General features: G+C 50.5%; 9 protein-coding genes and 5 long non-coding RNA genes across 22 annotated transcripts in view; 3 read left to right on the top strand and 11 right to left on the bottom strand.

Annotated features, from left to right (window-relative positions):
* Positions 1–32,844: 32,844 nt before the first annotated feature.
* On the bottom strand, positions 32,845–40,254 carry LOC147224621 (G protein-coupled receptor 22-like). Of its 6 annotated transcripts, none has more exons than XM_086163039.1 (5): positions 39,926–40,254; positions 36,493–37,991; positions 36,065–36,323; positions 33,772–35,985; positions 32,845–33,681 (listed from the first exon to the last, which is right to left on the bottom strand). In XM_086163039.1, exon 2 carries the CDS (start codon positions 37,985–37,987, stop codon positions 36,674–36,676), a length of 1,314 nt encoding a protein of 437 aa, XP_086019165.1. In that variant the 5' UTR covers positions 37,988–37,991; positions 39,926–40,254; the 3' UTR covers positions 32,845–33,681; positions 33,772–35,985; positions 36,065–36,323; positions 36,493–36,673. The 6 variants fall into 6 exon arrangements, with proteins under 6 accessions (XP_086019165.1, XP_086019163.1, XP_086019167.1 ...); XM_086163037.1 differs by adding an exon at positions 39,711–39,805 and having other exon boundaries at positions 32,845–35,985; positions 39,926–40,244; XM_086163041.1 differs by having other exon boundaries at positions 32,845–35,985; positions 36,734–37,991.
* LOC147224622 (uncharacterized) lies at positions 40,255–42,150 on the bottom strand. Its single transcript, XR_015107356.1, has 3 exons — positions 41,036–42,150; positions 40,803–40,940; positions 40,255–40,699 (listed from the first exon to the last, which is right to left on the bottom strand). It is a non-coding gene; the product is annotated as an uncharacterized LOC147224622 (long non-coding RNA).
* Positions 42,151–48,417: 6,267 nt separating this feature from the next.
* On the bottom strand, positions 48,418–50,161 carry LOC147224623 (uncharacterized). The gene is made up of 3 exons (XR_015107415.1): positions 50,136–50,161; positions 49,496–50,049; positions 48,418–49,188 (listed from the first exon to the last, which is right to left on the bottom strand). It is a non-coding gene; the product is annotated as an uncharacterized LOC147224623 (long non-coding RNA).
* A 2,769-nt stretch (positions 50,162–52,930) lies between these two features.
* On the bottom strand, positions 52,931–53,380 carry LOC147224624 (uncharacterized). The gene is made up of 3 exons (XR_015107353.1): positions 53,297–53,380; positions 53,148–53,215; positions 52,931–53,019 (listed from the first exon to the last, which is right to left on the bottom strand). It is a non-coding gene; the product is annotated as an uncharacterized LOC147224624 (long non-coding RNA).
* A 984-nt stretch (positions 53,381–54,364) lies between these two features.
* Positions 54,365–55,972, bottom strand: LOC147224625 (uncharacterized). Its single transcript, XR_015107400.1, has 3 exons — positions 55,296–55,972; positions 54,745–55,184; positions 54,365–54,598 (listed from the first exon to the last, which is right to left on the bottom strand). It is a non-coding gene; the product is annotated as an uncharacterized LOC147224625 (long non-coding RNA).
* A 4,379-nt stretch (positions 55,973–60,351) lies between these two features.
* hbp1 (HMG-box transcription factor 1) lies at positions 60,352–67,075 on the bottom strand. The gene is made up of 11 exons (XM_086163722.1): positions 66,964–67,075; positions 65,640–65,776; positions 65,374–65,554; positions 65,078–65,198; positions 64,884–64,998; positions 64,361–64,479; positions 64,007–64,163; positions 63,627–63,771; positions 63,063–63,353; positions 61,400–61,541; positions 60,352–61,316 (listed from the first exon to the last, which is right to left on the bottom strand). The coding sequence occupies exons 2-11, from the start codon at positions 65,710–65,712 to the stop codon at positions 61,299–61,301; spliced, it is 1,362 nt and encodes a 453-aa protein (XP_086019848.1). The 5' UTR covers positions 65,713–65,776; positions 66,964–67,075; the 3' UTR covers positions 60,352–61,298.
* A 464-nt stretch (positions 67,076–67,539) lies between these two features.
* prkar2b (protein kinase, cAMP-dependent, regulatory, type II, beta) lies at positions 67,540–73,499 on the bottom strand. Of its 2 annotated transcripts, XM_086163721.1 has the most exons (11): positions 72,996–73,498; positions 72,507–72,542; positions 71,518–71,570; positions 71,369–71,452; positions 71,000–71,106; positions 70,763–70,916; positions 69,694–69,795; positions 69,542–69,616; positions 69,371–69,439; positions 69,162–69,300; positions 67,540–68,679 (listed from the first exon to the last, which is right to left on the bottom strand). In XM_086163721.1, exons 1-11 carry the CDS (start codon positions 73,396–73,398, stop codon positions 68,549–68,551), a joined length of 1,353 nt encoding a protein of 450 aa, XP_086019847.1. In that variant the 5' UTR covers positions 73,399–73,498; the 3' UTR covers positions 67,540–68,548. The 2 variants fall into 2 exon arrangements, with proteins under 2 accessions (XP_086019847.1, XP_086019846.1); XM_086163720.1 differs by lacking the exon at positions 67,540–68,679 and having other exon boundaries at positions 68,863–69,300; positions 72,996–73,499.
* A 2,263-nt stretch (positions 73,500–75,762) lies between these two features.
* hsp90b1 (heat shock protein 90, beta (grp94), member 1) lies at positions 75,763–81,034 on the bottom strand. The gene is made up of 18 exons (XM_086163719.1): positions 80,899–81,034; positions 80,309–80,411; positions 80,003–80,144; positions 79,795–79,911; positions 79,378–79,709; positions 79,117–79,228; positions 78,905–79,033; positions 78,701–78,817; positions 78,498–78,635; positions 78,343–78,420; positions 78,183–78,248; positions 77,810–78,079; positions 77,465–77,710; positions 77,246–77,382; positions 77,087–77,165; positions 76,813–76,968; positions 76,641–76,736; positions 75,763–76,568 (listed from the first exon to the last, which is right to left on the bottom strand). Exons 1-18 carry the CDS (start codon positions 80,945–80,947, stop codon positions 76,542–76,544), a joined length of 2,394 nt encoding a protein of 797 aa, XP_086019845.1. The 5' UTR covers positions 80,948–81,034; the 3' UTR covers positions 75,763–76,541.
* A 7,402-nt stretch (positions 81,035–88,436) lies between these two features.
* On the bottom strand, positions 88,437–93,567 carry LOC147224629 (uncharacterized). The gene is made up of 2 exons (XR_015107387.1): positions 92,521–93,567; positions 88,437–92,358 (listed from the first exon to the last, which is right to left on the bottom strand). It is a non-coding gene; the product is annotated as an uncharacterized LOC147224629 (long non-coding RNA).
* On the top strand, positions 89,530–94,679 carry nt5dc3 (5'-nucleotidase domain containing 3). Its single transcript, XM_086163455.1, has 14 exons — positions 89,530–89,724; positions 90,120–90,304; positions 90,438–90,512; positions 90,587–90,642; positions 90,899–90,989; positions 91,063–91,200; positions 91,797–91,857; positions 91,936–92,038; positions 92,538–92,639; positions 92,768–92,849; positions 92,930–93,016; positions 93,563–93,703; positions 93,778–93,842; positions 93,910–94,679. Exons 1-14 carry the CDS (start codon positions 89,556–89,558, stop codon positions 94,130–94,132), a joined length of 1,578 nt encoding a protein of 525 aa, XP_086019581.1. The 5' UTR covers positions 89,530–89,555; the 3' UTR covers positions 94,133–94,679.
* A 258-nt stretch (positions 94,680–94,937) lies between these two features.
* parietopsin lies at positions 94,938–96,523 on the top strand. Its single transcript, XM_086163630.1, has 4 exons — positions 94,938–95,262; positions 95,346–95,674; positions 95,751–95,996; positions 96,079–96,523. Exons 1-4 carry the CDS (start codon positions 94,938–94,940, stop codon positions 96,232–96,234), a joined length of 1,056 nt encoding a protein of 351 aa, XP_086019756.1. The 3' UTR covers positions 96,235–96,523.
* A 1,387-nt stretch (positions 96,524–97,910) lies between these two features.
* LOC147224632 (5-hydroxytryptamine receptor 1A-like) lies at positions 97,911–99,610 on the top strand. The gene is made up of 2 exons (XM_086163654.1): positions 97,911–99,068; positions 99,440–99,610. The coding sequence occupies exons 1-2, from the start codon at positions 97,911–97,913 to the stop codon at positions 99,608–99,610; spliced, it is 1,329 nt and encodes a 442-aa protein (XP_086019780.1).
* A 321-nt stretch (positions 99,611–99,931) lies between these two features.
* Positions 99,932–119,627, bottom strand: LOC147224633 (A-type voltage-gated potassium channel KCND2-like). 2 transcript variants are annotated; one of them, XM_086163724.1, is made up of 6 exons: positions 117,981–119,627; positions 103,719–103,881; positions 103,203–103,301; positions 102,390–102,488; positions 101,466–101,686; positions 100,686–100,997 (listed from the first exon to the last, which is right to left on the bottom strand). In XM_086163724.1, exons 1-6 carry the CDS (start codon positions 119,090–119,092, stop codon positions 100,820–100,822), a joined length of 1,872 nt encoding a protein of 623 aa, XP_086019850.1. In that variant the 5' UTR covers positions 119,093–119,627; the 3' UTR covers positions 100,686–100,819. The 2 variants fall into 2 exon arrangements, with proteins under 2 accessions (XP_086019851.1, XP_086019850.1); XM_086163725.1 differs by lacking the exon at positions 103,203–103,301 and having other exon boundaries at positions 99,932–100,997; positions 117,981–119,463.
* A 15,376-nt stretch (positions 119,628–135,003) lies between these two features.
* Positions 135,004–138,143, bottom strand: part of LOC147224634 (filamin-C-like) — a 21,572-nt gene continuing 18,432 nt past the window's right edge. For both annotated transcript variants that reach the window (XM_086163206.1, XM_086163204.1), the window contains 5 exons: positions 138,091–138,143; positions 137,845–138,021; positions 137,281–137,499; positions 136,693–136,920; positions 135,004–135,702 (listed from right to left, as the gene is read on the bottom strand). The exon at positions 138,091–138,143 is cut by the window's right edge and continues 80 nt beyond it. In XM_086163206.1, the coding sequence (XP_086019332.1) occupies positions 135,515–135,702; positions 136,693–136,920; positions 137,281–137,499; positions 137,845–138,021; positions 138,091–138,143 (865 nt within the window). In that variant the 3' untranslated portion in view covers positions 135,004–135,514. The remainder of the gene's footprint in view (positions 135,703–136,692; positions 136,921–137,280; positions 137,500–137,844; positions 138,022–138,090) is intronic.

Genomic DNA, 138,143 nt, shown 5'->3' on the forward strand with positions numbered 1-138,143 from the left:
TATATATCGGAATCATGTCCTTACAAACACCAGTTTGTAAGAATTCATAAGTTATTTACACTTTGTATCAACAATGCTTCAATTTGGTGAGATAAGCACTTTTTTACCACATGGCCATATCTTTTGAACCTGTGGCTTAATAACTGTGATTTTGACACATATTGTGCAAGGTCATGTCCCTATTCAAAATATTTCAGCACCAGAAACCAGCTTGATGGAATTAATTTGTTATTTTCACTTTGTACCAAAAATACTTCAACTCGGTGAGATAAGCACTTTTTGACCACAGGGCTAAAAATTTTGAATCTGTGGCTGGATTGTAATTATTTTGACATTTATTGCGAAGAATCATGTCCTATTCAACATATTCCAGCACCAGACACCAGCTTGAAAGAATTTATTTGTTATTTACAATCTGTACCAAAAACGCTTAATTTCGGAGAGATAAGAACTTTTTGACCACATGGCTATATCTTTTAAACCTGTGGCTGAATTTGAATGATTTTGACATAAATTGTGCACATTCAAGTTCTATTTAATATATTTCAGTACCACAAACCAGCCTGAAAGACTTCATTAGTTTTTTTTCCATTTTGTACCAAAAAAGCTTCAACTGGGTGAATTAAGCACTTTTTGACCACATGGCTATATCTTTTGAAACTTTGGCTGGATTACAGTGATTTTGACATAAAATGTGCAGAATCATGTCGTATTCAACATATTTCAGCACCATGCGCCAGCTTTATGGACTTAATTTGTTATTTTCACTTAGTACTAAAAACGCTTCAACTTGGTGAGAAAAACACTTTTTGACCACATGGCTATATCCTTTGAACCTGTTGCTGTATTACAGTGACATATATTGTGCAGAATCAAGTCCTCTTCAACATATGTCAGCACCTGACATCAGCTTGATTGAATTAATTTGTTATTTTTACTTCATACCAAAAAAACGCTTAAACCCGGTGAGATTAACACTTTTTCACCAAATGGCTATTTCCTTTGAACCTGTCGCTGTATTACCATGATTTTGACATATATTGAACAAAATCATATCCTATTCAACATAGTACAGCACCGGACACCAGTTTGTAAGGATTCGTAAGTTATTCAAACTCTGGACCAGAAATGCTTCAACTAGGTGAGATAAACACTTTTGACCACATTGCTATATCTTTTGAGCCTGTGGCTGCATTTCAGTGACTTTGGCACATGTTGTGCAGAATCACATAGTTTTTAATATATTACAGCACCAGACACCAGTTTGTAAGAATTCATTTGTTATTTATACTCTGTACCAGTAATGCTTCAACTCGGTGTGATAAACACTTTTGACCACATCGCTATATCCTTTGAACTTTTAGCTATATTACAGGGATTTTGACATATATTGTGCAAAATCATGTCCTACTCAACATATCTCAGCACCAGACACCAGCTTGGATGAGTTCATTAATTTTTTTCTACTTTGTACCATAATGCTTCAACTCAGCGAGATAGGCACTCTTTGACCACATGGCTAAATCTTTTAACCTGTGGCTGGATTACTGTAATTTTGACATATATTGTGCAGAATCATGTCTATTTTTGACCACATGGCTATATCTTTTGGCCAAGTGGCCTGGATTTGAGTAATTTTGACATATATTGTGCAGAATCATATTCTATTAAACATTTTTCAGCACCTGACAAAAGCTTGGAAGAATTCATACGTTATTTACAATTTGTACAGTAAACGCTTAAACTCGGTGAGATAAGCATTTTTTGACCAAATGGCAATATCTTTTAAACCATTAGCTGGATTTAAGGGATTTTGTCAAATATTTGGCAGAATCCTGTCCTATTCAACATGTATCTTCTTCCTCCTCTCTCACACCAACTACCTTCATATCCCATCTAGCTACATCCATAAATCTTTTCTTTGCCTTCCTCGAGACCTCTTGCCTGGCAGCTCCAATTCCAGCATCCGTCTACCAATATATTCACGATCCCTCCCCTGTACATGACCGAACCATCTCAGTCTGGCTTCTCTGACCTTCTCTCCAAAACATGTAACATGTGTTCCTCTGATAGACTCGTTCCTGATACATCCTTTCCATCTTTATCTCCCTGTTTCGCCAACCTGTATAGATCATTCTCACCCTCCTTACTATCCAACCGAGCATACAAGCCATCGTACGCCCTTTGTTTTGCCTTTGCTACCTCTATCTTTGCCTTTCGCCGCATCTCCTTGAACTCCTGTCTGTTCTCTTCAGTCTTCTCAGTATCCGACTTCTTCTTTGCTAACCGCTTTCTCTGTATATACTCCTGCACTTCCTCATTCCACCACCAAGTCTCCTTATCCACTTTCCTTCCAGATGACACGTCAAGTACTCTTCTACCTGTCTCCCTGATAACACTAGCTGTTGTTGTCTAATCATCTGGAAGCTCACCCTGACCACCCAGACCCTTTCTCAACTCCTCCCTGAAAACCATGCAACACTCCTCCCTTTTCAGCTTCCACCATTTTGTCCTCTGCTCTGTCTTTGTCCTCTTCATCTTCCTTGTCACCAGAGTCATCCTACAAACCACCATCCTATGCTGTCTAGCTACACTCTCACCTACAACTACTTTGCAGTCACTGATCTCTTTCGGGTTACCTTGAGTGCGGAAAAGAGGTGAAGAGACGGGTCCAAGCAGGTTGGAATGGGTGGAGAAAAGTGTCAGGGGTACTATGTGATAGAAGACTTTCAGCCAGAATAAAAGGAAAGGTGTACAAGACAGTGGCGAGACCAGCGATGATGTATGGACTAGAAACTGTTACAATGACCAAAAGACAGCAGGCAGAACTAGAGGTTGCAGAGATGAAGATGTTGAGGTTCTCTTTGGGAGTGACCAGGATGGATAGGATCAGGAATGAGTCTATCAGAGGGACGGCACATGTTCGATGTTTTGGAGAGAAGGTCAGAGAAGCCAGACTGAGATGGTTCGGTCATGTGCAGAGAAGAGACAGTGAATATATTGGCAGACGGATGCTGGAACTGGAGCTGCCAGGCAAGAGGTCTCGAGGAAGACCAAAGAGAAGATTTATGGACGTAGTGAGAGAGGATATGAAGGTAGTTGGTGTGAGAGAGGAAGATACAGAGAATAGGGTTAGATGGAGAAAGTTGACTCGCTGTGGCGACCCCTGACGGGAAAAGCCGAAAGAAGAAGAAGAAGAAGAAGACAAAAGCTTGGAGGAATTCAGATGTTATTTACAATTTGTACAGTAAACGCTTCAACTCGGTCAGATAAGCACTTTTTGACCACATGGCTATATCTTTTGAAACCGGTCTCGATTTGAGTGATTTTGACATATATTGTGCAGAATTATACTGTACAAATTGTAAATAACGTATGAATTCATTAAGCTTGAGTCTGGTGCCGAAATATGTTGAATAGGACAAAATTCTGCACAATATATGTCAATATCACTCAAGTCAAGCCGCAGTTTCAAAAGATATAGCCATGTGGTCAAAAAGTGCTTATCTCACCCAGTTGAAGCATTTACTGTACAAATTGTAAATAACGTATGAATTCTTTCAAGCTTTTGTCTTATTCTGAAAAATGTTGAATAGAACATGATTCTGCACAATTCATGTCAATATCACTCAAATCCAGCCACTGGGTCAAAAGATAAAGCCATGTGGTAAAAAAATGCTAATCTCACAGAGTGTAAACGTTGACTGCATGATATATATCAAAATAACTCAAATTCAGCTGCAAGTTCAAAAGATGTAGCCATGTGGTCAAAAAGTTCTTATCTCACCGAGTTGAAACGTTTACTGTACAAATTTTAAATAAAGTATGAATTCTTGCAAGCTTTTGTCTGGTACTGAAACACATTGAATAGGACACAGTTCTGCATATAAAATTGTTAAAATCACTCAAATTCAGCCACTGGTTCAAAGCATATACCCATGTGGTCAAAAATGCATACCTCTGAGTTAAAGCGTTTACGGTAAATATCTTAAATAACTTATGAATTCTTTCAGGCTTGTGTCCGGAGTTGAAATATGTTGAAAAGGACATTATTCTTCACAATATATATCATAATCAATCAAATCCAGCCACTGGTTAAAAACATAAAGCCATACGGTAAAAAAATGCTAATCTCATAGAGTTGAAGCGTTTACTATACATATTGTAAATAACTTGTGAATTTTGGCAAACTTGTGTCTGGTCCTGATAAATGTTTAATAGGACACAAATCTGCATGATATATATCAAAATTACTCAAATCCAGTGGCATGTTCAAAAGATATAGCCATATGGTGAAAAAGTGCTTATCTCATTTAACTATTGTCTATTACTGTTATGTTTTTGCTTGAAACTCTGGCACAACAATTTTCTTCGGGATTAATAAAATTGTTCTCATCTCATCTCATCTCTCATCTCAGTGGCTGAATCGTTTACTGTACATATTATAAATAACTTATGAAGTCTTGCTGTCAGGATCTCCTCTCAGCAGCCGAGAGGAGACACGGCTTGGTTCAATTAAGAATCAGCGCCAGCTGCAGCAGCAGCCAGCTGCCGCTAATCAACATCTCCATAAAGAGCAGCGGCACGCACTGCTCTGGTGCCAGAGAATTACAACTCTATGGTGATCCTTCCTTGAGACCCTGCCTAGGGCTGGAGGATTGTGGGACCCTTCCTGTAACCTTTCCTGAGATCTTGCCTGTGAGACCCTTCCAGTAACCCTGCCTGGGACCCTTCCTGAGATCCTGCCCTGGTGAGACCCTGTCTTGAGACCATTCCGGTAACCCTGCCTGGGATCCTTCCAGAGACCCTGCCCTGCTCGGCCCACCAGGACCCCTTGTCTTGCCCTACCTAAATAAAGAGTTACAACCCTGATTTCAGCCTTGGTGGTGTCGTTCCCTGGCCCGTGACGGAATTCTCTGGCCAACATGGACTCGGGGAGCCCACCACCGGGACCCGGTCTCAGCCCCGAGGTGGATCTCCAAGCCGCCCTGACCATGCAAGGCCAAGTGCTTGGACAACACGAGAGGATTCTGGGAGAGTTAGCAGATGCTGGACGTCAGGCCCATGGCAGGTTGGAGTCCATTTCCAACCGGCTCACGCAGCAAGCCACCACCCCTGCCACCTTAGATAGGCACAGCCAGACACTACATGACCTGGCTGCCTCCCTACACCAGACTCGGGGGGGCAAGTTGAAAACATCATTGCCCGGTTGAGCCAGGTCTCTTCTGTCCTAGCCCAGAGATCGCTCCAGCAGAATCCATCCACTCCGCCGCCCCCTGGTCCGGACCCGCAAAGGAACCGCATGTACCTGACCCTCCGCGATACTCCGAAGGTGAATGTGGAGGATTTTTGCTACAGGTCTCACTAGTGTTTGGCTTGCAGCCGATGACCTACCAGAAGGATGAACAGAAAATAGCTTACACCATCAGTTTATTCACCGCAGCTGCTCTATGCTGGGGGTCGGCGGTGTGGCAGAGAGGCGGACTGCCGTGCCGGTCCTATGCCACTTTCACCGCCGAGATGAGAGAAGTGTTCAATGACTGGGGGGGTTCTGGTGAGTCATACGGTGATCTCCCCTCTGCTGGCCCACCTACGGGTGCCAACCTCGGTGGAGTGGGGCATGCACCTGCGCTCAGTCTCGGCGCTGGTAGACTCGGGGGCAGAGGGCAACTTCATAGACGAGGCCCTGGTTAAAGAGCTCCTCATCCCCACCACAGCTATCCAACCACCCTGCTGCGCCCTGTCATTGAACAACCGCTGGCTGGCCCAGGTGCGGCGCCAGACTGCTCCCGTTCGCATCCGGATTTCCGGTAACCACTCCAAATCAATCTCCTTCGCCATCCTGTCTGGACTTCACTCCCCCCTGGTGCTCGGATTCCCCTCGCTGCAACTACACAATCCCCACATCGACTGAGCCGCCGGCAAAAGACGGACCTGAAGCACTTCATGCCATGCAACCTGCCTGACCTCCGCCCCAACCCCCAGTAGTTCCACAGCCCCAGATCGACCGTCAACCCCAGACCTATCCTGCGTCCCTTCTGAGTATCATGACCTCACCCCAGTCTTCGACAAGGATCATGCCCAGACCCTCCCCCCCTCACCAGCCTTATGACTGCGCCATAGACCTCCAGCAGGACGCAGTTCTACCCAGAGGTCGATTATATAATCTGTCAAGACCCGAGAGAACCGCCATGGAAGAGTATATTACAGATTCCCTGGCGACGAGCTTGATTAGATCATCCACCTCCCCGGCCGGGGCGGGGTTCTTCTTCGTGGGGAAGAAGGATGGGGGCCTCAGACCCTGCGCGGACTACCGGGGTCTGAACAGGATCACCATCCGGAACAAGTACCCACTTTCCCTTATCGATTCGGCTTTTATCCCCCTCCACGGAGCCCAGATTTTCACAAAATTGGATTTAAGGAACGCGAACCATTTGGTTAGGATCCGGGAGGGAGATGAATGGAAGACGGCCTTTAATACGCCCCTGGGGCATTTTGAGTATCTAGTAATGCCCTTTGGCTTAACCAACGCCCCCACCATCTTCCAGCATCTCGTCAATGACATCCTGCGGGACTTCTTGGACTGGTTTGTTTTTGTTTACCGAGACGAAATCCTGATCCTCTCGGTGCGAGGAGGAGCACCGGCGGCACGTGAGACAGGTGTTGGAGCGCCTTCTAGAGAACCGCCTCTTCGTAAAGGCGGAGAAGTGTGTGTTCCACGTGCCGCCGTCGGTGTCCTTCTTGGGTTATATCATCGCTGCGGGAAGGATCGGGATGGACCCCTCCAAGATAGCGGCGGTAAGATTTAGCGGCGGTGGCCGGAGCCCGGGGACCGCAAGCAGTTGCAGCGGTTCCTGGGCTTCGCCAATTTCTACCGCCGCTTCATCCAAAACTACAGCCAAATTGCCGCACCCCTCACCGCACTCCCTTCCAGCAAGATTCGGTTCTCATGGATCCCACCCGCAACGCATGGACCCCACCCCCACCTGCAACGCATTCATGACCCTCAAAACTCGGTTCACCACCACCCCAATCCTCACTCAACCCAACGCCTCACGTCAGTTTATCGTGGAGGTTGACGCCTCGGATACCGGAATGGGGGCAGTGGGGGCGGTGGGGGCGGTGCTGTCTCAGCGCTCCGGCGGGGACAGCAAGCTCCATCCCTGTGCCTTTTTTTCGAAAAAGCTGTGGCCGGCCGAGCGGAACTATGACATGGGAAACAGGGAGCTGCTGGCCGTCAAGCTGGCGCTGGAGGAGTGGAGACACTGGCTGGAGGGGGCGGAGATGCCGTTCCTGGTGTGGACCGACCACTGGAACCTGGAGTACCTGCGGTCCGCCAAAAGATTGAACCCCAGACAGGCCAGGTGGGCACTCTTCTTCAATCGTTTTAGTTTCTCTTTGTCATACCGACCTGGTAATCGAAACATTAAGCCTGATGCCCTGTCCCGTGTCCACTCAAAAGAGGAGGGTTCCGAGCCCATCCTGTCTCCATGCCACCTTGCCTGCTTGGTCTGGGATGTAGAAACTGCGGTCTGACAGGCTCAACAGAACCAGGTATTTCCGGAGGCCGGTCCCCCGGGGACAACATTCGTCCCGGAGACAGCCCGGGCCGACGTCCTCCAGTGGGCCCACTCCAGCCAGCTATCATGACACCCAGGGAGGTACAGAACTCTGTGGGTGGCGTGGCAGAGATTCTGGTGGCCCTCCATGTCCCGCGACTGCCGCCGGTACGTTTCAGCCTTCTCAGTCTGTGCTCAGAATAAGTCCTCTACTCAACCTACCTCGGGGTGGCTACTGCCCCTCTCGATTCCCCGGCGACCTTGGTCCCACATTGCCTTAGATTTCGTTACCGGTTTACCCCCCTCTAAGGGGCACACAGTTATCCTGTCCATCATTGATCGTTTTTCTAAATTCACGCACTTTATTCCACTTCCCAAACTCCCCTCCGCACTAGACACGGCTAAAATATTAGTTTCTCATGTTTTCCGCGCTCATGGCATCCCCATAGACATTGTTTCGGATAGAGGTCCCCAGTTCACATCCAGCGTTTGGAAGGCCTTTTGTTTAGCAATTGGGGCCAAGGTCAGCCTGTCGTCCGGGTTCCACTCCCAAAGTAACGGCCAGACGGAGCGGCTGAACCAGGAGATGGAGGCGGCCCTCCGCTGCATCACCTCTAGAAATCCCAGCTCCTGGAGTGATCACCTTCCCTGGGTGGAATATGCGCACAACACCCTCCCCAGCGCCGCTACCCAGCTCTCACCTTTCCATTGTGCGTACGGCTACCAGCCTCCCTTGTTTCCCGAACACGAACGAGAGATTGCGGTTCCCTCGGTCGGCGTCCATCTCCGCCGGTGGGTTCGGATCTGGCGCCAGGCACGCGCCGCTCTCCCCCATGCTTCTCGGCGAACTCAGACACAGGCTAACCGCCACCGATCCGAGGGGCCGATCTACACCCCCAGGAACAAAGTCTGGCTCTCCACCCGGGACCTTCCTCTGAAGGCATCCCCCAAGAAACTCTCTCTGCGATTCATTGGCCTGTTTGAGATCACTGCTATTATCAATCCGTCCGCTATCCGTCTCCGACACCTTCACTAAAGATCCACCCCACGTTTCACGTTTCCCAGGAGAAACCGGTCCGCGAAGATCCGCTGGCCCCTCCCGTTCCCACTCCCCCTCCTCCCCGCGTTCTCGATGGTGATCCCATTTACACTGTCTCCAGCCTCCTGGATGTTCCCCGCCGGGGTAGGGGGCTGCAATATTTGGTGGACATGGGAGGGCTATGGTCCGGTAGGGGGGGTCCTGGGTTCCGGCTCGGCAGATTCTGGACCCCTCGTTGATCCGGCAATTCCACCGCGACCACCCAGGCCAGCCACCCGGGGGGGGGTACTGTCAAAGTGCTTATCTCATTTAACTATTGTCTATTACTGTTATGTTTTTGCTTGAAACTCTGGCACAACAATTTTCTTCGGGATTAATAAAGTTGTTCTCATCTCATCTCATCTCTCATCTCAGTGGCTGAATCGTTTACTGTACATATTATAAATAACTTATGAAGTCTTGCTGTCAGGATCTCCTCTCGGCAGCCGAGAGGAGATCCGGCTGGATTCAATTAACAATCAGCGCCAGCTGCAGCAGCGGCCAGCTGCCGCTAATCAACATCTCCGTAAAGAGCAGCGGCACGGACTGCCTGGCACAAGAGAATTACAACTCTATCGTGATTGTGGGACCCTTCCTGTAACATTTCTTGAGATCTTGCCTGTGACCCTGTCTTGAGACCCTTCCGGTAACCCTGCCTGGGACCCTACCTGAGATCCTTCCTGAGATCCTGCCCTGGTGAGACCCTGTCTTGAGACCCTTCCAGTAACCCTTCCTGAGATCCTTCCTGAGACCCTGCCCTGCTCGGCCCACCAGGTCCCCCTCGTCTTGCCCTACCTAAATAAAGAGTTCCAACCCTAATTTCGGCCTTGGTGGTGTGGTTCCTTGCCCGAAACCGCCCCCGGTCCGTGACACTTACAGGCTTTGGTCTGGTGCTGATATATGTTGAACAGGACATGAGTCTGCACAACATAAGTTGAAATGACGTAAATCCAACAGCATGTACAAAATATATAGGCATGTGGTCAAAAAGTGGTTATCTCACAGAGTTGAAGCGTTTACTGTACAAATCTTAAATAAGGTATGAATTATTTCAAGCTTTTTTCTGGTACTGAAATATGTTGAATAGGATATGATACTGCACAATATGTCAATATCACCTCAACCAAACAGCAGGTTCAAAAGATATAGCCATGTGGTCAAAAAGTGCTTATCTCACTGAGTCTAAGTGTGTACTGTAAAAAATTGTAAATAACATATGAATCCTTTCAAGCTTTTGTCTGGTGCTGAAATATGTTGATTAAAGCATGATTCTAAAAATAAATGTCAAAAGTATTCAAATCCAGCCACTCTGTCAAAAGATATAGCCATGTGGTCAAAAAGTGCTTCTCTCACAGAGTTGAAGTGTGTACTGTACAAATTGTAAATACTATATGAATTCTTTCAAGTTGTATTTGTGCTGAAATATGTTGAAAAGGAAATGATTCTGCACAATATATGTCAAAATCACTCAAATCGAGCCGCAGGTTCAAAAGATATTGCCATGTGGTCAAAAAGTGCTTGTATCACCGAGTTGAAGCATTTACTGTACAAATTTCGAATGACGTATGAATTCTTTCAAGCTCTTGTCTGGTACTAAAATATGTTGAATAGGGCATGATACTGCACAACATATGTCAATGTCACTTAAATCAAACCGCAGGTCAAATGATATAGCCATGTGGTCAAAGAGCGCTTACCGAGTCTAAGTGTTTACTGTAAAAATTGTAAATAACCTATGAATCCTTTCAAGCTTTTGTCTGGTGCTGAAATATGTTTAATAGAATATGATTCTGCACAATATGTGTCAAAAATACTCAAGTCGAGCCGCATGATCAAAAGATATAGCCATGTGGTCAAAAAATGCTCATCTCACGAAGTTGAAGCGTTTACTGTGCAGATTTTAAATGACGTATGAATTATTTCAAGCTTTTTTCTGGTACTGAAATATGCTGAATAGGACATGATACTGCTCAATATATGTAAATATCTGTCAGGATCTCCTCTTGGCAGCCGAGAGGAGACACGGATGGGTCCAATTTAGAATCACCGCCAGCTGAAGCAGCGGCCAGCTGCCGCTAATCACCCAGCTCCATAAAGAGCAGCGGCACGCTCTGTCTGGGGACGGGGAATTTGAGAGGAGCAAGGAGCGACAGGAGGTCCCAGGGCCGGAGAATTGTGGGAGCCTTCCTCTGCCTGAAAGACCCTGCCTAAATAAAGATCCAACCTGATTCCAGCCCTGGTGGTGTGGTTCCCTACCCGAGTCTGCCCCTGTCCCGTGACAAATACTTAACCAGGTTTTCACCTGAAGTGAATTATTCTCTTCTTTTTCTAGCTATCCTCTTGAATATCAACCTGTATTAAAATCAATTAAAGCACCAGACTGAGGGTCAAAACCTGGGGAAAAAAAAAAAAAACCTGTGACAGAATTCCCCGGCCAACATGGACTGGGGGAGCCCACCACCGGGGCCCGGTCTCAACCCCAAGGCGAATCTGCGAGGCCACAGAGACAACCACCCTGTTTCCAATTTCATCCAAGGAGAAAGTGTCAGCGTCCTGTCCCACACCCAGCCAGGCCGGCTCCGTGGGGCGCTGGGAGGTGCCCGTTGAGGGGGGGGGTACTGTCAGGATCTCCTCTTGGCAGCCGAGAGGAGACACGGCTGGGTCCAATTGTGAATCAGCGCCAGCTGAAGCAGCGGCCAGCTGCCGCTAATCACCCAGCTCCATAAAGAGCAGTGGCACGCTCTGCCTTGGGCCGGGCATTCAAGAGGAGGAAGGAGTGACAGGAGGTCCCAGGGCTGGAGAATTGTGGGACTCTGCCTGGGACCCTTCCTGTCACTCTGTGGGACCCTGCCTTGAGACCCTGCCCAAATAAAGAGATCCGACCTGATTCAAGCCCTGGTGGTGTGGTTCCCTGCCCCAGTCCGCCCCCGTCTCGTGACAATATCACTTAAATCAAACCGCAGGTTCAAAAGTTTAGCAATGTGGTCAAAAAGTGCTTATCTCACTGAGTTGAAGCGTTTACTGTAAGAATTGTAAATGACAAATTATTTCTTTCAAGCTTGTGGCCAGTGCTGAAATATGTTGAATAGGACACAAATCTGCGTAATATATGTCAAAATCACTCAAATCCAGCCACTGGTTCAAAACATATAGCCATTTGGTCAAAAAGTGCTTATCTCACCGAGTTGAAGCGTTTACGGTAAATCTTTTAAATAACTTATGAATTTTTTTCAGGCTTGTGTCTGGAGTTGAAATATGTTGAATCGGACATTATTCTGCACAATGTATATCATCATCAATCAAATCCAGCTACTGGTTCAAAAGATGCTTATCTCAGACAGCTGAAGCGTTTACTATACATATTGTAAATAACTTGTGAATTTTGGCAAACTTGTGTCTGGTGATGATAAATGTTAAATAGGCCCCAATCTGGTCTCCATCAGGTCTCCAAATATTGGTCAAAATCTCTCGAATACAGCCACTTTGTCAAAAAATATAGCCATGTGGTCCAAAAGTGCTCATCTCGCTGAGTTGAATCATTTACTGTACATATTATAAACAACTTATGAAGTCCTGCAGGCTTTTGTCCGGTGCTGACATATGTGGAACAGGACATGAGTCTGCACAAATATAAATGTTTAATAGGACACAAATCTGCATGATATATATCAAAATAACTATATCAAAATAACTCAAATCCAGCCGCCAGTTCAAAAGATATAGCCATATGGGCAAAAAGTTCTTATCTCACCGACTTGAAACGTTTACTGTACAAATTTTCAAATAACATATGAATTCTTTCAAGCTTTTGTCTGGTGCTGAAATATGTTTAATAGGACAAAATTCTGCACAATATATGTCAATATCACTCAAGTCAAGCCGCAGTTTCAAAAGATATAGACATGTGGTCAAAAAGTGCTTATCTCACCCAGTTGAAGCGTTTACTGTACAAATTGTAAATAACATCTGAATTCTTTCAAGCTTTTGTCTGGTGCTTAAATATGTTGAAAAGAACATGATTCTGCACAATAAATGTCAATATCACTCAAATCCAGCCACTGGTTCCAAAGATATAGCCATGTGGTCAAAAAGTAATTATCTAACTGAGTTGAAACGTTTATGGTGCAAATTGTAAAAAACGTATGAATTCGCTCGGGCTTGTGTCTGTTGCTGACATCTGATGAATAGGACATGATATTGCACAATATATGTCAAAATCACTCAAAACCAGTCACTGGTTCAAAAGATATTGCCATGTGGTACAAAAGTGCTTATCCCTCCGAGTTGAAGCGTCTACTGTAAAAATTGTAAATAACGGATGAATTCTTTCAAGCTTTTGTCTTGTGCTAAAAAATCTTGAATAGAACATGATTCTGCTCAATATATGTCGAAATCACTCAAATCCAGCCACTGGTTCAAAAGATAAAGCCATATGTTAAAAATGCTAATCTCACAGAGTGTAAGCGTTTACTGTACATATTGTAAATAACTTGTGAACTTTGGCAAACTTGTGTGTGGTGCTTATAAATGTTTAATAGGACACAATTCTGCATGATATATATCAAAATAACTCAAATCCAGCCTCAGGTTCAAAAGATATAGCCATATGGGCGAAAAGCACCTATCTCACCGAGCTGAAGCGTTTACGGTAAATATTGTAAATAACTTACATGGATGACCTCACAACACTCACCAAAACCAAGGTTTTTACAGTACGGCTAATAGGCAAGTTCCAAAATAACATCAAGCTGGCTCTCATGAAGATCAAGTCGAGCAAATCCAGAAGCATTTCCATTTCACTTCCGGCGCTGTCTCTGCCAAAGTTTCTCCTCACCTTAGTGTCTCTTTTTACTCAATATTCTACTTTTTTTCTATTTACTTCTTCTTGCTTTAGTAACAATTTAGTTAAGAATTTACCAAAACAAGAGATGTTGCTCCATTTGCTATTTCTTGTTTTCGCGGTGCTTGGAATACTTTTTTTTGAGCAGGATCCCGGTCCTGGCGGAGCAGCGCAACGGCTTCATTGTTTACACCTGGGATCGGCTGATGGAGCTGAGATGCAGCAGCGGGATGGGGGAGAGGCACGAAATCCCTAAGGAGCTACGGAGGAAATACCGGGGCTGCCGAGCGGGGAGGAGACGGGAGCTGAGGAAGAGGAGATACAGACCGTATCTCCCCCTCCATTGTGATGGGAAATCGCTGTGAGATCGCTGGGCAACAAGTTGGAGAACAGCATTCACACAGAGCGACGGTGTGTTTCCTGAGGCCTCTGTGTTGTGCTTCACAGAGACTTGGCTAAACAACAACATACCTCTGTGGCGAGGTTACCCGGCTTTCAGTTGGTGCGAGGGGACCGGGGTTGTGCCGGCAGCGGCAAGAAGAAAGGAGGAGGTGTCGCTGTGTTTGTAAACAACAAGTGGTGCAACCCCACACACATCACGGTGAAGGAGCGTGTGTGCAGCCCGGACATCGAACCGTTGGCAGTGAGTCTCCGGCCTTACTATCTGCCCAGAGAGTTTTCCCAAGCCATCATCATAACGGTTTATATCCCACCGTCTGCCGTTGCACCGCAGACTAATGACATCATCAGCTCAACGGTCGCAGGACTCCAGACCCAGCCCCCCAGTGCCTTCCTAGCCATCTCTGGGGATTTTAACCACGCCACACTGTCATCTTCTCCGCCCACTTTCAAACAGTTTGTGGACTGCAAGACTAGAGACAACAAAACCCTGGACATGCTGTATGCTAATGCCACAGACACATACACCTCTGCACAGCTCTCCCTGTTCTGGGCAGGGCAGACCCCAATCTGGTCTACTGAGAGCCTTGCTATGTTCCTGAAGTCCAGCGGCAACCTGTGATCACCAGAGCTGTCCGAAGGTGGTCACAGGAGGCAGAACTGACTTTTCAGGGATGCTTTGAGACGACGGACTGGGATGTGCTCTGCAAAGATCAGGGTGAGGACATTGAAAAATGTTCTGCCTGCATTACGGACGATGTGAACTTCTGCACTGACAACATCATCCCCACCATGACGGTGCATTGTTTCACAAATACAAACCCTGGGTGACTAAGGGCATTTAGGACACGCTGAACAGGAAGAAGGCGGCATTCAAGAGTGGAGATAAAGAGGAGTTGAAGAAGATGCAGACTGAGCTGAGGGAGAAGATCGCAGAGGGCAAGGACAGTTACAGGAGAAAGCTGGAGAGCAAACACCAGCAGAACAACATGAGGGAGGTGTGGAGTGGGTTGAAAACCATCACTGGCCATGAAAAACAAGCAAGCCAGATGATGGTAGGAGACCTGCACGAGGCCAACGAACTAAACCTGTTTTTCAACAGATTTGATGAAGAAGCCTCTGCCCACCCTCCCTCCAGCTCCGCTCAGGACTTTCCTTCCCCTGTGCCCTCACCCCTCACCTCTAAAACTTTTCCCCCTCCCCCACGCACCTCTTCTGCTTCCCTGCACGATGTCTCGTCCACACCTCAGCCCTCCTGCCCCCCACTGGGACTCTCTCCACCCCCTCCTGTCACCTTCACCGCTAAGGAGGTGAGAAGAGATTGCAGTTGCCTTCGTCCCAGGAAAGCTGCCTGCCCTGACAGCCTTAGCCCCAGAGTGCTGAAAGGATGTGCCTCTCAGCTGTGTGGGATCTTCACATATCTCTTTAACCTGAGCCTGATCCAGATGGTTGTCCCTGACCAGTGGAAAACCTCATGCCTGGTCCCAGTGCCCAAGAAGAAGCACCCCAGCACACACAGCGACTACAGACCAGTGGCCCTGACATCACATCTCATGAAGTCACTGGAGAGGCTCGTTCCTGAGGCACCTTTGTGCTGTTGTCGGACTTTCGCTGGACCCCCTGCAGTTCGCATACCAGCCCGGATAGGAGTGGAAGACGCCATCATCTTCCTGCTGCACAGAGTCTATACCCACCTTGAGGAGGCAGGAAGCATTGTGAGAGTCATGTTCTTTGACTTCTCCAGTGCTTTTAACACCATTTGACCTGCCCTGCTGAACAGGAAGCTTCTGGACATGCAGGTGGATGCTCCACTCGCGGCCTGGATCAACAACTACCTCACAGGTCGGCCGCAGTATGTGAGGCTGGGGAACATCACATTGGACACCATTGTGAGCAGCATGGGGGCACCACAGGGGATCCTGTCTCCCTTCCTGTTTAGGCTCTACACCTCAGACTTCAGTTCTCCTCGCAGTCCTGCCACCTGCAGAAATTCTCAGATGACTCTGCCATCGCGGGCTGCATCAACAGAGGCCAGGAGGAGGAATACAGGAGCATGGTGGACAGGCTTGTGGAGTGGTGTGGACTGAATCACCTGCAGCTCAATATGTCTAAGACAAAGGAGCAAGTGGTGGATTTCAGGAAACAAAGGACCCACCTGAATCCAGTCACCATCAGGGGTACAGAAGTGGACATTGTGGACACCTACAAGTACCTGGGTGTCCACTTGGACAATTAACTGGACTGGACTTTGAACACCAATGCCATCTTTAAGAAGGGTCAGAGTCGCCTGTTCTTCCTCAGGAGCCTCAGATCTTTCAACGTCTGCAGGACCATGCAGCAGATGTTTTACCACTCGGTTTTGTCCAGCGTCATCTTCTATCCTGTTGTGTGCTGGGGCAGCAGGCTCAAGACAGCTGACACCAACAGACTCAAATAGCTCATCAGGAGAGCTGGATCTGTCCTGGGAGTGGAGCTGGAGTCTGTTGTGCAGGTGTCAGAGAGGAGGATGCTGAGGAAGCTCCTCAGCATCATGGCCAACGTCCATCACCCCCTGCATGCCATCCTGTCAGAGCTCTTTTAGTTGTAGATTGATACCACCAAGGAGCTCCACTGAATGCCACAGGATGTCTTTCCTACCTGAGGCTATCAGACTTTTTAATTCCTCTTCCTGCAGCCGAAGGGAATATTCAAATCTTTGTACTTTTTAAGACCTTCAACGCTTTGTGGCCTTAACTTTGACACTTTATATTTTATTTGTATTTCTTATTCTCCCTCCTTCCTACTATTATTTATTATTGTTATGTTTTACTTGAAACTCTGGCACAACAATTTCCTTCGGGATAAATGAAGTTGTTCTTACTCTATTCTTATTCTTATTGTCGAGGGGAAACTGTTAGACCACCGCTTCTAGATTGCAAGGAACCCATTTCAACAGTTTCGGAGAAGCCTGTGAAGAGCCTAGGTCGTTGGTATGATGCCTCCCTCAAGGACAAAGAGCAAATAGAGCAGCTCAGGAAGGAGGCTGCCAGCGGCCTCGAGAACATTGACAGAACCTTGCTTCCAGGCAAGCTAAAGCTCTGGTGCTTGCAGTATGGCCTACTCCCACGCCTCCTGTGGCCACTAACCCTCTGTGAAGTTCCACTCTCAAAGGTAGAAAAGCTGGAGAGACTGGTCAACTCATATGCAAGGAAGTGGCTTGGCCTTCCAACGTGCTTCAGCAGTATTGGGCTCTACAGCAAAGGGATGCTACACCTGCCCATTTCCAGTCTGGCAGTGGAGTACAAGTCTGCCAAAGTCAGATTGGAGATGATGCTATTGGATTCAAGTGACCCATTCGTAGCCCAAGCGCCACCCATCCTGGCAACTGGGAGGAAGTGGACCCCGCTGCCTGCAACTGAACAGGCAAAGGCAGCCCTCAGACACAGGGACATTGTGGGCTGGGTTCAGGAGGGGAGGAGTGGACTTGCTCCAGTACACAAGCCTGGAGCAAGGCCAATCCAGCCCAGAGACGCAAGCTGGTGGTCCAGGAAGTTCGCCGAGAAGAGGAAGCAGGAAGGCATGCACAAGCTGTGTCACAGGCGAAGCAAGGGCAGTGGATGACATGGGAGAGAGTCGATAAGCGGAAGATCTCCTGGAAAGATCTGTGGGAGATGGAGGCCTTCAGGGCGAGCTTTACCACCGAGCTTTACCGAGCTTTATGGCTGGAAACTCGCCATACGAGCATGAACGCCCTTCCTCCTCCGTCATCCCGTTGGCACACAGCTCCATTCGTGCGGGTGGGGCAAGCCAGCCTCGCCCCCATGACAACTGGCCTTGGGCCACTTGCCAGTGCACAGGACTGAAGCTGTTAGCGGACCTGGACAAAAAACTTTGCTTCCCAGCTGAGATCGCATCCACCAACCTGCGACCAGACCTCATTCTGCGGTCATCAACACTCAGGCTTGCCTACATCATAGAGCTCACAGTGCCCTGGGAGGGTGCAGTGGAGGAGGCCTATGAATGGAAGAAGCTGATATATGCTGAACTTGTCGCAGATGCTCAGCGACAAGGCTGGAATTCAAAGGTTCGTCCGGTGGAAGTAGGCTGCAGAGGTTTCATAGCCACGTCAACATCAAGGCTTCTCAGGGAGATGGGACTAAAAGGACGCGCCCACAGACAGACAGTCAAGGACTTCTCCAGGGCTGCTGAAAATGGGAGCCAGTGGCTATGGTTGAAGAGAAGAGATCCAACGTGGGCCTTCAAGTGAGCTGATGGCATCCAGGGAGTAAACCTGGGACGCTGGGATTCACTGCTGAACCCTCTGGTGATGTTGTTGGCCAATCAGTGAAACATCCAGGAAGGAAGGCACTCACTTGACAACCCGAAGGAGGCAATCGGACACTTGGAACCCCAAAGAGTCTCATCGGTGCTTTAGGTATGCTCTCATCAAGGGATTTAAATACCTAGTCCTATGCAACAGATCTATGAACTCTTGCAGGCTTGTGTTTAGAAGTGTTTACTGTACAAATTACATTTCTTGCATGCTTATGTCTGGTGCTGAAATATGTTGAATAGGATATGATTCTGCACAATATATGTCAAAATCACTCAAATCGAGCCGCAGTTTCAAAAGATATAGCCCTGTGGTCAAAAAGTGCTAATCTCACCAAGGTGGAGCGTTTACGGTACAAATTTTAAATAACGTGTGGATTCTTTCATACTTTTGTCTGGTGCTGTAATATGTTGAGTAGAACATGATCTTGGAAAAATATATGCCAAAATTACTCAAATCCAGCCACTTTTTCAAGTGATATAGCCATGATTTCGAAACATGTTTATCTCACCAAGTTGAAGCGTTTGCTGTACAAATTGTAAATAACGTATTAATTCTTTCAGACTTGTGTCTTGTGCTGAATATGTTGTAGAGGAAAAAGATTTGCACGATCTGTCTTATAATCATTCAAATCCAGCCACTGGTTCAAAAGATATAGCCACGTGGTCAAAAAATGCAAATCTCACCGAGTTGAAGCGTTTACTGTACAAATTTTGAATAACATATGAATTCTCTTAGACTTGTGTCTGGTGCTGAAATAAGTCCAATTTGACAATATGCTGCATAATAGATGTATAAAATCACTCAAATCCAGCCGCAGGTTCAAAACATATAGCCATGTGGTCAAAAAGTGCTTACCTCACCGAGTGAAAGTGTTTACTGTGCAAATTGTAATTAACAGATGAATTCTTTCAACCTTTTGTCTGGTGCTGATAAGTGTTTAATAGAACATGATTCTACACAATATGTGTCAAAATTACTCAAATCCAGCCACTTGGTCCAAAGATATAGCCATGTGGTCAAAAAATGCTCATCTCACTGATTTGAAGGACTTGCTGTACATATTGTAAATAGCGTATGAATTCATTTAAGCTCGCGTCTGGTTCCAGAATATGTTGAATAAGACATAATTTTGTCTGATATATGTCAAAATCACTCAAATCGAGCTGCAGGTTTAAAAGATATAACCATGTGGCCAAAAGTGCTTATGTCACTGATTTCAAGCGTTTACAGTACAAATTGTAAATAACCTATGAATTTTTGCAAGCCTTTGTCCAGTGCCGAAATAGGACACAATTCTGCATGACATATGTCAAAATAACTCAAATCCAGCCACACGTTCAAAAGATAGAGCCATATGGTCAAAAAGTGCTTAAATCCCCGAGTTGAAGCATTTATGGTAGAATTTGTAAATAACCTATGTATTCTGTCAAAATTGTGTCTGGTTCTGACATATGTTGAATAGGACGTGATTCTGCACAATACTGTCAAAATCACTCAAATCCAGCCGTAGGTCTAAACGATATAGCCATGTAGTCAAAAAGTTCTGATCACACTGAGTTGAAGCATTTATGGTACAAGTTGTAAATAACTTATCAATTCCCTCTGGCTTGTGTCTGTTTCTGAAATATGTTGTATAGGACGTGATTCTGCACAATATATGTCAACATCAGTCAAATCCAGATGCAGGTTTAAAAGATATAGCCATCTGGTGAAAAAGTGCTTAAATCACTGAGTTGAAGCATTTATGTTAGAATTTGTAAATAGCTATGAATTCTGTCAAAATTGTGTCTGGTTCTGACATATGTTGAATAGGACGTGATTCTGCACAATAATGTCAAAATCACTCAAATCCAGCTATACGTTTAAAAGATATAGCCATCTGTTCAAAAAGTGCTTATCTCACCAAGCTGAAGCAGTTATGGTCCAAATTGTAAATAACTTATGAATTCTCTCTGCCTTGTGTCTGTTTCTGAAATTGTTGAATACGACATGATTCTGCACAATATATGTCAAAATTACTCAAATCCAGCCGCTTGGTCCAAAGATATAGCCATGTGGTCAAAAAATGCTCATCCCACTGATTTGAAGGACTTGCTGTACATATTGTAAATAGCGTATGAATTCTTTTAAGCTCCTGTCTGGTGCCAAAATATGTTGAATAAGACATGATTCTGCACAATATATGTCAAAATCACTCAAATCCAGACGCAGGTTTAAAAGATGTAGCCATCTGGTCAAAAAGCGCTTAAATCACCGAGTTGAAGCATTTATGGTAGAATTTGTAAATAACTATGAATTCTGTCAGAATTGTGTCTGGTTCTGACATATGTTGAATAGGACGTGATTCTGCAAAATAATGTCAAAATCACTCAAATCCAGCCGCAGGTCTAAACGATATAGCCATGTCGTCAAAAAGTTCTGATCGCACTGAGTTGAAGCATTTATGGTACAAAATATGAATAACTTATGAATTCTTTCACACTTGTGTCCGGTGCTGAAATATGTTGAATAGGACGTGATTCTGCACAATATACCGTATTTTTCGGACTATAAGTCACAATTTTTTTCATAGTTTGGCCGGGGTTGCAACTTATACTCTGGAGCGACTTATGTGTGAAATTATGGAGCTCTCTTGCTCATATGCGTGGTTGTCTGTCTCTGCATTTTTGTCTTTAATATAACATCGATTATCACATACATAAGCCAAACAATCAAAATTCAGCGGGGGCGGGTCATGGCAGAAGTGCACTGTGAAAAAGATGCAAGCAGCGACTTCTGTACCTATGAAAATTGATCATTTCAACATTCGCGGTAACTTAAAAAAACAACTAAGAAGGGCTGAACAAAAATGGCACCGGAAAGAAAATCCTATTCTGCAGGTTACAAACCAGAAATAGTGAAATATGCAGCCGAAAATCCCCTCAGGCAACGCAATCGCCTCTCTATCAGGGCTTTCTGAATCCTGTCGGGATTCAGCTGAATCCTGTCGGGATTCAGAAAGGCTGGAATAACTGGAGCTGCAAGTGACGATGACTCTGACGTAAGCGACGTACCGGTAGAAGATGAAGCAGCGCATTGTCTTCATTGTACCATGTCATTGTACCTTCAGAGTTGGCGGAGTTGTTCAGAAGTGACTCCAAAGAAGAAGATTTCGTTGGATTTAGTGCAGGGGTGTCAAACTCATTTCTCATCGCGGGCCACATACAGCCTAGGTAGATGTCAAGTGGGCCGGACCATTAAAATAATAGCATACTCAGCAACAAATAACCAAAATATCATGTCTTTCCTCTGTTTTGGTGTAAAGAAGTACAAGGACATAAGGAAAATTTTGGAATTTAATGAACAATCCTTTTACAAAACATTTCATGAAACACCTCATATCTCCCTAGACAAAAGTGCAATTTACTTTTATCATTCACATGTATGCATTGCAATCATGTGATCATGCGATCCCACTGATCTTACAAAGGCACAAAACTTTAACAAGTAATTGGTATTGAAAAATATAGTAATGCACTTTAAGATTAAATGAGACTTATAAAGAAAGGGATTTTTAAACTATTTGCACATGTGCATATAAAATCTAAATTGAATCCCTGCCTACACCCTCCAAACTAAAAAGAGTGCTATTAAATGTGTAAGGAAGAAAGTATTTACCTGTCCTGTAAATGTGTAAACTTCATTCATGAAACATAAATACACATACAATACATACTGAAAACGCATGGAGTTGCATGAACAGTAGAATTCCACCATACTCTTTAGTAGTGAAGCTGGTGACTAAAATTAAAAAGCACATTTTTGCTAGCAATTAGCTAGCTGGCTTTTACCGCTGCATCACTGATTTCTCGGCTATGGGTGAAAGTGGACCGCTGTTTCCTCAGACCCGACAATAATTCGTTTATCTTATCTCTTCTCACTTGTCTTAGCAAGCTGTCATATTTTTCGCTGTGAAGAGTCTTGTAGTGTGTTGTAGTGTGATGAGTCTTTTCTGTGAAAATTTGCCCGCGGGCCGTATGTTTGACACCCCTGATTTAGTGATTAAGAGTGACACCGATTGTTTGGTTGTAGCATGTGCTATATGCTGTAGTTATTTGACTGACTCTTACGTAATATGTTATGCTAACATAGACGAGCAGGCACGTTCACAGTTCGTTGTTTATGCGTCATATGGGCTATACTAGGCTATACTTATTCAGCCTGTTGTTCTCTATTCTATTTTTATTTTAAATTGCCTTTCAAAATGAACTGTCTATCTTTGGTGTTGGATTTTATCAAATCAATTGCCCCCAAAAAATGCAACTTATACTCCAGTGCGACTTATATGTTTTTTTCGGTCTTTAGTATACATTTTTGGCTGGTGCGACTTATTATCCGCAGCGACATATAGTCAGAAAAATACGGTGTGTCAAAATCACTCAAATCCAGCTGCATGTTTAAAAGATATAGTGATGTGGTCAAAGAATGCTTATCTCACCAAGTTGAAGCATTTATGGTACAAAGTGTAAATAACTTATGATATCTGTCAAAATTTTGTCTGGTGTTGAAATATGTTGAATAGGACGTGATTCTGCACAATATATGTCAAATACACTCAAATCCAGCCGCGTGTTTAAAAAGTTATAATGATGTAGTCAAAGAGTGCTTATCTCACCAATTTGAAACTTCATGGTACTAGCTCTCTCTAACTTTAGATTAATTCACAGCTGGTGTCTGGTGCTGAAGTATGTTGAATAGGATGTGAATATATACAATATATGTCAAATTCACTCAAATCCAGCCGCAGGTTTAAAAGTTATAGTCATGTGGTCAAAATTTGTGTATATCAGCAAGTTGAAGCTTTATGGTACACGTTGTAAATTACTTTAGGTTCTTTCAAAGCTGATGTCTTCTGCAAAGATATGTTGAATGGAACATGATTTTGCAAAATCCATGTGAAAATCACTCAAATCCAGCTGCAGATTTAAAAGTTATAGCCATGTCGTCAAAAAGTGTTTATCTCACCAAGTTGAAGCTTTATAGTACAAGTTGAAAATAACTTTATGTTGGGGAGGAAGGGAGTTCACGCTCCTACGGCGAGTTTCCAGCACCGCTGCAAGACATTTTAGTGCCTGGTTGTGTTGCCAAAGATATTAACAACTTGTTTCAACTTGTTGAAAGCTTCAACTTGGTGAGATTAACACTTTTCAACAAATGTCTATATTTATTAAACCTGCAGCTGGATTTGAGTGATTTTGACATATTGTTTAGAATCATGAAACACTGTTGAAGATAGCCCTGAGTTAATGAATACTTGAATCTTCTTCTTCTTTTTCGGGCTTTTCCCCCTCAGGGGGCTCCACAGGGGTCTCTCCTTTCCAGCGCATACCTCCACCTCTCTAGATTCTCCTTAACCTGTTTGCTGCTCTCACTACAGATCACAATGTCATCTCTAAGTATTATGGTCCATTAAGACTCCTGTCTCACTACTGCAAACAAGAAGGGACTCAGAGCTGATCTCTTTTAAACCTGCGGCTGGATTTGAGTGAATTTAACATTTATTGGGTATAATCACATCCTATTAAACATATCTCAGCAGCCATTTCCATCCTTTTTGCAAAATCTACCACCATCTGTCCCTCTGCATTCCTATCCTGGATACCAAATCTGCCCAGAGAGGACAGAGAGGGAAATGTATTGACAGATGCTAGAAGAGCGATGGGAAGATGGAAAGAGTACTTTGAAGAGCTGATGAATGTGGAAAATGAAAGAGAGGCAAGGGTAGAAGAGGGGACTATTGTAGACCACAAAGTAGCACAAATTAGTAAAAGTGAAGTGAGGAAGGCATTGAAGAGGAGAGGACGGCATTGAAGAGGATGAAGAGTGGAAAAGCATTTGGTCCCGATGATAGATCATTCAAGGGATATCAACACCTAGTCCTACACAACAGATCTTTGGAATTGTTTGAAGCTGGTGTCGAGTGCTGAAATATGTAAAATAGGAAGTGCTTGTAGCACTTACTACAACTATAATAGGGTTTGGTCAAGAACTAGAAATGGTTACAAGATAGAAACACCACCGACCAATTATTAGTTAAAATGTCGCTTGTTTATCAAAACAATGAAAGCAGTTAGTTAAAGTAGTAACTGCAAATCGGTACCATATAGACATTTACCAGTGGTGGTCCGTGCATTTTACACCTAGGCCTTCAGTCGTGCTTCGAATCAATCCACCCCCAAATAATTAGTTAAAGGCTATAAAAAAAAACATATTATTATGCAGAAATGCAGTATAAAGAGAGGTTCTTCGCAGATAGATAACCTGTGTAGTGTTAAAATTGGCCCGAGGGAGCGCATCACGTGTCAACAAAGGGTGCCCAACTGTGTACTCCTCCACTGACACCCCCACGTGTAATCGATCGCACACCCGGCGGTTTTGTCCGGGGCGTGGCCCGGCACCACAAGTGCCACAATTCCAAGAGTTTGTAAAACAAGTCCTTATTAGGAAATAAGCCCGACCGTTGAGGCGATGGTATAAAATGACTGCGCCTCCTCGGCTTGGGGCCAGAACCTCCTCACCAGCACATCCGCTGGACGTGTCTCAGCGGGTGTCCAGAGAGGGAGAACGATCCTCTTGAACGGATGACATTGATTCTAGCCCAGGATATCTCTGGTCCGGGATATCTCCTAAGTATATTTCCTGACTTTGAATAAACCATTCTTGTTTGATCAGTTCCTGAACACACCGGGAAAACAAAAGTCTGGTCCCGTGGCGGGAGCCACAAAAACAGACAGTAGCCACAATAAATGCTTATAAACTTGCATTATTATTTAAGGAAATAGCAGCATTATACTCACCAAAATTCTGGTCATTTGTAGACAAAATCCATCCTCCTTTCTTTCCTCAAATAGAGTTCAATTATTCTGTCATACAGATTATCTGTGTGCTTCGGCTCCAAGCACCCCCAGCAATACAATTTGCAGTGTAGCTCGAAGCCTGTGAGCCAGGGGTATCGGTCGTAGTTTGTGGCTTGAAAATGTCGGGCAAATCCTTCTTCTGGTTGTGACAGGTTCGCTAGCTTAGGAGTTGCCCGACCTTTCTTTACCATGTCCAGTTTTTTTTCAAAAAGAAGATCGCTTTAACAGTATATTAGTAACTAAACCCGTTTTTTTCCTCCTGCGGCCATTGTGGGTTGAAAAACACGATATTAAACAAACACAACTATATTTCTGTTCACAGCTCGCTAGTACGCTTCTCCTCGCTAATACACTTGTCCACTCTGTGACTATGCAATCAGAGGGTGTGAAGACGCTGACGTTGCTGAAGCCTGCTAGAAGGCTTTGATGTCGCCAACTCAAAATCTGATTGGTTGAAGCAACAGCGTCCTCAACACTAATTTTTTGCATAAAGGGCTTGCAGAACCGATTGTGCAAGTTAGCGAGTGAAAGCAAAGCTATCCCTTCTTACAACCATGTTGAGATCCACTCTCGGTAGACAGTTAAAAAACTACTATTGGCATTGCAGTTCAAAATCCACGTTCCCAAAAAGCAAAGAGAACAGAAGAGTCGGGAGGTTCTCCTACCGATGTCATATCCAGTCGTGGTGAGGCTCTTATTGTGGTAGCTCGCCATCAAGCATTCATATCCATGCACAGGAGGCATGGGCTCCACAGTTCACTGTTTCTAATACAATCCTTAAGTCAGCAGGAAAATGTTCAAAGTAACCACAGTCTATCAACATGGATGTGAAAATTAAATAAAACACTTTGAAAGATAAAATGAACATCAGAAATACTTAATATCTGTTCCTTGCTTTGTTCACTGACTCGATGAACTCAACAACATGACTTTCTATATTATGGTGTTTTTTTCCTTTTTTTTTCTCGTAACTTCTGGACCAAAATCGCGATTAGCATTATGATTGGTTGATAGAGCTACCACTTCTTAAAGCAACAGTGGGATTAAAACTAAATGAATAATTAATTCACCAACAATAGGAAATTATATTTTAATACTATTTTCCTCAGTTAGACATTTTTATATCACTAACATGACTTGTTAAAAAAATGGTGAAATTCTACTCAATATTTATTCTTATTTATTCAGGTATTTATTGAATACAGCCTCAAATGCAGCCTCAGGGTGGCACTGGGCCGTGTCTCTCCAAGCCTGCCTTGGGGGGGGCACGGAGCAGTGTCTCCCTGTGCCGGTCCCAAGCCCGGATAAATGCAGAGGGTTGCGTCAGCAAGGGCATCCGGCGTAAAAACTTCTGCCAAAACCAAACATGCGAGTCAACCATAATCGTGGACCGGGTTAGCAACGACCGCCATTGGTACTGATGACCTACAGGGTACTAATGGAAATTGGGCTACTGTGGGTCGAAGAACAAGAACAAGAAGAAGAGGGGGAATGCATATGCAGAAGCAGAGAGAGGGGGAAAGGAAAGAGCCTGGGACTGAGAGTAGGGACTTTGAATATTGGGACTATGACAGGAAAAGGTAGAGGTTGGTCGTCATGATGCAGAGATGGAAGGTGGATGTACTGTGTGTCCAGGAGACCAGTTGGAAAGGTAGTAAGGCTAGAAGCTTAGAAGCAGGCTTTAAGTTTAACTATCATGGTACTGACAAGAAGAGAAATGGAGTAGGAGGTATCTTGAAGGAGGAGTTCATAAGGAAAATTCTGGAGGTGAAAAGAATGTCAGATAGACTTATGAGTCTGAAACTGGAAATTGAAGGTGTGATGCTCAATGTTGTTAGTGGCTATGCCCCACAGGTGGGATATGAATCTGAAGAGAAGGAGAAATTCCTGAATGAGTTGGATGAAGTGATGCAGAATATTCCCAGAGATGAGAGTGGTAATTGGAGCAGACTTCAATAGACGTGTTGGTGCAGGCAATAGAGAGTATGAAGATGTGATGGGCAGATTTGGTATACAGCATACTAACGCAGAGGGACAGATGGTGGTAGATTTTGCAAAAAGGATGGAAATGCCTGTAGTGATCACTTTTTGTTGACCTGTGAACACTTTTTTCTAGAAAAGACGGGACATAGGGTAATCTACCAGAGCCCGTAAGAGCAGGCAGGTAGACTACATCTTTTATAGACAAGGTAACTTGAAAGAGATCAGTGACTGCAAAGTAGTTATAGGTGAGGGTGTGCAGAGGCAGAGCAAAGGACAAAGTGGTGGTTTTCAGGAAGGAGTTGAGAAAGGCTCTGGGTGGTCAGGGAGAGCTTCCAGATGACTGGATGACAACAGCTAGTGCTATCAGGGAGACAGGAAGTTGTGTACTTGGTGTGTCACCTGGAAGGAAAAGTATATAGGGAGACCTGATGGTGGAATGAGGGAGTGCAGGCGTATATACTGAGAGTTGTTAGCAAAGAAGAAATGGAATACTGAGAGGACTGAAGAGAACAGACAGGAGTACAGGGTGATACAACCTCAGGAAAAGATAGAGGTAGCAAAGGGCGTACGATGACTTGTATGCCCGGTCGGATAGTAATGGAGGGTGAGAATGATCTCTACAGCTTGGCAAAACAGAGAGATAAAGATGGAAAGGATGTACAACAGGTCCAGGTGATTAAGGATAGAGAGGGAATGTACTGACACATGCTAGAAGAGTGATGGGACGATGGAAAGAGTACTTTGAAGAGCTAATGAATGTGGAAAATGAAAGAGAGGCAAGGGTAGAAGAGGTGACTATTGTAGACCACAAAGTAGCACAGACCAAAAAGTAAAAATGAAGTGAGGAGACATTGAAGAGGATGAAAAGTGGAGAGGTAGTGGTTCCTGATGATATACATGATGTACACAAAATCATTTGCATGGACATATGAGTTTCAGTTTCAACCCTTGTTTCCCTGCAAATAAAGAAATAAATATAAATTTCTTAGTCTTTCATAGAGTTAAACTTTTATTTTTTATCCATTATAGGTCCATCATAGGTTCTTAACACGGTCATTAGAAGACATAGCTTTTCTTTCACTTGCTAACTTGCATCTTTTTGCTAAAGGACTGATTGAGTAGCAAAATTTTGGTAACTATAGAACTGGATATTCACTTTATGTTTTAGTTTGTGTGGCAAATCTTGAATATGTTGACCTGTAAATCTGATGCTTAATGTAACTCAATGGTTACTATAGTTGAAATAACCTGCAATTAGGTAGCTCATACTAATACTGGATTTCTTTACACTAAAATAGGCCTATGTTGATTTAAAAGAAAGATAACTAGTTAAAACAAAATAACTTACGGCTTAAACATTTAAAAGTAGGAACTAAATAAGAGCATATGATGGACAAAGACCAAAACAAAAAAATTTAAATCTGTGGAAGGATAAGATATCTATTTCTTTAAGGGAAGCAAGGGTTGAAACTGAAATTCATATTTGTATGTCTCTGCAAGTGATTTTGTGCACCTAATGTTTCTCTGTTTTATAAACAAGCCGGCATTTAAACCAATTATTGGTCGTTGGTGTCTATGTTGTAATTATCATAACTGCTCTTTCCTCGAATCCAGTTCTGGTTCAAAACCTATTATATTTGTAGTGAGTGCTACAATCACGTCCTAGTCTACATTGTTCAGCAGCCACCAGCTTTAAAGAATTCCAAAGTTATTAACAACTTGTGTCTAAAAGCTTCAGCTTGATGAGATAAACACTGTTTGACCACCGTGGCTATATCTTTCATTCCTGCAGCTGGATTTGAGTGATTTTGTATGCATATATTGTGTAGAATCAGGTAACCCAGGTGAGGATAGCTATAAGTGAATAAATATTTGAATAAATAAGAATAGATATTGAGTAGAATTTTACAATTTCTTAAAAAAGTGATTAGTGATACAAAAATGTCTAAATGAGATAAATAGTATTAAAATATAATTTATATTGTTGGTGAATTAATTTTTCATTAAGTTTAATAATACTGTTTCTGAAGGAAGTGGTATGTCTATCAACCAATCATAATGCTGATAGCGATTTTTTACCAGAAATTGCAAGAAAAAAAAAAGAAAAGAAAAAAACATGATATAGAAAGTCATGCTGTTGAATTCATCAAGTCAGTGAAAAAAAGGAACAGATATTAAGTATTTCTGACGTAATCATTTCAAGTCACCAAATCCAGTTCTGCACCAAACCCTATGATATTTGTAGTAAGCGCTATAATCATGTCCTATTCTACATATTTCAGAACCAGACACTAGCTTTAAAGAATTGCAAAGTTATTTACAACTTCTTCCAAAAAGCTTCAACATTGATTGTAAAATGTTGTCTTCAATGTGTAACACTAACCTGCGCCATTAGTTACCATCATGGGGGATTTGAGTCAATTTGAATTACTCTTACCCTAATATGTTACTTTAACATAGCCTACCAGGCACGTTCTCAGTTCGTTGTTTATGCGTCAAATAGGCTATACTGATTAAGGCTGTTGTTCTCTATTCTATTTTTATTTTGAATTTCCTTTCAAGATAAAATGTCTATTCTTAGTGTTGGATTTTATCAAATACATTTCCCCCAAATGTGACTTATACCCCAGCACGACTTATATATGTTTTTTTTTTTCATTCTTTATTATGAATTTTGTCTGTTGAGACTTATAATCTGGAGCGACGTGTAATCCGAAAAATACGGTATGTCAAAATCACTCAAATCCAGAATCTAGTGAAGTGAATACTCCAACTTCTTTTCCTCAACCTGTTCTCTGCTCTCACTAGTGATCACAATGTCATCTGCAAACATCATGGTCCATGGAGATTCCTCTCTAACGTCATCTGTCAGCCTGTCCATCACCATTGTGAACAAGAAGAGGCTCAGATTTGATCCATGATGGAGTCCCACCTCCACCTTGAACTTCTCTGTTACCCCTACAGCACACCACACCACTGTCTCACAGCTAGGATACATGTCCTGCACCAGTCTAATATACTTCTCTACCACTCCAGATTTCCTTATACAATACCAGAGCTCCTCTCTTGGCACCCTGTCATATGCTTTTTCTTGGTCTACAAAAACACAATGCAACTCCCACTGACCTTCTCTGTACTTTTCTATTAGCATTCTTAACACAAATACTGCATCTCTAGTACTCTTCCTAGGCATGAAGCCATACTGCTGTTCACAAATGCTGACTTCCGCTCTCAGTCTAGTTTCCACTACTCTTTCCCATGACTTCAAAGTTGGCTCACCAACTTTATCCCTCTATAGTTGCCGCAATTCTGCACATCCCCCTTATTCTTAAAAATGGGCACCATCACACTTCATCCCATTCTTCAGGCATCTTCTCACGCTCTAAGATCCAGTTGAATAATCTCTGCTAGACACTTCCACACATCCACATGTATATCCTCAGGACCTACTGCCTTTCCTCTCTTCATCCTCTTCAATGCCTTCCTCACTTTTATTAATCTGTGCTACTTTGTAGTCTACAATAGTCACCTCTTCTACCCTTGCCTTTCTTTCATTTTCCATATTCATCAGCTCTTCAAAGTACCGCATTTTCCACACTATAAAGCTCGCCTAAAAGCCTTAAATCTTCTCAAGAACCAACAATGCGCCTTAAAACCCGGTGCGCCTTATGGATCAATATTGAGCCACAGGAGGTCTCGCAAATACCGGCAAGAGCTACCGGCATGTATGGTACCGTATTGTGAATGCACTAACTTGTTTTGGGAGTGAACAGAGTTGTCGGAACGTTGGTTTGTATTTTATTAATTAAGTTTGACTGACTTATCCGACTGTTTTGTTGACATTCCCTTTAGCGCAGCTCCATTTAGTGGATGCATAACGCAACCCCCGCCACTACTGTAGCTTCTATTATATGCGCCTTAAAATGCGGTGCACCTTATAGATGACATTTTTTAAAATAGGCCATTCATTGAAGGTGCGCCTTATATTACGGTGCGCCTTATGGCGCAGAAAACACGGTACTCTTTCCATCGTCCCACCACTCCTCTAGCATCTGTATGTACATTTCCCTCTCTATCCTTCATGACCCAGAACAGTTGTAGAGCCTTTCCATCTTTATCTCTCGGTTTTGCCCGCCAGCCTGTATAGATCATTCTCTCCCTCCTTACTGTCCAACCAAGCATACAGGTCATCGTATGCCCTTTGTTTTGCCTTTGCTATCTCTATCTTTAACTTACGTTATATCTCCCTGTACTCCTGTCTGTTCGCTTCAGTCCTTTCAGTATCCTACTTCTTCTTTGCTAACCGCTTTCTCTGTATATACTCCTGCACTTCCTTATTCCACCACCAAGTCTCCTTATCTACTTTCCTCCCAGATGACACACCAAGTGCTCTTCTACCTGTCTCCCTGATAACACTAGCTGTTGTTGTCCAATCATCTGGAAGCTCACCCTGACCACCCAGACCCTTTCTCAACTCCTCCCTGAAAACCATGCAATACTCCTCCCTTTTCAGCTTCCACCATTTTATCCTCTGCTCTGTCTTTGTCCTCTTCATCTTCCTTGTCACCAGAGTCATCCTACAAACCACCATCCTATGCTGTCTGGCTACACTCTCACCTACAACTACTTTGCAGTCACTGATCTCTTTCGGGTTACCTCGTCTATACAAGATGTAGTCTACCTGCGTGCTTCTACCTCCGCTCTTATAAGTTACCCTAGGTTCCTGTTTTTTCTGGAAAAAGGTATTCACTACAGCCATTTCCATCCTTTTTGCAAAATCTACCACCATCTGTCCCTCTGCATTCCTATCCTGGATACCACATCTGCCCATCACTTCTTCATCCCCTCTATTGCCTTCACCAACATGACCATTGAAGTCTGCACCAATTATCACTGTCTCATTTCTGGGAATATTCTGCATCACTTCATCTAAATCATTCCAGAACTTCTCCTTCTCTTCAGATTCACATCCCACCTGTGGGGCATAGCCACTAACAACATTGAGCATCACACCTTCAATTTCTAGTTTCAGACTCATAAGTCTATCTGACATTCTTTTCACCTCTAGGACGTTCCTTACAAACTCCTCCTTCAAGATAATTCCTACTCCATTTCTCTTCTTGTCAGTACCATAATAGTCCAACTTAAAGCCTGCTCCTAAGCTTCTAGCCTTACTACCTTTCCACTTGGTCTCCTGGACACACAGTACATCCACCTTCCTTCTCTGCATCATGTCGATCAACTCTCTACCTTTTCCTGTCATAGTCCCAATATTCAAAGTCCCTACTCTCAGTCCCAGACTCTTTCCTTTCCCCCTCTCTCTCTGCTTCCGAACACGCACTCCTCCTCTTCTTCTTGTTCTTGTTCTTCGACCCACAGTAGCCCAATTTCCATTAGTACCCTGTAGGTCATCAGTACCAATGGCGGTCGTTGTTAACCCGGTCCGCGACCGATCCGGTATGGTATAGTTTTTGTTGACTCACATGTTTGGTTTTGGCAAAAGTTTTACGCCGGATGCCCTTCCTGACACAACCCTATGCATTTATCCAGGCTTGGGACTGGCACAGGGAGACACTGCTCCGTGCCCCCTCAAGGCAGGCTTGGAGAGACATAGGCCAGTGCCGCCCTGTGGCTGCATTTCAATTCAAAATTTATTATTATCATTTATTCAAGTATTTATTAACTTATGGCTATCGTCACCAGGGTTACATGATTCTAGACAATGTATTTCAAAATCACTCAATTCCAGCTGCAGGAAGAAAAGATATAGCCACGGTGGTCAAAAGGTGTTTATCTCCTTTTACATTTTGCCATCAACCAGGTGTTTTCCCTGATTATAACGTTACAATGTAATTTCTTTCTTTTCATATGATACAGTCGGGCCAAAGGTTGGTCTGGTATGTGTTTGTGTATTTTTGCATGTATGTATGTGAATACGCACATACATGCACACATACATACATTCATGATGCATATATACATTTGATTTGAATATATAAAGTTTACAAATCTTTTGTATTTTAATTACTTCAATCATTTTTGGAGAACATGTAGAGAATCCACATGGGAGAATCCAGGCATAACGGAATGAAACCAGTAATCTTACAGCTGTGGGTGGAGGGTCTCACTATGCTTTCATGGTGTCTGTGAAGGAGATTCAGGGTTCCTGGTCATAGACGCACCTGAACGACTCCCTCGACACCCAAGCAGCAAGCCCAAAGCCCACAAGGGGATGCTGTTGTCCCATGTAAGCAGCGCTGGTGCAGTCACACTGATCTCATTCTTTTAAAGAACCAGATGAGGGACCTGGAGAGAAGGGGTTCAGTCTGAGCATAAATATCTTGGTGGTGTCCTCAGTGGATGGGGGTCCAGACGAGGTCAGGTCAGAAACAGCTGATGGATAGAGCCCTATGGAGCTGGGGCTCCAGGCAACGGTTCTGTAACTGATGATGTTCTCAGACCTGATGGAGCTGATGGAGTTATGCAGAACGTAAAAGAATATTCTATACATGTATTCTCTGCAAAAACTTCTTGTGGCAACAGGACTTGAATTTCTTCACTTGAAGATGTTTCAGCCCTTCATCTGAGAGGCTTCCTCACGTCTCAATGACCTGTGGGGAGTGTTTTCAGAATGTTTTCAGTGATCCACCATACACACTTACCAGGCACCATACAACACACACATCACAGAAGACACACACCATAGTTACTCCTCCAGTGACACGAGGAGAAACAGATGGTGTCTGCTGGTCCTGTGTTTTCTAGGTTTCGTCTGGATACAAGGTTCCTCTGGTTGTCATTCAGCTTCCAGTCTCCAGGGCACGTCCACAGAGGATGACTGACTACTGTGACACTCCCCCCTGTAATGGCCAAGCTACAGAGGCAGCTTCACAAGGCCATGGTCTCTGGTCATTTTATCTATCATTTCAGATCCAGTCTGAGATCCATTTCATCCTGATTCGGCTTCCATCACAATCACCTCTAGAAGGTCATATATATCTCTGACCATCCAGGTCACCAAATGTCAGCTCCCTGTGAGGGACATTGACCCCCCTGCAGCTTTCTTACATCAAGGCTGCCCCCTTTGGCCCTGCCCCCCTATCTGTTAGCACGTTAGCTAAGAGAGGCAAGGCGGCGCTGCATCACCAGGATCAATGATGAGCGCTTCGATCATCTCCTGTCACACCAGGACGCCTGTGGGTCAAACCTCAGCCCAAGGGAGCCTCATCAGGTGATCGGCCTTCAGCAGTCCACAGAAACAAAGGAGAGTGAGATGTCACGACAGACAGACAGACAGACAGACAGACAGACAGACAGATAGACAGATAGACAGATAGACAGATAGACAGATAGATAGATAGATAGATAGGAATCTCAGAACCTCTTGATTCCTCCTGTTCCTCATGTTCTTCACTTTAAACAGGAGAGGAGTCACCTCAGATGGTGTCTACAGACCAGACATGAACCTCAAACAACTGTTCAAATCCAACACACACGCACACACACAAGCTCATCATGTATCTAAAGTATGTCCTCCAACCGCTCCGGCCCCCCATCCTTTCAGATATGTCTCAGGTGAGAAGCACCTGAGCTGTGATTGGTGGAGTGCTGCTGGTCTCGAGCTCACAGTGTGTGTGTGTGTGGGGGGGGGGGGGGGGTCGTCTGTTGTGAGTGCTGCAGAGAACACCACCCAAGAGAGGTCACTTCAAGATGAAGTGAAGGTCACGTTTGTGACGTGACTGGACCTCCACCTGTGAGGACAGTAACACCTGCTTCCAGATGTGGGGGAGGATGTGTGAGGAGACCTTCTAACTAGTCCATCCTGGTCGAGGAGCTGAGGAAATAATCTGATGTTTACATTCTGTCCTCAACGGCAGGTGGAAAGAATCTTCATAGAAAAGTAGCAAGTCCAAGGAAGGATGGAGACATTCATGAACAGCTGAGCTCATCTGAGTCTGGAGATCAGTGGACGTCAGGGGTTGGAACCCACAAGCCACAGGCTCCATGCTACAGTGCTACAACGTCAATCTTCAGTCTGATGATTTGTCTTTTCCGGTCAACTATCTTCCCAACCTGCAGATGATTTATGCAAATCTACATTAATCTGAGTGGCTCAGGAGGGTTCTTGGGTTGGAGCTGCAGGTTCCAGAGCAGTGTTTCTGTTCTGAGCTCCAGGACGGAGGCTGGGCTGAGGGTGGAAAACCCTGGAGAGGACCTCCAGAGGGTTGTAGGACAGAGGCTGCTAGTCCGAAGACCTTCAGATGCAACAGGCATAATCACACACACAACAACAACAGCAGTGTTTGTGTGTGTGTGTGTGGGGGGGGGGGGGGGGGGGTCTAGGAACTGCACATACGGCACATATCTTGGAGAGCATGTAGTCCTTGACAGCACTGTTAGCTCACTTCATCACAGTCCCCTAACAAGTGCTAGTTGTGCTACTCAAGCAGAGCAGTTTCTCCCGGAAATCATCTGCAGCTTCATGAATAAATCATTCCTCCTTATTTGGGCCAACTGTGGTTCAAAGATGCTCTCAGACAAAAATACAAGGCCGGCTGCTCCAGCATCCGCCACCATCCCTCCTCTCACACTCGCACACACACACACGCGCACACACGCACACGCACACACACACACACGCACACACACACACACACACACGCACACACACACACACACACACACACACACACACACACACACACACACACACACACACACACACACACACACACACACACACACGGAGGGACCAGAGTTCCTCTGCACAGGAGATGCAGTACAGCCGGAAGTACTCCAGGACCTGCACAGAGGAAGGACCCTTTGCAGGAAAACATCACCGTGGTGATGAAGGAATGACACCTGCTCCTATCACAACAGAGACAGTAGATGTTCCTCTGGGCTGGATACAGGGACTGTTGAAGACAAGCAGACTTTGGCTCAGAGAACAGGCAGGGGCTGTTGATCTTTTGAGCAACAAATTAACCACTTCACCTCCAGGTTATGCATCCTCGTAGCTGCGGATCCATCTTGGTCTGCCCCCCCCCCCATCCCCACCCCCACCCTGAAAGCAGGCAACAAGGTCGGCGCCCCCCGGTGGGGGTTTGGGGTGGAGGTGGAGGTGGAGGTGGAGGTGGAGGTGGAGGTGGAAGTGGGGTGGAGGTGAAGGTTGAGTGGAGGTGGAGGCTGCTGATGGTTGGCAATAACCTCACAGCTGGTGTCCAATCACTGGCAGCCGGACAGGAAGCGCTGGCTGGTAAGTGAACACAAAATTTATTATAAATATGCATATACATTATCAATCTCATGTCTCTCCCTTTAAAGATAGATATATATATATATGTATATTCCTAAACTGTCCGAGTAGATGAAGGTCCACAGTGAGCTTTAAGTCACTTTACAAAGAGCCATGCAATACTGACAGAGCTTCAGCACAGGAGGAACTACCAACGTCTGTCCTCAATAAATGCAGTTAAATATCCCTCCTGGTTCTTGTCCCGTCCATTGCGTCCTGTCCATTCCTTCCTGCTTCGGAGTGTCCCTCTCCCTGCCATCGTGGAGACCAGGCATCACATTCAGCTGCCCCTTCGGACTGAAGGCCCTTTACTCCACATCCTCGGAGGACAGACATTTTCGCTGAGCGTTCTTGTCCTCAAACGTCACCTTCTTGCTCCTCTTGGGGTCGATCCAGGAATTGTGGATGATGGCGTTGTTGGGAGTGGGATCGGCCTCAATGATCGACACTACCCGCTTCTTCATCTTGCTTTTCAGGACTTTCTGGAACTTCTGACGGGTGAAGGCGTAGAGCAGAGGGTGGAAGACAGTGGTCCCGTAGGCCATGACCAGGAAGCCCAGTCTTAACTTAACCATCAAGTCACTGGGACCCAGACTGAGGATGATAGTGTTCAGAATTGTGATAGGGGTCCAGCACAGGAGGAAGGTGGACACGATTAGAAGGGACATCCTGAAAACCCTCTTCTGGCGCTCCCTCCTCTCACGGTGGCGTTTGACAGCTCGCCGCAGGGCGATGATCACTGACACGGATGTGCGCATCCCCAGCGTGGGGTTGTGGCCTCCGCTGCTCTGTGAGGCGTTGGTGGTCTCCTGAGTCATCATGGCCGTCATGGGTGGGCGCTTTTTTCTGCGGGCCTTCTTCTTCTGGGAGGCATGGAAGCGTGTGCCAATGCGGATGTTGAGCGCCTGCAGGATCTTGGAATAGGTAATCAGCATGACGACGGCGGTGAAGAAGAAGATGGGGATCTGGGCAAGCAGGTGGTAGTAGAGGCCCAGCTCTGTGTAGTACTGGTTGGTGTGGATCACGTTCTCCACTGTAGTTTGGTTGAGGTCGGCATGGCCTCGGGCGAAAAAGCCCACCTCGATGAAGGGCACCAGGAAGCTCACCAGGGACAGGACCCACACGGTGGCCAGGAGGGCCAGGGCACGGCCCATGGTCAGGACACGGTTGGCCGGTTTCACCGAGATGTCGTAGCGGTCCAGGGTGATGGCGAGCACGTTAGCGGCCGTGGCTACGCTAGCGAAGGACACGCACGCCTCATGGAAGCAGCAGACCAGGGCAGTGTCTCCCTCCAAGGACAGCAGCACCACCACGATGGTCAGGGGGATGCAGCACACGCACACCAGCACGTCCAGCACGTGCAGATTCATCGTGACGATGTTACTGACGGAGCTGATGAGGTTGGACTTCATGCAGTAGAGGGCCAGGACAGTGAGGTTGGAGCTCAGGCCCAGCAGGATCTCCAGCATGAGGAAGCCGGTGAGGGACACCTGGAAGCTGACGGGGTAGGAATACGGCGTGGCTGCCGCCGGGCTCATGGTGCGGGCGATGGGCTCTGTGTTGTCTGTGACCGTGACGTTGCTCATGGTGGCTTCTTCTTTCAGGCCAGGCAGAACGTGCATTATCCTGCAGGACAGCGGACAGAGAGAGAACATTTTAGGAGAACATTGGACAATCATGTTCCACAGTCAAACCCAATGAACTGATCAAGTGAAACCAGCGGAGCCGGAGACGCCTCGCTGGGTGCTGCACACACCTCCTCCAGCTTCAGGTGAAGCTCAACAGATGATTTACAACACCTCAGAGAGGAGCTGCACTTTCTATCAGTGACTGGGCCCAGATTATTGAGCTGATTCCTGACAGAGTTTTCACCTGGTCTTGCACTGAAGGCCAGAGATTAACGAAGGAGGAGGAGAGGAGCGATGATGGAGGGCCACGTTGATGCTATTAGGATGGAATCAGGTTTCCAGAAGAGGCAGAGGTAATAGCTGTGGTCCATCTCAAAGGACTCGTCACTACTGGCAGGAGTTCAGTCTCCAATAAGTTACAAGACGATTAAGTGGAAGATCTGAGACCTTCTGACGAAGGTCAGATTGGAGGCAGGACTGAGATGGACTTGCAGCATTATCACCTCCAAGGAGAAAAACATCTTAGTGGAACGAAGTCCACGGCAGGAGCAGCCAGGCAGGAGAAGAAAGGATTATCTCTTTGAAAGACTCTCCTCGGTTTGGTGGAGGGATCGACGGACGGGTGGAGCACAGACAGAAGCTTCTAATCTCCTAATGTTCCCAAGCAGGAGAGACACAGCCGACAACATTTTGCTCCTGGAGGAGCTCTGAAATGTCAGCACTCAGATCCTCCTTGGAGGGAGATCTGTGCACCTGTATCTCACAAGGAGGCCACGATTGTCAAGTCCAGGATGGGTCCAGGAGGGTCCACCTTCCCGGCGGGTCTAAGAGCCACTCCTCCCGGAAATGGATCTTGTCTCTTGGGACCCTCTGTCCCAGGAGAGACACCATGAGTGGAGAAGATTAGCAGCATTCGTGAACACCGATCTGTCCTTGGACGGCAGGGACTGCACACAACATCTGACCGTGCTCCTCGAGACCACACATTTCCCACACAAGGGACAGAGAGACGAAGGCTCGTGGAATGGACTACAGAGACAGGAGGAGGAGGGGAAGAAGAAAAAGAAGAAGGAGGAGGAGGAGGTGGAGTGTGGGGGTGTGTTGGAGAAAACAAACAGTACAGGAGCAATTAAGCAAGGTGTCCTGAGCAAGGCGGTGAGGCTCCACTGTCTTCTGGAGCATCTGTGCCTCAGACAGTGGACTCCACAGAAATGTCACTGAATGGAATCTAACATCTAAGGAGAGCAGAAGATCTTCCAGCAGAATGAGAGAAGAACGTGACTGTCATGGCATGTGTAAATTCATCTGCAGCACTTCTCCAAGCCAGGAGGGAGGAAAGGATAATGCAGTTTTCATGAGGTGAGAGTGGAGAGCTTCAGAATTTAGATCCTTCAAACTTGTCCTGAAGACCACTGTTGTCCCTCAATGTTGCTGCTGAGCTGCTGCCGTCTTCTCCATGGGCTGCATCGTCAGTGCAGACGGAGGAGAAGCAGGATGTGGATCACGAAGGAGAAGATGGAGCTTCCAGGCACTCTACCTCTGATAAGGGGGTGAAGATCCATATCCGTCCAAAGCTCACACACACATCGCTTCCATATGTGTGTGTGTGTGTGTGTGTGCGGCTCAGACTGTACCTGAGCTGCGCGCGCACATACACACACACACACGCACAGGCATCCTGATGCATAAACAAGATAAGATGAATAAAAAAACAAACCCTCAGAAGCTCCTCAGAGTCTGGTGCTCTCAGGATCTGCTTAGAGAGGCTCGACAGGCAGGAAGCTGAACGTACACCTCCATCGGTTGGTCCTCCTACATCAGAACCATCTGCCTCAAATCAAGCGGAACTGTGAAGCCCACGCCGAGTTCAAGGATGGAACTTACAGACGCAACACCGAGCAAAGTCCCCCATCACAACTCAGAGAAGCTCACCATGCAGGCAGAAGACGCTTCGGAGCTGTTCAGCGTGCCGGCGTCCTGGTCGGCGAAGAAGATCTCTAGCTCCTTCCAGGTGGTAGTCCGAGGGTTAGGCTCTCACGGCGTGGAACGGTGAGCGGATGTTCCCTCCGTCCTGATGGCGGAAAGCGGGCTGGAGGAGATAGGTCCTCTCGGTCCGATCCATGCCCTCCATGTGGAGCCGCGTGCACGTTCTCCGCCGTTCTCCTGCGTCGCCTCCACGTCTGAACGGGAGTGAGAACCATCTCACGCCCAGGATCTCTATCTGCTGCTCTGCTCTGCTCTCCTCCCTCTCTCTCCCTCCATCCCCCCCTCTCACACTGCGGCTCTTTGCAGTGCTCCCCCTCTCCTGATTGGCCGGTAGTAATGGTGTTAACCCTTCCCTCCCCGGTAAAAGAGGCGGGGCTTCCTTTTGTTCTTCCCTGCCGCCGCCGGCCCGCATGTGTCGGACCGGGTCCTGGACAACACCGGCTCTGCCCGGAGACCTGCTGCAATGTGTGGGTTTGTGCTGGTGTGTGTGTGTTGAGGAATGGATGGATGGGTGAGCTCCAGCTGTGTGTGTGTGTGTGTGTGTGTGTGTGTGTGTGTGTGTTGTGTGTGTGTGTGTGTGTGTGTGTGTGTGTGTGTGTGTGTGTGTGTGTGTGCGTGATAGGAGGGATGATGGGGCCAGAGAGGCTGCAAAGTCAGGTGGTGTTTGTTTCTGTTGTCCCTGGTATGGAGGAGAGGAACAAGGAGATGGCAGGTCTGGCCCTGCAGGATATGAGGAGGAGAAGCAGGGATGAAGAAAAGTCAGCTAAGGAGATGGAGAAGAGGATCTCTGGCCGATGTGGTACAAGAAGTTGGGCTGTCAGACCAGCGAGAAGCGAGGGCCTCCTTCCGTTGTCCGGACTCCTCTGTCAGAAGCAATCATCATGGTATCTGAAGGCCTCCAGTGAAGAAGAGGAGGCTCTGATGAAGCGCCAGGTGCCGTCACCCCATCACTGCAATTTGTCTGGAAGGACATCCAACATTTCATCAAACCAACCAAGCCGCAGATGGGAGATGAAGATCACAACTGATGAAGATAAAGATGATAAGTCAGTTAACCTGCTGATGAGATGATGGTGATGTCCAAACACAAGAGGAATCAAAGCAACTGCGTTGAAGTTTGAGTTACAAGTGCAGATGGGGCTTAGACCCACAGGACCTCTCCTGAGGAACACCGATATGCCAGGAGGTATTATCCTGGGGGATTTATACTCCACCAATTACTGGGGGACGGAGACCAGCAGATGCGTGTGTAGGTGCTCCTGTGTGTTTGGGCTGGAGATATGAGGTCTGACAGACGGATGGAGATATGGAGATGATCGGACAAACCTTATCAGTGTGTGTGTGATGTAACACACACACACACACACACACACACACACACTCCAGCTCCTCAGGTGAGGTGTGAATGCTCGTCTGGTGTCCATGGAGATGAATACCATCCGAGGGGAGGCTGGTATCCATGTCCCCCCTGCAGACTTGTCTTCATTTGACATCACTGCACTGTCACTGTCTCCATTTCTGGTGTTTGCTAGATGTTGATGACCTCCTCCCAGGTGGTCTGAGGAATCATCCTCTCTGGCCTCCTCAAATAGAGAAGGTGCCGTGGGAGGCCGTCTCAGTCCTAACATTGGCAGGGGGGGGGGACAAACCTCCCTCTCCTCCACTCGGTGCTGCTGTGATTTGCTCCAGATCCCGCGGCTCCTCCACCTGCCCGCGGCTGATAAACAGAGAGGAGCCTGGAGGCTGCCCTGGTCTCGGTGACCTTCAGAGAGCTTGATGAGGACTGACCTCCAGCCTGCAGCAGGGTGTCTGGAGTAGAAGACATTTCACTGCCGGTGGCTGAGGAGCAGCTGCTGAAGATTCAGAGTGACTCCCGAAGGAGGAGATGCCGTCTCCAACCCTGGTTTTGGTTTAATGAGGTCTTCATGTGGTCAGAGATCTTCATTCGTCGAGGTTTTGATTCCAGAGCAGGTTATCGGTTTGACGACCTTCAGATTCATTCATTCATTCATCCATCCATGTGGGAATCCAAGCCGGGACCTCCTGCCGGTAAGGGTTGGAGCAACACCTCTGCATGGTGCTAATTTCATTGTCTCATCTTTGCAATGAAGTCTTTGCTGGAACTTCAAGCTCCATCTAGATAAATCTCAGAGTTGAAGGGGAAACAGGATCTAGGGTTAGAGAAGGGAGAGGAGAAGGACGAGGACAAAGAGGAGGAGGAGAAGTTCTCTGAGGTCTGTAGAGCTTCCATTCTGGAATCTGGGTTACATCATATCTGCACACACACACACACACACACACACACACACACACACGCACAGAAACGCCCACCATACAGTCAGTGAGAAGCAGCAGATGTGTTTTGGTCCTGGAGCTTCATTGTCCTAAAGGTCATGAAGCCCAGCAGATGAATGCATCTGCTTGGCCCTGAACATCACACACACATACACACACACACACACACACACACACACACACACACACACACACACACACACACACACACACACACACGCTTTCTCACTCTGTATCTGCTGCGCCCTGACCTTCCCACTGCTCTCTGCCTTGAGGAGGAGCCACATCTTCTTCACCAACCCCTCAGAAGAGGTCCACTTCCTGTCACAGCTCAACATCTGTTTATGGTGGCGGGTCACGGAGCTTTGTTCTTGGCGTGGGAACACTGGAGAACACACACTGACAGGAAGGGAGGTGTGAGGACAGCTGAGGGCTGGATGTAGGAGGAAGCACGTAGAAGACCACCACATACGCTCCTCAGATAAACACAGATGCAGAGGCTCCCAGCCCATGGAGGACATGGTATCAGTCAGGTCAGTGGATGAGACCTTCTGTTCCTCTGGGCCCTGGAAGGTTCCTGAAGAAGAAGACTTTGTCCCAGGATTTCCAGCTGGCCACCATCTCTTGCTGGAGGGACATGGGGTCTTCTCCATGTCTTCACTCTGAAAATAGCTTCTCTTCACCCAAGGCTCCTGATGCTGAGCAGCACCGTCACACCTTCAGCTTAATGGACTCACTGTCCACTGATATGACAGGCAGAAATATGGATGATTGAATGAGTGGGTGAATGATTTTGGTTTCATCATGTCCTTCTCTAACCAGGAATTATCATGATTATTATCATTTTCATATTGGGAACTCATTCACATGACCTACAGAGACATCCATCCATCCACCTTGTCATCCAAACATCAATGCAGGGTCTCCATGAAGCTCCTGCATGTGTGTGGACTGTGGGAGGAACCCAGAGAACCCTGAGGAACCCAATGCACACACGGGGAGAACCTATAGACTCCACACAGAAAGCAACCCGGTGGGAATCCAACCAGGGACCTTCTGGCTGAGAGGGGACGGAGCTAACCTCTGCTCCACCATGCTTCACATTGTTATTATAACACACACACACACACACACACACACACACACACACACACACACACACACACACACACACACACACACCACACAACGCCACAGCAGCACTGAGAGCTCAGGCAGGTTCTCAGGGCCCTGCTCTGCCATGGAAACAGAAGCTTCACAGCAGGAACATCATACAGGCCGTGGAGCTGTGAAGATGTGAATAAGGCAGAGGCGTTTGCACTTCTGAGTCTTCATGGGATCCACTGGTCTGTGAATACCAGGAGCCTCCCAGGGATAGGGAGATACCGACCCAAACATCCATTCCCACACACACACACACACACTCACCCGAGGTTATGGACGAATCTCCTGTCTGATGAGATCCCTGCAGTTGGTTCCTCCTGCAGAAGCTCAGGTTCCTCTGCAGTCTCCATGGTCTATGGTCTCCACCTCAGTAACACCTTCACGCCTCCCAGATCACTTCACACTTCACACTTCACACTTCACATTCACATTCACCCATTTACACACACACAGACGCACACACACACACAGACACACACACACAGACGCACATACACACACAGACACACACACACACACCTGGCAGCAGAGCTGCCATATCAGGTGCTAACCAGACCAGCAGGAGCAGGTGGGGTCACCACCTTGCCCAAGGTCATGCAATCGGGAGGGCTGGGAATCGAATCGCCAACCTCCCTCCACCTGAGTGTTCCCATGGTTGCCTTAGTTCCTCCTAGAAATGGGGTTTGTCCTGTTCTAGAACAGGTTTTGTGGAGATACACCTGGAGATAATTATCTGGTGCAGAAGATGTCTTCTTCTGGTGGCTCCCTGTCAGAAAACCTCCTCTGAGGTCCTCCATTGATGACAGCTGGCGTCCTGCTCAGCTGATGCCTCTTCATTTATGTCTGCCTCCAGCGCCTGCAGGAGGTCAGCGCCTTCAGCTCTGTGTCTGTCACACCAGCTGGGGATCTTCATTCCTCCACCTCCAAGTCCACCTCCACCACCCAGCCAGTCACCTGGCATGTCTCCATCCGAACAACACAGGTCTCTGTGCACATGGAGGAAGTCGATGAATGTCCTCTGTCTTGCTGGACACGAGCACGTCTGCACCTCCACTTCATCTCGTACAACTTGAGATTTGTAATTAGATACAGACAGACGGAGAAGGTCTCTGAGACTCAGATCAACGTCCCTCTCCTTCTGGACCTGTTTAGAACATAACTCAGCTGCTGGCATCTGTTCTCCATGTTCCACTGAGTTCACCTGGAGAAGGCTGTCATGTGGTTCTAGATAGAGCCCCTGATCCGGTGCTGCATAGGAGCATTGGATCTTCTCCTAGGTTAGCGGTCTGGGCACAGGTTTGGTTCAGTTCTCCGTACCTTCGTCACTGATGAACAAGCCCCATGCAAAGCGGTGGGCGCGGCTGTGATGACCTCCTTTCCTGGCGGCCCTCGGAGGACAGAGGCGTGGAGACGCTCCAACATGTCTCGAAGACAGACGTCAAGAAACATTTGAGGCTCCGGTCACCTGGTACCTGACAGCTGGTTGCCATGGCAAAACATCATCTCCATAGTGATGGGTAATAGATCATAACCCAATGATTTCTTCACTTTGTTTGTTGATGCAGCAAGAGGAGACCCTGCAGCCCCTGGGGGGCCAAAGCCCATAATATCAACTGCCCGCCGTTGTCGTGTGCCGAGCTGTGAGGTGCCGGCTCTGCTGCAGGTAAAGGACCACCTGTCATTATACACGGATTAGATCCAGGGTCACCGGTTCTTCTATGCCTGGATGAGAGGAGAACACTGGATATCCTCCAGGCTCAAAGAAGATTCACCAGAGAAGATTCAGAACAAACGCCACTCTTCTGTTCAGGCCTCCTCATCTCCTCCAAGAGACCAAGGTCCCACTGGCCTCCACTCGGAGGAGATAGGACGAGGAACTTCAGGGTTAGGTCCATTTGGTCGTGGGTTTTAATAAGCAGCCCACAAGCAAGGGCGCGCACACACACAGACTTCGAGGCCAGGAAGAGAAATCCATGTGCTGGAATGATGAGATGGACCAGGCCCCTTTAAGACACCAAGGACAGCAGGTTGACCCCTGCGCATGTTGAGATGGGGTGGAGGTGGAGGTAGAACCATCTACAAAACATCAAAATAGATGTTAAAACCAAAAGACACTTGGCAGGTGGAGCAGGATGACAGGGACGGGGGTCTGTGACCTACCTGCGTTACTCCCCTGTCAGGAGTACTCTTCACCCCCCCTCTCTCCGCCGCCAGGACAGATCTGGGACAGGAAGTGCAGGTGGCGCTGCCAGAAAAGACGAGCAGATGGGAAGCAACAGGGCCTGTGGGTCCAGTGGAGGACGCAGGCTCAGTGAAGGCTGTAAAGGTACCAGGCCATCTGTCTATGCTACAGCAATGGCTCGTCTCCCACACCTTCTCCTCAGCTGGTGCATTGTGCAGGCTCTCCATGCAGCTCCATCCCACAGTTCCTCGCCGCGTTCCTCTACATCCACTTACATCCACTCCACACAGAGGGACAGGCTAGATGTTTGAAAGACTGTAGAGACTCACTCACACACACACACACACACATCAGTCAACATCATGGCAGCGACAAAGTGTTTGTGTTTCTCCTGGCTGCTCCAAAGCAGCAGGCGGCCTCCCTTCTCTGTCTCCTGCCCCCGTAACAGCGGCTGTGGGCAGCAGCGAGGAGGTCTTGCCATCCCCTCCTGCTCATAACACAACACTACTTCAAGGCTGGAGCAAAGGTGTGCAAGTGTGTGTGTGTGTGCGTTCATTATTTCCTCAAAGAAAAAATTAATGCAGATATCTGATGACAGCTGAACACTGAGGTAAAACTCACAGCTAACATCCTGTCCCTCTGGGGGTGGAGGAGGGTTTAGGAGATTGAAGGAGGCTGGTATTCCTCCTCTCTCTGCCACCTGCTCAACTCCTTTGACAGCCTTAGGTTGAAGCTCTGGGGTCTTAATCAGGAAGCTCCTGGTGGAGGTTCTTCTCAGCCTGACCTAGAACCGTCAGCCAGATGGGTTCCTGCAGGAACAATGGAAGGATGAGGAGCAGGAAGGAGGAGGCAGGAGGAAGAGGTAGGTGTGAGATGGTCCCCTGGAGACGCTGACAAAGAAGTCAGCCAGTGACTGGACAGAACAGAGCTCCAGCTCTTCGTGAGCCAGGAGCAACTGTATGATGGACATGTCTGGGTTACTGCGGATTCAGGCTATCCTTCAGTTTTGAGGTGTGTCAGACGTTTGGTTCAGGCAGGTCTCCTCCTCACACACTGCTCACACTGACAGATTCAGTTTTGCATTTCATTGCTTACCTTCACCTCTCCTCTTCCACTTCCTCCTCTTCCATCTCCTCCACCTCCCTGTCCTCTTCCATCTCCTCCACCTCCCTGTCCTCTTCTATCTCCTCCACCGCCTCTCTTCCCCCTCCTCTTCCATCTCCACCTCCACCCCTTGGGCGGAGGGAGCTGAGACAGCAGAGGAGATGGATGATGTTGTTTTGATGAAAGGCCATTCCAGAATTATTCTGGAATAATTGGCCGGGACCTTCTGACGGACTATTTTTAGAGCTGATGGCTCTTCCCCCAGGAGAACCATCTCACAGCTTTGTTTATCTCCACAGAGGATTCCATCTCATGGAGAGGCTGTCAGAGTGCCCGATCCTTGGTGGAGCTCCAACTGGCTGCCGAGGAAGACAGCGAAAGCTTCTGATCTGATCGTCATCAGGTTGCTGCTGGGGTGACTTTTCCTCCAGAATTTTTCAGAACCAACACCTAAATACATCTGCTCCCTGCTTCTCCAGGGACCAGGGACCTTTAACATGGAAAACATTAGGAGAACTGGAGCAAGGCAACCAGAAGCAGGAGCTTCAGGAGATGAAGTCACAGTTTGAGGAAGAAGACGATATTCCTAGACACTATCTAAGCACCTGTGGCTTATGGTCATGTCATTCGCCTGACAGTCACAACATCTGACCTATGGTCACGACCTCCACCCTATGATCAACACTTCCAACTGCTGGTCACGCTCTCTGGTCGTTGATGATATTTGTATCTTCAGGCCAAAGCAGTTGCAATGCCTCCACAGCAGAGCAGGTTGTCCTCAGCTGAAGAGGGTCTGGAGCTCAGCATCCTGGTCCTCAGCTGAGGACACCTGGAGCTCAGCATCCTGGTCTTCATCTGAGGGTGACCGCAGGGCTGAAAGTGAGTGGAGATAGGCGAGCTAAGGGAGTAATCAGATTGGGAACAAAAGAATGGATAATTTGTAGACTGAGGTTAATTAGGATTAGCCCTGAGCCTTCTGGTGGATATCACAAGAGGGTGCAGATAAGATGAAATGAAAGGAGGCCTGACTGAGGAGGAGCCTTCTGCAGAATCCAAAGCATGTTGTAAAACAGCCTTTGAAGGTGAAGTGCAGCAGAAAGAGATGAAGATTATTCACTCAGCAGGCTCTCTGGGATTAAATCTTTGGAGCTTCTGCGGAGGCGGCCACTTTCAACCCATGGACGGCGTGGAGGAGATCCTTTACTCTGCTTCGCCCCGGAGAACCAGCACCTGCACGGTGTGACGGCAAGAGCATGACGACGCAGCCAGAGGAAGCTTCGGGTTGCGTCAGTCCACAGCACATCCGGTCATGATGGACCTTCGGAGAAGCTCCCCCCCGCAGCTGCCCAAACGTCTGCAACGAGCAGAGATGTTTGCCCCTTTCAGTGCGAGGAGACTTTTCTTTAAAGTCTGATTGCAGGTCTGTGCTGAAGTTCCCTCAAAAATGAAGGAGGGGATATGAGGATCTGAGCTCCAGCAGGTCAGCTGTGAACTCCTGAGTGGCTTTTATCGCAGCGCGCCCTCAAGCAGGACGCCGTTAGCCATGAAATTGACTTTCCTGAAAACAGTGGACTAATTTTGTGTTTCAACCACTTCGTTTGAAATCCATAATTAAGTTTGAGCTCCGGAGCTTTTTGTTCGTGAGCACACAGCCTCCCCGCCGGCAGGTTCCTCAGGTGCCAACTCCTCGGCAACCGTGTAGAACAAAAGCCAGGACAATTTATTTGACAATATCTACTGTTATCCGGCCTTCGCCCAGAGCCAGCAGGTCAGTGAACACACCGCGGGGTTCAGGGTCAGGCGCACCTGCTCAGGTGGGCCTCAAACATGGTGACGCCATGTTGCTCCAAATATCACGTGACCGCCTCCCCGAGCCAGGAGACGTCAGCCGAGCTCTGACGTCTTTCAAGTGACAGCAGGAGAGGATTCACGATTCCTGCTGCTCTCCAGTCTTGTGACCTCTGACCTCTGACCTCATCAAGCTCTTGACTACTAAGGTCCTGCATCTTCTCAGGTCACATGATGGTGCTCGGCGGGATCTTGGGAGGTGCCACCCATGAGGTTCATCCACCGGAGCCAGAACAAGTCAGAAGGTCCGATCTGTGGCCGCTGATCCGAAGGGGCTCAGCCGACCAGGGGCCTTCAGGCAGACGAGGGTCGGAGGTCACAGCCCGGAGTTCAACATCCACTTAAACTCTGATAGAGAGAAGACTGAAGGGGCAGATGTTTGCCCTCGGCAGAAAAGGATTACTGTGGGATGGTCTGACCTGTGATGTCCATCTATGTCTCCTCTGGGTCTGGACATGAATATTCTCCCTGTCAGAAGCTTTGATTTCAACCCTCGGCACATCTAGATGGTGGGCCTCCTCAGACGGGAAGACATTGCTCCCCCACGGATGCTCCACTGAAAGTGCCCGTCGTTCCGAGGAGGCAGGTACATTCTGGAGCAGGTGGCCACAATTCCCTGACAAAAGAGCAGAATTCCAATGAAGTTCAAGCAAGCCAGACGCTCCTGCTGAGCGCAGAAGGTCCGTTTGATTTGCATGAACCTCCAATTAGCAGCTCCTTTTGAGGAGAATGTCAGCGCCGCTGATTGATTGGAGCCCTGCTCAGAGACTCCTCACCCACTCAGAGCGCCCCCCCATATATATACACACACCTACACACACACACACACACACACACACACACTGATCCCCCTACTCAGAGGCCCCCCCCACATACTCAGCACCCACCCCCACACGAATAATGGTTATGCATATTGGTCTTACCTACTCGTCTCACCAGCTCAGTGAAAGAGGGGCAGGAGGAGGGCAGGAAGGGTCATTTGCTCCATGCAAACCAGATGAGTGTCCGAGAAGCAAGGTTGGGCTGACAAGGCGGGAGATGAGAGTTTGGCAAACATCTCACCCATGCACAGCGCATGGAGTCCATGTGCTCCATGTGAGCTCCATGTGACCTGACCAAGGGCTCTCTTCTGGGGTCTGAGTGCAGAGAAGGTGCTGACTTTGATTCAGTTTCAGCAGAAACCAGGGTGTCAAGCACAGAAGCTTCCCAGCCTAAGCATGGAGATGTTTGTCCAAGTTCGGGGGCAGAGGGTGATATGAGGAAAGTTGTCAGGCTCTTCATATTCTTCTGGTCTTGCATTTGGAGTGTTTGTCGGATCAGACTTGGACATACTTCAGCTTGAAATCCTGCAGCTGAAACCCAGTGAGAAACGGAAGCATGGCCAGCTCTTGCAGGAGGAGTGTCATGATCACCTGCCAGCCTTCAAACCAAACCAAACTTGGAGAACATGTGGAACAAAGCAGGTCTTCATCTTTAGCTGCAGAGGAGAAGGACAATCAGCAGTTAACTGTGATTGCAAAAATACAAGGCTGAGATCTTCTCAAAGTCTAGACCAGTTCTGACCTCCAGCCCTCACTGCTTACTGCTTGGGTCCCAGGCCGCCGCACGTTCAGGAGTCTACAGGAAGTCTAAACCCAACCTTGGGTCGGACCAGAACTGGTTCCAGCTCACCCAGCCTCTTCAAGAGAGGAAGAAGAAAACCTAAATAACTCAAGACCATTCCTCCATCATGAAACGGGCCAAGAAGCAAGAGCATCGAGGAGCCTGGAGAAGCCCCGAGGAGCACCCAGGAGCCCTGAGAACAGAGGCAAACCAAGAGGTCCCAGGAGAACAAACAACAATGGAGAACAAGTGAGGAGAACCGAAGAGAACTGAGGAGAAGCGAGGAGCAGAATTCAGTGATGAAGACCTCTCCTGAATGAACCTGCATGCACCAGTCACCCCAGTCAAGGTGCTGCACAGACACCAGGCCGGAGAAGGTCAAACCTTCTGATTGGTTGCCGACCTTGGTTCCAGGTGGAGGAGGAGACTTTGTGGAGCACCTGAAACCTTGATGTCCTGCAAACTCTGCTTGTCTGTTCTTCTACCTCCTGCATATGGTCCTCCTCCAGAAAACAGCTCCACCCAAATGCTAGTTGGTCTCAGCTGATGTTCTCTGAAGCCTCTGATCTTCTGCAATCCTCGTACGCTGCCGAACTGCAGGTGGTTGTGATATGTGTTGTAATCCGTGGACATCAAGTTTCTGGACCCTGAGGCAGCAGTGCAGGGTTCTGGACGGGACAAAGGGTCTCCGAATCGAGTCTCCACAGGTGGAGCACCTGAGAGGGGTCAGAGCAGACCAGCGTAGGCAGGATACCGATCTCCGCCAATCTTCTGTCCAATAACAAGCAGCCAGAAACCCTGCACATCACCTCGGCCTCCATTTCATCTGCTCCGCTAGGAGCTGAGGAGCATGTCTGTGTCCTCTTCCGGCCTGAGGGGGCAGTCAAGAGCCGGTCTGGGTGATGGAATTCAACCTTCATCAAGAACACTCCAGCTGCTCTTTCACCGGTGACTTCTCCTGGTCTTGGTGCTGGAGAGGCTCCCCGCTTCTCCTCTGCTGCATCCACAACCTGAAGCCACGGCCTCAAAACCACAACCAGAACCACGGACAGAATCTTCAGGACGCTTCTGTTAGAGGGTCCTGGAATCTGTCTTCCTGCTTTGCTTTGCACCGTACAAACAAGGAGAAGCAGCCACTTTATGAAGTTCTGAGAGCTCTTTCTGGAAGGTCCCTATGAGGAGGGTCAGAGGCTGGACCGTCCATCCTGCTGGGCTTTGACTGCAAATATGCAGGAGCGTCCAGGAGACACCAACTTTTCAGCCTCCATGTTCCTTTCTTCTGAATATTTGAGCTTCTGCCAGGAACCTATGGTTGAGATTGAGACATTTTATGTAAAGTATTTTCTGGACCCTCGCCCCCTGATCCTTTCATGGTTCTCTCAGAGCTCTATCTGGAGTCCCCTTGTCATCTCCAGCTCCACTTGTTGGTTACCATTAACAGCCTCAGGCTGAAGGACAGCGTCCTGAACATCAGTGCCGCCACGGTCTTCTCTGCTCGTGTTCCAGAACCTAAACCAAAGTATCAGCTCTCCTGTCCCCGGCTCTGGTATTGACCGGGACTTAAGTGCATTAGTCTCCGCCGTGGACCTTCCCCTTCGGCCTGGCGGAGCTACCTGTAGAAAGACTATTGATCCGCTCACCTGACAGCTGCCTGCTTTGAATGTGAGCGTCTGCTGGGCCTGCAGGAGAAGATGAGATTTGCTGCCTCAATAATACGGAGCAAGCGGGTTTTCAGCTGACAAGGATTCAGGGACGGGGATGAGGCCACCTGGAAGTTGTTTGTCTGCAGGATGGACAGACACTATGTTCATTCTCAAAGTCACCTGGTTTATCTACACCCGAGAAGTTTGAGTGAACTTCATGGACGGCAGACGGCCCTCAGCAGCCCGCAGCCAGAGCTCAGGCATCGCTCAGCAGGTCAGGAGACGCCTGGGATGCAGTTCACTTTGTTTTACCCAATCCTGAGAACATCTCAGCCTCTCAGGACTGCTACCAAAGGTCCTAGATACTTGTGGATATGATGGACTGAAGGTGTCAGGACTGGGTTTTGTACTCCTTAGTACTCCTTGTCACTCCTTGGCAGTCCATCTCCAGGCCACATGACCTTCTGTCAAATCCTGAGCTCTTCCTTTGGAGTATCATCAGGCAGAAACCCACATCTTCTTGGGTTCTATGTCCTCAGGTTCTGCGCCACACTGAGGTTCATCTACTGGTTTCCCACCTTCTTGTTTGTGTGTCTCATTCTGTTCCAGTCACGATTCTGTTTCTGCATGTCTGCTACATGGGCGGAAATCTGACTTCGACTTTGAGTCTGCTCAGTAACCTAGAAATACTCTCCAAAGTGTGTGTTGTGAGTAACGCAGTTACACTGGTAGTACAGAGAGCATGCAGGAAGGTCTTTGAGTTCTCCAGACATCCATCTACAATGCAGATGTGACAGCGATTCCAGCAGGTGACGTCTTTGTGTGTCTTACAGTGAAGCTTTTCATACATCCAGATCCACAGATGACAACATATCCTGGTTTCTCTGGTTCCTCACAAGGCTGCTTGAACTTTGGGCTCCATCCAGACTGATGTCCTCAGACATGTCAGATGAGATGTGTTTTCAGGAGGGCTTCCTGAACATCTCCACCCCACAGTAGTTCTCCTGCTGGCTGGGTCTCCCCACAGCACGCAACCCGCGGCAGGCACGGGTGGTTGCAGGGGCAACCCCCTCCTGTTAGGCTGGTCCACCAGCCTGCCAGGAGAAGGAGTACGGTAATTTTCTTTGCTGGCAGCCGACCCTGGGTCTGATTTGGGGCTGGTCCTCAGAAGCTCTTAGCCCAGAAGCACTTCTGGGCTCATCCTAGAAGTGTTTAAGTTTTAGGTTAAATTTCAGACAGCCATGTATTACCTCTCTAATAACTGCCAGAGGAAAGTTCTGGCTTTTCTTTGCCCTCCGGTCCACAGAAACACTGCCAACAGCACAAGTACCTGTAAAAGTATTTCTTCTAGAGACTAGAGTCTGTGGCCCCGCTGGCCATGGGACTCTGCTGCTTTCACTGCCGTTTGAGGAGAAGAAGAGAAAAGGCCTCTATTTCATGGCCAATCAGCTTAGAGGTTCTTTTAAGGTGTTTCCTGACCTCGTCGTGGACCTCCTCCCCTCAGACATCCACCTGGAAGCAGAATCCTCTCCGGGTGCCTGCCGCTGTTTTCACCATAGCTGAAATTAAACTGTGGGTGATGGACCTCCACAGCAGCATCCATCCTTCAGAAAGAGACTTACATCCCCTGCAGATAAAACAACCATACACACCTTCTGAACAAAGAACCCAGAGTTTGTGAAGACCAGCTGAAAAGGAGTGGCTGTTACAGCAATTCCTGGCTCAGCCTTTACTCTGGAAGAGACACAGTTTTATGGGTTTCCCAACGTCCACACTCTATGGACCACCTGAGGCCGAAGCGGAGCTCCTCATCACATTTCTCCTTCAGTCAAACCCAGAAGGTCCTCAGGTGATGCAGCGTTTGTCCAACCAGTCTTTGTTATCAGAGATCAGTCTGATGTGTAAGCTCCTGGAGCAGATGTTTGGGAGGCTGCAGAGAAGCAGGATGAGCAGAGAAGGCGGTATTTCTGCTCCACAGAATGAGAGTGGGTAGGACAGTTTGTCATTAAAAATCTATCACAGTGAATTAACTAAAGTCAGAGCAGCAGAGATCTCCTTCCCTGTGCACAGCCATTCATCCAACCTACTGTGTTCCTGGTTCCAGCCCAGTTCCCACCAGGCCCAGCCTCAGCTCCACATCTCACACAGACCAAATGTGAGTGTGTGTGTGCGTGTGTGTGTGTGTGTGTGTGTGTGTGTGTTGCAGATGATTGATAGCGGTGTGTGCACGGACAGCACACATTAAACCATGGCGGCCTCCATCCATCTTCACTCAGGCAAATGTGTTCATAGGTCCTTTAACGACGCACCGGGATGGAAATAAATCCCGCAGGGCTTGTTTGAGCACTGGTGCCCCCTGTCTGCAGGCACGAGAACATCAGCTCCACGAAGGCCTGCAGCTTCTGTGTCTTTGTCTCCAGATTAAGACTAAGAATGTCTTTGGACAAATCACATATTCTACGATCAGCCTTTTGATTACAACAACAACTACGGTTACATTATAGATAGAGGCAGGGCAGTATGACATGAAACAAAACATTCTTCCATTCTTTCTTTCATTTTCAGATCGACCTGTGCAGGTACTGCACTACATGTAGACAGAGCTCTGGGTTGGTGGCAGTTATGTTGCTGTTGTTGTGTTGTAATGTTGTTGTTGTTGTGTTGTAATGTTGTTGTTGTTGTTGTTGTTGTTGTTGTTGTTGTTGTTGTTGTTGTTGTTGTTGTTGTCCAGCCCATTACAAGCACCTCCATCATTTCTCCACAGCCCTGGTTGATGACCCCCTGTGGAAGACGCAGGGGTCAATAGGGTCAGCAGAGTCCATGAAGCTCTCCAGTCTCCATCACGCCTTCTCTCGCTTCCAGCAGGTCCAGAGCCAACCAGCCCTGCTTGTTTGGGGAGAATCAGATAACAATCAGGGTTCGGTCACCTTCTGCTCATCCATCTCTGATCTCCTCAGCTTCCTGTCCGTCCGGTTCCTTGGGGATCTGTGCCATCTGGAGGGCAGGCTCAGACTCTGCTTCAAAAAGATCTTCTTTCCCGGAGCAGAAGTCTCCCTTCCACTCCTCCTACCAGACTCTCAGTCAGAGAGGAGACCCTCCATCCCCTCCCAGCTGCTTTTTGTTCCAATAGGAAGAAGGTGGAGCTCCACTCCGTGGTCCCTCCCCTGAAGGTCAGCTTTCAGGAAGGGTTGGAGCTCGTCACATCCGGCCGACAGAGCCTGCAGCCTGAGCTCGTGGCCAGCAGAGCACTGAGATCTAGTGGATTATGCAGGTCCCTGTCAGTCCACAGTTTCACTGACCTTCCAGGAAAAAGCTGCAGCTGAGACCTCATCCCTGGTTGGACGTGTGGCCTGACCCAGAGGAGCATCTTCACATGTGTCAGGAGGAGACGGATGGAACGTTTTTTCTCAATAAAATATCTTTCACACTGACAAAAATGTGTTGTTGATTCTTGGCATGCAGCTCCACTCATACTCACACCCTCTGTAAGGAAGAAGTGGAGTGAGAAGGTCCCGGCCAGATGTTCCTCAGTGGATTCATATGATTGTGTTGGATGAGACGTGTCTCCTGCCCCATACCGAGCTCCTGATCATGCCGGCCTTTCAGTCCGATGTTTCTTCCCCAGTTTCTGGAAGGACTGTGGGGTTTCTTGACACGTCTGACATTTTACTGTCAGTGGTGAAGATCTCCCAGGAGATGTCAGTCAGCAGAGCAGTCGGAATGTAAAAGGTCTGAGGCAGATCCTGGTCTGACAGGTTCTCCGAGTAGCTCCTCCTCCTCTTTGTCTTACTCTCAGAATCTAGGTCAGCCTCCAGGAATATCTCAGGTGAAAGCTAGGTGAAGCCTCGTAGCAGGTCTTCCCCCCTAGGTCAGCGGCCCGCCTGTGGTTAGAGGTGCTAATTAGCTGTTGCTTGCCATATTTGGACTGACATTACCGTGACAACGCTCCTTGTGACTTGTTGCATTTGTCACTAGTCTAACTTTTCCTTGGCTCTCATCTTCACTCCCTTTGTCCCATGTGTGTGTGTGTGTCCTGGGAGGCTGACAGTGGTGGCCATCATGGTCTGGTTCTGCCCGGTGGCAGCTTCAGCTCCACATGCATGGACCTTCAGAGGGTTGAGGCTCGTACACATCGGCCTTGGATAGTCCTGCATTCACTGAGATTTGCCACTTCTTAAAAATATTTGGATGAAGATGACATCCAGGGCAGCTATCAGGCTGTGTGTGTGCGTGTGTGTGTGTGTGTGTGTGTGTGTGTGTGTGTGTGTGTGTGTGTGTGTGGTGCTGTGAAGCCCAGTTAGCTTGTTTCACCTGAAGTTTCCAGAGCCCCTCTATGGGCCTGGTGTCACCTGAACTGTAGCTCCAAGGGCATAAGATGGATCTCCTCACCGTCCCGGAATGGCTGGTGAGACGGACGTTGACAGGGCGGAGGAACAGTGTCCGAGTCCACAGACTTTTGTCCTCCTGTTCTCTGACCCCACAAGAATCATGAAAAATAGGTGGTTTCCGTGGAATCCCCTGGAACCCTCCCTCTTCAGACTGAGGAGACCAGGACAACAAATAGAACAGACTCAGTCGTCATTAAAAAGGTATCAGTCAGACTGGAGATGGGCAAAGACGTCTTCAAGCAGGACCAGGAGATGGCCACACATGCCTGTTCTCCTGCCCATTGATCATCTTCAGCCACGTCTGATGCTAATCAACAAGGCTTCATGGCTGGTTAGCAGTGGCTGGCTAGCAACAGCTGGTTAGGAGTGGCTGGTTAGCAACGGCTGGTTAGCAGTGACTGGTTAGAAGTTGCTGGTTAGCAACGGCTGGTAGGCAACATCCAAAAAGTGGCACCCATTGTGTGGCTGGGCATCAGGAGGAGTGGGGATTGATCACCGACCTTCCCACTAGAGCAGGGGTTGGGAACCTTTTTGACTGGGCGAGCCATAAAAGCCAAATATTTCTAAATATATTTCATCGAGAGCCATATAATATTTCTAACATATAATAAGTTAAATATGTCTTACTTTTAATGCAACCTCTGGTGCTGCATGGATTTGTTCGAAATGCCACTTAATATTTGACAGTTTCATCAATGCAATTTTATCATAGCATATTAGACATACCGCAGATCCAAATGCAAATTCCTCTGTCCACGCAGCCTGGAATCACCTTTATTCTTTTCGCATCTTTTCCGTTACGAGGCTTGACGCGGATAAACTAGGATAAACTAAAATTATTTTCTTCACCTTTACTATGACCCAGACTTGCTCAGAGGCCCATGGTTCCTGACCTGAACGACGGGTGACTCGTGAAATTTATCTTCAAAACTGCTGATCAAAACTTCAAAACATGATGTCAGCTGTGACATCTTGGCTGAGGAGTCACCACATCTCTGAGCACGAGACACCTTTATCTGCCCACGCTGCCCCGGTCCCTCCAACCAGACAGCTCCTCCCCTCCAGGACCTTCTCGTCTGCCATTCCTTTCCTCAAATACAGCTTCTCCAAAGCAAAGTATTCAACAAGCACTTCCTCGTGGACCAGAACATCTGGTTTTGTTTGAGCAGCTGTCCAAATCCAAACCCAGTCACATCAAGCCACAGCCCAAGCATCGTCATCTGCGGCTCCGAGAGTCAGAGGCACCCAACTCAAGTGTGTTTGTTTCAGAAGCTGCCACAGAGAAAGAAACAATAAGGCTCCTCAACCCCAGGGCATGAGAGTCCAGGCATAAGGATCTCCTAAACTCGCCCATCCAGAAGCTCCTCCTCAGCTTGTTCCCCAACCATCTCCCCGGCTCAAACGGGAGGTTTAGATGGTTACTCATAGAAAAGATAAGGGGAAACTGGGGAGTGTCAGCAGCACTGGGTGAAGGACAGGTAATCAAGACCTTCAACAGATACAAAGACAGGCCTGAAAAAGAACACAGGACACAACAGAGGAAGGACAAAGATTAACAGCCACACAGCTGTCCAGTGTGAGGCCCCAAAGGGCACCTGAAGCCTCGGGTTCTGGGAGAGATGGTCGGCCGGCTTAAATAGCTGCATGTGGGACACAGCTCCTCCACAGGGGGTGGGAAGGATTGCCCAGGATAGCTCCAAGGTAGAAATCCCATTCTTAGATTATTGTACTTTACTAATCCCTTGCTGAACCCATCATGGATGAACCACGAGCAGTAGCAGTTAGGGGTTCAGTGTCTTGCTCAACACTTGGACAGGCTGGGAGGAACCGGGAATCCAACCAGGGATGCTCGGTTCCAAGAGCGATGGTTCTACCCTCTGAGCCACGCCGCAGGAGCCAATTACAGATTCATTTAGGATTGAAATATTTAACATTCAAATACTCTATTGGAACGATGGGACAGAGGTTGGCGCAACACCCTCATGGCAGGAGGTCCCTGGTTGGATTCCCACAGGGTTCTTCTGTGTTCTCCCCGTGTCTGTGTGGGATTCCTCAGGGATCTCCAGATTCCTCCAACAGTCCAAACACATGCATGAAGACCCTGCACTGTCAAGACGTGTGGATGAGAGGATGGATCGTTGGATGTCTCTGTTTGACGTATGAATGAGTTTATATAATAAATGAATCCTTTACTAGTATCTTCAGAAATCTGACGGTGTGGACCCTCTGAACATATCCAGACGTTAGGATGAATTTGAAGTTCTTCATGCAGGCCGGCACTCAGTCCAGAACATAATCCCACCCTGGACTATCTTCGATCTGATGGCCGGTTCTGTCCTTCAACGGTCAGCCATTGTTTTCTGTCCAGTTGGAATCAGATCGGAGTACAATCAAACCGGGGGGGGGGGGGGGGGCAGATCTACAGCCATCTAGATTACTGAAGACCAGGAGATAGAGGACGAGGACGAAGAGCATCCTCCATGCTAGCCCACACCAAGTACAGAAAACTACCAACACAGGAAAGCACCTGATAAATGAGCAACAGTACTGCATGTCTGAAGAACATTTGGATATGCAGAAAAGCAGGTCTTCATTTTTCTGTCTGCTTCATAAAGGCATCTGAACACCTGAGAGACTTATACACAGCATGGAAGCCTGTGGAGAAGTTCACCAAGTTTGGACGCAGCTGAGACTGAATACCAAGAGGACGAGTAGGCATTTCAGGCTGGCTTCTGAGATCGGAAGAATAGCTGCCGCCTGACGACCGGGGTCTGTATCTTGAAAACCAAGCAACTCCTGAACTCCAGACCTCCTTTCTCCTCCAGGAGGTTGTGAGTCTCTGAGTACTGGGCAGTTTTCGGAGTCTGGACCGAGCCGGTGCTCATCAGACCTTCAACCAAAATGAGTTTACTTTAGTTAATTCCTCCTGGAGCAGCTGTCAGAGGAGCTCATCCAGCCATTCAGAGTAGGGCTTTGCCTGGTCACTGTGGAGCAGCTCTTTCTTCTCAGCCTCATTCAAAGCTCAGAGCTGCTGTACTTCATTCATTCATCAATTCATTCATACATCCATTGAACTTGTTTTAATCTACAGTTTGAATGGGGGTTCAGACCTTCACACATCAGTCAGACTCCTTCATCCCGTTTGCCGGTGGAGAAGCTCAGATGAGGTAGAAACATGTGCAGCAGCTAATCCACTACCTCCCAGTGAACAGCTGAAGACCTCCGGGCTGGGAGCCGTCAAGGTCTGACAGATTCTGATACTCAAGAGAAGGTGACGATGAAGACGATGATGACGGTGCTTGTGCAGATCCTCCTCAGCCGTCTGTCTGCCGATACCGAGGGTTACAAATGTCCTGTCTGTGGTCTGAAGACGTGAAACGTTCAGACTCTCCTGCCTCCTTGGCAGGCTCCTACTTGAGGGGCGGTCATCGTGTCAATTATAATTATTTCATGAGCCGAGCAGGCCCATGAATCTCCCTGTCAAAATCTGCCTTCCTATTTGGAGGGAAGCATGGCCTGCAGATATTCATACCGCAGAGAAGTAATACTTCCCCGGTATATAAATCAGCAGACTATGATTCCACGTCAAACAACTTCTAGACATGCGTCGGTTCCTCGTTTATCAAATGCAAAGAGGAAAAGCAGCAACATGTTGTTTCCACAAAACACAGACCATCTCCTCGAGTACGAGGGGTTCCTGCTTGAACCTTCCAAAGACCCTTGGCCATAAGCGCCCCGTCTCTGAACCTGGAAACAGCACCTAGGACCCTGGCACTCTGGGCACTGGGGTGGAGACCTCAGTTCTGAGACATCCCCTCCTCTGCTCCTGAATGCATCATGCAGCACGACCCAGTCGTGAAGAGTTTGTGGAGAGTTTATCCACAAGCAACAAATCCGAATCCTCCTTGAGAACATGGTCTGCAGTTCAAAGGCAGAGATAAGGAGTTAATATCTTCTCCAGACCCTTTTCACCTCCAGCCGAGGAAGACCAGGCGCTGAGGGTGCAGAAGGTCCCGGGGCACTCCTTGCAGCGGCACTGGAGACACGACACACCCTAACTGCGTTGGACACTGAGACGTTCAAGAAGAGGAGGAGGACAGAGAGGACCAGAAGGTGGACTCAGAGGGGTCAGGAGACACAGTGGCAGTGGCTTCAAAGGTATTTATAATATGATACAAGGTGTTTGTGCAATCGGCTGTCCGGTGGCAAACTGTACATTATCAACATAGCACTTACAATTCAAGAGGGGAGCAGGCCTGAGCATGGCTGAGGGCCCCTGGCTATGAGGTTCCCTGGCGGGGGGGCCCCAGCAGTCAAGTGCTGGGAAGCCTGCCTGGGAACCCTGCAGCTGGGGGGCCACAGCACGGTCGGATGGCTAAATGTCAGGACGGACGCAAGAGCCGCAGCCCTGCTTCTCCATGGCTGTGAAGAATTCCACTACGTATTCATATAAAGTGCAAAAGGAGTGAACGCCTGCAGGCCTGAGGTGTTCAGTGACTGAGTGACCCTGGGGGCCCTGGGGGGCCCTCATCAGAGAGTGTTGGCCGGAGATCGGAGTATATACTATATTATAAAAGGTATGAAAGGTTACCAAATAGAGAACTCAGTCTTACAAATATAGTCAGCATGAACTGCTGGAACAGAGTTCTCAAAAAAAAGATCCCCTTTTTTACAAAGATAGATGGACACAGGTCACCCCGAGGTCACCCCGAGGTCACCCCTGCTCTCATGCCGAGGTCTCTCTGAGGTCAACCCGGGGTGACCTAAGAGCGAGACCGGGTGTCCTGCTGCACCGGAGCTTAGCACCACAGGCTGTCGGCGCACCGCCGCCACATATAAAAGAACCTGAAATAAATGGGAAGCCTGTGCCTCAGAGGATACAGGCCTTTACAGTCTACATAGAGGACAATAAATGCTGTTAGTGACTACATTTCATGCTTGTTTCATGGTTCTTCTCAATGGGGCCTCCATCTTCCCTGGACACAAACGCAGGAGAACTCTGCATCACAGTTGGTTCTCCGGAGTCTGAGAGCGCAGAGCCGTCCTCCATCTGCTCCGGCACCTCTGTGGGTGGGACCTCAGGCCCAGCCACTCTAGGTCTGCTGGGAACCCTGTGGAGATGCGGAAAGAAGGTACTGGGTGACCAAAGTGGTGCCGCACCAGGCTGACGGCGCTCTGCAATGCAGCTTCTTACAGAGTTTGTTCTTTTACGCTTCCAGCAGTCCGGGTTGAGCCTCTTCTGCTCCTCCGCCAGAGCCTTGGCCTCCAGGGTGTACATCCTCCGCTCCTCGCTCTTCATTTTCTTCCACTTGTCACCTAGGATGACGCTGATGGCTCTGCAGAAAAACCTCAACAGCTCAGGGTCAGAGGTCACTGATGTGTCTGTTACTCTGAACTGCATGAAACAACATGCTGTCCTTGTGTCTGTTGAGCGACCTACTCATCCACCTGTCCAACAATACTAACATCTGAAGTGCCTCATTGTGTCTCTGACGGTCACCTTCAGCTCCAATCCAGGGAAGCTCAGCCAATAGTTCCAAATGTGAGTTAAATAATAATTTTTCCTTTATTAATCCCTGTGGGGAAATTCGTTCTCTGCAATGAACCCATAATGAATGGGCATGAGCAGTGGGCTGCTGGTCCACCAGCACCAGGGGAGCAGTTAGGGGTTAAGTGTCTTGCTCAACAACACCTCGACACAATGGGAGGAGCCAGGAATCAAACCAGGAATGCTGGGTTTGCTCTACCTCCTGCACAACACCGCCCTCAAAGCCAGTCTGTCGACATCTACGTTCCTCATCCAAAACCTGAGGAGTGGACCAGCAGGGTCCAGCACTCTGATGATGACCTTTAGCTACACAGAGATGGACGGCGCCTGATGTTCCTCAGCCGGTTCCGGAGTTTACACAAACTCGAGATGGGTGCTCTCCTGGCCGGAGGGTCAACACAGAGGAGGAGGAGGAGGAGCTCCAGGCTGGTCCTCGGCCAGAGGGGGGGCTGCAAGGCTTGCATTCCATACCTCAGGTCTGTCCTGTTGCTAGGCAACGGTCACAGAGCTGAGGGACGTTCACCCTCCCTGTGTTGCGAACGGGTAAATCCGGAGATTGTTGCTTCACATCTTCTAACTCCTTCAACATTTGGAGAAGAAGCAGATTCCCATTGAGAGAGACAGACGACCTTAAGAACACATCCACTTATTCTCCTCCTCCATGGTCTCAGTAACACACACACGTGCACACACAAACACACAGACACACACACACCGCCCACTGGGACTCTTCTGCCTCCAATTGGATTGTCCTGTTGTGGCGGTCACATGACCTCCATAGAAGGAGGTAATTGGCTGAAATGTTCTGTCAAAGTTGAACAGGTCCTGCTTCCCAGCTGGTGACTTGTGTCAAACTCAAACACACTGGAAGCAAGAACCTGACAGGAGATTGCTGTGGGACTGAGGAAGGACGTCTGACTCCATCAGATTAGAGAGCAGACCCTCCTCTCGCCTCCCTGAAGATCCACCGCAGCACAAGAGCAACGGTGACCCTTTCAAGAGGTTATGGCTCTCTGCCTTCTTGAACCTCCTCAGAGAAACCACAGCTCCTTCAGAACACAGAACAGATTCCACAATTTGACATGCCAGAGGTCCTAACTGGTCTTGAATCTGCTCTACAGGAAAGACCCTGAAGACCTGCCCTGCCAAACACCACAGAAGCCAAGTTGGTCTTACTTAGCTGAGGAGCCTCCTACCAGAGGTGGCCCAGCAGCTCCAGACCTTCACTTTGCTTAAATTGGCAGCATCTTCATGTGTGTTTGTTCCTTACAGGCTGGATGTATGAAGGTGCAATACATTGTGTTCTGACCTGTTGTCCTTGCCCGGGTACATCTGCGTGTACTCCACTCTGTACTTCTTGGCGAACAGCATAAAAGCATTCATGGGCCGTTTGCACTTAGTGGGTGTGGCCCCGCTGGCGCCAGCCCCCAAGGCATGCCCGCGGCCCGACCTGCCAGCCACAGCCTGCGGTGAGCCTGAGCGCTCCAGCTTGTCGCAGTCCAAACTGACGGCGCCGCTGCTGGACAGGGAGGTCCTGCGCTGTCGGGCCATACTGCTGAGGACGTAGACCGCTGACGAGTCCAGGGGTGTGAAGTCATAGCTGTGGCACAGACATGGACAGAGGTCACTTCCTGTTCTCATGGCAGGCGCCGAGGTCCGGCGCCATGACATCAGCCAAATCATAGCAACTGGACACGCATTCATGCTCGACATGGTTGACCTTCATCCTCCTCAGTTCTGACTGGCCGAGGAGGTCAGGCATCAGACACGAGACGTGAGCAGAGCTCCTCAGATGTCAGGACCATGTTTCTATGTTTGCGCAGGTCTATGTCCTATGAAATCCTGCATGTGGAGACGGAAGAGTAGTCGGTACCTCCTGAACGTATCAAAGACCACTGAGTCGTCGCAGTTAATGGCATCAGGGTGGTTAGGCGGCAGGCAAATGTCACCAAGCTGCATCTCGTAGCAGGGAATGCCGTGGTGCACCACAGTAAGGCTAGGGTAGAAGGAGGACCAGCCTGCAGAAGAAGCATCAATGAAGATCTTCCCCTTAACAATGAAACTGATACAGGTATGGAGGTTGCCACTGGAGGGCGCTGAAATGCCTTTAAGGCTGAAATGATACATTTCTGGAGTTTTGGGAGGCAGGTCTTAATGACTCCCGAGTCTCTGTGCACCAGACCAGGGAGAGGGGACACAGGTTCTCCTGAGGAACCGTCTAACCAATCTGAAGTGCCTCTTCAGACTACGTACCTTTATTTCTGACCAGAAACGGGTGGTCCAGTCGGCACTCGGCTGTAAGGAGGCCATCGTCTGGCAAGCCGGGGTCAAAGGTCAGTTTGAGGACGGCCTGACCGAAGGACACTGTCTCCTCATGGTTCACCAGCTTCAGCCCGTCCGAACCGAACCTCTGCAAGCAGGTGGACATGTCAGGACATGCTTTGCTCTCCCAGTACACACCTCTGCTAATTCTCAACCACACACACACACACAATGGTGACCTGGACCTGCCTGCCTCTGTAACAGAGGACCTCAGGTGCACCTTCGCAGTAAAGACTTCCACCGCCTCCAGGCTGAAGGACCACCCTGGATTTCCTGTTTGCTGACCTTCAATGAAGATGAAGATGGCATCATCGTATCATCGTCCCAGTCGTCGTCCGAGTCCCCGAGTTCATCTGCTTCCTGCCACTCCACGTTGGGACCTCGATGGAAGCGAAGGCGAGTTCCTGGAGGTCAAAGGGCACAGATGAACTGGAGAAGGGTGCAGTGTTCCACTTTGGGCACTGGGGGTTAGGATTTCCTCCCAACAAGAGGAATGAATGAAGATGAACGGACATCTTTGAGAGTACATTCTGCTATAGCGCACTGTGACACATTCATTCATTACATGAAGAAAGGACCACAGACTGCAGCTGGACCTACTGATGGAGACATTTCACGTTTTCACTTTGTCTACTTCAACTTTTCGTAGTGTATTTGATTGCAGCAGAGAAGCCCTTTTCTCTAGCTTTAATTGTCTTCATGTTAGTGGAGCCTTCTTGACTCAAGTCTCAGCTCTTCAGCGTTGGGACTGCTGTTCTACCTGGCTTCCATGCACTGAGGCACTGTGAGTGTGGGAGGAGGGACAAACCTTTCAGGAAGCAATGCCAGGCGGTGGAGGGCCAAGTGTGAGACCAGGCCATGTCCTCGTCATCAGAGAAGGAGGAGGACATCGAGAATACTCCAGATTCGGATTCACTGCTTGCCTGGGGTGGAGAAGCAAACATCAGGACCTTGTTAACTCAAAATGAACGTCGGAGACAAGAGGCGGCAATCTCCACCTACCCTGACGCGCCTGCGCTCCCTGAGGTGGCTCCTCGAGGGGTTGGGGGCACTGCTGGCCAGCGGCGGGCGGGCGTAGGAATGTAAACTGTTGCTGGTGCCGAAGATGTGGACCGGAGATGATCTGCAGACACATAAGGCAATGAACATGGGATGTCCTGGTAAGACCTGTAGACCGACGGCACCGGTCATGTCTGGCTCAATGAGCACCATAACCAACCATAATGCTCTTCAAATATTCATGCCACGCAGCCGCTGCTCCTCTGCTTTCTTTTCACACATCCACTGTTCCTACAAACCTCCTGTGGACCGCGGCCTTCAGCAAGGGGCTCTGGGGACTGGTGGCGATGTTAGCCAGCTCAGCAAGCCAGTTGGTGCTGGAGGAGCAGCTCACTTCCTGGTGAGAGACTCCTGCGCCGACCTGGAACAGCCCCGGAGACCTCTGGTCCTCCTCCACCTCCTGCAGCTCTGGCATGTCATCTTCACCATAGCCAAGAAGACCAGCAATGAGCATGTGCAGGGAGGAGCGCTCCGACCTGCTCCGCACGAACGCCAGGTGTTTTACCGTAATCCATGTGGCAACCAGGAGAGGAGGGCAGGTCCTCGTTGCACTTCAGAGGGTCGTAGGCCTCGTCCATTCTGACAGCTCTCCTGTCTGCAGGACCTTCACTCGGCTTCCATCCTCATCTGCTGCCACATTAGCTGCTCCAGGCAAAACCAGAACACACAACTTGTTACTCCTGCAGCAGATAAGCATCTACACTTCTGAGGCGAGAGGAGGAAGTGGAGGCGCAGTAGAGGAGAACCTAAACATAACAACCTATCTCAGTTCAGACCAGCCCGGCCCTGGTCGATATCAACAGAAAACTCTAGCTGTCCATTGGAGCTGAAGAAGCCTCCCAAATGACAGAACGAGACTCTTAAAGGGGAGACAGGTAAGTTCAGTTTCCATGAAAAGATTTCGACAAGAATTCACCAAGTCCTGGACGGCTAAAGACCTCAATGGACATCTCCTTTGTCTGCGGCCCACGGTCACGTGACCGCTGCGTGGAGGCCTTGTTTACAAACTGGGACAGATCGCGCATGCGCTCCAGCGCTCATTCATTCGTAACTGCGTAGCCGCGGAGAATAGCTACCGAGGGTCTCTATCCGCGCGGCCCTGGGACCAGAAACCGGGGACGCCCCTGGGACCTGCAGGGGGGGGGGGGCGACCGGGGCCCGGGTGTCCGGAGTCCGGCCGGGCACCGAGTGGGGTCCGTCGGCTCCCCCCCGCGGACTGGACGCGGACATGGAGCGTCAGCCCCGTCCTTAAACTCAGAGACGCGCACGGATAGACCGCAGCAGAGAGTGAACGGGGCGAGCCTGCGCCTCACGCACGGACGAGTAGAGGCCGCGGCGGACTGGCGGACGGACGGTCCCGGGGGTTTTCCGGTTGCGGGGGTGCTCGCTCGGGGGGTGTCCGGTTCCGGGGGTGCTCGCTCGGGGGTGTCCGGCTCCGGGGGTCTCTGGCTCCGGGGCCTCCCTCCCGGGCCTCCCGCGGCGGAGCTCCGCGGCTCAGACTGTAAACAAAGACTGTCAACAAGTGGGGACTCGACGGTCCCCGCCCGGATGGTCTAGCGGGGCCCCGAACACCCCCAATGGCGGGTCGTTTTCCCCCGGAGGGCCCTCCAGACCCGAACGACGAACGGCTGGCGGATTTTGTTAGCATCAAAACAACGGCCGTCAGGGAGGAAAACGGTCGACCGTCAAACGTCGTTCGGCGGCCGAACGGGTGGCTGACAGCCTTGACCGGGTCTAGGTTCGGACCCTCTCAGCGCCGTGGACTCGCACGGCGAGTCCGAACCGCGGAAGCTGCTTTGATTCCCGTAGAAGGGAAAGAAGTCACTTACCAAACCTGTCGCCATGAAGAAATTCTGGCTTTCACACCAGGGCTGGGAGGGAAAAGTCCTAGGCGGCGGCTCCGATTGGTTCGTACGCACGTCACTAAGCACAACACCCTCATCCGATTGGCCCATGCCCTCAAAAAGAATGTGGAAGGCGGGGCTTCATGTGTTGATCAAAGTTTGATTGGACGAAAGTGCACGCCTGTTATTTGCAGCGCAGATGATTGGCAGCAAGGAGAACAATACAGGGGGATCCGCTGCTGCAACAAGTCCCGAGGATCCTGGTCCAGGTCTTGGTGCTGGTCCTGGTCTTGACTCTGTCTTTGAACCTGACTCTGATCCAGGTTCCAACTCTTAGTCTCATCCTGATCCTAATCCCGATCATGATCCTGGTCCTGGTCCTAAGCCTCATCCTGATCCTGACTCCTGTCTCAGACCCTGACCCAGTTACAGACCTCCCACCTCTGCCCCTCTCCCCCAGAATGAACTCCAATTAATAAAGTTAAAAAAATCATCCATCCATCGAGGTGAGTGAGTGTCAGAGATGGTGAGCTGTGGTTGTCAAGGCAATGCTGCTGCACAGAAATATAAAAATGCCCTTTATTGACATGAAAAGTGAAACAGACTTGAGGGGCCACCGCTGGAGCGACCTGCCCGACTACCCGCATGACTACCTGCACGACTACCTACACGAGGGTGGGAAGAGAACCAGCATCAATATCTATCAAACAAGCTGCAGTGGACCACAGAGGGAAACAGAAGACTGTGGTGGAGGTTCTGGCTTGGGGGTCAGCCATGGGCAGAGCTAGACTGCATGGGTGGGTGTTGATCCTGGTTCGGCAGGTGCTTGCTGGCACCAAACACTGGGACTTGTCTTGTACATTGAAACAAGAAAATGGATCAGACGTCCTAAGAGCTTCAGCCCAGGAGGAGACGGCGAAAGGTCCAGGCAAGTCTGAAGAGAGTACAGAGAACTCGGGCTCAAATCCTGCAGCTCTGTTTGTTCTTACAGAACTACCCTCCATCCGGAGAACAGCTGGCATGAGGCCGCCAGCCACAACATTTCCCGTTTCCCCTAAGCAGGTCCTCGTGGGACTGACGCCACCGTCCGCTAGAGAAAGGCTGAGTCTACAGTAGGAAGGGACCAGAGGTTGACCGGGTCCTCCTTGGGGCAGACGGGCTCTCCTCCACCACTGCCACCCCCCAAGCTGTAGCTTCGCAAAATCAGTTAAAGAAGTTCTTCTGCTATGACGGAGACTCTGGGAGAACAGTGAGGGAGAAGAAGAGTGGCCAAAATACAAACAGTCCCACATCGACAGCTCGAAGGTACACTCACATGGTGGAGGGTGGAGGGTGGAGAAGGTGGAGGGGTCGAAGTCAAACAGCTAAGAGCAGCTCAGCTTTGGCTGAATTCACATGATTCCTAACACTCTGTAGCAAAGGTCTCAAACATCTCCCACCCGACTTAACCGCCAGACACAAGGGGAAATTCACATTCCCTGGAGAAGAACTGTCCAGGTGACTCTGGGGCCTCTCTCCTCCACCAGCTCCTGGTCCTGCGGGGGGTTGGGTGTGGTGTTGGGGTCTCTTCTCATGCACTTTGTTCCTCAATCTCAGTGCTTCCAAAGAGGGTGACCAGCTGCTCCTCGTAGTTAGCTATATTTCTCTTCATGATGTCCATGCAGGGCCCGAGCAGTCTCTCAAAGGCTTGAACATCCATGACTGACAGACCAGAGGAGACAAGAGTCAGACCAGAGCCTGGAGACAAAAAGATCCGCCTGTCCTCAAAACACTGTAATGACAAGACTGGAGAAGGTTATTCAAAGTGTGAGGAGAAACACCCGCAGCAGACACGTCTAACAAGCATCTGAGTTGAGCACCTTCTGCCAGCCCGTCTTAGGGACATTCCTCTACCACTCCTTTGTGCGGTCATTGCACGCAACCGGGACCTCCATCGGACCCAGCGGGCGTCAACAGATTCTCAGATGGTCTGCGTCCTTTCCGAGCAGCCTCTGGAAGCTCACCCTACTCACGTGGACTTTAGATGTGACTCAAGATAAAAGTGAGAAGTAAAGAGATTCGCTGTGATCCCCGGCTGGGACAAAGCGTGACACCTTGCCCTGACCTGGAGATGCAGAGACCAGGAGGAGCCGTGGAGACACAGAGAAGACCACAGAGAAGACAGATGAAGAAAGAGGGGTTACCCAGACATTTGACTCCTCCCACCGCGAAGGCAGAGGCCGCCCTGGGTCTATTGGTTACTAGAGCAAGTTCTCCAAAGTACTGGCCTCTGGAGCAAGTGGCGATCACCACCTCCTCCTCGTCCTCCCAGTCCTTCCTGGTCTGCTGACAGGAAGCACGCATGAGGAAAAACGGTACGATGTCGTCTGTAATCGATTACCGCCAGGCTTACCCTGCTTCTCCTCATGGTGATTCTCACTTGGCCAGACTCCACGATGTAGAAGCAGTCGGCCAAGTCCCCCTGAGGAGCACAGGAGAAGGGTCATCACGGCTGAGGATGTCAACGGTGGCCAATGAAAAGGAGCTGAGGAAATGAAGGGCAGCGGATGAAAGGATTCATCACCTGGGCGATGATCTGCTGGGTGTCGCTGTAGACTTTGGTGGAGATCACATCTACCACTTTCATCCTCTCTGACAGCTGTGGATCACAGTACTGTGGGTGACCACGCAGCTCAGATGCTGCTGACCCCCCAGGAGAAATGGATTGCTGGTTACCTCCAGTGACGTCAGCAGGGGCAGCGTCTCCATGAAGGCCTCGTACAGCCTCCTCTTCTTGGCGTTGTTCTTTACGATGATCCTCCTAAAGGTCAGACGATCCTGAAAGAAACACGTACCCCCGGACGGGGTCTCAGGGCCGCCTAAGGGTCTCTGTCCTGACAAGGCCAAGGAGCAACCAGGAGGAGGTTCCTAAGGGCAGTGGCAGGAGGTGTGCTGCTACCACGGTATCCAGAGAGGAGGCTCTAGCCTGGAAACCTCCAGTTCACTTGGAAGCATCATCTCAGCTTTTGGTTGTCCTCAGATAGGCAATACTTAAATCCTCCCCCTGACATTCCAACAGAGTGACAAAGATCACACTCCACGTCCACAGACCAGGAGACCCTAAGAATAGAGCATACTATTCTTCTACTGTTAAAGATGAGTTATAATATCTCAGGTGTTCTGAAGGTTCCCTGTCAGCCGCTCCCTTTTGGGCCCTCAGCCAATCACCTGCCTCCATCTCACCTTCTACTCTCACACCAACCATCTTCCTGTTGTCTCTCCCACCACCCATGAAGCTCCTCTCTGGTCTTCCTCCAGACCTCCTGTTTGCAGCTCTGACCTCACCATCCTTCTCCCCAGACTTTCTCCATCTCCCTCTCCTGTCCATGTCCAAACCACATCAGTGTGACTTTATCTCCAGAACATGTACTGTGTGCTGTCCCTCTGATGGACTCAATCCTGACCCTCTCCATCCTCCTCACATGCTCCAAAGAGGAACATCCACATCATCATTTCAGCTGCCTCCTGTCTTCTCCTGTCCAAGCTGGACAACATGGCAGCTCTCACCTCTGTTTTCTCCACCTTTCCTATCCCTCTGGTCAATGTTATCCTTTTCTCCCGCACTCGTGCTCAGTGATATGTTGGTCTAAAAAGCCTCAGGAACATTTGGATAGTGGATCTTTAACTCTCCAGCTTCAGCAGCACCTTCAGCGGCCCCACATCCATGAACCAGCAGCTGAATATCCACCTCCACCTCTGGCACAGCGGGTTGAGTCTGAAGGCAGAGAGCTGCTGGTCTACTCACCAGGCACCAGAGGGCTCCGGGCAGGTCGGCCACGATGGTCGCTGCCCTGGGCGTGTTGTACATCAGGGCCAGCTCTCCGAAGCTGCCTCGGTTGTCATAGCAACCAACCAGCTTCTCCACACCGTCCACCTTCATGAAAATGCTGAAGGTTCCACTGGAGAAGAACGGGTGATATCAATGCTCTTGGATCTTCAGGCAGATGTTTGCGGGCCTGTCAGAACTGGGCAGATGGGTCACCTCTCAATGACATAGAAATTGTCCCCGTCATCGTCTTGATCAATGATGTGCTCCCCCTCCGTACAGATCTTCTCAAACATGGCGTCCAGCACCTGGGACATCTCCTCCTACAGTGAGAGGAAACAAGAACCTCCAGAAATCGGAAGATACTCATCATCTCATGCACGGTGCACAGGTCGGGTCTGGTCTGCACAGGTCTGGGCTGGTCCAATCTGCAAAGGTCTGGTCTAGTCGGCAAAGGTCTGGTCTGCACAGGTGAGGTCTCTGCAGCTCTGGTCTGCTGCCTCGGGTGAGATTCTCCCCGGGTTGTCGAAGGGATGTCGGAACAGGACTCTGAGATGACGAAGACCTTCTAGATAATCCACCCACCGGGTCCAGGTTCTTGAAGAGCAGGATGTCCCTGCAGGCCTCCTGCAGTCTGTGCCTCTGCTCGTCGGTCTTGGGCTGAGTGACCTGTGTGACAGACAGTTGTCAGACTGAGCATGATGGGAACAAATGTCGGCGGCAGAAGAACGTACCTGCGGCTCTTTGTCCTCCTCCTCTTCATCAGGGTTGAAGGCCTCGGCACACACTGTGACACACACACACACACACACACACACACAAGGTCAGACAGGGGCAGCTTGGGTCCTGAGGCTCTGCTCCCACAGTCTGACTGAGGAACCCTGTGAGACGTTCACTGACCATCAATACACCGACCTCAAATCAGCTGGATAATACATGAATCGATAGCAGACGGCATATTGATCGATATCAGATATGGGGTCGGTATCAGCGGCAGTTGATCAGTTGATCTGCCACTTTTATCTCCTGCCATCTCCAGGTGAAGACCACCAAAGTGCTCCAGATATGAGGCTCTCCTGAAGGGCAGTTGTTCCCGTCTTCCAGGAAATAGTCTCAGCCCAGAACCTGCTGCTGTCGTTTGTGTTCCTCCTTTGCAGAAACCCTCCTTCCAGGTGGGTTTCTGCTCATTGCTGGTCTTCTTCCTGGTTCCTTCCTGTGTCACCAGGCTGGTTCCCCTCAAACCCTTAGATCTCCTCTCAGCTCCTTTGTCTTCTTCCTCTGAAAAATGGAGTTTGGGGTAAATTCCTTTGCTTTGCCTGAACCACCTGCCCTGGCCTGATGAGGTGTCCTTAAGCACCAAAGGAAGTTCATGTCCTGCGTCTCCGTGGTGATCGAGAGTGTATTCAATCAGTTATCCTTTGTCCACTCAGAGTCAAACACTCGGCACCGCTGATCCTGGAGCTCCTCCGACATCTGATTAACTGCAGGGACGGTGTGTGTGTGTGTGTGTGTGTGTGTGTGTGTGTGTGTGTGTGTGTGTGTGTGTGTGTGTGTGTGTGTGTCCTGAACAGTGACAAACTATTGAGGCAGTGGAGAGCAGACAGATGGAGATGAGCGTTTGCTCAGGAGGTCAGGTGACGTCTGACTGTCAAACACTAGAGTGACGCTGAACAGAGGGTTCCAACTGCTGGAAGCAGCACTGGACGGAAGGAGGTCCACTCACCTGAAGCTCTTCTGATGAATCTGTTGATCACCGGGGCTGTGGAGACACAGAAGAAGCACGTTCTTATCCGACAGCTTTCACAGCAGACACCTCCTGGAGAAGTCTCTTGGCTCAGAGGCTCAGCAGAGCTTCAGAGAGGTCTCCTCTCACCTGCTGCATGGACTACAAGTACTATAGTATTTGTTTGTCGGGTTGCCGGTTCGAGGCCCGGGTTGCTGTGGTAGCGCCCATCTTTCAACCAGGCCGAGGAGGAGCGCCTCATCCTCCCCGCCCTCCTCATCCTCAGAAAACCGGACGTGGGAGGGGTCGGGTTGTGTCCCCTGTTCCACCCCGGTCACGTGCAGCGTCGGTACCGACGGAGGACCGGTGAGCCGGCTCCGGTGTGGCTATGGATGGCGACCGGCGGAGGCTGCGGGTGGCGGCGCTCCGGCGGCGGAGGGGGGGGCATACGTGAAGACTATGAAGGGTGTCACGCGCGCGCGCGCTCACCTGCGAACTCCTCTTCGTCGTCGTCTTCCTCGTCTCCGTCCTCCGAGTCGATCTGCATGGCCTCGTCCAGGAAGTTGACGGCCTTGGCGGCCCTGGCCCCGGCGAGGGCCCCCCGGGGGTCGCAGCGGCTCCGCTCCCGCAGCTGGGTGAAATGCTCGAGGGCGAAGTCGAGCAGGTCCACGGGCCGCTTCCTCAGCACCTCCACTGTAAAGCTCTGCAGCAGCTCCGTCAGTCCCTCAGGGATTTCTATACTCATCCCTGTGTGCGGCGGTGGGGGGGCGGAGGAGCCTGCTGCGGGGACCAGAAGATCCGAAGCCCGGGAGATCGGGACGGGGGGCGGGGGCTGCGGAGGACGGTCGCCTTTTCCCGGATGAAAATGGCTCTGGACGTGAGGTCCGAGCATCCTCTATCGCTTCGAGAAACCCACGCATGTGACCTGGGTAACCATGACAACCGCCTATCCGGAGATGGCGCACGAGCTGCGCGCAGCCGCAGAACGCCGAACATCCGGGAAACCCGGACTCGATGCGACACGAAGGGAGTGCTACATTCCGTCCCGGACCGGAGGCCCCGAATGCACCACCGCCGGCGGACAGGACGTCATGCAGTGGACCAAGGGAGGACCAGAAGAGGGGCAGTGGAGGACAGGAGGAGGACCAGAAGACGACCGGAGGGGGCCCAAAATGAGGCCAAAGAAGACCCAGAGGAGGACCAGAGGAGGTCCAGAGAGGACCGGAGGAGGACTAGAGGAGGTCGAGAGGAGGATCGAAGGACGGCCAGAGGAGGTCTGGGGGAGGTCCAGAGGAGAATACACCTTCTTTTCCAGAGGAGGAGCACCTCTCCTGAACAGTGAGTTGAATTCTGTCTGGCACTGAGAAGAAGAACCTCATTTGTGAGGGAGAACCACAACTTCTCCTGTATGGAGAACCAGAAGCCAGAGTTCACCCGAAGCCCCGGGATCTATCTGATGCCCCTGATAAGAGGTTCCTCCCCCTGGAGGGTTCCAACCTTCAAGACGATCACACTTATCTCCACTTGTTTTAGGACACTAATGTGTGTCAGATGTCCTCATTTCTGAAGTCCACATCCAAAGATCCAACCAGTGTGAAGGAAAGGCGTGAACACCTTCTGCTTCAGAAGTTCAACAGACACTTCCTGGACAATCTGAATGTCCCACATGGTCTGAGGAGCCCATGGAAAGAACAGCCTGGAGGAACATGAACCTGACACCCAGTCCCTCAGGACCTATCTGCTCCTATGTCTTATTTGTGAACCTGCTGAATGCTGTGACCATTTTTTTTTTTAATCAACAAATATATACACAACAAATCGGTTTAGACAGAGGTAACACAACAATATAATGATCAAAAAGCCATATAAAGAGTATAATTAAAAATACTTTCTGTGCACATATACACCGACACACAAATATCAAACCCTTTTTTCCAAAATAAAGTCGTTTTTTTACAGCCTTGGGGCTCAGTGCTGTATTCATCCATCTCCTGTAGAGAGACTAAAGGTAGGTTTGTTGTCAGTCCATTTTCTTTTAGGAATGTGATGTTTTAGCAAAAGTAGAACAAAGTTCTTTTCTGTGGTGTGTTCTTCATAGCAAAGAAAGCTGTCCTTATCCTGCAGCTGCAGTGTCAATCCACTTCTCCTCTCCTTAAGAACTTGTACCTTTGACCACAAGTAAGTACAAGCAATAAAAAGATAGATATAAAATGGATTCTTCACATATTCCACAGAAATCACATGAGTTATCAATATCAATTCCAAATCTTTCTAAAGTTTTTTTTTTTTTTTTTGCTGGATATAATGTGTGTGATTTTTTAAGACACGTCTTTGATCTTATTGTTCCACATAATTTATGACTAATCAGCCATATTGGCTTAGTTTAAATCATTACAGAGAGAAGACCAAAAACCTTTGGCCGTAGGAGCAGTTACACCTGCAAAAGATTTCGAATGTATTGATTTGAATATTTGTCCTTTGGAACATCAACATGACTGTTCAGAATGGCCACATGACGCTCTGCTGCGGAGCCAATCAGTGGCTGCAAGACATTCCTTGGTATAGCAGTCAATATGATGTCATATTCTCTTGGTAATAAATTCTTCACATAATAACAACTCACCATTAACCCTCATGAGCTGTGAAACCAGAACAATACCAAGGTCAATGTGCCTTTTATTATTAAATGATTTCTTTTTATACCGAATACTCCTGTTATTTCAAATGTAATCATTGGTGGGTGAAAAATGATGTTTGTACAACATCTTCCATGCCGAGGGAGCCTGCCTGTGAACATGCTCATTTCGCAGGTAGTTTATCAGGATTCTAGTCACATTTTAATCATGTTTGGAATGCTTTCCCTACATTCATTTTGAATTCAAATTCATATCTTCTTTATTAATTGATTGTCAACCACTTCATTTTACAGATATTTCATGTTTCAAAGCTTCGAGCCTCCACAACCCCATTATGTCATAAGACCTCTTTTTTAATATGACATTTATTTCTCCATATGAAGGTGAATAAAATCTTATCCAGTGTTTTGTATATTATATTTGTCAAGGACAAATAAAGAGCTTGGACATTCCTTCTGCTTTGGACAGTAGAACTGTACTGTTCAATGAGAGATCCCTCATTAGCCACATGTTCAACTTTTGTGTCATTTGTAAAATGATAGGGTCAGCCTTTAAGTCATGGCAGGAGTTTTCATTTTTCTTCAATCAAACCGAAGAAGAAGCATCGGACCCATGACGCATGGAGATGAAGTCAACTTTATTCAACCCTGAATCCCTGTCCCATCTCCAGTGTGTGGACCTACAAGTGGAGGATGCAAGCCAGTGGACCTTCAGGAGAGGAACCGCTCCCATACACTAGATTCTTTCACAAGCCGAGCAGGTTTACTTCAAGAGGAGAGACTGGAGACTCTCGGCCCCTTGGAGAAATATTGGACCCTTCAACTCATTTTCACCGGAGGTCCTTCTGCCCTGGCGTCTCAAAATCCCCAAATTCAGTACCCCTGCTTTGAGGTGTCAGTCCAGAGCACTGAGAGGAACCACAGCTGAAGGTCCTGCACGGGACACATCTGAAATCTTTGCATTTGATTGACATACAGTCCAGTGACTGTCAAACCTTGGAGCAGAACATCTGCAGAGTAACCAGACTACTCCAGGCTTTCCCTGGTGGAGAGCCTGGAGGTCTGACCAGGATGGAAGAGCTCTGGAGCAGATGCCTGCCTCCAACATGTGAGGACAATGTGGACACGTAGGGAAGTCCTTGTTCAGGAGACATTTATTCCATCGAGGACAGGATGGCAGCTTCCATTGACAGCTCAGTTAAATATTAACAAATTTACAGTCATGAGGAATGTAAAAAAAAAAAAAAAAAAAAATTAAAAAGAAAAAACAAAAACAAAGAAAATCTGGCCTTAAAAAACCCACCCCAGGAGGACCTGGACCACAGTGGAGCAGGACCTCCCCCAGGTCCACGGTGGAGCAGGAACTCCTCCTGCTCCCCAGAGTCCTCCCATTCAGTGTTTCACAGTTCGTCTCTGTCAGTCTTTGTCTGGAGAAGAACAGAATACATCAACATGGACATCTCACACCGAAGAGGAGCTCAAACAGTAGAGCCGCTTACCGATTCTTCATCGTCCTCTTCTTCCTCATCTATGGTTTCCTCTTTATCTTCAGACTCCTCCTCTTCCACAGGCTCTTCCTCGGGCTCCTCCTCCACCTGCCGGAGTTTGGGTTGCTGTTAGCGCTCAGAGCTCCGGATCCTGGAGGTCCGTGGAGGTCCGTGGAGGACTCACCTGCTCGTCCAGAGGGATGTCCATGCTGAGACGCAGCATCCTCTCTATCCTCTCCCCGTAGGCCTTGGTGTCAGCCAGCTGGTAGCCAGAGCGCAGGGTGGCCGTCTCAAAAAGAACTGTGGCCAGGTCCGACGCAGTCTGGTCTTCGGCATCATCCTGAGAAGAACAAAACCATTCTCACTGCTTCCAGAAGATCTACTCTGAGCTCCAGAGTCCCCGGTGGGCCGATATTCCCGTATAGTTTCCCTGAAGCTCCGCGACCGGGCCCACTCACATTGACTCTCTTGAGCAGCTGCTTGATGAGAGGATGCTTGGGGTTGAGCTCCAGGGTCTTCTTCTGGCTGGCATAGTAACTGAAACAGACGGAGGCCGCGGTCAGCAAGTGTGAAGTACTGTACGTCTAGGCAACTCGACTGGAGGTGGAGCTACTCACTTGGTGGAGATGTCCTTCCCGGTCTGGTAGGCCTGGGCCTTCATGATCCTCTCCATGTTGCCCGACCAGCCATACTGACTGGCCACCAGAGCGCAGGGGGACCTGGTGAGCCTTTGGGAGAGCACGGCCTTCTCGATCTGCCAGGACCGACCACAGCAGAGGCTGAGACCGTGTTGCATGGCTCCGCGGAATGCAGGAGGCCTACGCCAACCTTCTCACCTTGTCATTGAGGGCCTTGTCCTTCAGCCAAGTGGTAAGAGGCTCAAACTCCTTCTCCATGGCCTCCCTCTTCTCCTTGGCCTTCTCGCTCTCGTCGAACTTGATGCCCTCCTTTGCCACGTTCTGGAAGCGCTTGCCGTCGAACTCGGGCAACGCTTGGATGCAGTACTCGTCTACAGGCTCTGTCAGGTAGACCACCTCGTAGCCCTTCTTCAGGAGCCTCTCCACGAAGGGAGAAGCCTCTGCCTGCGGAGAAGAGGGGTCAGAAGAACGTCCGCATCAGTTCCTTCAAAATGGTCATGGACAGAAAGGTCAAGGGTTCGGTGCCGCCTTGCTCCCCCTCACCTCCTTCCTGCTGGTCCCGGCCATGAAGTAGATCTTGTCCTGCTTCTCCTTCATGCGCTCCACATACTGCTCCAGGCTGGACAGGACCGTGTCACTATGGGACGTCTGGAAGCGCAACAGCTTGGCCAGCCGGGTCCGGTTGGAGTGGTCCTCAATGACGCCCAGCTTGATATTGGTTCCAAACTCCTTCCAGAATTTGTCGTTGTACTGCTCCTCTGCGATCTTCTTGATCATGTCCAGGGTTTTGCGCACCAGCTTCTTACGGATCACCTGTGGTAGACACGGGGAACGTGAACATCAGGGGTGAGTCTTGGAGAGCCCCCTCGGGGATGGATCCCAGCTCTAAAGAAAGCCCAGTTGTGGTGGAGCTCACCTTGAGCAGCTTGTGCTGCTGCAGAGTCTCTCTGGACACGTTCAGGGGGAGGTCATCGGAGTCCACCTGCCAAGGGACACAATGGCCATTTGGGAGAAGACCTACAAGGACCTACCGGCACATTGGTGCCTTCACCTCCCGCGGTGGAGAAGGAACTCACCACGCCCTTGACAAAGTTCAGGTATTTGGGCATCATGTCGTTGAAGTCGTCTGTGATGAAGACCCTTCTGACAAACAGCTGTGGAAGAAGACAACGTGAGGACACGGTGCCAGAGTCTGTACCATTCCCGCCTTCACCCCAGGCCGAGAAGGTACCTTGATGTAGTCGTTTTTCTTGGTGCCGTACTCATCAAAGAGCCCGCGGGGAGCTGAGATGGGGATGAAGAGAATGGACTTGAAGGTGACCTCGCCTTCAGCGGTGAAGTGGATGTGGGACAGCGGGCCGTCACTGTCCTGAGAGATAGTAAGACCTCAGGTAATTGCTCAAAGCGACAAACATCTGCGAGCAGGTTCCCTACCTTTGAGAAGGTCTTGTAGAAGGCCTTGTACTCGTCCTCCTCCACCTCCTTCGCCGGCCTCTGCCAGATAGGCTTGATGTCGTTCATCAGCTCCCAGTCCCACACGGTCTTCTCCACCTTCAAGCGCCAGGTGATCAGTTAAAAGATCTGATGACACCACCAGACCTCTCCCCTACACCAACCCGTCCCACAGCATCTCCCCACCTTTTTCGTCTTGGGCTTGTCTTTGTCCTCTTCCTCCTCCTCCACCTCAGCCTCGTCTTCAGTGGCATCTTTCTCTGTGTCTTCTGCTGCCTCAGCATCTTCATCGATGGGCTCCTCCACTGTCTCCGTCTGTCAGGAGAAACACCTTGTAAGCAGGGCTTTGGAAGGTCTGGCTGCTGTGGGGGGTGGAGATGAGCAGAGGTGCTCCTCACCTTACTGGCCCAGACATAGATAGGGAAGTTGATGAACTGGGAGTACTTCTTCACAAGGTTCTTGATGGTCTCCAGCTCAAGGTAGTCCGAGGCCTCCTCCTTCAGGACCAGTCTGATTGGACAGAAAGGAGTACAGAGCTTAAGATGCCCACTGTAGAAAATCTATGAGACTCTGTCCACCAAGATGTTTCTACGCCCTAAGATACAAGGGCCAGCAAAGCCTCCACAGATGAACAGGAAAAGATACTGTGAGGGACCTACGTGATGGTGGTTCCTCTGCCCAGCGTGTCTCCACGGGGGTCCTCGATGACCGAGAACTGATTAGAGTCTGACTCCCAGATGTGCTGAGTGCCGTTGTTGTGTTTGGAGGTCACCAGGACCTTGTCTGCCACCAGGAAGGCGGAGTAGAAGCCCACGCCGAACTGGCCGATCAGCTCCGAGGTGGACTGATCCTCGGACTGCATCTCTGTCATCTTGTTGAGGAACTCGCTAGTGCCAGACTTGGCAATGGTGCCTAGGTTCTTCACCAGTTCTTCCTTGGTCATTCCGATGCCTGTGTCAGTAATGTGTAGCATGTTCTTCTCCTTGTCAGACTGGAGAAGGACAAGAAAGCACAACAGGTCAATGCCAGAAGTCCTGAGAAGGCCCGGCTTGGACATCTTCTCCTGCTCGCCATACTTTTATTTTGATTGTCAGCTCTTCGTTGGAGGCCAGTGCATCTTCATTCGTCAGTGACAACAGGCGGATCTTGTCCAGGGCATCAGAAGCATTGGAGATCAGCTCCCGCAGGAAGATCTGGACGGGTGGGGGTTAAAGGGGATCAAGAACCAGGTCTACGATGGGATGTGAGCATCACCGTGCCTTCACAGGTCTTGGAGCTGCTCACCTCCTTGTTCTTGTAAAGGGAGTTGATGATGAGCTTCATCATGCGGTTGACCTCGGCCTGGAAGGCGTGCTTCTCAGACTTCTCTCGGATTTCCTTGATCTGAGCGGCGTTCAGGCCATCCAGCTGGATGGCCTCCTCTTCCCTGAGGAGCACACACATTTACAATCATATCTTGAACCAAAATAGAGGTCACCAGGAGGAGGGGGTCTATCAGCACAGAAGCTTGGTCACAGTGACCTTGTGGGAAAATAGTGTGAGGGGCCTGCAGACCTGGAAGGACCTGCTGCAGCTCCATCAGACCCCTACCTCTGAACCACCTCGTCGTCTGTCCTGGAGCCATCCCTGCTTCTCCCCAGGTCCTCTTCCACCGTCCCATCGATGTCCAGGTCATCTTCTGCCCTAACAGAAGCTACAAACAATAGACATGAAGATTACCGACGCGGGTCGGTGGAGGATCTGAGAAGGCCTGCTCACCGGAGTGGCGTTCCACGAAATCCGTTAGAAACATCTGGAAACGGTAGGAGTAACGGACGGTAACGCGGAGCGAGGATGAGCGGAGATCACCGAGGAGGAAGGAGGCCGAACACCGAGGGAGAGGAGCGAGGATCCCCGAGGAGGAAGGAGGCCAAACACCGAGGAAGAAGAGCGGGGTATCACCGAGGAGGATAAAGGCCAGTCCGGTTAGCTAAATACGGACGGGCGCTAGCAGGACGGGAGAGTCCCCGGCCCTCCTTGGGTGTCTCCAGATCCCTCCGGTCCTCCCAAGCACCCACCGAAGGCCGGCACAGCCGGTTAGCTACAGACGACCGAGCGCTTGCAGCGCGGAAGAGTCCCCCGTCCTCCCCTGCCCCTCCCGGTTTCCCCTGGGTGCCCTACCAGGTTCCCCGGACACTCACCGAAGGCTAGCAGCGCCAGCAGCAGCCCGGCGGCCCACAGCGGTTTCATCGTAAAAATAGTCCGAAAAGAAGCGTCAATCTCCAGTGAAGAAGCCGGGTAGGGCCGCACGTTGGAGGCTGACAGTCGTCCGCTCCCTCCAGAGGAGCCCAGCTATTAAAGGCCTAAGCCCCGACCAATGGCAGCGCACCACGCACACGCGCAGACCAATCACAGCGCAGCATGCGCCGCGTGGCGTCCACTCACAGACGTCTACATAAGCCGTAGCCAAAATCGTGGCTCGACGTGATTGGCCGAGAATGAATGACCAGTACATCACTTCCGAAAAGACTCGTCAGTCCGGGGGAGTCAAAGGCGGCCGCGGCGAGGCACCGTGCGTGACCCCCCAACGGCCGTGACCCACGGACACCGTGACCGCCCGCCGGTGGAGCACTCAGTACATGACTGTGTACATCATGCAATACATATTAAAATAGGCAGCATGTAATATATTGTGCTGTGTACATTATGCAGTACATTGCATTGCTACTATACACTGTACTGCCCACTATACAATGTACTGCAAAGTACATACAAACCACAAACAACATAAAGAGGGTTGTACTGCATGCTGCTGAATTATACAACGTACTGCATGATGTACATCATGCAGTACGTTGTATAATTCAGCAGCATGCAGTACATTGTATAGTGGGCAGTACAGTGTATAGTAGGCAGCATGCAGTGCATTGTACTGTGTACAGCAAGCAGTACATTGCACTGCGTGCATTATGCGGTACAGTGTAGTTTCCCACACTAACACTGCCTGCATCGCCTTGTGAAGGAACACAAGTAGATCAACTTTAGGTCACAGGATGTTAAGTCCATTTCGACTGTATCACCAATTTAGTCCGGGGAGGACTGTCAAACTTGTCATTAATGAACGGAACCAAAGTGCCAATTGAGCAGGAGCTAAAGGGGCTTCGTGCTGGTCGGGTCACGGGGTGTATGCTGTACTTCTATTCCTGGTGTGACCAGCACAGAGAAGGCCCTGGGGTCAGGCTGCGCTCTCCAGCAAGAGATAACTGCTGACCCACACCATTCAAACATCTATGGCAGCAGGTTTCTGCTTTTAAGACCATGTTTAGACGTGCGTTATTTATTCAGTCATCATTTTATTCATTTTTTAATGCAAAATTATTTACTCTATCATCGTCCCTTTTTACCCGAATTGCACCTCACTGCAGAGGTACGTCTTATTGGAGAATTAATCTTACTCATGAATCAGTCCAGTCTGGAGTTAAGTTCATGTCGGTGTCTCACAATTGACAAGTGAGTGAAATAATGAGAAGATGGAGAAATTATGCAAAAAAAATAAAAATAAAATGTGTTTGCCTGTTCACTTAAGGAAATGATGAATACTGTGTGGAAAATATTCTGTAAATGAACACAGCATAAAAATGTATATTATCACACAACTGAATTATTTCATAGATGTGAATAGATATTTGTCATAAAGAAATGTTTAGCAATAATAATAATAATAATAATCTTATAACAGCAGAGACACATCCTAATGTAAAAGGGATCATTCTTGGGACATTATGTTGTTGGGAGATGTTTTAAGAAGAAGCTGCTTGGTGAATGTCAGCGTCAGCTAGTGACTTGGGACAGTAAACCTGAAAGACATCATTGCCCAGAACCTGGGATGGATGAAATACAACCTGAATCAGAAGATCCCCCCAGAAAAGAAGTTATATGAAAGGGCCAAACAGGAAAGTGATATTAATCATCCGTTAAAGGCCCTGGGTATTCATCACCAGAAGCAAGAAACGAATGAATGAATGGTGGATAAAAGAAGTCAAATGAAATATAAATGTTTCCCATAGAAGTGCAGCGGCTGCTCCACTCTATGGAAGTCCCTCCCTGAGGGCACAACGGACAAATGAGGTGATGAATAAATGAAACGTCAGAGGTTCCGCCCAGGTCTGTTTGCTGGGGATCCGTTAAGCAAGCAGACCATGGCCTTCCGGCACTCGATTAGTGTTAGAGAGTGATCCTAATTCATGCTGGTCTAAGTTGAAGCCTGTAAAGAGGAGACCGAGGTTATTACAAGAAATAACACAGACAAGTGACTATTCTTTTGAGCTCTGCAGAGGGGGAGACTCAGCGCGCTCTTTGGAGGCAAGATCCAGAGAATCCCACCGAGTTTCTTCTTGCTCGGCCTTTTATTGGGTGAATGTGTATCGGTGTTGTTGACAAGATCATATACAGGGAGAGGGTAATTCCTGTTTACATTCAGGGGGGTAAGTTCCTTATCAGGGGGTAAGTTCCCATTTGCTTTGCAGTCATTTGGCAGACGCTTTCATCCGACGCGACATACAGTGGAGGTGCCGGGGATTGAACCCAGGACCTCATGCATGTGCTCTACCATTGAGCTGCAACACCTTTATGCTTACTTGAATATACAATCATGGGGGTAGGTTCCTGTTTGAGGACAAAGGCCATTTGTGCTCACACGTCTGGCTGTCTTCATGTGAGTAGTCGAAATAACATAGCTATGAATATAGAGAGAAAACTCTAAAAATTCCCTCCTGTTTATGAGACTACGAACAATGTTAAACACTTCAGCATCATCACGCCATGTTAGTACAAAGTTTAGAGATAACACTTCATACAACATCATCGTCGTCTTCCACAGTCGAATTATTATAGTTATCTTTTTCTAAATCACTCATAGGCAGTTGCTCATATGTTTGTCTAGTGTAGTGAGTTCTTGGTTGGGTCTGCACTGCTATCATCGCCATCTGGACAAAGGCTACGGAACCCATTTTAGCAATCATGCTTTTCAAACACGGAATAATGCACATAGTGAACAAACAAAACAGGATAAGAATCACAATTACAGGTGTAAGGCATTTTAAAATTATTTGCCACCAAGTTCTGTTTACAATCCATCCAAGAGGGTCAAACTGTGAAAATGGCGTTAAGGTATCACTGTCCTCTTTACCCTCCAGCTGTTTCTTCACCATTTTGAGATAGGCCCTTCTTTCTCGTCAGACTTGTCATTGTTTGTCTCTGCCCTCTCCTGCTGGGTTGGGTTCTCTTGTTTTGTCAGCTTATCCTGGATCCCTCCAACCTGGACGACTAGGGATTTGGTGGTTTCTTCACTGACACAGCCGATGCCTTGAGACGAGTAAGACTATCCTTTTTACTCCCCTTTGTAGTCAGCCTTCCCCACTAGCCAGTGTCGGTGGGATCAACAGGGAGTACCTTAAGGTGGGATTGATGAGTCCAAGTGGATCGTTCTGCAATTTTCACTGCGGTTGGTGTGGTCAGAAGTACTTGGAAGGGTCCTTCCCAGCGTGCTGAACTCCATCAGCTTCTCTTTATGATGTTCACGAAGATCCAATCACCAACTTGGACCTTCACCTGTGGAGCAGTTTGAGATTTGGGCAGATCATTTGCGTCTGTTACATCTCATTGTCTTCGTGTTTTTCTACTTTTTCTACTATGTATTCCACCATGGATTCTTCTGTGTGGGCCTTCTCTAGGTCTGGATGTGTCATCAGTAACCTGAATGGTCTACCATGTATTATTTCAAAAGGATATTGTGGATCTGGAAACCCTCCCTTCTTTGGCCTTAAGTTTGCTTGAGCATTATGTTTAACGCATGTTATACATTGTGCACAAAAATGTCTTAAATTGGAATTTAGGTAAATGGTATAGAAGTGTTGTGACATGAGTACCTCCATCCCTCCTGTTGACACATGGCAAGGCCCATGAGTAAAAAAAAAGCTGCTGCTTTAGATAATGATTTCGGTAGGATGGGTTTTTCATTTATCATCAAAATTCCATTGAAGTCTGTTGCACCTCTCTTGAGCCAGGATCATCTGTCAGCAGCTGATGCATTCTCCTGAGCATCCTTTAGTATGTCATTGTCAATTAATGATGGTGTGGAAGGTGTTTGTTTTGCTGCTTTCTTTGCTATTTTGTCAGCAAAGGTATTTCCTTTTGTAACACCATCTGTTCCTGATCGATTTTATTACTGCTAATTTTTGTGGGAGCAGAATAGCTTCTAGTAGTTCTTCTTCTTCTTCTTCATCCTCATCTGAATGAGGTGGAGTGCGTTCACTTGGTAAGGGTGCACGCTCCTCACTTCACCTATCTCTTCGGTCATTTCCTCCTTGTCTGTTTTGCCCACACTGTCGTGACCAGTGGCCTGTTTTACCACAATGCCAGCATGTGTCATCTCTCTGTCTAGGATAGAACCCCTCCCATTGCACCTTGTGGCATCTCCTGTGGTGGGGGTTGCCGCGGCACAGCTTTGACGACTGTTTCATTATGTTCTTTTTGTACGAACATAGTTTCTTTGCTCTGATCTTTAATTTTTTCTTTTTATTCTTTTGTATACTTTGTGTTTGTATAGTGGCTTGTTCTATCCATTTTTCAACTTTTTTTTACTTCGTCAAACTTTTTGTTGCTGTTTTTCTTGTTTTTGCATTTTTCGTGTTCATCTATAAGTTTGTCTTGTATTATTTTTAATGATGCCAATCTTAATTTTTCATCCCAGTTGTATTTCTTTTTGCATTTTCTTACATATTTTACATGATCTGGATCCAATCTGTCCGTTGTGTAGGACTCGGTGTTGGTATCCCTTGATGAAAGCATGCCTAAGGCACCGATGAGACTCTGTGGGGTTTCAAGTGAGCGATGGCCTCCTTCGGGTTGTCAAGTGAGCGCCCTCCTTCATGGATGTTTCGCTGATTGGCCCATGACATCTCCAGAGGGTTCAGCAGTGAATCCCAGCGTCCCAGATTCACTCCCTGGATGCCATCAGCTCACCTGAAGGCCCACGTTGGATCTTTTCTCTTCAGCCACAGCCACTGGCTCCCATTTTCAGCAGCCCTAGAGAAGTCCTTGACTGCCTGTCTGTGGGCACGTCCTTTAACTCCCATCTCCCTGAGTAGCCTCGATGTTGACGTGGCTATGAAACCTCTGCAGCCTACTTCCACTGGACAAACCTTCGCTTTCCAGCCTTGTTGCTGAGCATCTGTGACCAGTTCAGCATATCTCAGCTTCTTCCGTTCATAGGCCTCCTCCACTGTACCCTCCCAGGGCACCGTGAGCTCTATGATGTAGACAAGCCAGAGAGACGATGACCACAGAACGAGGTCTGGTCGCAGGTTGGTGGATGCGATCTCAGCTGGGAAGCAAAGTTTCTTGTCCAGGTCTGCTAGCAGCTTCCAGTCCCGTGCACTGGCCAGTGGCCCAAGGTCAGTTCTCGTGGGGGGGAGGTTGGCTTGCCCCTCCCGCACGAATGGAGTTGTGTGCCAACGGGATGACGGAGGAGGAAGGGCGTTTACGCTTGTCTGGCGAGTTTCCAGCACCGCTGCAAGACATTTTAGTACCTGGTTGTGTCGCCAGGTATAACGGCCTTGGGAGAGGCTGGTCTTGCATCCCACTAGGATGTGCTTCAGTGTTGCTGGGCTTGAGCATAGAGGGCATGTAGGGTCTTCGCCATACCACTGGTTTAGATTTGCAGGAGAAGGCAGGACATCATAGGCTGCCCTGACGGTAAAGCTCGCCCTGAAGGCCTCCATCTCCCACAGATCTTTCCAGGAGATCTTCCGCTTCTCGACTCCCTGCCATGTCATCCACTGCCCTTGCTTTGCCTGTGACACAGCTTGTGCATGCCTTCCTGCTTCCTCTTCCCGGTGAACTTCCTGGACCACCAGCTTGCGTCTCTGAGCTGGATTGGCCTTGCTCCAGGCTAGCGTACTGGCCCCGAGCCCAAGTCCACTCCTCCCCTCCTGAACCCGGCCCACGATGTCCCTGTGTCTGAGGGCTGCCTTTGCCTGTTCAGCTACAGCCAGCTGGGTCCACTTCCTCCCAGGTGCCAGGATGGGGGGTGCTTGGGCTATGAATGGGTCGCTTGAACCCAATAGCATCATCTCCATCTCTATAAGTTTGTCTTGTACTATTTTTAATGATGCCAATCTTAATTTTTCATCCCAGTTGTATTTCTTTTTGCATTTTCTTACATATTTTACATTATCTGGATCCAATCTGTGCATCTATTTCACATCCCCTTCCAGGCCTTTTTCATTTTTACTACTGGAAGAGTTTCCCATTTTACACTACAGGTTGTTGTGGTTAACGATCAGTCACAATGTTCACAGAGATCATCGACTGTGCCAAGCTTCTACAGAACCTAGTATTCTGCGGACACAGCTGTCACTACAAACCAACTTTCTCAATTTTAACCACAATCAAAAAAACAAAAATAAAAAATAAAAAATAAAAAATAAAAATCAAACTTACTTCAGAGACTGACTCTAATCAGTATAAAAATCTCTTTGAAGTAACAACACACACACACACCCCCGAGTGCACTCTGCTTTCTTTAAGCGGACAAAAGTATAAACCATATCTACTTTCTTTATGCGGACAAAAGTATAAACCATAACAATCACACACATGTATCAGTCACAGACACACAAACACACACACACACACACACACACACACACACACACACACACAACCCAGTCACTCTGCTGTACTTTCTTTTAGTGGACAAAAGTATAAACCATATGTACTTTCTTTTAGTGGACAAAAGTATAAACCATTTGTACTTTCTTTTAGTGGACAAAAGTATAATCCATATGTACTATCTTTTAGCAGACAAAAGTATAATCCATATGTACTATCTTTTAGTGGACAAAAGTATCAACCACATGTACTTTCTTTTAGGGGACAAAAGTATAAACCATATGTACTTTTAGTGGACAAAAGTATAAACCATATGTACTTTCTTTTAGTGGATAAAAGTATAAACCATATCTACTTTCTTTAGGGGACAAAAGTATAAACCATCACAATCACACACATGTATCAGTCACACACACACATACACACACACACAACCCAGACACTCTGCTGTACTTTCTTTTAGTGGACAAAAGTATAAACCATATCTACTTTCTTTAGCAGAAAAAAGTATAAACCATACTCAGTCTAATAATTTGGTGTTTCCTCCTCGGCCTCCTTGGTCCGTTCAGATTCCGTCAATCCAGCAATGGCAGGTGTAAAGATTCCCTGCGGCTCTTCCCTCAGCCGCAGGGAATCTTCAATCTTTGTAGTTACTGCTAACAGTTAAGACAATTCATATTTCATTATATTTCTTATTCTTCCTCCTTTCTACTATTATCTATTACTGTTATGTTTTTTACTTGAAACTCTGGCACAACAATTTCCTTCCGGATTAATAAAGTTGTTCTCATCCCACCATCTCATCTCATCTCATCTCTCAAAGAGGAAGTTCTAACCACCGGCCAGGTAGAGAATTCACTCTCCGGGTCTTTGTCTCAGATCACTAGATCTGGCCATCGACGGGCTTCGGCGTGTCCTTCTCCACCGGCCACTTGTTGGATGTGTTGGGATCCGGGTCACGGCACCAAGTTTTGTTAGAGAGTGATCCTAATTCACGCTGGTCTAAGTTGAAGCCTGTAAAGAGGAGACCAAGGTTATCACAAGAAATAACACAGACAAGTGACTATTCTTTTGAGCTCTGCAGAGGAGGAGACTCAGCGCGCTCTTTGGAGGCAAGATCCAGAGAATCCCACCGAGTTCCTCCTTGCTCGGCCTTTTATTGTGTGTATGTGTATTGGTGTTGTTGACAAGATCATATACAGGGAGAGGGTAATTCCTGTTTACATTCAGGGGGGTAAGTTCCTTATCAGGGGGTAGGTTCCCATTTGCTTTGCAGTCATTTGGCAGACGCTTTCATCCGACGCGACATACAGTGGAGGTGCCGGGGATTGAACCCAGGACCTCATGCATGTGCTCTACCATTGAGCTGCAACACCTTTATGCTTACTTGAATATACAATCATGGGGGTAGGTTCCTGTTTGAGGACAAAGGCCATTTGTGCTCACACGTCTGGCTGTCTTCATGTGAGTAGTCAAAATAACATAGCTATGAATATAGAGAGAAAACTCTTAACAATTAGCTGTATTAAACCTTTGATGTTACAGATCGTCTCAGTGTTCAGAATACAACCGGGTGCTATTAATCTGGCTAAAACAGTACAGCGGGGTGCTTTGTAGGTCTGCGGATCTTTAGACTATTGATTTGCGGCCACATTGTACATTTCAGAGGAAGGCCTTTATTGGGACCTCGTCATGTCACATGACCCATCACGCACCATGTTTGTACATGTTTGCCATGTTGAACCTCCCATTTCTTTAAAGTGGTAAACGGAGGTTCTTCAAGGGGGAGCAAACCGTCAAGCCCCACGGTAACACAAATTAACCCATAAATGGAGGGACGCAAGCGTTTCATACACACCGTGGTGTTTTCACGAGGAGACCATGCAGAGACTTGGAGAAGTTTTGTGTTTTAATATAGAAACACAAACAAACTACAACAACCTTGACCATCCAGGATCGCCCATATAAACCAGGCTTAAACAGCACCCCCCCCAGACCTTCCCGTTGGGTGAGAGGCCACAGCATTTAGTGTCCGCCACAACACTGTATCCACCAGGGGAGATCCCTGGAGACAGGATTTACATATACAAGAAGCGACTCGCTGATTGGCTGGAAACGTGACGTATGCGGAAGTCACGCATTGCATGCTGCGGGCAGGCTGTCTTTCGCCTCCCCAGTCTCAATCATGACGCCCTTCTGCCGGCGCTCGGTTCTCCTGCCCAGGAAGGTGGCGGAGGTTTTCCGTCACGTCCCGAAGGCTCCAGACCCGCGGCCAGTCCCGGTTCGGGGCGTCTGCGGCGGCGCGGCGGAGCGGCTGTGGGCGGTTTACCGGGAAACCAAGCGGCAGACCGGAGGTACGCTACGGAATCGAACCGACGACCGGGGGCAGGGAGGGCGGGGCAGTGAAGTTATTACATTGTTATTACGGCGTCTGGGAGCGGATCTTGTGGGTCGGGGTTGTAGAGAAGATCTTGGAGTCGATCCCTCCTCCTTGGTATGGACGTGATTAAAAGTGGTGAAGATCATGTCTGTATTGTTAGAAGACCTCAGTGGATCACACCTAGGGGTGAGTTTGTATCTATGGGCCCTCCTGTTGGAGGCTCTCCCAAACCCAGTGCCAGAAGGTTCGAAAGTCAGCAAGACCATCAGTGGAGCAGTGAAGGCGTCGTTGCACCGTGTCTTCGTTTTTGGGTCTTGGCCAAACCCCTTTGAAGTGTTCTCCCAGCAGTCTGACCTTCTAACCCCCCAGATCTGATCCCGGTGGTTACCAGCAACTCCATCGACCCCAACACCATCTTCGCCAACAACGAGATGAGCCTGCGGGACATCGAGATCTACGGCTTCGACTACGACTACACGCTGGCCTTCTACTCCAGCCACCTCCACACCCTCATCTTCAACATAGCGCGGGACATCCTCATAACCGACCACCGGGTGTGTGCTCTAAACCTCACAGCATGGTCTTCAGCTGCATGAGAGGAGGTCCTGGAAGGTATAGCCATGTTCCTAGTCCCGGATGAGCGACAACGTTGTCATGGACTCCCCTTGTGTTTGTCTTCTGCTCCAGTACCCAGAAGATTTGAAGAAGTACGAGTATATCCCAGATTTCGCCGTGAGAGGTCTTCACTATGACGTGCAGAGGGTAGGGGTCAGTCCTCCTCCTGCTCACCCAATGAGTGCAGGACTCACGCTGACCTTCATGTTCCCCCCTGACAGGCGCTGCTGATGAAGATTGATGCCTTCCACTATATCCAGCTGGGAACTGTCTACAGGTACCTGCTCAGCCTGGCCAGAGCAGCAGGCCAGTCACAGCCCGCCAGGAGATCCTGGCTCTTCGTGGGTTGAAACAGGTGTTCCCACAGATGCCATAGGTCCAGGCCTCCATGGGCGTCAGGATCAATCTGGTCTTCTCCGTAGAGGCGATGCGTTCAGGATCTCCTCCCCCTGTTTGGGGAAGCTGTTGAGAAGCCCACGCCTACATCATCTCTCTGTCATGGACGTTTAGGGTCTTCAATGCTTCTTCTGCAGGGGTCTTCATTCTGTACCCGATGAGGAGGTGATTGCCATGTATGAGGGATGTCACGTTCCGCTGGAGATCATGAGTGATTTCTACGGGAAAGTAAGAGCCTGAACGTCGGCGGCTCTGGAGCAGTAGAGGAGCAGAGATAACGGAGGTCCCGTCTCTCCCACAGAGCTCTCATGGGCACACCATGAAGCAGTTCATGGACATCTTCTCCCTGCCGGAGATGACCCTGCTGTCCTGTGTCAACGACTTCTTCATGAGCCACAATATTGACTACGAGCCTGTCCACCTCTACAAAGACGTCAAGGTGGGTCCTGCTCCTGTCAGCCACACCTTCATCTGCTCAGGGTTTCCTTCTGTTGTGTCCAGACAGTCAGGGGCTGCTGATCTGATGGGCTGCGGAGTCAGGTGAACACAGATCCTGCTTACACCTGCTCCAGGTGTGAACGGAGGTCTATCTGCAGCTCTGAGATCACCAGGAGAACCATCCCAAGGGCGCGTGGGTTCAGTAAAGGTCATTGACAAGAATGGAACCGGAGCTCAAACCATCCATCTTGCTTTTAGCTCAGTGTCTAAATTTAGTCGGCCGGCCGCCTCCATCCATCTGCTCCGTCAGGGGGAGGAGGAGCAGCTGCCAGGAGGACCTCCTCCTCCTGGTTATGCTGCAGTGACGTTGCTCCTTCTGTCCTTTCTTTCAGATATTCTCAAGGACGCTGACATCAAAACTCCTCGCCAGATTTAAGTACCTTCTCTGTAAACAGTGTGACCTTTGCAGGTGGAATAGAACCAGCAGCCTCGTGAGCGTCAGACTGGGTTCTCTCCACAGGAGCTGAACTTCCTGGTCACATGAAGAGGTGTGGCGCATAGCTGCCGCTAACGATGAGTTTACCTCCATCCGCACAGGAAGCCATCAGAGATGTCCATGTGAAGGGCATCATGTACCGGGAGGTGGAGGCTGACATCGGTAACCGTCTCTGACCTGCGCTCCTCCGTACCTCCACTGCTGGAGCAGCCCAGCTCAGGTTCTCTGCTTACTCTCTAGGGAAGTACATCTGGTATGGCGAGCAGAGCCAGGCTGTGCTGAAGAAGCTGGCCGAGCAGGGGAAGAAGATGTTCCTCATCACTAACAGCCCCTTTGACTTTGTGTAAGTCTGGACCGCCGCCTCTCCTGCCCTGTCCCAAAAAGCTCTCTCCTTCCATGGCAGCAGGTGCTGGAGATGTTTCAAGGGCAGCGACCAGCTGGGCTGGCCCACGTTAGCAGAGCGGACGTGTGAAAAGGCTCCTCAGCCTGCAGGCTCTGTAAAAGGCCAGAAGCATGACCTGCTCCGGCACCTGCTAGACGTACATTGCTCCTCCTGGTTCTCCGGCCGACACTGAATGTCTGCTGCAGAAGCCTTCAGGAAGCAGGATGTGCCAAAGGTCAAATGATGGACGTTTCCACCAAACACTGACAGGTTCCTTTGACCTGGTCAACAAACAAATGAGTGCGTTAACGTTCTGATGGGAAAACACTTCGAGATCATACTGGGAGAACTTCGGAGAACATGGAGAGTAATAAAGCCCCTCCCTCCCAGACACACACACACAGGGCAATGAAGGATCTCCCGCTGGGAAAGGTGGGACTGACCTCCTGATGTGCTCCAGGAACAGGGGGATGACCTTCATCGTGGGGACAGACTGGCGGGACCTGTTTGACGTGGTCATCGTTCAGGCTGACAAGCCCAGCTTCTTCAACGACAGAAGGAAGTGGGTGTCTGCAGAACCACTGCTTCTCCACCGGGGACCTCCTGACTGGGCTCAGTTGTCCTGCTGCAGCTGGATAGGAGGTTGTAAGAGGAGATGTTCTTCTGATGTTCCTCTGTTTCCCTCCACAGACCCTTCAGGAGAGTGACGGACACAGGAACGTTGCTCTGGGATCGGATCCACCAGCTGGAGAAAGGGCAGATCTACAAGCAGGTGAGGACCCTGGGCCTCCTTGAGAACCAGCAGGAATGTCGAGGTCACCCCACACGTGTTGTGTCCCTCAACGACTGCAGGGGAACCTCTATGAGTTTCTGAGGCTGACCGGCTGGAGAGGATCAAAGGTGCTCTACTTTGGTGACCACATCTACAGCGACCTGGCTGTAAGTACATTCAGGACTGTCACCTTCTACAGCAACATCTGCAGGAAAGCATGGAGGTCTGGGGAGCCAGGGTTGTGAAGGTGTGAGTGTATGGAGGTTAAGGGATTTGGAGGTCAAGGGGTCTGGAGATCTGGGATCCAAGGATGTCATGAACTGAAGACAAAACAAAGAAGTCATGATATGGTCTTCTGATGGATCTACACCATCGTCTGGTTTAAAAGTAATTTCTCAATGATGTCTACAGCTGGAAAGATGGAGACAAAGTCGATCACAGATCAATGGACTAGATCAGGTCAGGATTTCCTGATTGACCAAACCTGGGGGTCAGAGGTTTCATTTGTTTATGTGAATCAGTGGTTTTAATTCCTGTTCCTCAAACATCTGGACCTCAGGGATTAGCAGATCAAGCAGAAACATCTCATCATCTGGTTGCTTGGTCCATTGATTGGTTAAATGGTTTATCGCTCAATTATTTTTACTGCTTTGTCTTCTGCTTGCTGGAGGTTGCCTCTTGAAATGAAGCTGTCTCCTCCTCCTGGTCCTCAGGACCTGACCCTGAAGCACGGCTGGAGGACGGGCGCCATCATCCCTGAGTTGTGGAGGGAGATCAAGATCATGAACACGGAGGAGTACGTCCATGTGAACACCTGGCTTCAGGCGCTGACAGGGCTCATCGAGCACATGCAGGTGAGGACACGGACTTCCTGCTACCTTTGCACCCGTCTCAGGCCCGCTCAGGTCCTGGTCTCCTCTCCTCCCAGGTTCACCGGGACCCAGCGTCTCTGGCAGTGGTCCAGGAGTGGATCGAAGAGCGGGAGGCCATGAGGTAAGCCCTGCACCCCAGGAGCAGTGGATGAGGCAGGAACCCCTCGGTGACCTGGTGTTCTCTGCAGGCCTCAGACCAAGAGCATCTTTAACAGTCAGTTCGGGAGCCTCTTCAGGACCTACCACAACCCTACCTACTTCTCACGCCGTCTCTCCCGCTTCGCTGATATCTACATGGCCTCCATCAGCTGCCTCCTCAACTACGACCTCCACCACACCTTCTTCCCCCGCCGCACGCCACTGCAGCACGAGGCCCCCTTCTGGGCCGAGCGGGCCCCAGAAGCTGTCTGATTTGCCAGAGCCGGCCTCGAGTGTCTGATGGTCTGAAGGTGGGGAAGATCTTCAGCCAGATAACAGTCGCCTGCAAAAGATGTCAAAGAACCGTTTTAAACGACTTTTGAACGTAAGGACTGTCCATTGGGGGGGCGCAGGTCCCCATCCCAGCACTAGGGAGCATTACACCTCGGCATGAAGCTCACCTCCAGCTAGTGGAATGGACATGCTGCAGAGCAAAGCGCTGCCTTACTCACCTGCTCAACGTCTCCCCGATGATGTCCTCATCTTCATTGTTTCAAACACTCCTGTGGGCCGCTTATCTGCTGAAGGAGGAGACCGCACATCCAGAGAGCTCTGAATACCCTGTTATCTGAAAGAGCTTCACGAAGACTCTCCAAAGTGGTCTCTTTAAATTTACTGCTGTGCAAAGGTGGCTTAATTTGTGGAGCAGGCTGGACGTCTAGTTCGGCCTTCTGCTGTGGGTGGGGTTCTTCTGCTGTGTTTCAACTTGTATGTTCACACACCTTTGCTTTCCTGTATTTATTAAAACATAGACGTAGAAGTGTCTCCGCCGTGGTTCATTCAAACCTGTGGTGTCCAGATGTTCTCCCGTGTCTAGGAGGACTATCTCAGCCTTGCTTGATCCGCCTCCCTCCAAATCACCATGACAGCCAGGAGTTCCTCTGGGATTACCGCCTCCAATCCTGTTAGAAGACAATCTCCGTATTGGGCTGGGGCTCTTCTGGGGGATCAGGTGTGATAAGATCTCCGACGCCGTGGGCTCTCCGGTTCCACTGGAGATCCTCTTCATTTCCATGTCATGGAGGGTAACAGCACGTCGTGGAGCCTGCAGCCCGTGTCCGTGCCACCCACCATCTTCCCCAGGGTGGGCTACAGCGTCCTCTCCTTCCTCATGTTCATCAACACTGTGCTGTCTGTCTTCAACAACGGCCTGGTGATCGCGGTGACCCTGAGGAACCCATCGCTTCTCCACCCCATGAGCGTGTTCATCCTTAGCCTGGCCGTGTCTGACCTGATGATCGGCCTCTGTGGCTCCCTGGTGGTCACTGTCACCAACTACCACGGCTCCTTCTTCATGGGCCGTGCCACCTGCGTCTTCCAGGGCTTCGCTGTCAACTACTTTGGTACGTGGAGGTGAAAAGGTGAAAAAGTGAAAAGGTCACGGCCGCTGCTCGGGCGGCCGTGACCTTCTGGCTTCCTCCCGCAGGTCTTGTGTCCCTCTGCACGCTGACCCTGCTGGCCTACGAGCGCTACAACATGGTGTGCAGACCCCAGGCGGGTTACAGCAGGAGCATGAAGAGGAGCATCCTGGGGCTGCTGGCCGTCTGGATCTACTGCTTGTTCTGGGCGGTGACGCCACTCTTCGGCTGGAGCTCCTACGGGCCTGAGGGGGTCCAGACCTCCTGCTCCCTGGCGTGGGAAGAGAGGTCATGGAGCAACTACAGCTACCTGATCCTCTACACCCTGCTCTGCTTCATCCTCCCTGTCGCGGTCATCATCTGCTGCTACGCCAAGGTGCTGCAATGCCTGCGCAAGGTTGGTGAGCCCGTCTGTATCGGTCTGCCCCTCGGACTGCGGCAGGTTGCCGGCTAATATCTGCCACTTTGCGCAGCTGAACCGCAGTGTGGAGCTCCAGGGTGGTCGCTCTGGCCAGAGGGAGGACGACCATGCCGTCAGCATGGTACTGGCCATGATCCTGGCCTTTTTCGTGTGCTGGCTGCCCTACACGGCGCTGTCCGTGGTGGTGGTGGTGGATCCGTACATCTCCATTCCCCCACTGCTCGCCACCATGCCCATGTACTTTGCCAAGACCAGCCCTGTCTACAACCCCATCATCTACTTCCTCTCCAACAAGCAGGTGAGAGCCGGAGGAGGTCTGTTGAGGAGGACCCACCTGGTCCTGAAACCGTTTGTGTGTGTGTGTGTGTGTGTGTGTGTAGTTCCGTGAAGCTGCGCTGGAGATGCTGTCCTGCGGCCGGTACATCCCCCGCGGGCCCACCAGCACCACCATCAACATGCCTCCCCTGAACCACAGGACCCAGCTCACCTCCTTCAGCAGGAACATCAGCATGCACAGCAAGGTGCTGCCCTTGTGAAGGGCAGGAGAGTGCCAGGGTTGTCAGTGTGTGCAAGAGCTTCATGGAGCATCCCACCATCCCTGCGTTGCGGGACCCTCACTCCAGCCCAGGAGATCCATCAGCTCAGAGACTGACAGCTGACCACCCTGATACACCTGGATGTGTCTGACCATCAAGCTCCTCTCCCCTCCTCCACCCTCTACTCTGCCTCCTCCACACTCTGCCCCATCTCCTCCACCCTCTGCTCCATTTCCAGTGTCTTCTGGATCTTCTACAAACCAAATGTCCTGTGTTTTCTTCCCAGTATTCAATTTTCTTCTCCGTAACATCTGTTTTCAGTGTGCGTGTGTGTGTGTGTGTGTGTGTGTGTGTGTGTGTGCCTGTGTGTGATGTGAATGTGTAACTTCCCAAAATAAAAAAACAAAAACAAACAGAAGTTTTGTGATGTTTTAAACCAATATGGAGGAGTTTCTGGGAGGATCTAATGGGTTCTATTAGTTTTTGGAGGGGTTCTATTAGGTTCTGGGAGGTGCCAGTAGGTTCTTTAAGGTTCTGGTCTGTGTCCTACAGCCTTGAATTCTTGTTTGACATATTTCTTCTGGGTAACGATTTGGCTCCGAGCTTTGAGGGAAAGACAACTCCACGACAATCTGGGTTTGATCAGAAGACTCGTCTGCTGCTAGAAGATTAACACGCTTTCATGAATATGGATGAAGAAATAATACCGCAGAACTTCAGATGAGAAACTGGAATTATTCTTTTCCTGGATTCTGGGATTGTTCTAGATCTTTTTCTTGCTGCTACTGATGATACTTCATGCACCACTGGTCTCATGGTCTTCTGGTCCTGTGGTTCCATGGTCTCCTGGTCTTCTGGTCCCATCGTTCCATGGTCTCAATTCCAGATTCTTTTCTTGCCTTTTGTGGTCTGGTTCTGAAGACTGTGTGGACCACGTGAACGTCACTGAATGGGCAATCGGTACTCTCTGTTTTGGTGTAGATGGTTGTTTTGAGGGGGCCTTGTTGAGCTTAGAGTTCAGCTCCATCCCAGAGCTGACCAACACCAACATGGTGGGATCCAGGCTGGTAGCTCCAGCTTGGATCTATGTTCCGGCCCCTGAAAGAAGCCTTTGTCTGATATCCAGGTGTGACATCTAATCCCAGATTTGCCGCCACCCATGATCTTAGATTTGAAGCAAAGAGCATTTCACACCTTCTCAGCGGATGGGATTAAACATCACTGCTCTTATCCAGTGGCTCCAGGGGGTACATGGATCTCCATCTGGTCTGCTAATGCTGGCTTTTAAACTTTGGGAGATCCAGGATAGAGATGAGACCCCCCCCCAACACACACAGGGTATTTAAAGGTTGATATGTAGATAAGGAGAAAAGTGATTAAGTTCTGTTCCATTAGCAGCCCCTCAGATCTCCAGGGTCTCCTGAGAACTTCAGCTCAGCTTCTAATGACAGTGAGGAGGGAGAGCTCCCTGCTGAGCTGCTGCCGCGATCATGAGGTGGGTGGACGCCGGGTGACAGCTGCAGGCCTGCTGATGGTCGTGACCAGGGCATCGCTCCACCTCTTCTCACCATCCCTTCGCTCCACCTCTTCGCACCATCTCTTTGCTCCACCTCTCCGCTCAATCTGTCCGAGCAGGTCGGTTCAGAGGACCGTGATGTGACATCTCCGGCCCGGAGATGAGAGGCCACCCGGCGCCTTCAGGGGACTCTGTAAACAGCAGTGCTGGGGATGTGGAGGTTCCGGGCCTCCTGCTGCCTGCGGCCAGCGCCCTGATCCTGCTGGTCACCACCGCTGTGGGACTAGGAGCCAACAGCTTTGTCCTCCTGGCTATTTGGAACCAGAAGACACTGCGGACATGGAACAACGTCTTGCTGGTGAACCTGGCGGTGGTGGACCTCCAGCGATGCGCGGTGGACTGCCCCGTCCTCCTGGCCATCATCCTGACACTCCTCCGAGGAGGACGCACGTCCCAGCTCGTCTGCGATGCGCAGATGGCCTCCTTCTCCTTCAGTTGCGGCGTCCAGTTGCTGACGCTGGCGTGCATCAGCGCAGAGAGGCACCGAGCTGTGTCCCGGCCATTTGGCGCCGTCCGGAGCAGGAGACGGATCCTGGTCCTGGTTCCTCTTACCTGGACATTGGCTGTCCCGCTGCCCGTGTGCGGCTTGGTGCTTCTGAGGGACTCTCCGGTGTACCAGAGGTGCAGAAGTTCCGCGGGACCCGCCTTGTCCTACGACACCTTTGGGCTGTATGTGCTGCTGCCGCTGTGGGCGGCGAGCTTCAGCGTCATCTCTGCCTTCTACGCCCTCATCCTCCACCTGATCCGGGCTCACAACCGCAAGATCTTTGACAAAGGCTCGTTCCTTCCTCCTGGAAAACAGGAGGTCAAGAATGAGGAGAAGACAGCGGTTGCGGGAACCAGCAGAGGTGAGGAACCGCTGAGCTCGCCAAAGGTTGCACCACGGGACCTCGAGGGGTCGGCACGTCAGACTTTGGAGAAGATTGAAACAGGGCCAGCTCCTCCTGCGGTCCGGCCCAATGGGTTGTCGGGCGCTGCTGTTCGGGGTGCAGACAGAGACAGAGGAGAAACACCCACTGCATTGTCTCCTGTGGCCGCCCCCGACCTGGAGTACCTCCCTGGAGCCGGGCAGCAGCTGGAGCTGCAGGGGCCCGTCTGCATGATGCCTTCAAAGAGCAGCAGGGAGAAGAACAAGAAGAAGGAAAGTAAGACGGCCAAACGTGCCGCTTACATCATCTTTACCTTCCTGCTCCTCTGGCTCCCGCTCATCACAACCATCCTGGTGAACTTCATCGTTTACAACAACAAGAAGACACAGGTAAGGAGATCATTACCTTCTTCATCATCGTCGCCATCCTCCTCCTTCTCCTCCTCCTCCTTCTCTCTCAAAATGAAAAGTTACGCTCCTCAACAAAGATGTGATGAGGAGTGTGAGAGTGTCAGACGTAGGTTGGAGAGGTTGGAGCTGTCATGATGAAGGACAATACTCTCTAGCCTGGAGGCTAGAGGTCTCCTCTCAGAAATCTTTGATTCATCATCACTACAGAACACAGCTTATGAATAATGGATTTTCCGTCATGTCAGCTGACAAATGTGACGAGAACCTAAACACCTCGAGGAGACGTGACCCAATCAGCTGGAGGTCCTGCTGCTCTCTAACACTCCTCTCTGTCTTCTTGACTTTTTCAGACCAGGACCTCCCAGGATCTGGAGATCCTCTCTGTGTCCATTGAGTATGTCACCTCGATGACCAACCCCATAATCTACGCCGCAGTCAACCCCCAGTTCAGGACGGAGCTCCATCGGATCAGGAGCAGGATCAGAAGCCGGATCAGAAGCACCTTCAGCCACAAGTCGTAAGTTCTGCCCGGAGACAGAGACACCATCATCTCTGGAGTGTCTTCAGACAGCCAGGAGCCGCCTGGACCTCCGTGTGGATGTCAGGCCTATGCTTCTGTTCTGGCCTTGGCTCCTCCTGAACCCACAGCCGCCTGCCGCTCCAGCTCAGCGGGAAGTCTCCTGTGGAACGGGCAGAGCCCCTGTGGAGATCCTGGGCCCACCGCTGGGCCAGTCAGGTCCTCACATGTCCGCCTGCAGAAGCCAATTATAATCCCAGCTTCTAATTACAGACCTAAAATTAATGTTACATAACCCCCCCCAGAAGAAAGGAAGACCAATATCTTCAGGAGGAGCTTCCGTATTTATTTCACCCACCGCACCAGATGCACACGTTCCTCTGTGACACAACCGCTTTTCGCTCAAAGTATGGTCCAGGTCAACACTTAACCCCGAACCCACAAACTCTGCCGGCCTTTCCTCCACCCACCTCCTCCAGCGGCCCTCCAGCAGAAGGAGACGCTCTTTAAGAAAACAGACGTTTGCAGTGATAGCATGCAGGTCCTCCATTCAACCAGAGGACGGACACAAACAGCAGCCAACAACCGTCAACTAAATCTAGAAAGAAGAGGGTCTGATGGGGTGGGGTGGGGGGGTTGGGGTTATTTACAATATGAAAACATGAAAAATGTACAAAATGGCGTCAAACACGGTGAAATGTCAGCAGTGGTCTGAAGCGCCGTCAGCAGGTCGGACTCCTCTGTGTGCATCCCCACCCCCGAAGGAGGGGGGCTGAGGCTGAGAACGTCCACTTGCTCCTTCACCTGGGGGGGGGTGTAAGGGGGTGGGGGGGGGTCACTCCACCGGGGCCTTCAAGACAAACTACCAGGTGTGCTGCGGGTGAGGAGCGCGTTTCTATGGCAACAGCCCCGCCCACTCAATATTCACAGGGATGGCGCCAGTCGATGGATGCGTGTGCTTTGTTGCCGGGGTGACCGTCAGCCCCCCCGGCCTCATGACCTTGTGACTTTTTCAAAGAGGAGTTTCTTTGTGTGAGCCGGCCTCTCCTCCTCGCCCGGCTGTGCTTCGACAAGACCCACCGCCCCCTCTGGGCGGCCACAAAACTCTAATACCATGCAGAGTCTGACATCATGAGATCACCACTTCCACCGGCGTCCCTCTAGGTTATGGCAGGTTGATGCTCGTGGTCCTTCTCGCAGAGAGGCGGGACGTCTACAAGGCGGACACCCGAACGATGTTGCTGTGAGAGTAGGCGGCGGTGCTGGTGGAGCCATCTCCGTCAACGGGGGCCGGCGCGGGGGCCGAGAGGCTCACCATGGACGGGGAAATGTAGGCCTCCTCACACTTCAGGGGAACTGTCTCGTCCAGCTTGGCGTTCAGGCTGGAGCGGCTGCGGACAGAGACAGGGGAGCAGATGGCAGGACATTAACATGGTCACGCGACAGGCGCGTCACGTAGACCCTCCAAGCGTAAACCTGTGTCCTGCCTGACCCTCAACGCCCGGCAAGAGACTGGAGAGAAGAAGCCTCACGGAATCCATCTTTTCAGCCACTTAGGGGTTTCTCACCCTGAATGGAGTTGCTCCAAAACTGAAGATCCCTTCTGCTTGGTTCTGAAGGTACAAGGACTGTTTGCCGCTGCTCTTCCTACTAAGTCTGAAGATCCTTAGGGATCTGAACAAAGCCTCAGCTGGGACAGCGAGAGTGGTTAATGCTGGAGGACCTTATGCAGGAACAGAGTCAGAAGATCCAAACCACCAAGTCCGGATTCTCAGAGGAAGGCAACGTGAACTAACTGGACCTCGGTGCTTCTTACAGTCTGTCGTCACGTGCGTGTGTGTGTGTGTGTGTGTGCCAACCTGTTGGACACTGGCCTCTCTCGGATCTGGATGGTGCTGAGCTCCTGGTTGTTGGTGCTGGGCAGGCTGAAGCTGTTCCTCTTGCGGTGGCGGCGGCAGCAGCAGGAGCTGAAAGTGTGCGGCGAAGAGGACAGCGAGGAGCTGCGGGAGCCTGACTTCTTCAGCACTGAGATCTCCATGCAGTTGGCCTGAAACGTCTGTTCATCCACGAACTCGTGATTCTGAGGGGGAAACACCGGGGTGTGAGCCCAGAAGCTTCTCTCGCTCGCATGAAGAACAAGGACGGAGAAGATGCAGAACCCTCAGAGACACTGCTCCTGGATGGAAATTAGCCGTCGATGGACCAGAGACACTTGGGCCAGATGTTGATGTGAGGAACCATCTGCGGAAACGTCCTCCACCACTGTCTCTGTGAAGAACGAGCGGCACCCGAAGGTCATGTTCCACATGCGTTCCTCCATTGACCAGCGGGGGGCACAGGAGCACCGCGAGAGGGCCTCTTGACCTCCTCTCGGCCTCCTGTCAGCGTCCTCCGTCAATCGCCCCACCCTCTGCTCCCCCTCCCGGAGCAGAGGGTGGGGCGGCAGGTGGGACAAGCCCTGACCCCGACCAGTTCGGGCCCGGACGGGTCCCGGGCCTGCCAGCCATTCCAGAGTCTGCTACGCCTGAATTATAGATGGGGGACAGTTGAGCGTGTTTAGGGGTGTTATCTTTAGCTTGTTGCTGGCGAGGTGAGGGGACTTGGCCTCTCACAGCACTTTTGCTGCTATTTTTACCTTGCACACATTAAATAGACCCCCCCACTCAGCCCTCCAAAACCCCAACCGACTTTACACTCCAGCTTGCTTACACAACAGCCGGGTGAGACAGCGTTCGCATGTGTGTGCGTGTGTGCGAGTGTGTGTGTATGTGCGAACACGTTACCGTGGCCTTCTCCAGGCAGTGCAGCAGGTGATGGTGCTGGCTCTCGAAGGGAGGGCTGGAGGTCTTCCCCACCAGGGCCTGTCCCGCCTCCTTGGAGGCCTTGCCACAAAGAAGGTACGGGACAGAATGAGAGAGAACAGAGCACGTGGTAAGAAGTTTCGCAGCCCGGCAGGTTGAGGAGAAGAGTCTCAGGCACGGCTGGCTGATGTAGTGGAGGACACACAGCTGGGTTCGGAGATGAACGGAGACGGTGACCACGGGGACTTTGGATGGAGAGTGAGATCGGCCGGAAGGGCCAAGGAAGCCCGTCAGGAGGCCGACGGGTTCGGGTGCAAAGAGCAGCGGGGTGGCCTGACGCAGGTCCGACGACCGGCACCAGACACAGCACAGAATCCAACCCACAGCCACGGCACACACTTTATGGAGGGGATGTGGTGTTAGTCTGCTCTGGAGGTCACGGCAAACACACAGCGGGCCACACACAAGAGTTTAGAAGAGATGCAGGCCGAGCGCCCCCCCCCCCCCCCCCCCCATCCCAAAGCCCCCCGGGCCCCTCCTTCCCCTCCAAACCCTGCAGGACAGACATGCAGCCCGGTCGCGGGTCAGCGTGGCGTTCGAGGCTCCACCGTGGCGTAGGAGAGGACAGTTACAAGGAAGCACTGGAATGACAGCAGCCCCCGTGTCCCAGCATGAGGAGCCCCCCCCCTCCCCGAGCGTGGTGGCATGGCCCCCCCCCACCCTGGTAGAGCGGCATGCAAGAATCAGCCTGGCCCCGGACGGCCAGCCCCCCGAGCCGCTGCTGGGCCCCGTTACCTCCTCCAGCGTGTCGATCAGCAGCCCGTTTTGTTTGTAGCGCATATACGCATTAGTGCCTCGGATCTTCGCCGCACGGATTCTAGCGAGACGAGTTTTCTGTTTGAACAAACAGACCTCTGTTTTAGCCTCGGACCGTTTGTCTGGCCCCCTAATTGGCTCCCCCACCCCACCCCCACCCCCCAGTGGTGGCAGTACTTAGCAGAGAGGAGCTACGCTAAAGCTACCATTAGAACATTGCGCCTCAGCACTTCCACACTTCCAGGGACGAACATTGCTACTGAACAGCTGCTGACATTTCATTCTCAATATTATCTGCCGGGTCTTTGTTCTTCTCTCCTTCTCCGGCAGGAACAGGAACACACCCGGGGATGTCCAGCCTCCCAAAAACACACCCACATACACACAATAAAGGATTAGCACTGAGGAGATAGTGTCCTCCTGCAGAGCGTGGAGAAGACAGGCAGAGGACAGAGGCAGATACGAGGAGCTTGAGGGAGGGGGCGGAGTTGGTACCCTCTGGGCTCGCCGCTTCTCCGCCCGTTGGCTCTGGTGGTAGATGCGGCTGAAGTTGGACACGATGACTGGGACAGGCAGGGCAATGACCAGGACGCCACTCAGCGAGCAGATGGAGCCAAACACCTTCCCCACGATGGTCTTCGGGACCATGTCCCCGTACCTGGAAGACAGACAGCGAAGGGTCAGCCCTCGGGGTCAGACACGTTTCACATTGTTTTTACGCTCCTGAAATAGTTAGCATGACTGCGGATGCTCTTCTGAAGCCAGCAGAGAAATAAAAAGGACTTCTGTGTGTCTCTCCTTCCTAGCCAGCTTTCTTTGCGCCGCTCTGATGTTCCTCGTTCGCATGTAAATCACACCTGCTAGAAGAACCTCATTTCACACGTCTTCACCAGATAACGCCCCCCCCGCCGGGATCGCGGCAGAAGAGGATCTCCAGGGGAGGCCTCAGGTCTGAATGTCTTGAACATGCCATGGAGATGCAGGGTGTGGTGACGCAAGATGTTTGAGGAGCAGTAATGGATCCTCTGTGGTCAGTGCAGCTGACGGCGCCCCTGAGAAGACACTTTACTTCTCAATATTATGCTAATATCAGAGCAGCTCCAAACAGCAGCAGATAATTCAGGGAGCGTCTGTCAGCTCCTCTTGTTAGGGAGATGAATGTGCCTGTCCTCCATCACACCGGTGGGCCTGTCTGAGGCCAAGATAAAGTCCAAATTAAAGTGTCTTCAGACTGGTCCTTGCTACACGTGTAACTGCAGACTCCTTCGGTGCACATGATGTCATCTGCAAGTTGTAGCTCATCACGTATGCTTTCTGGCTCAGACGCTGCCCCACACCTCCTTCCATAGTTCTGCAGTAACTACCTCTACTCCACATTCCAGTGGAACACAACAATAATGCCACCAACATGTCAGATGTGATCAGATAACATTGAGGAACCTCGAACCCTGGAGGTGTCTGTGTGAACTTGTCATTGCAAAGGGGTTTACAGGTCTGCGGTGCAGCTCCTCAGGTTCCTCTGAGCTTCGCGTCACTGTTTGCTATTGTGCCACAGAGCAGCTACTCCTGTGTGCATGCTGGCATTAGCCCGAAGGCTTGCAAGCTTGATCTGGGGAAGGAGGATAGTACTTGTCCACTAGGGTGCATCCATGTACCACACCACACACTGATGACATACTGTGATGAAGAGAAGTCTGAAGAGGTCCACCTTGGCCTCCAACAACGTGTGCACAAACACACTCAGAAGACAGCACAAGCAGCGAGGTAAGGCCGGAGATGGAGAAGCTGGTCTACAACGTCGTGATCTGGTGGGTCAGGTTCCAGGAACATGAGCTGGAACCGTGGACTTGGTCGCCTTTTCTCACATTTGTGTCTCTTAACGGGTCAGACCAGACCTGGAGCCTAGGCAGAGTGCAAGGAGGATGAGCCTCATGAGTGACACCTAGTCACGATACAGAGGACCCTCATCATGGACAAACCCTCAGCTTTGATGTTCTTCTGCCGCTCAGCAGGAGGTTATTATTCACAGTCACAACGCGGTTGGGAGCAACCGTGATATCTCAGGGGTTCTCAAAAGCAACCAGGCCATCATTGGGCCGCAACCCGGAGGTCCTGCAGAGGAGCATGTGGGGGGCCGAACATAAAGCCAAATGATGGATCGGGATGTCCTCCCGCAACTTGTGGAGAGCCCCTCGAGTGCTTCGGACAACCACAGGACTGCAGGTGGAGTGAGATGAACGATCCAGACCCAAAAGGCCAAATGAACCAAGAAGATTGTCAGATACCCAGAGCGAGATGAACACTGGCAGGAGAATATCTCACCCAGGCAGTGCGGCGCCATCAGACATGAAGATGTCTGGTGCCTGTGGCCGGCTGCTGGAGCCATTAACCTCGGGCCTCAACGCGGCAGGGCTTTCAACGGAGACACCTGAAAGTGGGCATTTTAATATCACGCTTGACGGGACGCCGCTGACGGCAGCTCGCCAGGAGATGAGCGATCGCACACAGATGTCCTCACTTCCATGCCTCTTCGCAGGTCAGGCGTTTCTCCTGAGTCCGAGCCCGGAGTGGGTATCATCCGGGAGAACATTAACGAGAGCATGCGTGGAGGCATGGAAGCTGGTGCGTGGCAGTGGCACGCTGCAGCTCTTTATCTTCACCATGGCGGTGAAAAAAGGAAAGAGCGCATCCTCGGGGGAGAAGCACGAACGGTGAGGGATGGTTCACTGGGGACAAAATGAGATACGCAAAGCTCCGCCTCCACTTCGTGCAGGAGGCGGAACCAGTGATGTCCCTCTTTGCTCCTGCCCTCTCCAACCGACAGGAAGCTCCAACCCTCACAGCCACCAAGATGGATGGTAGATCTTCATCGCCTCTGCATAGGAGGGAGAGGACCATCGTGTCTCTCCCCCCCCCCCCCTCCCTCCGAAGGTGCATCGCCCAAGGATTCAAACCCAGCACCGAGAATGCAGGACAGGTGGAGAACAACCGTGAGAACCCTAACCTTAACCCCAGCCCCTGACCTGCGCCTGAGCCTGGGCCTGAGCCTGGCAGACTGCCATTGGGGCATCAGGGCTCGTCTGCAATGCCTCGACTGCTATGACAGGCAGCGGGAGGGGCACGCCCACTCACACAGTGCAGGGATACGGTGTGTGTGTGTGTGTGTGTGTGTGTGTGTGTGTGTGTGTGTGTGAAAAGGCCTTTAATTTGACATGTAGCTAAACCAATCCCTCCTTCCAAAAAAAGCAATCTTGCTCCTTGATTGTCTTCCAGAACCCTGCGTCTGAAATCTGACTGCCATCTGGTCGCCAGGAGGAGGGGGGGCCACGGCGACGGCAACCACAACAACAACGACAACCATGACAACAACAATGACAACCACGACAACAACCACGACAACAATGAAGACCAGATCTCTTCAGGACTTTCCAGACGTGGTTTGCCTGTCTGTCTGGAGGAGAGCACCAGTTTCTCCCCAGCGAAAAGTCCATGTTTTAGTGAGTCCTGCGATTGGAGAACCTGATTCATGTTTTGACAGGGAGCAGGAGACTCTTCTACCAGATGTTCTTCAGCTCCTAATTTATTAGTGGGTCCAATGCCCAAGAAGCAATACATCCAAATGGCAATTTTCACATTCTTGAATTGGAGGAGCAAAAGTAGCTCTCATTGAGCTCGGAGGGATAGCTTGTGGAGTCGGAAGATCTCCTTCCATGAGGCCAAAGGGGATCTGGGGACGATTGTGGAGCTGCGAGGATTCCAGGGACTCCCATGTGCCTCCAAACAAGGACAGTTGGAGTCCAGGACAGTCCCTGGTTCAAAGTTTCTTGAACGAAAACAACATAAACCTTCTTTTTCTCCTCCGGTCAAAGCCATTGAAATGATGTCCTCAGGGTGGAAGGACACCGGTAGTCAGACATTGATCCGCCTCCTCTGCTGCCCACAAACAGACCTCTCCAGAAACCTCAGCGAGGTGACCGCAGACCTGGGCCGCCAGGGTTCCTGGAGGCCTCTAAGCCGGAGCTGGTGTCCCACTGACAGCCACCTGTGGCATACAGCTCTATGCAGACGATCGAGGTCTGATAAGGACGGTGGCAGCTCCTCAGCGAGAAGAGCTTTGTGCCTGCAGCATCTCAACATGAATGAGAGCAGAGCAAGCTAGAGCTCCTCAGGCCCGCCAGAGGCCCCGCCATCCGCGGGGGCCGAGACGTCAGATCTGCTCCCGAGGAGGAAAGTCATCTGATGAATGCACTGAGCCTTCGCGAGGTTCAGCCCATGAAGGAGCGTGTGCTCCCATCTTGACTCCTCTCATTGCGATAAGGGCTGCCATGGCGATAAGCACTGCTATGGCGATAAACGCTGCCATGGTGATGACTGCTGCCATGTGATAATCTCAATCTCAGATTAACACCCCCCCACCCCCAACCCCCACACTGCCTCGGCAGCTTGTCATCTGCTGCTAGAGGAACCCGTCCTGAGGCTGGAGCGGGGAGCTCCTGCTCCTAAGACTATGATTGGGATGCATACACAACGGGGTATTTGGAGGTATCGCTCTGCTTTGAGGGGCAAGAAGGTCAGCTAAAGCTCCACTGACCTGTTCTTATAGCTCCCGGTGCCTCAAGGGTTCTGAAACCCGTCTCTGTGTAGTTCCAGCAGAACTCCTCAGAACGTAACTGCCTCTGTTGGTTCTGGCTTCACCTTCATCTCTGTGCTGATCCACCAGAAGACCAGAAGGTGGAAGAGAGGGTGAAGAGTTATCCACCTCAACGTGTGAATAAAAGGGAGCAGTGATGGAGCTGGCACCTCCTTCTGCTCCCACCTGGAGGACGGACCCCAATCATCAGGCTCAGGTTGGTAGAATCGCGTGGACAAACATCTCACCTCGTGAGGGAAAGGGCCAATGTCTATTGTCAGATTTATTCCCCTGCTCCTCTGCGTCTTCTGCACCTTCTAATCGCCTCCGGGTCTGGTTTTACATCACGTACAAATTGTCCCACAAAAAAGAGAAGAATCTCAGAGGGACTTGTTTTCTTCTTCCTGTCCAAACTCTGGTTTGAAGAGTAATGGTCCGGGTGAGGAGGACATTCCAAACCCATCTCTCAGAGCTGACACATCTGATGAAGCTTCACACTGACCAGCTGAAAAAGGCTGTAATTTTGTCGCAGTGGCGACAAGGACCAAATGTTCCTTGCACCTCCTCCTCCAAGTGGGTGAAGGAGCACAAACTCCATCCTTGCTGACAGTTAAATAATAGATTGACCAAAAAATGTAATTTTCCCCCTGAACTCCGTCACGCTCGTGCAAGTATGAATCCAGGATCTCCAGGAAATGGATGACACCGTCAACGAGTCACCGATGAATACTAACGACGGCAAGAAGAGACATACATTCTGGAGGATTCATTTATGAAGACCGCGAGATTCAGGGAGGACCTGGTGGTGATGTCACATTAAGGACCTTCATGAGAATGGAGTCTTTAAAAATAACAGGGGTTCTTCACCTGCCATCCATCAACAGAGCAGACCACAACAGCACACACGATACACACACACGTACGATACACATACACCAACACACTGACACACATGATACACACCAGCCAGCATGATACACACACACACACACACACACACACACACACACACACACACACACACACACACACACACACACACACACACACACACACACACACACAGCGGCATGAAGGGGTGAATGAGAGAGAAGTTTGGCCAATGGTGAAACCCCTGCTTCTCTCCTGACACCCTGCTACCCTTCCTCCTTCCTCCTTCCTGCAGCGACCCTGCTCCTGCAGAAGGCTGGGCTGCAGAGGGTTGGGCTGCAGAGGGCTGGGCTGCAGAAGTTTAGGCTGCAGAAGGTTGGAATGCAGAAGTTTGGGCTGCAGAAGGTTGGGCTGCAGAAGTTTGGGTTGCAGAAGGTTGGGCTGCAGAGGGCTGGGCTGCATCGCCGCTACAGGATGGCAGAGGTTTCACAAAGCAAAAACACAATAAAGGAGCGTGTCGGCGGGCGTGGATTAGGACTGTGTGGGCCGATAGGACACTCTGCCAGCCTCTGATACACATCGGCCCGGGTGGGGGGATTATCCTGCAGGATTTTCTCCACAGGTGATAAGGGAGGCGCGGGGAGTGGGAGCAGCACGCTGGGAAACGTGGAGCCAGGAGAGCGGAGATAGGAAGCCGGAGGAGCTTCGGACACATCCTCCCGGCGGACTTCGCCACGCCGTACATGCGTCTGATCCGGCCGGCGGACACGGAGGCAGATAAGGCATGCGGAGTAATCCTGGCACGGAGCTCCAGCAAAGGCACCTCTGCCTGGCGCTCACATATCAAACATGTATTCCCTCATCCTCCAAATCCCGGCTTAGCCCCCCCGCCCCCCAGCCAGTTATCACCGCGGCTTTGACATTAGCATGCAAGGCCGTCCTCATTGGGGAGATCTTCTAAAGAGTCAGGGATGATAAGAGCTTTCTTCTCCTTGCCTCGTGACTTTGAATCACCCTTCATGTGCCTGGACCCACCAGCCTCCAAACCAGTAATAGAGATGAAACTTTCCTCGATCATCATGCATGGCAAAGAGCGGCCACGCTTCACATTTCCCTGTTCTTCTCATCCTCCATGCTCTCTTCATCTATCCCTGCTGACACTCCAGAAACAACTGCTGTGCTTTGCAAAAAAAGAAGCCCCTTTCCCTGCTGCAGCTCCACGCCCCCACCCTGATTACAGCATCCATGACGCCGCCGCCGGGTTTCTTCATAATCACCTGAATCACATGAATGGAGGTTCTTCATCAGGTTTTACAAACCTCCAATTTCCTTGGCCATCTCAAACCCATGCAGATGAGAAGGAGGGCCTTCAATCTAACCACTGCTCGAAGCTGAAAATGCCACTTGGTCCCATCGGTCAGGTTCTGCCGGTTCTACGGTTCTTCTCCAGGCAGGATGACATGAGAAATAAAGCCACAAAGGACAGAGGAAACAAAGGTTGACATCTTAATCGTCTCGCAGGCCAAATCTAGAGGGTGTTTGTCCCAGGATGAAGGAGGAATGTCAACTATCTCAAGAGCTTTAACAGTGAAGAGCTGCAGTTTCTAGTGGTAGAACGTTGTCCAGGAACCATATGTGACCAGCGAGGGGAACATTAACTGAGAGGAGGGACCTTTGAACCTCCTCAGAACCTGGCATCAAGGTGTAGAACCTCTGTTCAGAGGGACCCTCAAACCCCCTGGGTGGGGCTGAAGAAGAGGAGAGCACTCAGACAGTGTGAATGGCAGCCAGATGACATCCAGGACCAGGAACCATGGAAAACTCAGGGGGGGGGCTGCTTGTCCTTTCCAACAGCTGCTGATTGGGCCTTTGGGTGTGGAGGGACGGGGGGGTGGAGCTGGAGCTGCAGTCACATCCTCCTCCATCTCCTTCACCTCCACCTTGCTGCGGGACATCATTACTTCCTCCATCTGCGTCCTCCTACTTCAAACCACAACGCCACCCAAAAACGTCCGAAGGCCACAAGCAGAGAGGTCACCTGCTGACAGAGAAGGAGGCGCAGCCTGGATCACCCTGGCCCCCTCATGGCTGTGATTGACAGCTTGGCCATCTTCAGCTGGGCGGTGGAGGAGCAGCAGAAGGTGGAACCTGCTGCTGACAGGTGCTGAATGGAGGCTCTATATTTAAGCCCTCTCTCTCTGTTCTTGGCTGAAGGCACGGCCGGGCTTTGTGGGACGTCTGCCCGTGGAGCTTCAGACAACAGAGGGAGATATTTATACTCTGGACATGAAGAATCAGTGAGGAATCCGACTGGCGCCCCCCACCCCATCTCAGCCATCTCCTCCACCTGCTGGCCTCCACAGGCTTCCCTCCACGCTTTAGTAGCAGCTCTCCAAGATTAGACGGCCATCCTCAGGAACCGAGGAGGTAGGAAGTCCATCTTCACTCCTGCTAACCGGATTTCTCCATCTGTTGAGGACCACAAACGGTCCTCTGGGAGCGCCGGGGCTACACCATCTCATCAAACACACACACACATCAAGGATGGACTTCTTGGAGAGCTGCCATTCCAGGCGCTAGAAGACTGCTGGCTGTTTGTGTGTGTGTGTGTGTGTGTGTGTGTCTGTATGTGTTGGTGTGTATGAGTGTGTCCCGGTCACATGTCCACCGCACATACACGTCAAACGAGAAGGTCACATCTCCAGAACATCCACAGAGGGGCAGAACCTCCTGGAGAACTTCCTGGGAATCCCGATACTTTCTGATCATCACTTCTGCAGCGCAGTGCAGAGGATGAGGAGAAGAATGAGCAGGAAAACGCCACGTATGGAATTTCTGGATTCTCAGTTTGTCCAGAAGAAGCTCCTTGAGGATCTCCAACTGCAGCTGAGGAGGTAGATCCCTCTGCATGAATAAATCAGACACAGCAGTTGCTGAGATGTTGGAAGTGTAATAAAAGTCCAGGTGTATTATGAAGTGATTAGAGAGTACACGCAGTAAATGTTCCTCATCAGATGTTTAACTACTAGACGTGGCTAGAAGACCTCCAGGAAGCTGTCCAGGCGTCCCGGCGACACACGGACATAAACTAGGGTCCATTAACCTTGCAGCCAGCCTGTCGCCATCAGAAGGTCCCAGCAGCAGGCCGAGGGCTGGAGACATCTGAGGTCGTTTGGTGTTATTGCAGCTCCGCCGCCTCTAACGGTCAAAGCAGATGGAGGACAATAAAAGTGTCATCTCCATCTCCATCTCCAACTCCATCTCCATTCCCCAGGATTTACTGCTCAAGATGGTAGCGCTGGAGGTGATGTAAAGCTGGATGGTGTGTGGTCTTGCCCTTACACAATGTGAGAAGTAACATGACTCAGGTAAGACCCTGGCTCCAGGACATCTGTCGTCATGAGGACAAACATAAGCTCAGATAATCTGACCTGATCCACAGAACCTCCATCAGGAGATTCGGAGTCGTGGGTTAGTTTCTTCTCCTGATGTCTTCTGGAGGACCAGTCTGTGATGTTCATGAATTTACATTCTCCAACCAGAATAACAGCTGGTTGGAGAATGTCTGCACTCCAGAAACACACATCACTCTTATAGGAGGAGCTGGAATGCCGGGCTGAGGTGTGAAAACATGGCGTATGGAGACCAGAAGGACCAGGGTGTAGACCAGGCTCTGATATGCTTGGAGAGAAGAAATGATCTTGCGGTGGAGGAGAAGCATCCCCGGAGCTGGTGGCCTGTTCTGCTCCAGTTTGACCAATTGGCCGACATTAGATGATTCATGGAGCTATTTATAGACATGGAGAACCAGGAAACATCTGCCCTGCGTCAGGATGACAGGATGACATCCTTCATCTCAGCATGACCTCCCTGCCCGGAAGACAGGAGGAGGCTCTCCAAACCTCCACTGAAACGGAGCAGAACCTCTTCTGGTTCCTCCTGGAGTCCATGAAGCTGGAGGCAAAGATCTGACCATGGAAGGGGGTTGATGGCGGCAGAAGACCCTCTGTGTCGTCCGGACCTCCACCCTACCTTCCCAGTGAACCCTCCATCACCAGGAGGCTCTCATGCCTGGTCAGAAAGCAGATCATCACCTCTGTTTTGATGTTTCCAACAGGCCTCCATCTAGGTCCATCCAGGTCCAAGTGTCACCATCAAAGTTCCACTTCTGACCCAGAAGGTGGAGATGAGAGCGGCTGTCTGTGTCCATTACAGCTGGCAGGAGGCATCATGGCAACGCCACACACCGTGAAATCTGCTGGAACAGGGGTCTGCAGATGATGCAGGAGGTGGAGGTCTCTCCATGTGAAGTAAGCTGTCTGAGTCTGGAAGCTTTGCATGAGCAGGATCTCCACCATCTCCCCACGCTGGGCTCCTTAGACTTTCTGGAGTCTCCTGTGAGAAGGTCCAGCCAGGAACATCTCCTCCATGAGGTCACACATACCTTCATATGATCATCTGAGCAGGCTCCACCCCCTGGTCTCCTGCCAGGCTCCCATCATTGACTGTGGCGCTCCAGAGACTAGGATGAAAACCTGGAAGTGGATGCTGCTGTGATTAGAGCTGCTCTGGGCTCCTCCAGACCGTCCTTCTCCTGGCCTCCACTCTTTCAACCCCAGAGTGTTTTTGGTCCCGCAGCCTCCAAACTTGTTCTCCTCCCCACCCAGAATGTCTCTGAGAAGGAGGGGGTGGGAACATTTAAGTCTGACACTTATCTCATTTGGAGCGCTTGTGGCCTGTGAGAAGGTCTGATGATGTTGAAGGCCTTTCCTTCTTCACTCCTTCTGACAATGAGAGCCTCCCTCCTGATCTTACTCTGAATCACAGGAACCAGCCCCAGATGTCCAACCAGCCCCAGGTGTCCAACCAGCCCCAGATGTCCACCCCTCCAATTTCATGTTTAGTTGGAAGTTCAGCCCAAATGAATTTGAAGATTTCCACTGTAAATCATATCAACGGAAAGCTGATCTGCTTGATCTTCACGTTCATTAATGACAGATGGTCTTCAGTTAGAAGGAGACTATCACATCAGGGCCACCGTGGTCAGTTCTGTGCAGATGAGCCAGAGGAGGAGGACTCTGGGATTGGATTCATAGTGTGATCCTCCACTCTCCACCCCCTTCATATCTCCTATCTGCTCCGGCAGATCATCTCCAGAAGGCAGGCGATATGTCCTCCCCCCTCAGCGGCGTGGAAAAGGCTCAGAGACACAGGGGAAGGGAGCCCTTTGTTTTCCGGCAGCACACCCTCGGAGGGACGCTCATTTCCTTCCAGAAGGTCCATGAATCTCTGACGTTCCTTCCGCACCAGGAGGAAACACTGAGCGGCAAAAAACCTGCCGCCACTGGCGTATTTCAGGTCCCGCAGAGCGCCGCCCACTTCCTGTCGGAGCAGTAACTCAATGAACCCCTTCCTGCACCCCAACGGCCAGTGGGACGGCCTGTCCTTCACATATGGATTATTTATTTATCTGAGCAGAGCCACTGACGCATGGCTGCTTTTAGAAACAACACGCACACACACACACACACACACACACACACACACACACACACACGCACACCTGCCTCAACTGGCAGACATGTGGTTCATTTGGTGTGTGAACCACATGAACCAAATGAACCACATGAAAACAGCAAACTACAATAAACCAAAGACTAGAATAAACTGCGATCCAACAGGAGTCCAATGAGGTACAGCAGTGTGTTCATCTTCAGCAGTGCCATGGGGTCCACCGGTGCAGCGGGATGCTCCAGCGGCACCGGTGGTCCATGGAAGTGAGGTGGTGAAGGAGCCTCCATTTCCCTGTTGCCAGTCTTACCCCGATTAAAGAGGGAATCCGATCCTCCCTTTCCAGTCTGTTCCAGCTTCTGCCAGTGGGTCCCTGTCCGGGGTCACCGGTCAACACAGGGCTACAGAGAACCTCCACTGAACGCCACAGGAGGTCTTTCCTACCTGAGGCTGTCAGACTTTTTAATTCCTCTTCCTTCAGCCGAAGGAAATATTCAAATTTTTGTACTTTTTAAGACCTTAAAACACTTTATAGCCTTGACTTTGACACTTTATAGTTTTATTTATATTTCTTATTCTCCCTCCTTCCTACTATTATTTATTATTGTTATGTTTTACTTGAAACTCTGGCACAACAATTTCCTTCGGGATAAATAAAGTTGTTCTTATTCTTATTCTTGTAGGACCACAGAGGACCTAATAGGACCACAAAGGACCACAAAGGACCTCATAGGACCTCAAAGGACCTCAAAGGACCACAGAGGATCACAGAGGACCTCATAGGACCACAGAGGACCACAGAGGACCTAATAGGACCACAGAGGACCTCAGAGGGCTGTCTCAGCCCCCCTCATGGATCACTGAGCTTCAGATGTGTGTAACATGCGTGTGTGGTGTGATGTATTCCGTGCACAGCGAGTGGCGCGCAGTAAATCCTCAAACGCTCTGGATGGGCAGTGGGGACGGGGCTTCTCCTCCAGCGCCAGGGCGTTTGTTTATCCAGGGTTGTGCTTCTGCGGAGGGCCCCACAACTGACTCCTGTGCTTTTCAGTTTCATCTGATGTGCACGGTAAAGCGCACATATGCTCATGCTCCGCGGTTTAGAGCTTTGTGGGCGGGCTCCAACCACCACAGGGTCGGGGAGTCAAACCGGCGAGTGTGATAATGGTGATCCCCCCAGTGGTTTATGGGCCCTGCACTGACCCCCGCTGTCTGTTAACCTCGCCACGGCCGTTCCATAAATCCTGTCCTGAAGGCTTTACAGGGCTCGCCTGTCAGGTCCTTGCAGGAGCATTCACTGGGCGGAGCCGCCGTGCTGACAAATGACGCGGTGATAAATTCTGTGGAGTGACTCCAGTGTGCGGCGGCAGGACGGCGCGCACGGCAAATGTCACGCTCTGCCAGAAACTAGAACGATCCCTGCCAAGGGCGACGTCCAGGAGTAACATCTGCATGTCAGCACAGGGAGCAGAGGTGCATCAGGTGAGCTGCTCTCCTTTCTATTGCAGGCAATGTCTGTTTGTGTTCGGAGGACACGCCCCCAGACCCTCCAACCCCCTTCCCCTGTGGGTTGCGCTTGATTTCCACTGTTTTCACAGCTGCTCTCCACAGTGCACTTCATTACACCTTAAATCACTTAAAAGATCTGAAGCACCAAAAATTCCCTCTGCAGCTAATTTGCCCTGACCGTGGCTCTTCTCAGCGTCCACGGTTCCTTCCTACCACCGAATTGCAGCGTCTGCGAAAAGGAAATGTCCTGCGGGCCTCAACCCCCCAGCGAAGGTCCGGGTGGACTGCTCCATCCAGAGCAGCCTCTGCCTCCGGGCTGAGGAAGACGGGCCAAGCGCGCCTCCCTGCTCTGAGCTTCCAAGCCTCTGAGCTGCTAAGCCTCCAAGCCTGGACGCACGGATGTGACATACAGCTGCACAGCTATTGATTCTTCATCGCTCTCCTTCCCTGGTTCAGCCCGTGACCAGGAGCTCGTGCTCTGCCAGTGTCTGCACGTGGATTGGCCCCCGGGGGGCCTGGTTTACCTCCAGAAATTAAAACCGTACACCAGGGAAAGGCATTATGATCGCAGGAGGGAGGAACCTCCACACTAACGAACATCACAAGGGGGTCGGAGGCCGTGGCACGGGCCTCGGTAACCCCTACTGGATACCCCCACCTCAGAATGAAACCACTGTTTGCGCTCAGCCCCGCACCAACAACCCCAGCTGATGTGCATCTGAAGGTTACAGGGGGAGAATATTGAGCAGACAGCAGCTTGCCGGGGGGTGTAACAGATATGTGCTTCACACACACACATACACACACACACATACACACACACACACACACACACACACACATACACATACACATACACATACACATACACATACACATACACACACACACACACACACACACACACACACACACACACATACACACGTACACACGTACACACATACACACACAGGCAATGATAGATGGGGGAAGGAGCCGACTATCCTTCAGTGAGGGCTTTCAGCCTCTCCACTGGAGGTCCACAGTACAGCATTCTGCACCACTGCAAAGCCCCGGGTTCGGCTTGCAGATCCTTCAGTGGCGCCGTCACACCGCACAGGGAGTGCGGGGACGGCGGCCTGTTCTCCTGGGGACGCCCATCTCTCTAAATTTCATTAGAGGCGACAAAACGGGAGCCAATGAACGCAGCATAACCTCTGCTAAGGAGTGGGACCGGCCTTCTCCACCTCCATCCGTATCACCGATCTCGCCGCCTGGCTCCCGTCCCCAGACCCCAAAACCAACCCAGCCTCCACCCATCACACTCCGCAGTCATCTTCTCCGCAACTACATGGCTGTGGACTCAGAGCAGGAGAGGGTTCAGAAGACAAGGCTTTGTGTCTCCACAGCCTGAAAGCAGCTCCGCTTGAAGAGGACGTGCTGATAATACATATGAGTCTACATATGAGTGTGTGTGTGTGTGTGCGTGTGTGTGTATGTGTTAGAGGATGAAGGAGTCAAAGTGCTGCATCGATGCAGATGAAGGGGAAGATAAAGATGACGAGAAGCTGCATCACCCAAAGCCCATGGGTTCATCAGAAGATAGACCCATTTCCTGGTTCTGGCTGAACTTTGAATCGCGACGGCACCACTGCCTCAATCTCCTCAGCACCCCCCCCCCACACACACACACATACACCACACACATTTTCACATGAAGACCACAGGAGTTTCACGGAATTCATTTCAAGTTCAAGCCCCCTCATCCCCCCTCACAGACCCCCCCCGCCCCCGCAGCAGACGTGGATATTTTTACACACACATTAGGAACGGTCTGATTGTTGTGGCTCCAGGCGCCACCTCCATTCCACCGTCCCCCCAGAGTCCGGACAGATGGCGGCCCGCCGGGTCCACACACAACTTTTTAACACTTGGGGGGGGGTGTTATGATAATCGTGGAACTAATAACAGGCGTGGACACAAGTGGCTGAGTTCATCAATACGAATTAATTTGATGTCATCGTTTAATCATCAGGTGTGAGTGTGGGAGGGAGTGTGTGTGTGTGTATGCGTCTCAAACCTGGGACCATTGAGGTGCCCAAATATACTCGACCCTGAGCTCAGACATGCAGGCTCCCTGGGAGCGAGCACTGCTAGATAAAGGCTGCTTGTAATAGCCGAGCTCATTGGGAGTCCTTGAACGCAGCACCGCCCGGCAGACGACCCCCCCCCCCCATCATATCTGACCCACTTACCCCAGGGTCGTCATGGTGACGATGGTGTACCAGAAAGCCGCCGGAATGGACGTGAACTTGCTGGCTGGGGAGCCCTTCTCGGCGTAGAACATGACGGTGGCAAAGATGATGATGGCCATGGTGAGGGAGAAGAGCAGGAAGCCCAGCTCAGAGGCGCAGCTCTTCAGCGTGTAGCCCAGGATCCGCAGCCCCGCCGAGTGCCTGGAGAACTTGAAGATCCTGAAGACCCTGAAGACCCTCAGCGTGACAAAGGCACCGCTCACCTGGTCGTTGTCGGTCATGACCAGGCCGATGTAATAGGGCATGATGGCCACCACGTCAATGACTGACATCACGCTCTTCACAAACTTGTACCTGCTGGGGGCGGCGATCAGGCGCAACAGGTACTCCACCGTAAAGATCATGACGCAGGCCGTGTCCAGGCAGAAGAAGGCCAGTGCGTAGCGGTCCCCGCAGGAGACCTCCTTGGACCTGTTGGGCAGTGTCCCGCACGGCACTGTCTCCGCCACGTTGGCCATCACCGAGATGGCGATGAAGAAGCCTGTCACGTAGTAGAAGACCAGCGCCAGGGTGGAGGTGTGTGGGTTCTCAAAGGCCCTCCACAGGTACTCCCGGAAGGTCAGGTTCACCGGCGTGATGTCGTTGCTCATGTCCATCTCGTCATCGTCCTGCAGCCTCTCAGCGTTCTCGCGTCGCCGGTCCTTGTACTCCTCGTAGCAGCAGTCCCCAATGATCTCAGGGATGATGCCGAAGAAGGCCAGCTCCTCGTCATAGGCGGAGATGCACTCCTGGCGTGGGTAGTGCAGCTTGCCGGTGCGGTAGAAGTTCAGAATGTGCCTGAAGATGTCCGGGTCGCGGTCAAAGAAGAATTCTCCGGTCTCCTCGTGGAAGAAGAAGTCCTTCTCGGTGCTGCCCAGCAGGGTGTCCGGGTAGCGCTCCAGGGTGGTCTTCCACGTCTGGAACCTAGTGCCACTCACGTTGAGGACGATGAGCCCGTCCTGGGCTTTCCTGCGGTCCTGGGGGGGGACGGGCATCGGGGTGGTTGCCACGGGCATCCAGCCGATGGCTGCTGCCCGCGCAAACGGGAGCCACGCCGCCACGCCTGCCGCCATGAGCCCGGATGTGTCGGCGCTACGGCGGGGAGACGAATGGCATCTGCAGGGTGAGGAACGTCCGGTCCGGGGGGCCGGAGGCAGCCGGTCCAGGGGGGCCGGAGGATGGCGGGGATCGGGGGGGGCGGCGGACGACGGCGGAGGAGCAGAGGAGGGGGGGGGGGGGCGTAGAACGGCGGAGCTCCTCTTCCTCACCGAGCCCACTTTGCGGCAGAACGCGGCGCGGGGGTTTTCACTCCTGAGCGAAGAAAGAACCGCGGTTCCTCAGGAGCCTCTCGGAGGAACCGAACCGCTGCCAACCCGCGGCATCAACAAGTCCCGGAGTCGGACCTGCAGCTCCGCGGCTCCCACTGTCTCCGCCTACCGACCGCAAGGCGACGGCATCATCCGTCCCTCCTGCAGCCGCCGCAGAGACTCCTCCTGGACTCCCGCCTGCTGCAGGACCTCCTCCTCTTCCTCCTCTTCCTCCTCCTCCGCGACGACCTCCTGCAGGAGAGGAGTGTGCTGCGCTTCGCTCTGCGCCGCGGATCCCTCCGCCGCCGAGCCGGGGACTAATCTCTGGAAGGGAGGCGGCGGCGGCTCCGGCCCCAACCTCGGTGTGTGTGTGTGTGTGTGTGTGTGTGTGTGTGTGTGTTTGAGAGAGAGAGAGAGAGATGGAGAGAGAGAGAGAGAGCGAGAGAGAGAGAGAGAGAGAACGAGAGAGAGAGGAGGGAGAGCGTGTGTACGCGCTTCTTCCCTATCTTGCACTCCTCCAGAAATCCCTCTGCCACAATGCTGCCTGAGCCAGGACCCAAGAATCCACCTTAGCCTCCGCCTGAGAACCCACCTTAGCCTCCACCTTAGCCTCCGTCCAACCTGGTCCCTGTAAGTAAACCCTGATGCTGGATGGATATACGTCGTGTGACGGTGTAGATGATATAGATTCTAGATAGGTCATTTCAGATTATGTACAGATAATATGCGGAGAATATTCACATTCTATATTAAATATATATATGGTTGTCCCTGGGTAGTGGACACTGCTTTGCCTCTAGTCTCTGTCCTGATGTTTCCCTGAGCCCACCCCTTCTAAGGCTAAACCCTTTCTCACCAGACGTCGCCTGTTCCTCAAGAATCGCTCGAGGATCGAGTACTTGCACCCTCTGGGTGGAGTTGTTGATGTTGCAGCTCGGTCCACACCCACCTGTTACAGATTATGTCTAGATTATACAGAGGTGGTACCTTTAAAGGACCAACTGGCCCAAACATCTGCTCATGGATCCAGATGAGTACCCTGTGTGGGGTTTCAAGGACCTCTATGAGTCCTCCATGAGTCCCCCATGAGTCCCCATGAGTTCCCCATGACCCCTCTCTGAGTCCTCCATGAGTCCCCCATGACTTTTCCATGAATCTCCCATGACTCTTCCATGAGTCCTCCATTAGACTCCAATGAGTCATCCATGACTTTCCCATGAGTCCCGCATGACCCTTCCACAAGTCCTCCATAGATCCCCCATGACTCTTCCATGAGTTGTCCATGAGTCCCCCATTGGTCCCCCATGACTCTTCCATGAGTCCTCCATGAATCCCCATGACCCTTCCATGAGTCCTTCTTGGGTCGTCCTGGCAGTGGGACCTGTGAGCCTCAGGCTCTCGTCCCTTGGGCTTATGTTTGGCAGCACCACCACAATCATTTGAGACTCTGGTGTGGTCCATGACAGGGCCCGTCAGGGGTAAAGGTCACAGCAGTCCAGGTCTGGCTCCAGGTAATGAGGTGACTCCAGGATCTCCTGCTCTGCTGCTCAGGACGCTTTGCTGTGCCTGGTTTCAGCACCACGGACAGGGACAGCTGCTCTGCAGGCCACAGCCTGAGGACAGATCTCCACGCTCTGGTGCTTAAGGAGGGTTTGCAGTCGTATCTAAACACACCCTCAGCTCAGCTCCTAGGAGACGGATGGTCTCTCCCATGGTTGCCCTGGACTCCTGGCTCCAGAAGGATGTGTGGAGGAATCCTCCGAAGAAGATCCACAGCTGTTGCTCTTTTCTACGCCTCGGTCATTTGGAAAAAGAAGCCGGGGGCAGGGGGTCTCACTGAGGAATAATCTCAAGGGAGGAGAGGGTGCTGACGGACATGAGGTGTTCTATCCTGGTTCTGGGCTCCTCGGCCGGTCCACCACTCCCACAGCAAGGCTCAGCCCCCTCCAGTTGGAGGGGGCCAGCGGGATGAATGACGGTCCGGGACTTGTCCCATTAGAGCCCGCTGAGTGTGTTGGCTGGCCGCAGGCCAGAGCTTGGCTCGGCTTGGCATGCTCCAATACTGGAAAGGTGATCTATGGTCCACCTCGCAGAAGAACACGTGCACATGGACTGAGTGAGAAAAAACAAAGCTAAACCCCTGGAATGGAAGCATGGCTGTGCGTGTCTGGAGGGGGGGAGGAGGGGGTCGGCTCCATGAAGTTCCAAGGTTGTTTCAGATGATTGGTGTTGACACGGAGCTGCACAGATGATTTAATTACATTGGCTGTTTATGGATTTACACTTTGGATCCAGTAATTAACAGCCTCCCTAACAAGGCGGAGCAGCAGCACCGATGTTCCCGTGTTTTCTGCCCATTGATCTGCCGTTGGAGAAGAGCTCTGTGGAACCGCATGTCTGAGGAGACGAGCGTGGCGTGGGCCCGTCGCCTGGGCCTGCCGAGCGGCGCCTGTTGACTCCTCGTCCGCTGGAGCGTTTGCTGCTCTGGGGATAAGCTGCTGGAGCAGGACGGCGTCGGTAAACAGCTCCTTAAGTGTGCCTAGCATTGAAATGCGAAGGCGGTCGCCCAAAACAAACACGCTGATTAGGAGAACTTCAGACGTGGAGGCACATGGAGGCACTTGGAGGCGTCTCCTTGCCAATATGTTTCCCCTTCGGTGCAGAAGCAGAGGGCCTCGTGAGAGAGGAGGAGGAGAACCCTCGGAGCTGTGGAGATCCTTCTTCGGCTCAAACCAGGAAGGAGGAGCCACAAAGGAAGGCAGTGAATCATCTCTGGCTGTGATTTGTACTCGGTGTCTCAGAAGAAAGCCTCAGAGGTCGCTGGTGCCGCCGGCTCCTTGTGATAAACTCCATTTTTATGGAGCATTTCAACCAAATGCAAAGTTCATGACAAACGGTACAAGGCTCGTAAATAAGGAGGCAAATAAAGCACGCAGATCGCAGGCCGTCCTCTCCCAGACCCGACTGAGGAACACATCATTCCTGCTGATGACCTCTGGGCACCAAGTACACCGATGTCCTCAGGTGAGGAGCTCCGCCACTTCCTCTCCTTTTCTCCTCCTCTCCCTCCTCTGGTCACAAGCTCGAATTAGTTATGGACCTCCTGCAGAGGAGTTGACTTGTAGAGGCCCTCTGGATTCTTTATGGCAGTCGTCGCGTCAGCGTGTGCGTCCTCTGCCTCGGTGCCTACGTGCACGTGCACACGCAAACACACTGACATGGGAAGCGCTCAGCATCTTCTGAGACCTCCATCAGAGTGGGAGACACCTGGCATGGCAGACAGAGGACGGCATGGATGGCTTGATGTGCCACGGTTTGGAGGGTTCCCTCTGACCCCAGCAACCGTCGCTCAGAATGCCGCCAGTGGGCTAGGAGGAGCGTCACAGAGCAATGTCCACATTGGAGGAGCTCTGAGCTTCACACAACATCATCCACGTTGGTGTCTGAGCCAAGATTTGGATCCCTTCTAGCACGAAGCTGGCTGGTGGAGACAGGCCTTACCAGGCCCATAAGCCCAGAGCCTGGCTGCAGCTGTGCACGGAAGAGGAGGCCACAGAAGATGCTCCTCAGCCCCAGAGCTGGATCAGATGTGAACGTGCCCGCTCAGGATTTATTGGCCACGGTGGTGCCCATAAATCCATAAGTGGGTGATGATGATGATGCTGGCCAAGGGCCTGCAGCCAACATCCAACCTTCTCCTTCATTAAAACCACAATTGTTTTGCCAGATGTAAGAACCGGTTCAGCTGGACTTCAATGGGATGATTGATGGTCGAACTTCACCGGCTCAGCTCCTTAGATCTGCTGTAACTCTCACTGTGGGACCTCCAGCCTCACTGATCCATCCTCCAGAAGGTCCGAGATGGTCTCCCAAACATTCACAGCGGACCCTCACCAAGGTCTGCAGGGAAAGCCTGTAATTCCTGGATCATGAGGTGTCTGTGTGTGTGTCAGAGTTGTGCCAGTATGGGCTTCTCCTGACGTCATTCAGGAGCAGGCGTTGGCCCGTCCCACCGCTGACATTTGCTTCCACACCGGGAGGCCCCTGCACTCCCATGACAGATGGCAGATGATTCCTCCTGACCACACAAGCAAAATATCTGCTGTCTCCTACACACACACACACACACACACACACACACACACACACACACACACACACACACACACACAAACACACACACACAAACATACACACACACTCACACACACACACACTTGTATGTATGTTTTATGTATGTTTCTCCAGCAGCCCTGATGAGCCGCTGGTGGAAGGCTGCGGGAGACCTGGGCCGGGGGTGTCAGGTCTTCAGCAGGCTGAATCGATGCTCCTCTCCATCTCTGAGGGGCCGACTGTTTGTTCTGGTTGAACTATCTCTCTCTCGCTCACACACATACACACACATATACACACATATGCACACGCATGCACGCACGCGCGCACAAACACACACACCCTGCTTCCATCCCAAAATACGGGCTCTGCTTGTCAAAGAGCTAAAGCAAGATCTCAGCCTGTGGAGGAACATGTCGGCTGGAGAAGGAGACGGGAAACTGGAGGGGGTCATAGATGATGTATAGCAGATATGAAGCAGCTCTGGATCACGACCAAAAGACCAACACCCTGGCAGCATGGCTTAGGTGGACGTCCAGAGACCTCCCGCCAGCTGTTGGTGTTCACCCTGATCCTTCTCACCAAACATTGGCTTCTGAGCTCTGGATTAAACATCTCTGGAGGCATCTGAGACATACTCCTCATTCCTCCATGAAGGTCAGAGTGTCTGAACTTCAGATGTTTCAGCTAAGAGCTTGTCCTGCTGCTCCGTCATGGTTTCGTCATGGTTTGGTCCTGAGTTACTAACCATCCACACGGGTGGAGGTCATCTCACCTCCACGCCACTGGAGAGGATTGGACCAGTGCTCTCACAGATCAGCCCAATGGTGCTGCTGCTTCTGGAGATTGTCTTGCAGAACCCAAGCAGAGGCAGTGATCTGCAGGACCATGTGAACATCTTGACCTGTAGGCCATCATTCCTCAAAGGTCAAAGGTCACTCTGGAGTCCCACCTCCTTCCTGCTTTTTCCGACCCCCTGCTCTGCCTCAGGGTGGAACAAACCAAGGACACTGGAGATCTTCGTACGCGACGGAGGAGTCTGCTGAGGCAGCTATGTGTGTGTGTTGTGTGTGTGTGTGTGTGTGTGTGTGTGTGTGTGTGTGTGTGTGTGTGTGTGTGTCCGTGTGTTGAGGCATAGATGAGGCAGAGCCCCTTGGGCCAAGGCATCTCTGCTTCCACTGAAATGTGTCTCTGTCACCAGCACTGCTGACACAGCACACACACACACACACACACACACACACACACACACACACACACACACACACACACACACACACACACACACACACACTATACATACACACACACATACACACCATGACATGCACTTCCGTGGATGCTGATGTCACAGTTTCCACCTCCACCTGGAAGCTGGTCCTCACCACCTCCGGACAGGAGAGGAGGTATGACTGGTGCTTCAGGGAGGAACCGAGGTGGCACCACATGATCTTCCTCCCCAAGGCAGGACCTGCTGCCCACAGGATTCCAGACACTGCAAAGACCTTCCTCCACAAAAGACAACAAATCAAACACACCAGGAGATGGACAGAATACACTCTCTCTCACACACACACACACACACATACACACACACCTGGCTGGATTCTCACGTTTTGAGAAGGGCAGCCCTGACCATCAGCCCCATTGTTGCATCTTCTCAGCTCTTGTAGGACATCCAGGTTGGCAGGCTCAGGGCTCCACGGAGGAAACACAGAAGAACTGAATTAAAGGTCACTTCTTGTCAGCTTGGAGACGAAAAGCAGGGAATAAACAAAGTCACCAAGTCCGAAGACAATATTCTGAAGGTCTAGGATGACCAGAGCTGCTCACCTTACCTCCTGGAGGTTCCACCAGGCCTGGAGCTCAGTGGAGGACTAAACCCTAGGTTTAAAACGTAGATTCTTTTTCCGCCAAAATGTGAAGCTCCTGTGGAACTCAACCAACACAATCTACAGGATGGGAAGGAAGTGGACGTGACGATTCTTCTCCGAGCTCCTTCTTCTGTCCTGTAACATTCCACCATTGTGACAATTAAGTTCTGCTGACCTTCTTGTTGTCATCATTTAAATGCAAACAAGGAAACGAGCCATGAATTTCGGTTGAACCAAAGAAAACTGCGTGGAGGAAATTCCACCTGGATGGGGTTGAACGGCAGATCTCCAGCTCAGAAAGGCCTTGGACCTCAGGAAGTTGGATGTCTTCGGATGTAGATTTGGCTCCTGATAATGTCGATGGGGATCTGGGGGTTTGCAGCAGGCAGGACATCTCCAGGGGTAAGCTACCAGGAATACCATGAGGAACGAGTTGCTTCAGGGAGGAGACAAGAGATGGGATGTCCTACCTATTTTTGTCATGGCAGTCGCCACTATCTCCATTGTTTCGTTTTGGGCTGTTGATGTCCCATGTGTTTCTGCATGAAAGAAAATTAAAATGTGAACGTTGTTCACCACTGTCCTCACCACCATCAGTGCCATGACTTCCTGTGTGTTTCTTCATGGAGGAAACAAGAATCTGAACGTCATCGTCTTGGTAGTCACGGTCATGATCGACCTCCAGCCGTCCCGTGGGTGTTTCTGTGTTGCTGCTGCCAGCCGGGCGGCGGCTGGGAGCCAGGACCCGGACCCACCCCTGTAAAAGCCAACTGTACTTTTTATGATTCACTTAAAGCCCGTGGATTCAGCGAATGAAATCTAACGGCCTCCATTAGCAGCGTCACACACTTTTATCACCATCTGACAGACAGACGCAACGCTAGGCTAGCCCGACAGGCTGCCGGCTGGCTACCGCACCCTTCTCCTCCCACCGAGGCCCCTGAGGCTCAGGAAAGACGCTGGCCACCACTGAATAAAGCTGGGCATGGATCTGCCGCCATGCCAGAAACTCGATTGAAATTCCTCTGGGCTTCCCACGGAGGAACCTTTTAGGGAATATTTCTACTGAAGGGGCCGATGGGAGGATAATGTCGTATCCGGACTGGAGACAAGCGGCACAGATAACCTGCATATTAGGCAGAAGAGGAAGGTGGAGGTCGCCGCCGCCGTACGATGGCACTTCACTCTGAAGGGGGGGGGACCTCCTCGCAGGCGCCGCCATTAATCAAAGGCCCCTTAAACTACAACACTTCACGTTCAATTTTATCTGCTCGTCTCCCACGTGTGATATGAGCCCATATCTTAATTACTCGCAGATCACTGATACTACACACACACACACACACACACACCGATATCTATGGAAGAGACAGAAAATCATTTTACAGCTGAGCAGATAAGTCCCCATGCTCCTCTGACCCCCCCCCCCCCGAGAGCCCTGACCGGACAGCTGCAAGAAGCCTGCTCCTCTCACATGCTTTTGGTTAATGTGTCGCTAATGGCTTTCACCCGACACGGGTCAAGACCTTGCATTTAGGTGTCCACCTCAGAGACCACGTCTGGGTCTGGGTCTTGGTCGGGTACCACGTCACGCTGGTTTCTGGCTGATGGGAGAAGAGAAACCTTCACGATCAGCCTGGTGAGGGTGAAGGCAAGTGCAGGGTGAGAACCCTGCTGGAACCTGTTGTGGACCCACTGTGGACCCAATGTGGACTTGGTGTGGAACCCATTGTGTAACCTGGTGCCCAGGGTTCCACTGTTGGCTTTACGTAATCTTGAGAAAAAAAGGAATCCATAAAAGTGTTAATGAAGGCTTCATGAGTAATTAAATAATGATGCACCCGCGGGAGCTACAGTGTGTGTGTGTGTGTGTGTGTGGGGGGGGTCTGCAGAGGTACATACTTTATCTTGTTTTGTTGGAGCTTTTCTTTCACCGCATGAATAATGACAGAGTGTGGAGTACGGAGTGGAGTGTTTGTGAAGTCTACTGGAGGGAGGCAGCTGCTGTCAGGTGTTCTGAGGCTGCTGCGACACCCTCCCTTGCCGTGGTACAATCCACCACTGTGGTTCCATCCACTGCTGTGGCTCCATCCCCCGCCGCAGTTCCATCCACCGCCGTGGTTCCATCCACCACTCTAGTTCAACCCATCACTGCTCCATCCAGGAGCAGTTATAAGCCACAGGGCCTGGCTGACAGCGGAGCCGGCGGTTAAACAAACGCGAGGTTAGTGACGCTGTCCGAGGTTCCACAGGCCTTCTCCGCCTGCTGATCCGACGACCCAAACCAGACTCCTGAACCACAGTAGATCTTCAGGTGGTGGGACCAATGGGTCGGAACAACGGCGCCCTCTGACCCCTGGCTCGCAGAGCAGCTCTGCTGTGCAGGTTTGCCCCCGGCCCTGTGGCTTGTTAGCGGCTCATGGAGTCCATTAAGGCTCACAGGTAGCTGCAGCCTTGGAGTGGCTATGGAGCCGCTGACATCAGATTGGCGCTGCAGAACAGCCATGGCAATAGGACCCCCGGGTGCCGGAGCCTGTGTCCCCGCGCCGTTGCCGACATGAGCCGCGGGTGTTAAGTGCCTCGTTTTGATTCGCATAAATGGCTGTAACTTATTACAGCTCGCTGGAGGTCACCACTCTCCAGCCGGACCGCAACACGTTCTTCACTCAAGCACCGGGCCTGGAGGGGCTGCAGGCATGCCGGGCCTCATCAGGATGCTGAGGAAGATTAGCGGTGGCGTTTGTCCTGCAGGAGGAAGAGGACCCCGAAATGCCGGAGGTGGACGTGAGAACGGGGAGAACACAACGCGAGTGCCTGCAAGAATCTCAGGTACGGATGTCACAGCTCCGGCAGGAGCCGAAGAGGAGGAAGGCCAGCGGCCGGGAGTCACTTTACGACTCCGATGAAAGAGGATGAGGATCAGAGCTGAGCTGTTGTTTGCTGAGCTGGAAGCCGCAGAGCCGTGTGGCGACGGCGGCAGCAGCGGCGTCGTGTTGACACAGCTGTGTACTCTATGGGCAAATAGCTTGGTTTTCCTCTGCCTAGGAGGGTCCTGGGGAGGCCATGCGTTCTCCTCCACCTCCATCTGATCAACGCGGCAGCGGGAATGAAAAGCGTGCGTGGCTGTGGAGGAGCCTCTGGCCAGAGATGGAAATAACAGATATTAATCATCTCCTCCACAGAGGAGGACGCGCCTGGCAGGCACAGCAAAGGTCACACTCAGACCCAACCCTCGCTCTTGCCAAACAAGGACTGACACACTTCTGACACACTGCTGATGCATGGTTGATGGTGAGTGTGTTTGTGTGTGTGTATGTGTGTGTGTGTCTGTTTGCGTGTGTGGTAAGAGATTCACAGGATACCTTTTCTCCCGTGGGCTGAACCGGCAGCTTAGCTGAATATTGTTTTTGCGTGGCAGAGCTGGGGGACGGAGCCTGTGCAGACAGAGCAAGGGGGCGGAGCCTATGCATGCCCAGGAGAAGACGGTGATTACGAGGTGTTGATGTGAGGTTTGTGGTGTGGCGGGGATATGGGACAGCAGACAGACTCCCAGCTTCCGGGAAAGACATCTGCGTTGGGGGAAATCTACCTGACACGGCTGTCAGCCACCAGCGCGCACATTTAATGCCTGCTCTGCGGCAGCAGCAAGGAGAAGGAGCCTTCCACTGGACGAGGCTCCACTGAGGTGCTCCACGTATCAGAAAGGTCACAATTAAACCTGAGCAGCGCTCCGAGTGCATTAAAACGTCTCCCAGGGGGCATCTTGACATTTGGACAATCATGTGGACTTTCTCCTCACAGGAGGACGCGCCGTCCATGGGCTCTGAGGAACTTGCAGCATCAGAGGCCTCCTGAGGAGAGGTGGTGGAACATGGACGTGTTCTTCTCGATCCAAGGGATTCAAACGGAGCTCGTCCAAGCAAATGGACTGCCGGCGGTAGGAGACAGGAGAAGAAGCTTCATCACATCGGCAGACAGAGTTCTATGGGGCCAGCTAGGATCCGAACACAGGAACCAACCCACACTCACACACACAGACACACAGACACACACACACAGACACACACACACACACACACACACACACACACACACACACACACACGCACACACGCACACAGGCACACACGCACACACACACGCACATACACACGCTCACGCAATTCATCCCCAGAGGATCTGCTGATGACCAGCATCTGAGCCCAAACAGAAGGTCTGTCCCGTACGTACTCCATGTTGGAGCAGAAACCAGCGGCATCTCTGTGCTGGTGTTTTTGTTGATGGACAAAATTATGGGATTTAGAATAAGAGGATTAAAACGACAGCAGCTAATGAGACTCAGCTGGGACAGGATCACAGCGCATGCGCACGCACACACACACACACACACACACACACACACACACACACACACACACATACACAGCACTCATCATCAAAGGCTGACCGGATGCTCGGAGAACAGCAGAATCAAAGAGGAGGAGGAGAAGGACGGGTTGCAGTGTTCACATCTTCATGAGCAGTGAAGAAGTTGGAGAGAAGTTCTGATGTGTGATTGGACCAACACTGACTGCACGACTTCCTGTAGATGTCTGTGGGTACTGCTGGAGCTGTGGATGAACAAAGCTCCCACCCAGATGGTGCAGGTGGCTGTCAGGTTTCTCATGGATGGAGGCGCTGACGTTAAGTCTTCTCCTGCCGGCGGCCTGGATGGCAGCAGGAGCTGCTGCTGGGACAAAGTGCAGAATGAAGATGTTGTGACTCTGATCGATGGCTGACTCTTGAACAGGTATGGATTGGTTGGCTGGCTGAAGGCATCAGAGCAAGATCAGCACCGTCTCGGGCTCACTCCCACAGTGCTTGGGGGAAGGAGGTCTTGGAGTGGAGGCTTCTGCTGCTGCTCACACAGGGGGAGCCTTGGAGTGGGGCTTCCCAAAGGTACCGACGAACACCCGGCGGCACTGAGGCATTCACTGTCCTCATCACATGATCAGTGACCATTCACTGGTCACCGGCCAAAGATCTCCAGTCTCCTCGAAGGAGGAGGAACCCAGGAGAGAAACGCAGCCTATCCCAAAAGACTGCCAAGAGGGCCAGGAGCCCCATGACATCCAGGAGGCTGAAACCAGGAAAAGATCTAAAACACCAGAGGAACATGTGGAGGGTGCATTTCCTCTCAGATGTTCTCCCAGGAAAAGGGATAGAAGGTTTCCTTTCGTTGTTCAAAGGAAGAAGATTTCTTCTTTCGCCAGCAAAGAGGCAGCTGAGGGTTTGTCCAAATCCTGGTCTCTTCTATAACATCTGTAACAAAACCAGGCAGAGAACATTTGTTCAAAACAGTCATGGGTGGAGAAGCTGGACCGTCGTCTGCATCTTCATGGTCCTATTCCTGCCCAGCGGGGCCTCCCCCCTCTCCAGTGCTTCGTCCCCCTCCTCTTCCTCTTCCAGCATTCACCCCTTGAAGCTCTGCCCTGTGTCTGATGGAGACGCTGGACATCGACAGCATCCATCACATTAACAGAGGTCCAAACACACACACAGCCCCGGTAAGAGACATGCGGCTTCACACACCCACTCCCTCACTCACATACACACGCACGCACGCACGCACGCACGCACGCACGCACGCACGCTCACACACACACACACACACACACACACACACGTGCACGCTGCAGTAAACATGCTTAATTACCCTCCAGGGCTGTGATTGGTTGAGGCGACTAATGTGTCTCAGCCTGCAGGATAATGTAATATGCATGTTAATAAGGAGGCATCCAGTTTAAAGTCTGTGAATAATGGAAGGAAACACATTATTAATCGAGGCTGGGAGCACGCAGCCAGCAGCATGCACGTGACATTTGCACCCTGAGGCCCGTCATGCACGAGTGTATACACATGAGCAGGCGGTTCAAACTACATGTGTCTTCTGCACACACTCACTCATGGTACTTGAAGGTGACGAATACTACTGGTCCACAGCGGTGGGGGGTGAAACCAACGAGAAGAGGAAGAAGATGAAGAAATGGAAGAGGATGAAGAAAAGGAAGAGGAAGAAGAAGAGGACGAAGAAGAAGAAGAGAAAGAGGAAGAGGAGGAAGAAGAAGAGAAAGAGGAAGAGGAGCATGTGTGCGGGCCAATCTGCTTCCTCGGATCGGCCTTTGCACGGCTGCGCCGGTACCGGCCACCCGTCCAGCCTTCAGCACACGGTGCCTGCTTGTATGGAGGTCTGGGTCGCGGACAGTCCATCCATTCTCATCTTCGGAAACACGCCTCCCCTTCAAAGCTCGAAGGACCGCCTCAGTTCCGTGGGTGCGGAGACTGTCATTATCCAAACAGAGCGTCCATCTGCGAGAGAATCAGATGGGATGTATCTCCATGATGACAGGCTCCCGCTGCCAGCTGCAGCCTGGATCAGCCACCTGCGCTCAGATCCTGCGCGATTGGCATCGTAACCGGGCCGGCTGAAACACAGCGAAAAAGGATCCAGAATGGTCAGCCAAATGCAGACAGTTCTGGTGAATCCGAGGAACCCGCGGGTGGTTGCTGGCTCTAGGTTCAGCGGCTGATGGAGCTATGGAGACGCTCGCAGGGACGGAAACACAAAGCGCCACTTTTATTTGGAGGCCGTAATCGGATTGGCTTCAGCTTCAGGCCAGACAAGCCTGCAAGTTTTCCGGTGGTTACCCCGTGGGGACGGCGCTAACCTTGTTTCTAGGTAATTACAGCCTTGTTATCTCCTCCTGGATCTCCTCCTGAGGTGTGATCACAGGAGTTCAGAGTCCCTCCCGTGCGCGCCGAACCCCTTTGTGATATCCTCCAGGCGTCGGAGACCCGGCGCTAACCGCTCAGCCGGAACACATCAGTCACTCTGACACACATCTGCGGCGCCGGTCCGACCCACTCCATCGTGGCAGCGCCATCTCCTTGAACGTCGCGGAGAGGACAAACGTGTCTTATGGTTTGCCTGCGACCAGCAGCCAGGCTGAGCGAAGGCCATTGCTCTGCCAGACAAGGACAAGCTCACGGCGGAGGGGCCTTCCAATCGGCCTGCCGCTGCTGCGGGATGGGGGATTCACTCCAATTAGAGCCAGCCCGATGGGGACTCTACTGCTCCACAAAATGGTCTGGCGGCTGCATCCTAATGCGAGAGAACCTGACTTGTCGTTCCCCACCTGAGTGGGGCCACACGTCCCGATGCAAAACCATTTCCACCAGGCTGCCCCTCTACTGTTCGCAAAGAAGGCGGACACGATCTCAGCCGGTCCGCAGCACGTCGTCTCCATCCGTCCGTCTGCTGTCCACATGGCGGGGGCTTGAACCGACGTCATGCTTCACACATTTGCATGCCGCATGAACACAATCTGCCGACGTCCAGTGGGACCCATGCCCCCTACCCCCACCCATTTGTATTGTTTTTACACTCCAGCACAAAAGGAGCCAATTGGCGGCGGCAGTCCATCTCATTCTAATCTGGATCTGTGCACGGGGGGGCATCTACAACAACTCAGTGACATGAATATTTCATCAGTGTTCTATATGAATAAAACACAGCCTGGTCCTGATTCCAAGACGGGACAGAGTACCTCTCAGCCTGGCTCTTCCATCATCAGACAACACTTGGCCCGCCTGCAGATGCCAGCGTGTCCACCCTGAGAACGGAGGCAAGTGACTATTTGGTTGATTATGCAGTTTATCAACTATGCATGAAGCAATTACACAGCATGGCCCGGGGAGGGGGGTCCTGCAACTATCCCTCTTCTGCTCTCTTATACTGTTCCTTCATCCGGCAGGGACTTGGTTTGTTCATTTGTTTGTGCAAACATTTGCTCTGCTGTTTGTTTGCAGCGATGGAGGTCTGCCCCCCCCCCCCCCCCCCCGCCCTTCTTTGAGCGAGGCTCCTCTGGATGTCAGCTTCTTCTGGTGACCCGTCCTCCAGGGCTTCCAGGGATGGAGCCTCGGCCTGCATTCCTAAGCAAAGGTCAGAGGGAGAGGCAGCTCCAGGGCGGAGATGGGGTAGCGGAGAAATAAAGCACAGGATGTGCAGAGGCTTAGATTGATTGGAGGAAGGGGAGGTATCGGGGTAAGGGGTGGAGAGGGAGGCTTGAGCAGAGAGAGGGGGAGAGAGCAAGAGAGTGAGAGAGAGGGAGGGAGAGAGAGCGATGGCGACACAGCAGAGAATGAGATTTGTGCTCTGGGAGCAGCAACTTCAAAAGCTTGTGGGGGGACGTGCCTCTGCAGTTTAGTCTTAACATAATCCAGATTTCCAACAGGAGGGAGGATGGGGGGGGGGCAGAGACGAATAGAGGGGGCATGGAGAGAGTGGAAAAGAGAGAGATGGGGAGGGAGAGAGGGGGATGGGGCATGTGAGGATTGGTATAAGAGATGTAAGAAGCAGAGGGTTCTCTGCAAGCCCTCCCCCACCCAACACCCCCTCCCACCCCTCCCCCATCTCTGCCCCTCCCCCATACAACCCCAGCACACACACCCTCCCTTGCATCGATCCCCATCACAGTGGAGAGGTTGGAACCACCACCACTCTGGATTCACCAAATTCATGTTCTCAAGACAATTCAATTACCTGAATGCCATTCTCTCCCTTTATTCCACCTCTCGTGTTCTCTCCTCACGGTGGATGCTTCTCCAGAGCTGGGACAACTACCATCCACTAAGTCGTGATTCACTTGGCAACAACCTTCCATAAACATGTTGTGGTGGACAGACGCCTGGTCCTGGTCCTGGTCCAGAGGAGCAGACCAACCTGAGAGGTTCCAGATGGCCCTGAGCAGAGCTCTCCTCGCTGCTCTTCAGATGTACCCCGTTGCTCTGGTTCCTGCCGTGGCCTCCAGCAACACCAGGACCAGGCAAACGGTGCGTGTGGAGAAGGTTCTGGTGCCAACAGAGTGGGTTGGTGGGTGGGAGCCGGGCGGCACAGAGGCCTACAGACCACAGAAGAAGAGCTGAAGAGGCAGCGTCCTCCTGTGCGGTTGGTGATCCAACAGAATTCATTCTTCACACAGTGGAACTTGATGCTTGTTTCCTGTGATCCAAAGACTCCCTGGTGTGGATCATCTTCTTGGGGAACAATAGCCTTGTCGTTGTGGTGCTAGATGATGAGCATAGCTGGGCTTTGCTGCCATCTTGTGATGGCATCTCCACAAGTACAAACTCTTGAATCCTCCTCGGAGTGAAAAGGCCACCTTAGACTGATCCGGAGTCGGGTGAAGCCTGATACAGGAGCAGTTATTTTCTTCGGATGTAGACCAATACTGCTATCCTGTACCAGATCCAACTGGACTCTTCTGCTGAGACCATCTGACAGTGGAGGGAAACATCTGGACCATAGCCACGTCAGCCATCCAGCCTCCACGCGAGTGCTCCTCAACCGTTGGTTGGCTTGGACACTGCAGAACGTTTATTTGATATCAACTCTTATTGATTCTACCGCTTCCCTGTTAGACCCAACATTGGTATGAGCCAACCTTCTGTGGCCAAAAGGAGGTCCTGAGGGCTTTCAGCATCAGTCGCCTGAACTACAAAGCAGTGGTATCCTAGTCATTGGGGCACGGACCAGACTATGTCCAGAGACACGGCCAAAGAGGACCTGTGTCCGAAGGATCGGGAGAGGGCCTTTGGATTCTGATGAAGAATGAAACCGGTTCCGACACAAGACTCATGAGTTTTCACGAGGAAAGTTAGCCATTGAATCTTTATTAGGTCTGCAAAGACTTACCAAAAATAGGTTAATAAAACAAAGAGTCATCCTGTTACCATACAAAACCACAACTATCACACTTTATTCTGATTCTGTCTATCCACAGTTGCATATGACACCGGTCCCTACTGCAAGACAGATGAGAGAAGAAGAACTTTCACGGACTACGGAAAACACTTTAACCTCAAGACTAAGACTCCCGAGGCATCCTGGATCCAGACTCCCCTCTGCCTGGAGGCCTGATCGGAAGTGTCATTTCTGAAGTGAATAGAAAATAGCTTTGGCACAATCTGTCTTGTGGAAAGGGTCCTTCAAGGAAAACAGCAAGCTAATTTCTCTGCAGGTTTTAGTGCATGTTGACAAAACAAAACTCTGATGAGGAGTGAGGAGCAGTGCCAAAACCAGGTCAGGGGGAGATTGGTTGATTCGTTCAAGCCACAAGGGGAGAGGGGGCCGGGTCAGCAGAGAGCAGCAGGTCCATTTATTTTAGGGAACAACCACTTTGTAGGGGCTCCCAGGGACATTGTCATCACCCCATTTAACGATGACCGTGTAGTTGCCCTTGTCCTTGACAGTGTAGGTGACATTATAGAGCTTGTTACCCATGTGCTTGACATACACCTCCTCGCAGGGAGTCTGAGGTCCGTGCACCCCCACCATCAGCATGTTGGTACCTGGACACAGGAGATACGAGCAGATTTAGGATTTTGGTTTGGAGATGCTGGGAGAACAGTTTGCCCTCAAGCCTGTCGTGGACAGATATTTGTCTGAATTCATTGTATTCTTCTCCTTTGGGCTTTTCCCACGGCTTTTACCACAGCCAATCATCTTTATTCATCCTTCATCTAACCCTGTCTGATGCACCCTCTTCTCCATCTGTTCCTGGCTCTTACTACAGATCACAATGTCATGGGCAAACATCATGGTCCTTGGAGGTTCCTGTCTAACCTCATCTGTCAGCCTGTCCATCACCACTGCAAACAAGTAGGGGCTCAGAACTGACCCTCGATGTAGTTCCACCTCCACTTTGAACTTCTCTGTCACACCTACATTAACACGTCACTGTCTCGCATACATGTCCCGCACCAGTCTAACATATTTCTCTGCCACTCCAGACTTCCCCATACAATACCAGAGTTCCTCTATGAATTCTATCGTATGCTTCTTCTAAATCTAAAAAGGTACAATGCAGAGCCCTCTCACCTCCTCTGTACTTCTCTATCAACATTCTCAAGGCAAACTCTGGATCTGTAGTACTCTTTCACAGCAAATACTGCATTTATAGTACTCTTTCAAAGGAAGCATTGCATCTGTAATACTCTTTCAAAGGAAATGCTGCATCTGTGGCACTCGTTCTTGGCACGAAACACTCCTGCTCACAAATGCTGTCTGAATTCTTTGTCATGTCTAAAATTAGAAGATGAGATTACTGATGAGATGGGGATCTAGGAATGGAGGTGACAATTTCACCTGAAAGTGCATTTGTCTCTGCTCTGCAAAGGGTCTGGGATTCTTCTGCTCATTGTTTGGGTTTTATGACCTGACACCTGAATGTTGGGTCGCTCCCACTGCTGAGGAACCCAGCCCATATCTACAAACACTGCGGTGTCTGCAGACCATAAGGTCTGAATAGAGAATGCAGGATGTGTGGTCGCTTCTGTCACCTGCTTTGTTGCAGTCCACGGTGAAGTTGTTTTTCTGTCCCACTAAAGCCTTGGACAGTCCTATCCCACGACACACCACCTTACTGGCATCAGAGGCCAGTTTGACAGAAGTGGAGGAGGAGGAGGAGGAGGAGCTGTAGGCACCACCCAGTTTGGAGGTTTTGGTGACAGTTTCAACCAAGACAGATGAAGTCTCGTGGAGGCTGTGACCTCCTGACAGCCGGGCACCTGAGAGAGAGAGACAGACGGCCACAAGGGTTATCTAATGTCATTAGGGCTCAGTCCAGATGTTACATAACACAAGGAGATAGGGCGGAGGACAAAAGGCTGCCTATGCCGCTGCTCACAGTTTCACAAAGAGCAGAAACTAAAACAGCACATGTCACCTTGGAGAAGTACGACACACAGCAGAGTTTTCAGATGCACTTACAGTGTCTTTATCTGAACAGGACGGCCTGAGCAGTAGGAGCCGGGATGACTTTGCACCCCTGACTTCCACACATTACCCGAGAATCACATTTGTTTCCGATTCAGACACTTGTCATGCAAGATTTGTGGATCAGATGGGAGAATGACTGTCCAGCAGACCTGTGACTTTGGCTTTGAAAGGGCTCCCCACGATGTGCTGTGGGCCGCCGTACTTGATGGTGATCAGGTAGTTGCCGGGGGCCATGGGGATGTAGGTGATTTTGTAGCCCTCCGGGCACTCACAACAGTCCATCTTGACCTTGGACGGCCCATCGATGTTGACCGATAATGTGCCCAAGCCTGCATTACAGGTTTTCACGACAAACTCCGAAGGCACGCCTGGAAAAACAGAACAATGCAAACGGCATTCGGATGATTGAAGGACCTCTTTTTGCAGAGCGTGATAAACAACACTGTTCGCCGGGAGCCAGCAGGCAAGGCGGCTCATACATCACACGGAGCGAATCACTTCAATTTACAGTCATCAACAGCCTCTTCCACACAGCCGGGGTCTATGATCTCATCTTGTAATTGTTTTCACCAGCAGATTAATCCCTGTTAGTTCTCTGCAAGGTTTAGTTTAACACCGCCGTGCTGGAAATGAGCACCTTTTTACATAGAGGGAGGCACCATTGGAGCCGAAAGGGCTAAACATGGAGCAGTATTCACGCAGTGCGTTCGTACCTGTGGTCCCGCCCTGCAGGCCGGGGCCGTGTGCTGTCACCATGCCTGGGTCTCCGATCAGCCCTGGGTCACCCACTCGCACCTTGAAAGGGCTTCCAGGAATGTGGCTTGAGTTGAACTTTACATCTATGGAGTGAACCCCATTCTCCCGAGGAATGAAGCGAATTGCTGTTTTGTCTGGAAAAGAGATTGGTGATCATTGTCAACTCAACGAGCGAACTCCGAACAAGAGGTGCGTGGTTGTACCACTGTCCAGCTCGGTGACGTAGCATTCCTCGGAAGAGCCGGAGGGCGTGTGG

This window comes from Fistularia commersonii, chromosome 17, assembly GCF_037954325.1.
Source record: "Fistularia commersonii isolate RoL2024-O1a breed Wild chromosome 17, RoL_Fcom_v1.0, whole genome shotgun sequence".
In the NCBI taxonomy this organism is placed as follows: Eukaryota; Metazoa; Chordata; class Actinopteri; order Syngnathiformes; family Fistulariidae; genus Fistularia; species Fistularia commersonii.

What these genes read in the sequence shown, in the direction of transcription:
- LOC147224621 (XM_086163039.1), bottom strand. Translation starts at nt 37,987, where the DNA reads ATGCACGTTCTGCCTGGCCTGAAAGAAGAAGCCACCATGAGCAACGTC.
- hbp1 (XM_086163722.1), bottom strand. Translation starts at nt 65,712, where the DNA reads ATGGACGAGGCCTACGACCCTCTGAAGTGCAACGAGGACCTGCCCTCC. An exon ending in TGGTTGCCACATGGATTACG is followed by an intron (nt 65,555 to 65,639) that starts GTAAAACACCTG and finishes GCTATGGTGAAG; the next exon opens with ATGACATGCCAGAGCTGCAG. An exon ending in AAGGCCGCGGTCCACAGGAG is followed by an intron (nt 65,199 to 65,373) that starts GTTTGTAGGAAC and finishes ATGTGTCTGCAG; the next exon opens with ATCATCTCCGGTCCACATCT.
- prkar2b (XM_086163720.1), bottom strand. Translation starts at nt 73,398, where the DNA reads ATGCTCGGACCTCACGTCCAGAGCCATTTTCATCCGGGAAAAGGCGAC. An exon ending in ATTCATCAGAAGAGCTTCAG is followed by an intron (nt 71,571 to 72,506) that starts GTGAGTGGACCT and finishes TGTGTGTCACAG; the next exon opens with TGTGTGCCGAGGCCTTCAAC. An exon ending in CCCTGCTGACGTCACTGGAG is followed by an intron (nt 69,617 to 69,693) that starts GTAACCAGCAAT and finishes TGTGATCCACAG; the next exon opens with CTGTCAGAGAGGATGAAAGT.
- hsp90b1 (XM_086163719.1), bottom strand. Translation starts at nt 80,947, where the DNA reads ATGAAACCGCTGTGGGCCGCCGGGCTGCTGCTGGCGCTGCTAGCCTTC. An exon ending in GCTGGCGCTGCTAGCCTTCG is followed by an intron (nt 80,412 to 80,898) that starts GTGAGTGTCCGG and finishes TATTGTTTGTAG; the next exon opens with CTTCTGTTAGGGCAGAAGAT. An exon ending in TCTACAAGACCTTCTCAAAG is followed by an intron (nt 78,636 to 78,700) that starts GTAGGGAACCTG and finishes ACTATCTCTCAG; the next exon opens with GACAGTGACGGCCCGCTGTC.
- nt5dc3 (XM_086163455.1), top strand. Translation starts at nt 89,556, where the DNA reads ATGACGCCCTTCTGCCGGCGCTCGGTTCTCCTGCCCAGGAAGGTGGCG. An exon ending in CAGCTGGGAACTGTCTACAG is followed by an intron (nt 90,643 to 90,898) that starts GTACCTGCTCAG and finishes CTTCTTCTGCAG; the next exon opens with GGGTCTTCATTCTGTACCCG. An exon ending in ACATCTACAGCGACCTGGCT is followed by an intron (nt 93,017 to 93,562) that starts GTAAGTACATTC and finishes CCTGGTCCTCAG; the next exon opens with GACCTGACCCTGAAGCACGG.
- parietopsin (XM_086163630.1), top strand. Translation starts at nt 94,938, where the DNA reads ATGGAGGGTAACAGCACGTCGTGGAGCCTGCAGCCCGTGTCCGTGCCA. An exon ending in CTTCGCTGTCAACTACTTTG is followed by an intron (nt 95,263 to 95,345) that starts GTACGTGGAGGT and finishes TTCCTCCCGCAG; the next exon opens with GTCTTGTGTCCCTCTGCACG. An exon ending in ACTTCCTCTCCAACAAGCAG is followed by an intron (nt 95,997 to 96,078) that starts GTGAGAGCCGGA and finishes GTGTGTGTGTAG; the next exon opens with TTCCGTGAAGCTGCGCTGGA.
- LOC147224632 (XM_086163654.1), top strand. Translation starts at nt 97,911, where the DNA reads ATGAGAGGCCACCCGGCGCCTTCAGGGGACTCTGTAAACAGCAGTGCT. An exon ending in ACAACAACAAGAAGACACAG is followed by an intron (nt 99,069 to 99,439) that starts GTAAGGAGATCA and finishes TGACTTTTTCAG; the next exon opens with ACCAGGACCTCCCAGGATCT.
- LOC147224633 (XM_086163724.1), bottom strand. Translation starts at nt 119,092, where the DNA reads ATGGCGGCAGGCGTGGCGGCGTGGCTCCCGTTTGCGCGGGCAGCAGCC. An exon ending in TGATCGACACGCTGGAGGAG is followed by an intron (nt 102,489 to 103,202) that starts GTAACGGGGCCC and finishes CTTTGTGGCAAG; the next exon opens with GCCTCCAAGGAGGCGGGACA. An exon ending in ACTGCCTGGAGAAGGCCACG is followed by an intron (nt 101,687 to 102,389) that starts GTAACGTGTTCG and finishes TTTCCCCCTCAG; the next exon opens with AATCACGAGTTCGTGGATGA.